This window comes from Dermacentor andersoni, chromosome 3, assembly GCF_023375885.2.
Source record: "Dermacentor andersoni chromosome 3, qqDerAnde1_hic_scaffold, whole genome shotgun sequence".
In the NCBI taxonomy this organism is placed as follows: domain Eukaryota; kingdom Metazoa; phylum Arthropoda; class Arachnida; order Ixodida; family Ixodidae; genus Dermacentor; species Dermacentor andersoni.
In genome coordinates, this window is record NC_092816.1 from 166757849 (window position 1) to 166902027 (window position 144179).

General features: G+C 48.7%; 2 long non-coding RNA genes across 2 annotated transcripts in view; one reads left to right on the forward strand and one right to left on the reverse strand.

Moving 5' to 3' along the window:
* The first annotated feature begins 41935 nt into the window (after positions 1–41935).
* On the forward strand, positions 41936–96189 carry LOC126524492 (uncharacterized). Its single transcript, XR_011893150.1, has 5 exons — positions 41936–42094; positions 42953–43020; positions 51853–51957; positions 94560–94589; positions 95421–96189. It is a non-coding gene; the product is annotated as an uncharacterized lncRNA (long non-coding RNA).
* Positions 96190–125092: 28903 nt separating this feature from the next.
* The window catches only part of LOC129383085 (uncharacterized), a 24079-nt gene continuing 4992 nt past the window's right edge, over positions 125093–144179 (reverse strand). Inside the window, exon 3 of the long non-coding RNA XR_008611022.1 lies at positions 125093–125338. This is a non-coding gene — a long non-coding RNA (uncharacterized lncRNA). The remainder of the gene's footprint in view (positions 125339–144179) is intronic.

Here is a 144179-nt window from a genome sequence, read left to right on the forward strand (position 1 = left end):
CGTTTGAGCGAGTCTCCTCGGACTTGCTGCACCCTCCCGTGGTAGTTCTGGGCACTGCAGCAGCAACCCCCTTGGAAGGCAGGCCAGTAACACCATGTAAGACCAGTCCAGTGCCTCACTCGACAACTGAGCGAGGCACTGGACGGGAGCGGTGGTCGAACCTGCTGCTAGGCCTAATCTGCTAGGCCTCGCTGCCACGTCATTGACGACCCCCGTGACAAGTGGATTGTCTGTCTGATACGCAGGCGACGGCATCTCCAGGATCATTGGGAGTACCGACCACAGACGAGATGCCACCAAGCTCGGACATTGAGGCAACACAAACCGGTAACAGAAAGTAAGAACATTCGCTTTGTTCAACGACACAGCCAGGGAGGCTAAGGTGGTCAGACTGCTGTGACACACGAGGACTAGAGTTATTGTGGTTGGCAAGAACAACAGTACAATTATTTGTTAGCTTTGTTTGTGGTTTGTTTCGAGCATTTTGTGAGGTTTTCACATATTTTCATGGTGATCAAATGCTGTTAGTTTTTGTTTTCTTCTGGGGATTTTTCCGTGCGATTAAATGACGTGTGCGGTGCCTTTCTTCGTCCCTGATTTCGAACTCAGGAACGCCCACCCCCGAGATCAGGGACAAGCACTGCACGTGCTTGAATTTTTTTTACCCTGGCCTGCTTTATGAAGCCTGAACGCAGCCCAGGCGCGTGATACCGCTTCCGGGCCTGGCCCAGGTCCGTGGTTCCAAGCCAGCATCCGCCTCAGGACCGTGCTACTAAGCCCGGGCCCGGCATGGGCATTCATTAATAAGCTTTGCCAGAGCCCGCGTGTGCATGAGCGCGCCTGGCCTGTAAGTAAAAAATATATATACAGGATGTACCAGCTAAATGGGACCAAAATTTCCAAAAAACCTATGCGTTCTTCAGAACAGAAATCGCGTGGATGTTGTAAGCGTTTATTTAAACTTACAGTACCATTTTTTGCTTGTCTTTCTTCAGTAATTAGTCATGAAAAATTAATTAACCTTTTAAATATAGCTTGAAACGTTCAGGCGTCAATAGGAAAGTTGCGGAGCTTCCCAAATATTGCCCAACCCAGGTACATCCGACGAGATAGACTTAGCGTCGCCGTTTTTCGGTAAAAACTAAACCCCGTGCAGTTTAAAACACACCCCGTGACAGCGCGTGCTGTGCGCCCGAATGCGCCGCGATCACAGCGCTCTCATGAGAGATTTGTAAAAACGTCGCCGGCGCTGCGCCTTCCCTTCACTTACCAGAAAGGGCTTCAACCTTTGCTCGGCTCTGGCATTACCGGCAGCGGCTGGCGACGGCACTCCGAAAAAGAGCTTCGTCAGCAGCCGCTCGCGCCTGTGCCAGAAGAACGCGCCGTCATCACCCGTTTATTCCGACATGACCAGAAGAGCAATTTCTTTCCTGCGTTCAAGTCGATGCGGAATAGAAAAAATACACACAAAACATGCATCATACATCTGGAACCTGCGCAAGAGAGCTTTGTTACAACGCCGCTTTTCTGGCTTTTCTTCCAAGCCGTGCCAGCGGCTAGATGCATGTGAACTCGACTGTCTATTGCTGTCGTGCTGCGCAACCATTTTGAAGAATTTGCTTGTAGTGCCTAAAGCATGCCGTACTCACGCTAGCACAAGGCAAACATGGTCTTAGCCTCAGCGCTGGATTAAGGGGGGAGGGGGGCTAAGGGGGCTGCAGCCTAGGGCCTCACCTCGGACAGTAGGAGAAGGGGGCCCATTTATTCTAACCTGCTTAGTATATGGAACCATGGGCAACGGAACTTCGAGCGACATGTATGAAGCGAGAAAACCAGAACGAGCAGAAGGGGCCCCCCGCCTAACGTAACAGTATGCGATTAGCCTGATCATTTGGGGAGAGCTTGTCGAGCTGCAAAAAAATTGGCTGGGGCTTACTAAGGTTAAGCCTGGATATCTCGAAGCGAAAAGGTTGGGGGATGCTTATGGTTATCCTTTATGATTTAGCCTATGGATATGCTTACGGTTTAACTTATGGATATACTTATGGTTTAAGTTATGGATATGCTTAGGGTTTAGCATATGGTTATGCTTCATGATTTAGCCTATGGTTATGCTTACGGTTTCACTTATGGATATGCTTTGGTTAGCTTATGGTTATGCTATACGTGTGCCTTGTGTAGCTATGCAAATTGCCTATCAATGATATATACCATAAGTTATGCAGGATTATTAAACTTCTTTATTCATCATTGTTGGGCACATTGTCTTGCAATTTCTGTACAGCCATAAACACAGCTCTCTGTATCGGTGGAGGGTGAAGGGAGAAGTTGGAGAGCCGGAAACAAAGGCCTATCTCCAGGGACCATTCCTGCCTAGTGGCTGCGCACCCTCGCACGCGCTCAACGGCAAAAGTAGGTCAGACTGGCCACCGAACTTTCCAGAAAGAAGTAGAAAAAGGTGACTCAGAGGCGACGGAGGGCGCGTAACTTCGCTCGCGCTAGGGCGAAGTTACGCGCCCTCCCCTCTCGCCTCTCCCCTTCGTTCTTGCCGGCGTCGACGGGGTGAAAGAAAAATCGAAAGCCTCCCAGAACAGACGATTGCTCCTAGCCAATAGGAAGACTAGACCGGAAAGGGAGAAGGAGTGAGTTTGTACGGAGAAGGAGGCAATTTGTACAAGCAACTCTATGCGTATGTGAACGCCTGCTTTGGCGCTAGTAACAGACAGGCGCGGCGCGCGTCTATAAAAGGAAGTGGTCCACGGGCTGCAATTCAGCCACGAGCCGCCGGTTAAGCTTGCATAAGCCCACCCACTGAGGAGCTCCCGGGGGCGGCACCCCTCTCGGCCAGCCACGGACCATCCAGGCAGCGTGCGCCAGTCATCGGGACGGCCACCGTTGGACACCCGCGGTCACGTCGGACTCACGAAGTGCCCGGTGAACAATTAGCATCCATTCATGCGAAAATGCTCGGTCGGAAGCATCAAAGTGGTGCGTCTAAACGAAAGGCGAAGTTAAAAAGAGAAGAGCGTAAAAAGAAGCTACCAAAGATGACAAAGTACCTACTGAATGCAGCTTCCACGGAGCATTATGACTGCTCTACCCAGAGTCCATGTCAAACTCCCAATAGTACCGACTGTGCTTCTGTGGATGACTTGCCAACTCATTCACCACGGTTTCCTGGCAAGAAGCAAGGTTTGACTCATCTTGGTTGTCTGTATCCTGTGAAATGGGTGCCAACCTCGGTCGTCCATATTTCTGAGCAACCGACGCTAACCGAGCCCTGTCCTGAGCTCCAGGTGTCCGGTCCGCCACGCCCGATTTCTAGTACTGCTGATCAACAGGTGCCAAACCTCCCCGATGAGCCTCCTTCTACTGACGAGCGCCAGAAAACAACACTCCAAGAACCGACTCACTTGTTTCCTGTTATTCTGGCTTCAAATAATCATGTTCCCACCCACAAAGTGTCCCTCAAGAGGATGAATGAGACGGCTTCTCGTTGCGGCAACATAGAAGAACAGACACCCCCTCAGCGAGAGGTGCGTTGCGAGATTCTCCGAAGTGACCCTGCTAAGTGGTCGGACGTTATTACTGACAGCTTTCAGAGTTTATGCCTTGAGAAAGGGCCATTGTTTTTTCAAAATCGGGCAGAAAATTTTCCGTCTTCCGAAAGGCAATACAAAACTCAGAAACGCTATATGTCACGTCATCTTTTCGTACGAAAAGCTGTAAATGGGGAGGCGTACGAGCGACACTGGTTAATGTACTCGGAGTCCAAAGGTCCGGTTTACTGTTTCATGTGCAAACTATTTTCGATTTCAAGCAACCCCTCTGCTTTCACCACGCACGGCTTTTCTGATTGAGAAAGAGCAGAAGAAAGGGCTTGCGCACATGAAAATATCGTCGAGCACCGGAACTACGTGGCAGCATGGCTCGCCCGCTCTAACTCGAGCAGCACAATTGACAAGGAGCTGGTTAAGCATCTTGTCACTGAGACCGCTTACTGAGCAAAGGTGTTGAAGCGCGTAGTTGTTGTAGTTAAGCTTCTAGCTGAGCGCAACCTATCGTTTAGGGGCAGTGAGGAGATTTTTGGTTCACCGAGAAATGGCAATTATATGGGAGTGCTTGAGGCCATTGCCAAGTTTGGTCCCTTTCTAGAGGGGCACATCAAACGCTACGGGAACAAAGGAAAAGGTCACCCATCGTATCTGTCAAAAACCATTTGTGATGAACTTACCGAGCATATGGCAAAGGCTGTGAAGGAACGTCTTGTTGACGAAGTGAAACGCGCAAAATACTTCTCTTTAATTGTTGATTCGACTCCAGACCTTACTCACGTTGATCAGCTGTCAGTTGTTTTACGACACTATTTAAATGGGAGAGTCTACGAACGCTTTCTTGGATTTGTTCCAATTGAATAACAGCACGCGTTTGAAGCAAGTCTTGTTGTTTTCCTTATAATAATAGCAATAATAATAATCCCGTTGATCGCACTTCGTTCTTTTTAATTTGGCGTAATTAAAATGAAACATGGCATATTTCCTGTAGAGTAGTAGGCGAAAGAGGGGGGAGGGGTCAGTATTGGGAAAGGGGGGCCTGCATGCGCATTAGCCCAGGGCTCCCATTTTTCTTAATCCGGACCTGCTTAGCCTTGGGAGCGACACGGGGCGACAAGAGGACAGCTGCCAAGATATACCGAAATTGCCAATGTGGGGGAAGACCTAGCGCGAACACAATTATGAGGAGTTACTTCACGCTGAAAGAAACAGGTAGCTTCAAGAAGACGCGGCACAGAAAGGGGACCATCAGTGAAGAGGCTGAAGGAGGCATTTTGGCTTTCATGATGCAAACCCTCATTTCAGCGTACGTGATGTGAGTGGTGAGCTCAGCATTTAAAGTCTTCAGTGTCAAGAGTTCTTAGGAAGGCTGAAATGCATCCGTATCACCTCCAACTGCATCAAAAGCTGCAAGAAGGAGACTTTCAATGGCGACTTCATTTCTCAAATCGGATGCTTGTGAACAGTGACGAAATACCGAATTTTGTTGACAAAGTGCTCTGGACAGATGAGGCAACCTTCTCCAGAAATTCTCAAGTCAACATCCATAATGCGCATTACTGGAGTGATACGAACCCGTATTGTGTGGCGCAGACCAGACACCAGTACCAATGGTCATTCAGTGTGTGGTGCGGTATCTTTGACGGAAGAATAATTGGCCCAATATTTTTTTACCACATGCTTACTGCTCAGCGGCACGTGAACGACATCTTGAAAGGCCCAGTCGAAAATTGTTTTCGCTGTGATCTTCCTCTTGCGTTTTTTAAAGCGAACTTGGTATCAGCACGACGATGCACCAGCTCACAGCAGCAGCCTTGCCCGAGCCTAGTTTTACGAAGCCTTCAAACGCCAGTGGGTCGGGTGGCATGGACCAGTGGCATGGCCTGCAAGGTTACCCTACTCGACAACTCTTGACTTCTTGTGGGGACATGTGAAAGACCGAGTGTACCGCAAACCTACAACTACACCAGAAGCACTAAAGGCAAAGATTGCTAAGGCCTGCAGCGAGATACCTTCTTGCGTCATCAAAAAAGCTATATCGGACGTACTGAAAAGGTGCCAATACTGCATTTTGGCAGAGGGTGACTTGTTTCAACACATTCTTTAGGCAGACATCACAGCGAATAAATCTCTACAACCGTTATCCATGAAAAGAGCCATCTGTGTAAAACTTTTGTACGACGTGGAAAAGGCACGTAAGTAATATGAAATTACAAGTTCACTGCCGACAAGGAATGGACAGGCAGCTAGAAAGGAACCTTCCGCGTCAGTTTACAATTCTTCCTTCTGTGACAACCAGTGCAATTCACACGACGTTATCAAGCTTGTGATAATGCGTGTTTGCTTGTTGGGGTCTTGCTCCCAAATTCGAACTCATGAGCTTGTCATTTTTCCTCCGCATGCATTCTGCTAGTGTGAGGATGCAATTATCCCTGCAGAAACGGGAGCCGCGCTGTATTTCAACTGCCGCCCGAACCTACTGGCGTTTATCCCGGAACCAAGCACAACGCGAAGCTCTGTTGTGGGCAGCACGAAAGGCGCGAAGCGAGCGATGTTTTTTACAAAACACGGTTGAGAGCGCTGTAATCGTGGCGCATTCGGGCGCACAGCGCGCGCTGACACGTGGTATTTTTTAAACTCCGCGGGCTTTCGTTTTTCCCGGATAAAAACGGCCACGCTAAGTCTATAACGTTCGAAATGCCTGGGTTGGGCAGTATTTGTGAAGCTCCACAACTTTCCTTTTGACTCCTGAACGTTTCAAACTATATTTAAAAAGTTAATTAATTTATCTCGGCTAATTACTGAAAAAGGACGAGCAAAAATGGCACTACAACTTTAAATAAATGCTAACAACATCCTCGCGATTTCTGTTCTGTAGAGCGCATAGGTTCTTTTTTTAAAATCTTGGTCCAAGTTAGCTGGGAGACCCTGTATATATATATATATATATATATATATATATATATATATTATATGATATTACTTACAGATTGTACCTTATGTGTCAGCCCCACCTTCTCTGTGTCTCATCAGTTGCAGTGCGTAATCAATAAAAGACCAAACCTTTGTTACTACCATGGGAGCATCAGTGATCTGGCCCATTGCCTGTGGTGTTATTTTTCCACTGGCGCACATTCATTTACCTTTATTGTACGATTTGGTCCTACGAGATTATTTTGCATGTGATCATATGTAAATATATGCAAATAGTCCAATTCACGAAAAGAAAGCATAAAATAAGGGCACACTACAAAGAGACACCCCTTGCCTTAGCGCTAAAATAATCTAATAGTATGGAGAGTTGTAATAGTGCAATCACAAAAGCAGTAACACAAAAATGGTTTGAAGAGCTGCTTTTTTCTGTGTGTAATCTACTTTTTCTTAAGCGGAAATAATGGTCGCTTTTGGCGAAAACAGAAAAATTAGAACTTCCTATATTTTCTATGTTCTTCGCTAAGGTATACTATGAGCCAGATCTTTGTACGTGTCACTTCGGCTTGGCAGAGAATGCCTTGGACCACGCAATGCATAATGTTCGCGTATGCTCGAGGGCACGACTTAGGCCCTTTGGTGAGTGCACCCGAGTCCGGTCTGGGCCCATGGTTCAAGCTCGAGCCTGGCTCGGACTTTCGGGTTGGCCTGGGCCTCTGCAGTGCTCTAACCTGAAGTGCCCATCGACCTTCCTTTAGCGCGTTCAACTAACTCTTCGTATATGGCGACATAGTTGAGTTTCATCTCCGCGGGGCGGAGGGCGTGGAAGCAATTTGTCGCGTCGTCTTCACTGTGAATCATGTTCAGGAATCATCGCGCCATGCACGTCGCGGAGCTCGAGACACGAGCACAGAACGCGCTCTCGATGTGGCCCAGGCTGGTCGCCGCGGCCTCCACTATGCTCTCCGTCTTCCTACAATATTCGGCAGAACCCATGTCACGATGACTGTCGATTGTAATGCATTTAGCACTGAATCAGTATCTCGACGCAACCTATTGCCACCATAGAAACGAGTTATGTAACATGTGTGTACTGCAGTGGCACTCTTCTTCCGTGCTTTCCAAGAAACACTCAGAGCCATCTAATGCCGCCGAAGCGAAGCCTTTGCGTGGCTTCGGAAAAGCATGGCGCCGGGGCGCATGAACGCTGAGAAACGCATCATGCGACAACTAGGCTCGCGCTTGTTTCTCAAAACCCCTCAATTTTCTCAAAGTAGCACCATTCTTCGATCTTTCCACCACCCCGCTCTGCCCAGCGTTTCCCCCTCCACGCCTCATGTCGCCCCAGCCTTCTCCCCTCCTCCATTGGCCAATCTGTGTCACGTGGAAGTACGCAACGCGCTTTTGTATATTCTTTTTTTTTCAGCGTGCTCCGACCGCCATTGCCGCCCCAGTGCGATAAGAGTGCGTGCAGACGGATTGATCGCGGGAGGTCGCTGGATCAAATCACGGCCGCGGCGGCCTCATTTAGATGGGGGCGATATGCAAAAACGCCTCTGTCCCGACTATTGGGGGCACGTTAAAGAATCCGAGCTGGTCAAAATTAATTCGGAGTCGCCCATTACTGCGTGCCTTATAATGAGATCGTGGTTTTGGCACTTAAAACCCAAGATTCGATTGTTTTTCTCTGTCTTGTGTGCATTGAGTGTTCCAGTTAAAGCAACAATGCTTCCCTGCGAAAACTTACAGCGCGAAAGTATACAGACATACGTATAGGACACATATAAAAATAGCAGTGCAACAAAAGTGTTAGTGGTGCTAATGAGTGCGGTGGGGGATAGTTATCTTCGGAAGCTATGTCCAGTTCTCCCATCAAGTTCGTTCTTTTTATCAAATTCCAACCCATTGCACTGTTATAAATAAAGAAAGAACTATTTCATGTGCTGGTACGTTGTTCCAGTTATCAATACTGTCAACGTTGAAAACGCTCCTCATGGCTGCCACAAGCCGGGCATGAGCTACACACATCTGTAAAAGGCGCGGAGCAGAAGCGATCTTGTTCTTAGGCATTGCTGGCCCCAGATAGTTGGAATCTCTCACGCGCCGGCCGAACAAAAGTATCCCGCAGTTAAGTAAATGAACCTACGAGACCACTTACACATACTTTCACGCAGTCAAAGCTTGAAACTGAGGTATTCACGCACGTGTTTCAGCAACACGAACTCTCGACGTGCGGGCGCTTTACGCCATAAATATTGGTCATTTTCCCTATTTTTTGCGCAATTGCAACACGACATTATTAAGGCCAGTTACCAACTGACGAAGCAACATCTTCCCTCAAAAATTGTTCCGCAGGGCTCGAAAGAACTTTTTCGCGGATTTCCTCCGGCAGCGCGTTAGCCGTCGTCTGATACGGCAGGGCCAGCACAGGTGGCGCCAATGTCGAGGCCGCGCCGAACGCGGAAGTGGAGCGGAGGGGGAGGGAAGTGGTTGGCGCTACTATTGGAAATTGATGGGCTTCATTGTTTCCGAGCAAGCTGCGCCAGCTAGTGCCGCTGCCAATAAGTCCGCACATGGCATCCGAAACGGGAAGCTTGGCGTGCCGGTGCCCGCGAACGCTAAAAATTGGTCCTGCACTTGGCCGCACACTTTGCGGCAGATGCTTAGCGAATAAAGTAAAGTAGTGGTTCATTGAAGAGCGCCACATACCCAGTGCATTCGTGGCGTAGCTCGCTAAAGCGTTGGCGCGAAAAACGTTCATTGGAAAGTGGCACATACCGAATGTATTTGTGGCGCCACCTGCTAAACGGTCGGGTTGCTGTCCTTTAGGAACCCTTGTGGAATGGTTTCGATTCCACCCAGCATCTGAGAAATTCAAGAGACCTTTTTGTGGTACTAGCATTTTCAGGGTACTTCACGCACTTTTTCCATGAGCTATATATGTAGGTATGTATCTATGTGTGTTTCCCGCCAAACGGGGGGATGTCTGGGTAGTCCGCGGTCAAATGCGTAACGCATTAGGATGCAGTGCATAAGAAAAAGAGTTGAAAACCAACCATGAGACCATCTTGGGTCTCTGAGTATGCGGCAATGTGTGCAATGATGGTAGACTTTATGAAAATGGCAAATGTGATTAAAATGTCGGCGGACAGAGAGGTGTGGTAATGACAGACTTATTTTTTTTTTGTATACTGGATGGACGTCGGTAGTTAGAATGAAACGAGTGGCGTTATTTTGAAATGTTTCCAGTTACTTAATTAGAGTTGCATGGTAAAGATCCCGGATTGCGGCGGCGTATTCTAATTTTGAATGCAGAAGTGTTTTGTAGAGAAGCAATTTTAGTGAGGATGAGGCTTTATTCAAGCTAGCTGATAGGTATTTCCATTATGCGTTTAGCACCATTACTAATCATATCAATACGAGTACTCCATGTTAGATTGAAAGTAATAGTAACTCCAAGGTATCGGTATGATGAGACATTCTCGATTTCAATGTCATCATGTTTATACGTTGAAAAACTTTCGAAGTTCAGAGAATTACCATTCACTAGTTTGCACCTGTTAAAATTTGAACCCACCAGTCTTTTATCGCACCAAGCTTTAATGTCATACAAGTGCGTCTGCAAAATATCATCACCGTTTGCGTATATCTCTGTAAAGTATTTACCCGCCTCTTACCCACACATATTACTAGAATGCGGCGACAAGTGGCGCACAGTAATCTCTGTGCACTTAAGGCGACGTGTCTGTAACAGTGCTCCGCGACATGTGGCATTGCCTGCGGGGGCATCTGCGTCAGCAGGCGTTTGGTGTGTTGCGACACCACGTACCCGAGTACATGGCGGACGGACCATCCCGCGCTTAATGGCGCGTGCCTTCACCGTGTCCGCGGAAAGGGGGATTCTGAGGGTTGAGCCGACGCCTGGAGTTAGGACCTTAATGCTCCCTCGGTGGAGGCAACAAACCTCTTTGGCCTTGACTTCACGTAGACTGCACTCACGGACTGACTCACCGGGGGAATATCGGTAGTTGCCTCTTCCTGTCTCTCTCTATAACCTTCGCCTTGCTCTCTCAGTTTCAATGTTTATTTTGTGCCTCTAACATTTACTTCCGATTTTCTAGGCAGCAAAAGTTAACCTGGTGTAGTCTATCCAAGCAGTGGCATATTGCATTAGGTTATAACAGCTACTGGCATCTGTGTTTCCTTCCGGTCTCGCAGCTTCCCCTTGTCGGGCTCGCTTGTGGGCGGCTGGCATAGTTGCCGCAATCCAATTAATTTTTATGGCTAAAACGTCGTCGTCCCCCCCCCCCCCCCCACACTTCCCGATCGTCCTATCTCTAAATGAGGGAGACGAGGCGAACTGACACACTTCACATCGGCACTGGCTATTCTCAATTTTAGCGGCCACAATTTCCCTGACAGAGTGACGCAAATGGACTCTCCGAACGTGTAAAGCCACAAGGGCTACGGAGTGCCAGCAAAATTGGCAAGTCAGATCCCCTTTTTGTTTGCAAGAGCGAAATACCAACAGGCGAAGGCGCCGCCACGTTAGCCCTAACGCAGGCAGGGCTGGGGTCCCGCGACCCCGTGACCTCGGCTGTCTGCGCGAAAGATTTTCTACGCAAGTATTTGTTGTGGAGGTAGCAGTGGAAGGAGAAGACGTTCGCCCACAAGGATTAAAGCGGCCCGGATTGATCCAGGCAGAGAAGATCTCGAAGAAAACGAAAGAATATCAGACTCACAAGACGGCAGCGGTGAAGGGAGACGGCGACGCGCCAGGCGCTGCATCGAAAGGCAGGGCATTTAAGGGTGCTCCCCGCCGCCCTCGCCAACGCGCGCCACCACCGCCACCGCTGCAGGACGCCGACTGCAAGATAATCATTCGCCTGCGCGATGGCCTCAACCTTCTATCGTAGTGCGCGGCGCAGATATCGGACAGCGTCCGCAAGGCCCTCAGGGTATCGGAAGACACAACAGCAGAAGGCACGGTTCAGCGTAACTACTCACAAAACAGTATCTTGGTCAGCACCCCAGATGAGGGAAGAGGCGCAGCGTGTGCCGGCATCACAGACATCCGACTCGGTGAAACCCGGTATGAGGTGCGTTTATACGTTGCGGCGCCCAACAACACTGCAAAAGGTATTATGCGTGGCGTCCCACACTATGACACGCAGGAGGTGATCATGCGCAGCCCGGAGTAAAACGATCCGCAAGTCCTCTGTGCACGGCGGCTGGGCAGCACCTCGGCCATTATCGTCCTCTTCGATGGAACAGCTGCTCCGCATTACATAAAGTACAGGGGCACTATCATGAGGTGTGTACTCTAAAAAAAAAGGAAATAGAAGTGTGCGCTACATGTCTAAACACAGACCACCGGATGGATGTATGTCCTGCACCAAATGTGACGTGCCACAAGTGTCGACCCCAAGATACATTTGCGGGCCACGAGTGCAAAGCGAAATGTGCAGTGTACGGAGACCCGCACGAAACGAGCTCCAACGCCTACAGGAGGCGCCTCGCCTCACCACGCCACCTATAGTAAGACAGAGAATACAACAGAGTCGACAGCGTCGGCGGTCACGACCTCGGGGGCTGTCACGAAGCCGCAGCCGAACCAGAGCCAGCCGCTCTCGCGAGCGACGAGAGAGTGGTACCACCGTCGGTCACCCACCACCGCCGCAGCGGCAGCCCGAGTCTCGCTCCCCGTCCGGATCAAGAACAGGGGTGCTGTCCAAACAACGCAGGCCCGAATCATCTTCCAGCTCCAGAAAGAGAGCTCGGACGCCGGCGCAACACACCAACCAGGTGAGGTGGGCTATAGCGTGCTCACTCACGGCGGTGAGGGAGAAAATGCGCGCATGCGAGAACTGGAGCAAAAAATTTATCAACTTGGTGAACTAGTCTCAAAACAACAGCTGGAAAATCAAACACTTAGAGCAGAGATCAAAAGGCTTACGTCGAAGGCGCAAAAGCCGGTGACTGATCAACCTAGTCAGACAAAATCGGTGGCTCCCTAACCCGAACCCCCGAAACAAATCCTACAGACCAGCCCTTGCAGGGGGGGAGGGGGGAGGGGACGGCCTCTCATATAAAACAACAAGCTCAAGAAGCATCCCGAAACGGCAATTTAGAACAGGGGTTCGTTAAGAAGTTCACTGCCTAGCAAGAATGGATGGAGTGCATGCAGACACAAACAAGCCATGGAAAAACAGTGAACGCCCAGGTCACTGAAGATGCGAAATTGAGGGAAGAAGTAGCACGATCGGCATGACTAGGGGAGGAGAATGTTGTTGAAGCCGATCAAGGCTTCAACAACACCCCTCTTCAAGCCATATAAGCCACACTCGGAGAACGCGGCGCTCGGACCAATACCGCACGCGGTACAGCCGCCGCACCCGCTTCCGTATCTCGCACCGATAAACGGTACGTCACCCGTTCAGTCATCTTCAGAAGCACGTAATGGTTCCGCGCTCTAGCCATTATATATGGCAATGGCATTGCAAGGTGTACCGCCGAAAGAGGGGGAACCTCCAGCTATTCGTTAGCTGGAGGTTTTCCTCTAGCTATCCTGAAGCTGAAGGGCTATCCAGACGGGATAGCCCTTCAGGGAACGTAAGGATAGGCACCCTTAGCGGGTTACAAACAATACGCAGCCACCAGCGTAGGAAACAAACCCAACATCGTAATCCTTATCCATCGAAATTTACCAGCACCACAGCACAGCTCTGACGAGGACTTATGTATGGAACACGTACTTATTGAATTCGTACCGCCCAAGAAAGGGTGACATAGCGTGTTCATACTGAACATATTTAGCCCACCGAGTTGCAGGGCACATAGATTCGGCAAGCTCTTTGCGAAAACCCTTCAGCTAGTACAACACAGATGTTTGGTAATTCTTAGAGACTTCAACGCCGCTCACATTGAATGGGGCTACAGAAGTTCCACGCCCAGGGGTTCCGACCTACGGAACCATGCGCAGCAATGCCGCTTGATCATGATCACGGATCACAACCACCCAAACAGGGTGGGGACGAGTGTTTCGTTAGATAACACACCGGACCTAACGTTAACTCGTAACGTACCGCAAGCACAATGGAGCAATTTAGGGCAGAACCTGGGTAGCGACCAATTCATTCTACTCTTGAGAATACAGGCGGGTCGTGCCAAAGAAATTGGGATAGAAACCTCCTTCACCAAGTTCAACAAACTCCGTGAGCTAAGGGCTGAGCATGCGCCCATGCACATATCTAATCTTAAGGAAGGGGCTACGATCCTGCTAGAGCACGTTGCGGCCGTCACTGAGGTTGTGCCAGAGACTGCTTGTCTCGAGGAGGTGGACACCCACCTGCTTCACCTCTGGCAGGCGCGCGCGAGCATTCAGCACCACTGGCGCAAACAGCGGCTGAATAGAAAGCTCAGGCTAAAAGAAGCTCGGCTGGACAAACAAATAGAAGAGAACACAAGGAAACGAACTTCACAACACTGGTACCAGGTTTGCGATGTCATGCAGGGCCAACTTGGTATGGACCGCACCTGGCACCTCTTTTGGTATTTACTAGAACCCAACTCACGTAAATCGGTACAGGGAGAACGAATCATACAGCTCTCCCGCCAGTTCCAAGGGACAAACGAGGAACTCTTCACAGCCCTTTATACTAAAGGAACACACCAATCCCGTCCCTACGCAGGGTACGAAGGAAAGGTGTACGACACCCTCGATGCGCCTATCTTGATGGCAGAAGTAAGGGCAGCTGTCCTGCAACTGCAAACTAAGTCGGCTCCGGAGGAGGATGACATAACGAAGAAGACAACTATGTTACTACCCTCACGGAGTACATGAATCGTCCTGGGACAAGGGTGAGCTTTCAAGTCTGTGGAAACACGCAAAAGTAGTTTTCATACCCAAATCCGGGAAGGCATTATCAGGAGACAATCTCCGCCCGATATCCCTTACGTCCTGTCTTGGCAAACTCATGGGGCACGTTATACTGAACAGGCTTCGTAACTTTGCTGCGGATAACAATTTACTACCCCCGACTCTTATAGGCGTCCGGCGCAAGCTGCCCACCCGGGACGCGATGCTCAGAATAAAGCACGACATACTGGAGCAGATATCCCCGACAGGCACTAAAGCCATGCTACGTTCACACTTAACTAAAGCGTTCGACCACATATCTCACGTCGCGATACTCGAGGCTTTGCAACAACTCGGGGTGGGAGTGAAAACATACAGCTACGTAAAAGACTTCCTCTGCAACAGAACGGCTAGCCTGCACCCGGTGGGGCAGGGGGTCTAAAGTCAGACACAATTCGGTTTGGCAACCGAGGTACACCCGAAGGCTCGGTACTCTCGCCGTTTTTTTTTAACATATTCGCGGCAAACTTGCCATCAAAGCTGAATCAAATATCTGATCTCAAACACAGTATTACGCGGACATTACTCTCAGGGTTAACAAGGGCCGTGACGCGCACATAGAAGAAACTTTACAAAGAGCAATAACGACAGTTGAGGACTACGTCCACACAAGAGGACTAGCGTGCTCTCCGCAAAAATCGGAGCTCCTTGTCATTACTATGCAAAGTATTTCAAAGTACCTGTCAAGAAAAACGTTGCCCTAAGAAAGACAGAAATAATCATTAAGCTACGATGCTATACACATTACGGGAAAAAATAAGGCGATATTACGTGCCACAGATATTTAATGAACTTGGAGAAGCGCTTGGAAATTTCAAAACTAAACGAAAAATGACTAAATCAATAAGGAATTGGTGCTCATCTTTGCAGATAAATAAAATCACTGATGGCCTCTTGCATGTAGAAGGTTGCTTTCCTGGGTTTGCTCCTTAGGTGTTCTGTGAGTTGTGATATGGCTCATTGTCAAGCTATTATGATGTCCTTTATTTATTTATTTACTTAGCTTTAATTTTGCTCGAGTTGTGCTCATTATGTCCCTCTAATTTTGTATAATATGCTTAGTATGTACTAGTATGCCTTACTTCATTGTTTTGTGGTACACATTCGATGATTCACTGTGCTGCCTGAACAACCAACAAGCACGACGTGCTTAGGTTGGACAGGAAATGAAAACCTATGTACCAAATGAACACGAATAAAATTTTGATTTGATTTGATTTGATTTGATCGTACTACGCGGTCTGCGATGTAAAAACAACCCACAGAGTCAACAAGGCAAAATTCCTGTGGCAACAAATTCTTGTGCCTCTTGAGGCAACAGCACTGCTTTCACGTACACATTTGGCTATATCATTCCTTCGTAAAAAACATTTATATTCATAGCACGCAGCCCTACTCATGGTCATCATTTCAATACTCATATATTTTACGCAAGTCGCAGTGACTCGTTTTAGTCCTTTTTACCCCCATGCCGCATCTATCATTTGCAATTTATTTATGCACTTCGTAAACAATTCATTGAAAGCTATCACCATGGCGCACTTCGAGTGACGCATTCAGTGACTCAAGTTGGTCAGATGTTTAGTTTTCAACCGTGTTCTACAAACACAGAAGCTTGATGCGCTGTCTAGTACACCAAGGAATACCCACTCCCAGTGACCAATGTGCGCAGATAAACTGTTAGAGAAAGGAATAGATAGCTGGATGGATATGTTTCTAGACAAATAGATAGTCCACGGTAAGTGCGTGAAGTACCCTATGATGCTAGCGCTATTAAAAAAATGAGGCAAAACTGATCTCACGACGACTGTTCACCGTAATGCGCCGAGCATTGAAGCAAAATAGCTACAAAACATGCTGTCACCGTTGAAACGCATTGCGTATGAGGCGGGTGCTGCAGCGTGACTCTTTTCTCGCGCTTCCCTATGAAAACGTTGCGCCATATATCACCATCACCATCATCAGCCTGGTTACATCCACTGCAGGGCAAAGTCCTCTCCCATACTTCTCCAACTACCCCGGTCATGTACTAATTGTGGCCATGTTGTCCCTGCAAACTTCTTAATCTCATCCGCCCACCTAACTGTCTGCCGCCCCCTGCTACGCTTTCCTTCCCTTGGAATCCAGTCCGTAACCCTTAATGACCATTGGTTATCTTCCCTCCTCATTACATGTCCGGCCCATGCCCATTTCTTTTTCTTGATTTCAACTAAGTTGTCATTTACCCGCGTTTGTTCCCTCACCCAATCTGCTCTTTTCTTATCCCTTAAAGTTACACCCATCATTCTTCTTTCCATAGCTCGTTGCGTCGTCCTCAATTTCAGCAGAATCATTTTCGTAAGCCTCCAGGTTTCTGCCCCATAATGCATATATAATGATAATACATGATGCGCCAGTAGCCGGCCTCCTTTATTGCGCTTTCTTGTTGCTAATAGCATTATTTTGTTTACTTCAGCGATTTCGAGCCTATCAAGCTGTCTATCTATATAGCCTCTTACACTTCTCCAGTGGCTTAAGTTATCTGCCTGCTTGGGCCACAAGGTGTGTGCTCCTGGTCGTGATGCCGTCGTGGTCGTTCCATTGTCCTCATTCCAGCTTGATATCTTGCTCTCGTCTCAGCATCGTCGTCACAGCCTCTACGTAGACCTCGACGCCGAAGTTGTCTGATATATTGAGCCACTATGTGTGGGGTCGTGTACGTGATGCTGCCGTGGTCATAGCATCGCCATCATTCCAGCTTTGTTATCTGGCACTCGTCATGCCGTCGTCTTCACGCCATTGTCGTCACATATTCGTCATGCGTTCGCTGTCACACCGCCATAGTGATGCCATCGTCGTTATTCAATCATCGTCATTCAAGCTTTATGGTCTGACTCTCGTCATGCTGTCGTCGTCACGGCTTCTACTCCTACCCAGTGGCCCAAGTTGTCTAACAGCTCTGGCCTCTAGGTATATGTTAAGGGTTGTGATGCTGCCGTGGTCATAGCATCCCCATCATTCCAGCTTTGTTATCTGGCACTCGTCATGCCGTCGTCTTCACGCCATTGTCGTCACATATTTGCCATGCATTCGCTGTCACACCGCCATAGTGATGCCATCGTCGTTATTGAATCATCGTCATTCAAGCTTTGTGATCTGACTCTTGTCATGCTGTCGTCGTCACGGCTTCTACTCCTACCCAGTGGCCCAAGTTGTCTAACAGCTTTGGCCTCTAGGTATATGTTAAGGGTTGTGATGCTGCCGTGGTCATAGCATCCCCATCATTCCAGCTTTGTTATCTGGCACTCGTCATGCCGTCGTCTTCACGCCATTGTCGTCACATATTCGTCATGCGTTCGCTGTCACACCGCCATAGTGATGCCATCGTCGTTATTCAATCATCGTCATTCAAGCTTTATCGTCTGACTCTCGTCATGCTGTCGTCGTTACGGCTTCTACTCCTACCCAGTGGCCCAAGTTGTCTAACAGCTTTGGCCTCTAGGTATATGTTAAGGGTTGTGATGCTGCCGTGGTCATAGCATCCCCATCATTCCAGCTTTGTTATCTGGCACTCGTCATGCCGTCGTCTTCACGCCATTGTCGTCACATATTTGCCATGCATTCGCTGTCACACCGCCATAGTGATGCCATCGTCGTTATTGAATCATCGTCATTCAAGCTTTGTGATCTGACTCTTGTCATGCTGTCGTCGTCACGGCTTCTACTCCTACCCAGTGGCCCAAGTTGTCTAACAGCTTTGGCCTCTAGGTATATGTTAAGGGTTGTGATACCGTCGTGGTCATTCCATCTTTGCCATTCCACCTGTATCATCAGACTCTCGTCATGCCGTCATCACCACGCTATCATGGAGTAAACGAACGTGAAATGCGGCAGTTCGCTCAAGCTTTTCTTGTCTCCCGTATCATGTACGGGCTGCCGTATCATCCAGTCAACCGCACACAGATGCACGCGCTGGGCCGGTTACTTAACGAAGCCAAACGCATTGTAACTGGACTCCCAAGGTACACAAGCCTCGAAGCGCTTAAAAGTTGTAGCAAACTCAACAACCTGTCCGAGCGCGTAGACATGCACATCTATATACAAGAGACGAGACTTCGCGCCACAAAAGCCGGGCGACACACACTCATGCTGCTCGGGTATGACGTCCACAAAATGCCCATTTTGCCCAACAACACGCCGCCGTGGGAAATCACGGCTCTCATCGATGGCAGGCCACTTCCTCTTAATATGGACCCTACTCATCGAATGCGGCGCTTTGCATATGCCAAGAGGCATGCCAAGGCTACGAGTTCACTCTCCTTGACTGAACGCATCGTATACACGGACGCTGCACTGCCTGCAGACGACGTTAGTAACACCTGTTATGCGACTGCGTGGTACGACCAGACAAATGAAAATCAGAACCGCCGCCATCATATATCGGCAGAAGCAATGTCCAGCACCCGCGCTGAGCTAATGGCCATCCTAGATTATTTGGAGTGGGCCCTCGCAACTTCGTCTCAAACTGACCCTGTTCACCATCCTGTGTGCACAGATTCCCAGGCTGCCCATCGGGCATGTGCTAATGTTATTTACACAGATCCCGTACTGCAGAAGATCCGGCACCAGGCACGCCTGCTCCGCGAATGCAGTCACGATGTTACCATTCACTGGGTCCCTGCGCACTGCGGTATCCCCGGAAACGAGAAGGCTCATAGACTTGCGTGCGCTCATCTCTCTACCGCGCTAGCCAGAGCCTCCGATAATGCTTATCCTCTCCTAGCTACCACACCTGAGGTAGCAGACCCAATGGCAGACAAGCATGCGACAAAACAACGACGTGCCGCCTACCTCGCACCAGTGGGCAATCTACTCTCTATACCGTCACTTCCACCGAAGGTATTCACACGGCGAGAGTCAGTCTTGCTTCGGAGAATCCAGACAAGCACCCTCCTTACTCGTCACTTGTTGAACCGTTTTCACAAGGGTGGCACACCACCACCCGTAAGTGAGTTCTGTTCCATGTGCACATGTCGTGCTGATCTAAACCACCTTTGTTGGAAGTGCCCCCTCCACATCCCACCAAGGCTTCGCGCCCTGGCCACCATACAGCGTGGACCCTGGCCTTCTTCTCTCCGGACTTGGGCTTGCCCGGATACCACGTCTCCGGACCACGCCATCAAGCTCTGGCGAGCACTGCTGCTGTTCCTTCAGGACCCTGCAGCACCACCCGTCGGTGATCGGCTCCGCGACAGCCACAAGCGTCATGCGGTCCCCACTTAGCTGCCTCCAGGACGTTCATTAATAAAACGGAGGTAGCCTTACCCTTCCCTTTTTGCAAAAATACCCCTCCTCTTTCCACCGCAACGTCTTCGGCGCATTTTAATATGGAATAAACGTGGTTTCATTCATTCATTCCACGCTATCGTCGTGACACCACGATCGTCATGTGGTTATCGTCGCGCGATCGTTTCATCATTGCTTTAATTTCAGTAACGTAGCAGCGCCCACCGACGCCGCAACGCGGGAACGCTAAGGTCGGCGCTTAGCCGGCGCCTTGGTGCATGCTGGACGCGCAAGCCCAGCACGCGCAGTTATGCTCTAGAAGCTCGCAACGCTGGTCCTCTTGTCTTGGTGGTGGCTATGGTGTTCGGCTGCTGAGCACGAGGTCGCGGGATTGAATCCCGGCCACGGCGGCCGCATTTCGATGGGGGCGAAATGCGAAAACACCCATGTACTTAGATTTAGGGGCACGTTAAGGAACCCCAGGTGGTCAAAATTTCCGGAGTCTTCCACTACGGCGTGCCTCATAATCAGAAAGTTGTTTTGGCACGTAAAACACCATAATTTAATTTTTTTTCTTGTCTTGGTGCTCCGCTGCGACCCCTCTGTTCTCGACAGTGGTGACTCCAGCCTAAGAGATCACCCACTTCAGCAACCTCCCAACCTCAGGAAACCTTCCACTTAATGCTACCTCGCGCCCACGGCACGTCGCAGCTTTCCAACTATGCCTGCTCACGTTCTCGCGCAAGAAGCCACAAGTTTGCTTCGCCCAGCTAAAAGCCATCTTCAATCTGCATAACATCCGCACGGAGACTTCTCGCTTTCATGCCTCACGTTGCCATCTAGCTCTTCAGGTGGCTCAAGAGGTGGCGGACGTCATCGCTGCATCCTTGGGCGACGCCTAGTACCAGCAATTTAAGCAGAATATTTGGACCGCACCACGGCGTCTGAGAACTCGCGCCTCCAACACTCGCCCATATCTGAGGACCTGGGAGATCGCCGCCCGTCCCAGCTGCTCTACAGCATACGGCAGATCTTGGGCACAAGCAACGTCTACTGGAATGGTGGGCGGTTGATTGACCCTTTCCTGCAGCATTTGCCGCAGTCCGCCTGCCTTGTCTTGGCTGCTGCAGGGCACTTGACCCTGGAACGTCTCGCTCAGCTCGCTGACTGAGTCCACGACGCGACTTCTCTTTCGGTCGCCGCCCTCTCTTCAACACCAGAGTCCTCAGTCATGTCCTACTTAGAGTCCCGGATCGACCAGCTCGACGTTTCTATCGACGGCCTAAGGACGTGCTCTCATGATCAGCCCGACTCTTCCTCACGTCCTAGCCACCGTTCATCTTCCCCGGACAGTCCCCGCTCGCGCAGTCCTCGAAGCTCACCAATTTGATCGTATCATTGCACTTTCCAGCAACGCGACCGTTAGTGCAAGTCCCCGTGCAACTGGCCGGGGAACGCCTTGCCTTGGTATTGGGCCGCATCTTCTTAGTCATGCATTCCATTTCCGGCCCGCGCTTCCTCGTAGGCACAGGTGGCGAAGTCAGCGCACTGCCGTCCTCAATGTATGACCGCACTTCTAAGTCACCAGGACTTTCGCTCCGTGCGGCGTAATCTACCTCCATGGTCTGCGGTCCCTGATTCTCGACCATGTCCTGCAGCGTAGATTCCGGTGGGTCTTCATCGTAACTGACTTCAATCAGCCCATCTACGGCTGCGACTTCTTGACCTATTTCGAACTCGACGTCAGCATGCGCCACCATCGCTTTATTTATTTATTTATTTATTTATTTATTTATTGATACTGCGGCCCTGTTTCCAGGACCTTAGCAGGGTGCATACAAAGTGAAAAAATCTAAGTACAAAATACAGCGATACATAACATAGGTCACTCGCGATGTACAAATGCAAGCAGTTACTGAACAACACAGTAAATCACTCGCTACATAAACATAGGTGCGACTCAAACAATGGTAGTGAGCATTGAGTTACAACGTCATCAGTAAGATTATTCCATTCAACAATAGTTCTGGGGAAAAAGGAAAATTTGAAGCAATTCTTTTTAGTAATTAACGGTGTTATTGTCTGTGAGTGTCGATGACGTGTAGTATAACCAGTAGAGAAAGTGATAAAGCGTGATGTATCAATGTTGTAATGCCCTTTTATGAGCTGAAATAAAAATTTTAAACGGCATGTTTGGTTCCTTTGTGTCACAGATGGCAATCCACTTCTCTTGAGAAGCTCCGTAACTGAAGTGCGGCCATACGAATTATATATGAATCGTACTGCCCTTTTTTGAACTTTTTCTAGTTTAGTAATGTTTCTTTTAGTAAAAGGATCCCATATGACAATTGCGTATTCCAACATTGGTCGAATGATTGCATTGTAAGAAAGAAAACGCACAGGAGGCGTAGCGAATTTTAGAGAGCGTCTTAGAAAAAATAGTTTTCGAAGGCAGTTTGCCGTGACAGTGTCAACATGTTTGTTCCACGAGAGAGTGATAGTAATCCAGAGGCCAAGGTATTTATATGCGGTTACCTCAGAAAGCATGATGTTTTCGGCATTGTAGTTGTACAATAAAGGCTTATTTTTTAACGATATTTTCATAAAGACAGTTTTATCGAAGTTAATTTCCATTTGCCAATCATTGCACCATGTTACTATGCTTTTAAAGGCATCATTTAGTCTAATTTGATCGTCAACAGAGGAAATTTTTTCGTACAGAACACAGTCATCAGCGTACAACCTAATACCCACAGAAATCTGATCCACAATGTCATTTATGTAAAGTAAAAACAGAAGCGGACCAAGAACTGATCCTTGGGGGACGCCAGAATCAACGGGCACCTTATCTGAACTGGCTGAATTTAGTGTTACAAACTGACGTCGGTTAGTCAAATAACTCTTTATCCAGGCGAGTAGTTTGTTATTTTGCAGAATGTAGCTTAACTTATGCAACAATTTGTTATGCGAGACCTTATCAAACGCCTTACGGAAATCCATGAAAATTACGTCTGTTTGTTTACCCTCGTTTATGGCTGCTGCAAAGTCATGAATGATTTCTACAAGTTGGGTATTAGTTGAAAATCCTCGCCTAAAGCCGTGCTGCATACAGGTAAGTAGCTTATGTTCTTCAATAAAAGTAGTTATATGTTTGTGAATAATATGCTCTAAAATTTTACAGGCTGTTGAGGTTAGCGAAATTGGACGGTAATTCTGAATGAGCGTTTTGTCACCAGATTTGTGCAAAGGCACGATTCTGGCATCCCGCCAATCATCAGGTACTGCAGCTTCGTTTAAACACCTAGTGTACAGAACATGTAAGTATTTTGCACACCACTCAGCATAACGTTTCAAGAACGCATTTGGGATATTGTCTGGTCCAGGAGATTTTTTTACCTCAAGGTTCAACAGCAGATTTAAAATGCCATGTTCACTTATTACGACATCAGGAATAGGAGGTACGGACACTTCAAAAGGCGGAAGACGGCCATCATCTTGCGTAAATATGTCTTTGAAATTTTTATTGAATGCCATCGAAGCCCCTGCATCATCCTGCACGCAACCACCATAAACTACACGTCCGTTGTTAGAGCGAGACTTCGGGTTGACCAATCTCCAAAATTTTTCGGGTGACCTTTTGATAATGGATGGCAGTGTTATATCGAAATAGTTTTTCTTATCATGCGCAATCTTGTTCTTCACCTCTTCCGATATCTGTTCGACCATTAGTTTCAAGTCAGACCTGTTTGTCGTTCTCGCCCTCTTCTTTAGGCGTTTCAATTTTCGCTGCAGCTGCAGCGTTACTCGACTTATCCATGGATTTCGAAGGTTATGTTTTTTAGCTATCCTTGGCACGAAACGCTGAATGCATTCGTGAATTACCCCCTTGAAGAAGAGCCACAAATCATTTACCGAACAAGTGTTGTTTCTGAAAGAGTCATAATTAAAACTGAGAGCATCAAGAATAGACTCGTCTTCTGCTTTAGAAAAATTAGGAAACATCTTGACATTGCCTCGCTGTTCCAAAGCGACGCCCTCTAACGTCAAGACTACTGCTTTGTGATCCGAAATGCCGGAGGTGACGCTGCAGAGCACTTTGTCTTTAATATTCCCACTTATAAGGAACAGATCAAGGATTGACTCAGAGCCGTTCTGAATTCTGGTTGCCTCATTTACAACTTGCAAGAGGTCGAAGTTGAACACAATGTTTAACATTTCATTCTCAACACTTTTGGCACTGGTTATCGAAAAGGTGTTCCAGAGCAGATTGGGAAGGTTAAAATCACCTGCCAGAATCAGTTTGTCTTCAGGCTTTACGTGGCGATGCATATACTCGTTAAGCTGTTCAAATATTGTGGCACGTGAATTCGGAGGCCTGTAAACTGCTCCTAAAATGTAGCAGACTTTATTTATGTAAAGTTTGCAAAATAGGCTTTCCACGCCTGTTGCGTCAGGCATTGCTATAACATGTAATGAAGATTTGAAAAGAACCGCTACGCCTCCTCCTCTTCGATCACGATCTTTTCGAAAAACGTTGTAGTTTCTTGGAACGAACTCACTGTCAAAAACGTCTTCGTTCAGCCACGTTTCTGTGAGCACAACTAAATCAGGATCGTGGCAGACCAACAGCGCTTCGAGGGACTCGATTTTATTCATGATGCTGCGGCAGTTAACATTAAGGATGGTGATGTTCTGCGTATCTAATATAGGTCACGTCTTATTTTTTGTTATATTGAAACGCCCTCCCTTCTCCTCATTCCACCCGTACAGTGTGCCATTTACGATTAGCTTGTCAAAGACCAGCTTAACTTTCGCGCCTTCTGCTCGTTCTTGTGCTGAGCTCAGCCAAAGTTTCTTTCTTGTTTCGCGCACGTTTTTCGAAAAATCCTCCGATATTGAATACTCACTTCCTTTTAGCTTCGGACAAGCCTTCAGTATCGACACTTTATCTCGGTGGTCGAGCAGTTTGATTATAACTGGACGAGTCTTTCCCTTCTTTTTCCCAATTCTATGACACCTTTCAATATTGTTAACAGTGAGGCCGAGCTTCGCCAAAAAAATGTCGTTTCTTATTGTATTTGTAAGTTCATCAGGGCTTTCAGTGGTTTCTTCTTGTATGCCAAATATAACTAAATTGTTCCTTCGACTTCTGTTCTCTAGTTCGTCGACCTTGAATGTCAAGAATGACACGTCACTTTCAAGTTTTACTACTGTAGATTTCAATTCCTTCATTTCTGCCTTTAACTCAGCTATTACGTTCATCTGTGCTTCTAAACCATTGATTCTCTCGGACACGCTTGCAATATCAGCTTCCATTTTCCCCTGTTTTGCCAGAACATCATTGATAGATGCAGTCATGTTACTCTGCCCCTGAAGAAGTTCTATCAACATTTCACGCTCAGTTGGGCCTGGGTTGGCCTCAACGTCACCACATAGCAAAAGATTCTGTTTAAATGACAAAATACATGAAAAGAAATTACCAATATTGGGTAGGCACGGCAGCAACACCAAAAAGCGGTCGTCATTACGGTAGCCTTGTGTAGGCAAGTAAACACCAACCTGCACAGCGTAGCGAAACGGGTTCGTCAACATGTCTGATGTGCCGCTGCCATGCCCACTGGTTGCAGTCGCTGCGTCGAAGTCTTTTATACCGTCTCGAACGTTCACGTGATGAGATGTGACCAGCTTTGGCGCAGTCGTAGATGCTGTCACGGGTGCAACGTTGATTTCCGTGATGACACACTGGTCCACACGTGCCGTTCCGTCTAAGCCGCTGGATTGAAGATCAATTGTAGGCAGCCTTGTCGTCGCGAAGCCCAGCATTACGGACTGCATGCCCAGAGCCACTGCGAGAACCTGCACAGCGTAGCGAAACGGGTTCGTCAACATGTCTGATGTGCCGCTGCCATGCCCACTGGTTGCAGTCGCTGCGTCGAAGCCTTTTATACCGTCTCGAACGTTCACGTGATGAGATGTGACCAGCTTTGGCGCAGTCGTAGATGCTGTCACGGGTGCAACGTTGATTTCCGTGATGACACACTGGTCCACACGTGCCGTTCCGTCTAAGCCGCTGGATTGAAGATCAATTGTAGGCAGCCTTGTCGTCGCGAAGCCCAGCATTACGGACTGCATGCCCAGAGCCACTGCGAGAACCTGCACAGCGTAGCGAAACGGGTTCGTCAACATGTCTGATGTGCCGCTGCCATGCCCACTGGTTGCAGTCGCTGCGTCGAAGCCTTTTATACCGTCTCGAACGTTCACGTGATGAGATGTGACCAGCTTTGGCGCAGTCGTAGATGCTGTCACGGGTGCAACGTTGATTTCCGTGATGACACACTGGTCCACACGTGCCGTTCCGTCTAAGCCGCTGGATTGAAGATCAATTGTAGGCAGCCTTGTCGTCGCGAAGCCCAGCATTACGGACTGCATGCCCAGAGCCACTGCGAGAACCTGCACAGCGTAGCGAAACGGGTTCGTCAACATGTCTGATGTGCCGCTGCCATGCCCACTGACGATAAGACGCGGATTTCCATCCCGGGCGTTCTGTCGGCTGTCGCTCCCACTGGCATCCGCACGATGACCGCACCAAGGCCGTACGCTAGAATCCTCGAATAGCTTCCGAAGTCACGACGCCCTGAAATTTACATCGGCCATCCAAGCACAGCGTAACCCGCCAGATTGTCACGCGGGGTCCACCCGTCCCAACTCGTAAGCGCCGTTTTTTCGGTGAGCGTCTAGCGATTGCTAAACGGGAATTCGATCACATGCTCCAGCTGGGTATTATTCGCCCTTCACCCAGCACTTGGGCCGCCCCACTCCATCTGGTACCCAAGAAAGAACCGGGTGATTGGCGTCTGCGGGGCGACTACCAGGCACTCAATGCTCACACAGTCCAGGATAGCCATTCCCTTCAACACGTACAATATTTCACTGGCCATTTCGAAAAATGGAAGATCTTTAGCAACGGGCACCTTGTGAAGGCGTAGTATCAAACCCTAGTTGAGCCTGCCGATATCCCGAAGACGGCAATTACTACAGCCTTCGGCCTGTTTATGTGCGTATGACCTTTGGGCTACGCAACGGAGCTCAAATGCTCCAAAGAACCATTGCCGACATAATGCGCGGCCTCCCTGCGAGGTTTGCTTAATGGGCGACATCCTCGTCGCGAATCCCACTCCACAATACCATAAGCGGCACCATCCTCTTTCAATGCCTTCAAAAATTTGGCTTGGTTGTCAACCCCTAGAATGCGTCTTCGAGCCCTCCGAGCTCGAGTTTCTTGGCGACCACATCTCGGCACCGGGAATTCGTCCGTTGCCCTCTCACATCCAGGCCGTAAAAGACTTCCCAGCACACACTACCCTACGGCCGCTGCGTGAGTTCCTGACCATCGTGAATTTCTCCCGATGGTTTATTCCGAACTGCGCTAAGCTTTTCGCCCACTGACTGACCTTCGCACAAACATGAGCTCGTTATTCGCGATTCCCTACCCAGTGTTAACAGCGCAAATTGTAGAAGGGACACGAGACGAGAAGCCGACACCACGAGCGCTGACTTTCAACAACGTTTATTTGAAAGAAACAAGGCTTCCTATACATTTGCCCACACGTGTCACAGACACTTCATTTCACATCATGTGAAACACGCACTTCTGAGCACTCAATAAAATGATTCCACGTGCAAAAGCTCAAGTTATCTTTTGTTAGCAACAAGGACGGCGTGCAAACACATTGGTCACGAACTCTGGTAATCTAGGCTGCCTCAATAATTTTCCGAACCAGCTGGTCATTGTCTTCTTTCAGCGCTTCACAGCGTCTGAATTCTGCGGCGCAAACTTTAGAGGGGCAATCCCTGACGTGGATGCCTAGATTCCTGTTCGCCTGCTTGAAGTTATGGCTATATTTTTTTAGTCTTTCGTTTGCGCCACAACCCAGTTTGCCCTATGTATTTTTTCCCACATTTCAAAAGTATATAATACACCACGGCATCTTTGCAATCCACAAAGTGGCTCTGGTCATTTATTGTGCACATTTGCTGCTTTATCGGCTCTTCTGCACTGACGCGTCAGCAGAGGCTTTTCAGCTTTTCCGGAGCAGTGAGCACAACATTAACACCCGCTTTGCGCCCTGTCTTCTTCAAGTGGTCAGACATATTGCACACGTATGGCAGGGCCACCGTCCTTCGCTCTTTTTTTTCGTTTTTGTGTTCTCGCCACCTTGCTCGCCATTTACACACTCCAGTTTTAGGTTCTTCCTCAATAGTTCTGCAACAGACATTGCTATTCCGCAGACACTGCTATTCCGCTATTCTAGCGATTTCTAGTCCTCCGAAGCTCAAGCTTCTTTCAGGGCTGCTAAACAAGCCGTCGCCGATTCGTCACTTCTCCTCCATCCGAAGACTAAGGTGCCTCCTCGCATCAAGGCGGATGCTTCTCGCGTGCCATCGGCACTGTTCTCCAATAGAAAATCGACTGCGAGTGACACCCACTGGGCTTCTTCTCTGGGAAGCTTCAACCTGTTGAGACTCGCTACCGTGAATTTGGCCGTGCGCTACACGCCATCTACTTCATCATCCAGAGCTTCCGGCACTTCTTGGAGGACAGCCATTTTATGTTCTAGCCTCTGATCTATGATTTCCGCACGACCTCTTTCAAGTACGTGTCACGTGAGCTTCGACAAGTTGCCTATACATATCCGGCATATATAAGGTATCCGGCCCATCAAAGGCACCTTCAACGAGACAGCTGACGCACTTTTACGCATCCCCTCCATCGGCACTTCTAGATGGTCTCTGGACTGGAAACATCCAGCTCGAGTGCAGATGGAGTGCCCTGAGCTGCAGGTGCTGCGTGATCACCCTCGTTCCCTCCGTCTGCAACTCAATAGCATTTATAATGCACATAAATTACAACATGAGCTTTGGATCCGCATATTTTCTTTCTCTTCATCGCTTAAGAGTGAGTATCGCTAAATGGCTGCTACGAAGCAGATTAGGCAAAAGGCGTCAACCGGTTCCAGTTTATGCTACTGCTCTTCACTGTGGTTGTTAGTCTTTGTTTCTCGTTTTAGGACAAGTAATATCTTGTCGCTGTACTGAATCATGACGAGCTCTGGTACCAAAAATATTGATTTCGTCATTCACATCGCACAAAGAAACATTTTTGTGAATTAGGCTCCACTTTTTAAGGTAGCTTAATCATAAATGTGTTCAGAAAATTGGTGTACTTGCACGGCACAATACTACCACGGTTACCTACATAAAGAGAGCGAAATGCAGCAGGCAAGAAGGCGACACGGAAGCTTTTTGTATTGTTATTTTTGTGAATTCCTCCACGTCTTGTGCTGAAACTTCTTCATCATACAATTTCTTGCGTTGCCCACAGCGACATACAAGACTGCGAACGTCAATGTAAGAACATGAAGTCCTTTACTCTACAAAGCTAGTGTCCATCAAAATGATGTTCCTGAGAACAATACCACCAGAAATAATACAATGCCTTTTGTATTTCCGAGGCACTTTCTTAAAACTATGAGAAAACGTAACGAATATGTTTCATAAAAAAGTTCCTATATATTCCCTTAGTCACTATAGCCCGAACTCCACTGCTGTCTTTGTCACGCTGCTGTCAATATAATCCTAAATGCACCAGTTTCTTGTGCCCCTTCTTTGCATGCTTGGAAATATGTATCGGTCGAGGATAATCGTCGTCATCGCTGGGGCAATAAATAATTTCTACGAGTAATAATAATGTGGCATCAGAAGGCTATCCTTCGACGAACATCATGGCTAAATGCGTTGTTTCGTCGAGCTACAAAGGACAGCTTTGCAACAAGCTGACAGAGATAGTAATCGCCCTATGTTTAAAGCCAGCTGTCGCCATCGACGTGTTTCTGCGATCGTCAGGCCGCGTCGTCCCCAGCTTCACCATTGTCACAGGACAAAAAAAGTTAAGCTTGTTCACAACTGACGTTGGTTCGAATCACACTGGCCACTTTTACTCATTTATTGAAACCACCACACAGCAGCCATAAGTAGGATTCTTACCCATGTCATTGTAACAATGTACATCTGAGAGCCACGTACGCTTTCCATCGCGCAGTCGCGTAACAAAACAGGCGGGTGATTACACCAACCTCTTGCGCTCTACCTGGGCTCTGAGAGCGGTGGCCTCTATGCATGTATTTCAGAGGCCAGAAATTGCTCAATTGTGAGAACGAGGATAACGCTATTTGTATGGCATAGAAGTTGTTTTTGACAAGATGGTGGAGTGTTGGCGTGTGTTCACCGTTGTCCTGACAACAGCGTCACTGCCAATAACGATGTCGCAACAATACCGCAGCATATTTTCCCCATAGTAACTCCCAGTATTCACAGCCGCCAAGTAACTGGTGCCGTAGCACGTGAAATATACAATGAAAGGAAACTTTTGCTATACTCTTGTATGTCTCACAGTTATTTCACTTGTGGCATCAGATGCAAAAGTTTTGGTGCAAGAGCTAAAGACAGAGAGATAGCGACAAGGCAGGAGAGAGGATAAGCGTGTGCGAATCTCCGGTTTCCTACTCTGCAAGGAGGGTGAAGAAATAGCTGTGCAAAAGAAGGGAGGAGGTGAAAAGAAAAAAATTTGTACCTAAAGTAGGCGTTCATTGAGTTTCTCGGAGTTTATTAATCCGCAGCCGGGACATTCAAAAACGACTCATTGAGCCAGAAACGCAACACGCTTTTAACACAGCAACTGCCTCACCCCCGATGGCTTGAACACTGATTTACAGAACCTTTATATATAGCTTTTATACATGAAAGTTATCTCAAATGAAACACTGCCAACACGTCACGCAGGTGAGAACTTGCACGTTGAGGAAACGGAAAATATGCCTGCTTTACGTAGCCTCTCAAAACTCCTGACCCTACAGCAACCTCAACAGAAAACATGCAAAATGAACAAAAACAACCCTGCTGTACCAAAATAGCCTCGATAAAATATTTTCAAATAATAAAATGTTGGGCAGCTGGGAACAGCAAATATATATGCAGTTCCAGCGCTCATTTTGGAATCTATGTGAAAGGAAGCTTTCGAGAAATGCTTAATCAGAGGCTATAAATCTGGCCATTTCAACCCTACGTCTTTGACGCAAATGAAATTCGCGGGCAGATGTGCTCTCGTGCATCCGTGCTAAATCATGTCACAAATGGTACATTGGATAGTCTTTCTTAATTCCTTCCTATTCATTTTAAGTATGCCGGGCCACTCTTTGGCCGATCCTTAGCTATGAGTTTATGTCACAGTAAGGAAATTGTAATCATCAGCAACACACGGCAATCATCTCAAAAGAGCTAGTGGTGGCACGATATGTACCATCCGCTTCTTGGCCAAACCCCGGCTGTGGGTGTCTGCCATCGCATGAAAATCATAATCATCCAGCATGCGGTAGTATCTCAACTATCTCAGAGATAGTTAACGCCAGCACAGTTTCTAACGCCCGCATTTTTGGCAAGTCCCCCGTTGTGGATATGCGCCATAATACAAAAATCATGATCATAACACATGGCGACCACCTGAAGGACCTAGTTGGTGTTCGCACGAAAGATATATGCGTGCGATTATGCCCATGGCATGTGTTTATGTTACACTTTACTTATTATGGAGAAGCCGCATGATCTACAGACATGCCAGGCCACCTCTCTCGGTAGTGTCCTTCTTTTGAGAAAAGGATGATCAAGTGCGTGGTGCGGGTATAACATTCGATCCCGTACCTGACTGAATTTCGCATCTGGACGCACACACTTCTTTGCCCGATTCCCGATATTTTCATTGGACTGCGTAGCATGGGTGCGTTTGTTTTTATTGTGTGTGTCTCAATGTTGTGTAAATAATGTTCGCGAGACGATACTAATAATTCTTGGGTAAAAAAAAAGAGTCATTGTAGTGTAATTGCTTGAGCATCGAACTGTTGCAATAGAGGGCCGAGGTTTGAATCCCGCCACCATGGGGCGCGCCTTATTCTTTAGAGAGTGAGAAGGAATCTACTCGCAGATAGCCTGACCAGTGACGGACCGACCGACCGACCAACCGACCTACGCGAAATCATCAAATGGTTGGCAAAGAAAGCCTCGCTTTGATATACACCTTAAGGCCCACTTAAATTCCCTAATATTACAGCAACCACGAGATGAACGTTAGAATTTACTCTCACCGACCACGCTGTTGATTCACTGCTTGTTGTTCATGCATCATCATCGTCACCATGACCATCATCATCATCAGCCTGGTTACGCCCACGGTAGGGCAAAGGCCTCTCCCATAATCCAGTCTGTAATCCTTAGTGACTTTGACTTTGACTTTATTGAAATTTAGACAATATATACAGTTGTCCGGGTGAAGAGGGCTACAGGTGACACACATGGTCACCTGACAATGTGTGTCATCGGTTATCTTCCCTCCTCATTACATGTCCTGTCCATGCCCATTTCTTTTTCTTGATTTCATCAAAGATGTCATTAACTCGCGTTTCTTCCCTCACCCAATCTGCTCTTTTCTTATCCCTTAACGTTACACCCGTCATTCTTCTTTCCATAGCTCGTTGCGTCGTCCTGAATTTAAGTAGAACCCTATTCGTAAGCCTCCAGGTTTCTGCCGCGTACGTGAGTACTGGTAAGACACAGCTGCTATACACTTTTCTCTTGAGGGATAATGGCAACCTGCTGATCATGATCTGAGAATGCCTGCCAAACGCACCCCAGCCCATTCTTATTCTTCTGATTATTTCTGTCTCATGATCCTGATCCGCGGTCACTACCTGCCCTAAGTAGATGTATTCCCTTACCACTTCCAGTGCCTCGCTACCTATCGTAAACGAATATTCTCTTCCGAGACTGTTAAACATTACTTTAGTTTTCTGCCGATTAATTTTTAGACCCACCCTTCTGCTTTGCCTCTCCAGGTCAGTGAGCATGCATTGCAATTGGTCCCCTGAGTTACTAAACAAGGCAATATCATCAGCGAATCGCAAGTTACTAAGGCATTCTCCATTAACTCTTATCCCCAATTCTTCCCAATCCACGTCTCTGAATACCTCCTGTAAGCGCGTTGTGAATAGCATTAGAGAGATCGTATCTCCCCGCCTGACGCCTTTCTTTATTGGGATTTTGTTGCTTTCTTTATGGAGGACTACAGTGGCTTTGGAGCGGCTATAGATATCTTTCAGTATTTTTACATACGGCTCGTCTACACCCTGATTCGGTAATGCCTCCATGACTGCTGAGGTTTCGACTGAATCAAATGCTTTCTTGTAATCAATGAAAGCTATATATAAGGGTTGGTTATATTCCGCACATTTCTCTATCACCTGATTGATAGGGTGAATATGGTCTATTGTCGAGTAGTCTTTACGAAATCCTGCCTGGTCCTTTGGTTGACAGAAGTCTAAGCTGTTCCTGATTCTATTTGCGATTACCTTAGTAAATACTTTGTAGGCAACGGGCAGTAAGTTCATCGGTCTATAATTTTTCAAGTCCTTGGCGTCCCCTTTTTTTATGGATCAAAATTATGTTGGCGTTCTTCCAAGATTCCGGTACGCTCGAGGTCATGAGGCATTGCGTATACAGGGTGGCCAGTTTTTCTAGAACAATCTGCCCACCAATGTTCAACAAATCTGCTGTTACCTGATCCTCCCCAGCTGCCTTCCCTCTTTGCACAACTCCCAAGGCTTTCTTTACTTCTTCCGGCGTTACTTGTGGGATGTCAAATTCCTTTGGACTATTCTCTCTTCCATTATCGTCGTGGGTGCCACCGGTACTGTATAAATCTCTGTAGAACTCCTCAGCCACTTGAACTATTTCATCCATATTAGTAATAATATTGTCGGCTTTGTCTCTTAATGCATGCTTCTGATTCTTGCCTATGCCTAGTTTCTTCTTCACTGCCTTTAGGCTTCCTCTGTTCCTGAGAGCATGTTCAATTCTATCCATGCACTTCCTTGTGTCAGCTGTCTTACGCTTGTTGATTAACTTGGAAAGTTTTGCCTGCTCTATTCTAGCTGTAGGGTTGGAGGATTTCATACATTGGCGTTTCTTAATCAGATGTTTCGTTTCCTGCGATAGCTTACTGGTATCCTGTCTAACGGAGTAACCACCGACTTATATCGCAAATTCCTTAATGACGCCTTTGAAATTGTCGTTCATTGCTTGAACGTTAAGGTCCTCTTCCTGAGTTAAAGCTGAATACCGGTTCTGTAGCTTGATCTGGTATCCCTCTATTTTCCCGCTTACCGCTAACTCATTGATCGGCCTCTCATGTACCACTTTCTTCCGTTGCCTCCTCAAGTCTAGTCTAATTCGAGTTCTTACGATCCTATGGTCAAGGCAGCGCACCTTGCCGAGCACGTCCACATCTTGTATGATGCCAGGGTTAGCGCAGAGTATGGAGTCTATTTCATTTCTAGTCTCGCCATTCGGGCTCCTCCACGTCCACTTTCGGCACTCCCGCTTGCGGAAGAAGGTATTCATCATCCGCATATTAGTCTGTTCTGCAAACTCTACTAATAACTCGCCCCTGCTATTCTTAGAACCTATGCCATATTCCCCCCCCTACTTGTCTCCAGTCTGCATCTTGCCTACCCTGGAATTGAAGTCGCCGATCAGTATAGCATATTTTGCTTTGACTTTACCCATCAACAATTCCGCGTCTTCATAGAAGCTTTCTACTTCCTGGTCATCATGACTGGACGTAGGGGCGTAGACCTGTACGAACTTCAATTTGTACCGCTTATAAAGTTTCACAACAAGACCTGCCACCCTCTCGTTAATGCTATAGAATTCCTGTATGTTACCAGCTATATCCTTATTAATCAGGAATCGGACTACTAGTTCTCGTCTCTCCGCTAAGCCCCGGTAGCACGGGACGTGCCCGCTTTTTAGCACTGTATATGCTTCTTTTGTCCTCCTAACCTCACTGAGCCCTATTATATCCCCTTCACTGCCCGCTAATTCCTCCAGTAGCGCTGCTAGACTTGCCTCACTAGATAACGTTCTAGCGTTAAACGTAGCCAGGTTCAGATTCCAATGGCAGCCTGTTCATGCGCCCTGCTATATATGTGGATATCGGCCAGACAGCTACCACAAGCACGAGGTCTCAAAGACGTAAATAAAATACCTACGGCGCGCCTTAAGAATAGAAGTGGTCTAGCATCTGGCACTGCTTAGCACACTTGCTCGCGCTTATGGTGGCGGCACGCCGCGCTGCATTTCTCTACACATTCGCAGCAACTCGTGGTCACCGGCTACAAAGGCCAATACGTGAAGACGATGTACATGTTGTTATTCTGTATTGCGGGATTCTCACACAGGATGTAAGTAATCTGTGATACCCTTTTAACACGTCAGGGGGGCATTTAGCGCGTACTAAATCAACCGCGATCGTTGGCTGCGGGCGTAATTGTGCAGTGTTAGCACGCTTGTAAGGCCCGGTCACACAAGGGTGTCAAGACGGCGATTCTGCTCTTCGGTGTCGGCGCCGGGGTTGTACTGCGCCGAGCCAACAGTCTGCAGACTGTGTGCGGACAACCTTGTCGGTGGCGCGTCGCGGAATCGGTGTCGTCAGCAGACAGTCGGGTGATTATGTTGTTACATTGTGCAGTGTAACGACAACTTGATAGATCTGAAGCGGCTAACACGACGGTTCAGGGTAGGAAACATGGCGGCACCTTCTAGGCGACAGGCGGCAGCTTCTGATCTATCAAGTTGTTGTCCTGCACTGTTACGCTCTAAGCAGACACTTCTATTTTCTTTACATTTCAGCCATGATGCTTCTGCAGGAAAATATTAGCGAAAACTTGTAGCTATTTCCAATATCCCTTAACCGTTTCTTAACCCATGAAACTTAACAAAAACGGCAGTATGAGATGGACATGGCCTCCGAGACATAATGAAGGCCACTGGAAAGAAATTATGGGGCTTTACGTGCCAGAATGACGATCTGATTATGAGGCACGCCGTTGTGGGTGACGCCGGACATTTGGACCACCTGGGGCTCTTTACCGTGCACTTTAATCTAAGTACACGGGCGTTTTCGCACATCGCCCATATCGAAATGCAGCCACTGTGCCAGGTATTCGATCTTGCGACCCACAGTGGTTGCATAGTGGCTGTGGTATTGGGCTGCTAAGCCCGCAGGAGGCCAAATGCGGTAGCATATCTGCTACCACACTTGCTTGTGAGTGATACATGGCTGCTTGTGTGCGATAGACAGCGCAACAACTTAGGGCGCTTGACGTTTCTTTTGTTACATGTAAAACTCTATATCCTTTTTTCATTGGCGCCGCTATATTGCGCATGCAATATTTAATATTGCACAGCCAGTAGCGCCATCTATGGGCAGTCGTAATGATGGCTCGGACTAGTGCTCTGTTATGGTAGCTAGAAGTTGTTTGGTGACGCCAATAGGCGGCGAGCGCCACTCCTCTGATTCAGGTCTTGCGTAGGTGGCGCTGATGTCCGTAGCGCGATGCGCCCAACGTGCTGGACCGGGCTGGCCGCATTCACCGTTTAGCCATTTCTCGGTGATTTATCTTGGCAAGAAGGCCTATTTCCTGAATACAATGTGCAATAAATGTCGTTCTGGCAACCTGAATATGGTTGCTTAGGTTCGCGTCTGTTTCTGGTGTGCTCTTACTTTGTTGGAGCTAGTGGCCGTCGTGAGCTCGGACATCGTATGAGAATCACGAGTTTCCTGCCTATCGTGCGCGGTGCCATAATCAATTGCTCTCAAAAGCTGAAACTCCATGTAGAATTTATTCACTATAAGCCTTTAGGTCCGCATTTGCGCTTTTAACTTATCGGTGCGGGAAAACGCGCCGTAAACTAATGTAAGGGCAGCTTCTTTCACGCGATGGCAAGAAGCTGCATTTACCTGAGTTTATGACGCGTTTTCACGGCGCAACTTTGAACACATGAAGGAGCACAGCAGAAACAGTGACGAACCTGAGCAACCAAATCCAGGTTGCCAAAACGACATTTATTGCACATGGTATTAGAAAATAGGATTTCTTCTCAACACAAATCACAGCGAAATTGCACATAACTGGAACTAAAAGTCACTGATAAAAACAAAATTACGTAGATTGTCAGGCAGGAGTCATTTATGAGATTCCTCTAGATTGTGGTTGAAAGTACGTGGGCCAAACAGAGCAACGCCTGAAGGACGTGCTGAGGCAGCATAATAACAAAGACAACATCGGGTGGAATGGCCACCCGGCAATTCATTGTAGAAATTGCAAATGTAAGCCAGACTTCCACGCCTGCGCTGTGGTTGCCAGAAGCCATGACAAATGGGCTCGATTAATAATTGAGACCAAAAGGATCACTGGCGTTTTTTCCTCCTAAACCTTGTTAGAAGTGGCGCCCTGTGTGTGTGTGTGTGTGTTTGTGTGTGTGTGTGTGTGTGTGTGTGTGTGTGTGTGTGTGTGTGTGTGTGTGGGTGTGTGTGTGTGTGTGTGTGTGTGTGTGTGTGTGTGTGTGTGTGTGTGTGTGTGTGTGTGTGTGTTCCCTCTTCGTCCACCGTCGTTATCGCGCCTTCACTTCAGATCATGTTTAACCAACACGCCCAACTATCCATCCATAGAGAAGAAAGGGGGTTAACCGAGGGGCCCGATCTTGATTAGTCATATCATAAGAAGCCAATAAACACTGACACCAAGCATAACATAGGGGAAATTACTTGTGCTTAATAAATGGAATAAAGAAACGACAAAATATTGGAAATGAAAGTGGATGACAAAACAGCTTGCCGCAGGTGGGGAACGATCCCACAACCTTCGCATTTCGAGCGCGATGCTCTACCCATTGACCTAAAAGCTTTCATATTGTTGCGTGTGGAAAGACACAGACAGAAGAGGCTATTTACAGGCTATTTACACTGGAGCCAGGCAGCCAGGCTGACACTCGCTCGCGCCAAGCGCACCGACCAACTTCGTCGTCGTTCTCGCGGTGGCTCATTTCTTGAGCATCGCTTGAGCATATCGTAACACTACCCCCCGGCGGCAAAAGCACCGTCACGGTGCTGTTAAATATCCAAGGCGCGTGGAGAGTTGTAGGGCTTGAGTCGGGCGACGTGGACGATGTCCCTGGTTGTCACAGCGGAGGACGTAGTGGGCGTGGCTAAAACGATTTCATGGGTGACATCGGTCACTTTGCGGAGCACGCGATATGGGCCTGTGTAACAAGAAAGGAGTTTTTCACATAGGCCAACTTTACGCGAAGGTGACCAAAGCAACACGAGGCTGCCGGGCACAAAATGGACATCACGGTGACGGAGGTCGTAGCGTTGCTTCTGCTTGTCTTGAGACACTTGTAGACGACTGCGCGCAAGTTGGCGAGCGTGGTCAGCATGGGCGATTGCATCACGGGCATAAGCGCTAGTTGAAGCTGTGGCGGACGGAAGCACAGTGTCCAGTGGTAGCGTTGGTTCGCGGCCATACAAGAGGTAAAACGGGGAAAAGCCAGCAGTTTCGAGACGGGAAGAGTTATATGCAAAGGTAATGTAAGGTAGAGCCAGGTCCCAGTCAGGGTGGTCGTCGGAAGAGTATTTGGATAGCATGTCTGTAAGGGTGCGGTTCAAGCGCTCAGTGAGGCCGTTCGTTTGGGGATGGTAGGAGGTGGTAAATTTGTGACGTATTGAGCAGGCACGCATGATGTCGTCGATGACTTTGGCCAAAAACCTACGGCCACGGTCTGTTAGCAATTGACGCGGAGCACCATGCATCAAAATAATATCATGTAGGAGGAAGTCCGCAACATCAGTTGCGCAACTGGTCGGAAGAGCACAGGTTACGGCGTAGCGGGTCGCGTAGTCCACCGCGACTGCAACCCACTTGTTTCCTGATGTAGATTCCGGAAATGGGCCGAGAAGGTCTAAGCCGACACGATGAAAGGGCTCGGCAGGAATGTCGAGCGGCTGCAGGTAACCAGCGGGGAGCTGGGAAGGCTTCTTGCGTCGTTGGCAAACTTCACAAGCGGCGACGTAACGTCGTACGGAACGGGCAAGACCAGGCCAGAAAAAACGGCGACGTACACGGTCATAGGTTCGAGATACGCCGAGATGTCCTGCCGTTGGTGCGTCGTGGAGCTCTTCTATAACGACGGAGCGGAGGTGTTTAGGTACTACAAGTAGGAACTCAGAGCCGTCCGGATGAAGGTTACGACGGTACAGAGTACCGTCGCGGAGGACGAAGAGCCGTAGAGTAGCATCGGCCGGAGAGTGCTCAAAACGGTCGATGAGTGCTCTGATGTAGGCGTCACGGCGTTGCTCTTCGGCGAAATGAAGCAGCTGTGATACAGAGAATACGCAAGAAGCACTGGCAATATTGGAGGAGTCAGAGTCGTCAACAGGGTAACGCGACAAGCTGTCAGCGTCTTGGTGCAGGCGGCCACTCTTGTACACCACGGAATATGAAAATTCTTGTAGCCTCAAAGCCCAGCGACCAAGCCGACCTGTAGGATCCTTTAGCGAAGAGAGCCAGCAGAGAGCATGATGGTCAGTTACTACGGAAAAAGGGCGACCGTAAAGGTAAGGACGGAACTTCGCAACCGCCCAGACTACAGCAAGGCATTCTCGTTCCGTAATGGAATAGTTGCGCTCCGATGGTGTGAGGAGGCGGCTCGCATAAGCAATTACGCGATCCTGGCCACGCTGACGCTGGGCTAAGACGGCACCTACGCCATGACATCTGTACGCAATTCTGTAGGGGCATCAGGGTCGAAGTGGGCGAGAATGGGTGGTGAGGAGAGAAGAGTAACGAGACGAGAGAAGGCGGCGGCTTCTGCAGTACCCCACGAGAATTGTACGCCTTTCTTCAAAAGATTAGTGAGGGGTCTAGCAATTGCCGCAAAATCTTGAATAAAACGACGAAAGTACGAGCATAGCCCTACAAAACTTCGAACGTCTGCGGCTGTCTTCGGAACCGGAAACTCTCTGACAGCGCGAGTTTTGTCGGGATCAGGCTGTACTCCGGAAGCATCAACGAGATGGCGCAGAAGAGTAATTTGCCGGTGGCCAAAACGACATTTGGACGAGTTAAGTTGCAGCTTCGCCTTTCGAAATACATCAAGTACAGTTGTGAGACGTTCAAGGTGAGTGTCGAACGTTGGCGAGAAGACGATGACGTCGTCGAGGTAGCAGAGGCATGTGGACCATTTGAAACCATGGAGCAAGGAGTCCATCATACGCTCGAAGGTGGCAGGGGCGTTGCATAATCCAAACGGCATTACTTTAAATTGGTATAGGCCGTCAGGTGTGATGAACGCGGTTTTTTCGCGGTCCATATCGTCAACAGCAATCTGCCAGTATCCCGAACGAAGATCAATAGACGAGAAATAGCTGGAACCGTGCAGGCAGTCAAGGGCGTCGTCTATACGTGGGAGCGGGTAGACGTCCTTTTTTGTAATGCTGTTCAGGTGACGGTAATCTACACAGAAGCGCCACGTGCCGTCCTTCTTCTTAACCAACACCACAGGTGACGCCCAGGGACTCGAAGAAGGCTCAATGATGTTTTTATCGAGCATTTTGTTGACTTCATCTTGAATTACTCGGCGTTCCGACGCAGAAACTCGATACGGTCGTCGGTGAATAGGCGTAGCATCGCCGGTAAGAATACGATGCTTCACCGCGAGCGTCTGGCCTAAAGGGCGATCGTCGATGTCGAAAATATCTCGGTAGGACGATAATACTTGGCAAAGCTCTTCAGCCTGCGCCGAGGACAGGTCCGTTGCAACCATATTCTTTATATTGGGATCGGCACCCGAGGCTGGCGCGAGGGGCCTGCTAAGCTCGCGAGAATCATCGGCCGATAACGCTGCCACGTATTGGTCGTCGAGACAATCAACGGTGGCAAGGCAAATACCTTGCGGTAGAATTTGCTTTGCCAATCCAAAGTTACAGACAAGCATTCGAGTGCGGTTCCCAGTAATATTAAGTATACTGTGAGGCACTGTAACGTCATACCTTATTGAAATGTCGGGCAGAGGAGTGACGAGGTACTCGCCATCAGGAACTGGTGGGAAAGACAACAGTTCAATGTAGGCTATTGACTTAGGCTGCAGGCGAAGAAAACCGGTGGGACGTAAGCGGCAGTGGGGTGCGTCAGAAGGTTCTGCGAGCATCGGCAACTCAAGGCGAAGGGTACCGGAAGAGCAGTCAATAAGAGCAGAATGTGCGGAGAGAAAATCGAGGCCGAGAATGAGGTCGTGGGGGCAATGAGCAATTACGGTGAAGAGGACAGGAGTGTGGCGGCCGGCAATGCTGACGCGTGCTGTACACATGCCGATGATAGGCACAGTACCGCCATCCGCAACGCGTACGACGCGGGCCGACGCTGGGGTGAGGAGCTTTTTGAGTCGTCGTCGGAAGGCAGCCCTCATAATTGAAAGATGTGCTCCTGTATCAATGAGTGCCGTGACAGGATAGCCGTCAACGTCAACGTCAAGAAGGTTTCGGTTCGTGGGTAACATGAGCAGAGGATTTGAGGGCAGGGTCGATAATGCAGCTTCACCTCCAGAAGCTGCAGTGCCTAGTTTTCCGGCTGGATCCGGGAGGCGATAGGCGGCGAAGAGAAGCGACGGGGTTGGGGCGAACGAGACTGATGGCGTCGAGGTGAGGGCGTAACACATATCGTAACATATCGTAACAATATCGTAACAATAACATATCGTAACAATATAAAAAGAAGCATTACCAATAGAAAGCTGAACTTAAGCGCACCCGCCATCGCATAACGTACGATAACGGTGCCAGAGGCTGAAAAGAAGCAATGCCGTGAGCACAGAAAACTTCGTCCCATGACGCTGCTTGCAGAACTCATGGTGGCCATAATGCAGTGCGCACTCCTACAGGCACGCGTCTGCATTACCTGCCTTTCCACCCCAGCAAAAACATTCTCGTTAATTTTGTGTTCCTGTTAGCTGAGAGACTGAGGATCGGGCATAAGACTACCGCAGGCATTCGCTGCGTGATGTGAAGGTATTTTCCTTATCCAAATAAAAGCGGCATGTAGAGTGCTCAGTTTAATGGTAGGCCTACATCTCCCAAATAAGCGTACGCGTGTCGTGGAGCTCTAAATCCAAGGCAACACTTTTCTAAAGAGACAGGTCGTCCTTACAGCGGATCAAAATCGAAACAATTCAACAGGCTTACCTGCCTGCTCGTCGTAAACGCTCCTGCCAAAAGCGCGAAACAATAGACGCGATGGAAAGGAGCCCAGAGGGAGAGTTCATTTGAGCGCGCTTAAGGCGAAGACTGCATCTGGCAGTTATAGTGACGCATGTGATGAGAACGAAGTCGACACGAGATCCAACGCTGGCTTCCTACTATTAAACCACGTGGCGCCAGCTATGGCGTCCTTAAACTACCTTTTAGCATTCGTTCTCGCTGTCGCCGGTAAGTACGACTACTTCTGTCGCACGGATGTCATATTATTTAAACTGAAACGATCATAGAGATGCATCATGGGAGAACGTTTTGTTTCCAATGACCGAGAAATAGTCGTTTTGTACATTACTGTAGCACCTGTTGGCATGTTAAGTAAATGCGTAGAGGGCCAAGCCCGCGTTAAATTGGAGGTGTTTTAGCAGCACTTATACCGCTGTTATGAACATAAAGAGCACTATCTGTCATACGTTCTTTACAGTAAGGCGATCACGCGCCGTACCATTTGGGTGTTTCCACGTCCTGCGTAGTACTTCGATTCTAATTGCAGCGGGTTGAAAAGACGCTCTTCGGCTAAGTTTTTCGGCGAAGATAGAGACAGTTCTTGAGGGTCCAGTAGGGATTCTCCTGTACCGATTCCATTTTGCTCAAAGAGAGTGTGCGTAAGGTAAATTCATTATTCCATAATTTATTCGCTCCATATGAAAAGAGCGAGAAGAACCATTTGGTCATTGTTAGGCAGCTATAAGGTTAGCACTTCTGTGTGACGGAACTGTTATGTCCTAAAGAGGTTCTTCTTCTTCTCTTCTTTTTTTAATTATCACACCAGACTAAAACACATCACTGCCAAACATCTCTTATTCCATACCACTACTGGGCAGTGGTTGTTCTACATATGAAGCTAAGTTTTACCTAAGCACCCTACAACGCTGTTGTACCGCTTAAGTACTCAATTAATACAGCTAAGTTTGCATCACCTTGCAGTATTTTAGCCCAGAAGGCGAGACGAATACGCGGCACCGTTCAGATTCTAATTTATTGAAATTTTCAAATGCTAACCACTGTATATTTTCGATTTCATTGTTTCAGCACTGCCCAAATTGAGAGCCTGGGTTACAGACGAGTGGTATTGCAAACGCTTGGCTCCGCTATCAATAGTGAGTGTGTATTTCCTGCGCCGCTCGCAGTCCTTAACATTGTAGTGATAATGTATCACAAGCTGAGGCATCCCCTCAGTACGTGCAACTGCTTTTCAATATCTGGTGTACTTAGATTCACGGGCACATTAAATGACCACAAGTGGCCCGATTTAATCCAGAGCCCTCTACTTCGGCCTCCCTCTTACCAGACAATTCAATTTCGAAACGTTAATCCTATACTGTAAAAAATTAATTTACATGACATTATTGAGTGAGAAATAATATTGTGATTTAACAGGAAAACTGCACTACAGAAAATGTCTGAACAAAGTAACAAGTAACACCGCAACCTAATGTTCATCCTTTCAGGCGCCCATACCATATGGTAGATCAAGTGACATGTTAAAGTTTTTGCTTTGTATTTTGCCAAAACAGAAACACGAGAAATTATATACGAAACCTTTTCGCCTAAAAATATTCATTCTGTCGTTACGTTGCAGACTTAAGAAAGTTAAGAATCAGTTCGCCCCTTCCTCGAAAATGAAATTATCAATAAACGCTAGCATGAATTGCCATTTCCATAGGTTTACATTCATACAAATTTATGCAGGGGTTCATCCAGATAATTTTATATAACAGTGCAGTTTAAAGGAGCCTTTCGCAGCAACCTTCCGCAAACTAAAGTTGGCATGACACTCATTTGCTTGTCCAAAAATCTCGGTTGATATCTCGCGCACGCAGGAGTTTGCACTGCGTCCGCACAGTCGCTGACTCGAGCTCACCCTTCAGATGCGAATGATAAAATCCTATTAGTTTTTTTACGACCTTTCCCAAACACTTCTCTAACAGCCAAATCGCGGCGTACTACTCAAACACAGCAAAAGCATGGACATCATAACTGATGTCGACTCTTTCTAATAGATAGCGTAGGTTTGTCTTTGTACCAGCTTTGAGTTGAACAGTAATATTACGCACTTAAATTTATGTTGCATGCATAACATCCCTAGTAGAAGAGCAAGCCCCAGGCATTTCGCAACTTCCACTAACAAATCGAGAAGAAGCTTTCTTCTCGCAAAGCATGACTGGCGCAATAGGCTATGACTTTGTCGTATCTTTCCTTTTTCTCAAATTGTCGGCGATTTCTCATAGAATTATGGGACTTAGCGTACCTCATAAACGCATTCACCAATGAACTTAGACTCAAAGTTCTTTTTCCAAACTATTGCGCAGAGCGCAGTGGCTACCCTTTACAGTAGAAGAAACTGTGCTTGAATATTAGTCCTCGGCGATTGCTACAATGAGGAATTCATTTAAAGACGCACCAATGCTCCATTACGACCTAGTAGATGCTGAAAGCAACTGATTGTACAGTTTAAACGCAGGAATCGCCGAGGCGTGTGACTGACAAGCCGTAAACACATGGGGGGGGGGGGGAGGGAGGGGGGCGTTGCCATCTGTTTACCCTGTTAAGGTGGAGTTCAAGAATGCGAGGTTACATCTTCTTCTGGTCGCTGGTAATCACTGACGCTGATGTGTAAAAAAAGAGCCAGTGTAGACATGCAAGACTATAATGCTGACTGAGTTTGTGTGATTTCACGGCTGATGAAACAGAATAAAATGTGTTTAAGTACGAGGTGGAGGTGGCTTGGAGGGGAGGGACGTGGCACGGACTTGTGCGCAGCGACGCGCTCAATAATTCTAGGTGCGACAGCTTCCGGAATGAAAAGGTCTGACAAATAGTTGGAGGTAGTAAATGTAGTTATCTTTCTATGTCCTTTATTTTTTAACGCGCAACGAGACTTGTGAAAGCATATCCTATTTTAAAAGCGTGGCATTCTATGCGAAACATCCCTGACTTTGCTGACCGTGGCTGATGCTGCAGCTATCTTGGCCAATATCTCATACAAGGCATCTTAGAAATACATGCCCGCAGGCATGTATTTCTTGCGTGGCCTCCGAAACGCATGGCGCGCCGCTGTGTGGCAACGATGAGAAACGCATCATGCGGCAACCGAGCTCCTCTTTCACGCTTCCTTTCATTTAAAAGTCGTTCATAGCCAGTTCGGTCGTTCACTAGCGTGCTAAAGGGTTGGGTTGAATCCATGCCACAGAAACCCTTGTCTCATGGGGTCGATTTCGCTCAGAATCGAAGAAATTTGAGGGTTCTTTTCGTCGTCAGCCGTGAAATCAGCCGTGTCACATACTTAGTTACCCAAGTTGGCGTCAAAGGCGTTCATTGAAGAGCGGCACACACCAACCGGCACATGTCCATTCACCCTAGTTGGCATCGAAGAGGTTCATTGAAGACTAGCACAGACCGAGTGGCACATGCCCAGAGCTCCAAGTCAGCGTCGAAGAGCTTCATTGAACAGCGGCGCCTACCCCGTCCCTCGTCTACAACGACCCCTGTCGGCGTTAAATACGTTCGTTAAAGAGCGGCACATAACTACGCATTACCACATGCAGAATGACACAAGTTGGTCCGATGGTTGATTTCCAAACCTGTTCCCTCACCTCTGCAGCCCGATGCACTACCCATTACACTTACCCAGTTTTATACATACCTTACATACAGTTACCCATTACACTTAACCAAGAACCTGTGTTCAAAGATCAAGGCACTGCTGACTAATCACATAAACAAAGTGATTAGAAGAAAAGTTTAGTTCAACGGCGTGAAACCAAGATGAACATCACCTACAAAGGCAAAGTTGATAAGGACAAGACGAGCTCGTTCAGGCCAGTTACGGTAACGTCGGTGATCTATAAAGACTGGCAATGCAAGCCAAAAAATTAGAACTGTCGAAGTGGGTGGGGAAAAATGATGTACTACAAAATCGGTTCAGACTAGGCAGACGCTGAGGGGATAGTCCTAAGACGGTGCATAGAGATTTCAGTAGCTCAGAATATATTTTGATGGATACCATTTCTAGATATTCAAGGAGCCTACCAAAACGTAGAAAAGCAATTCTTAGGGGTCATTCTCAAGCACGAAGTCATAGATGACGATTTCGTGGAGCTGCTGAGGGATATGTACAGAGACAGCCGAGTACAAATTGTATGAGAAGATCGAAAATCTAACGAAATGGTGGGAATTCACCAAGGACTGTAACAAGGATGCCCTTTGTCTCCGTTGTTGTTCACGCTTTCTGTTGACAGCATAGAAATACCACTAGAAAACAGTGAATTACGGTTTGATTTATGCTACATGCGTAATGGACAAATGGTGCAACAGAAGGCCGCTGGACCGATGTACGCAAACGACGTACTGCTGCTAGCTGGCAATGCAAGACATCTACAGGCACTTTCGAATATCTGCGACAACGCAGCGACAAATCTAGTTCTTGAGTTTAGCACAGAGAAATGTACAATAATAATGTTTATCGAAGAGACGAGTAATCACGTGGTGTAAATTCAACAGCAAGTCATACCCATAGTCAAGTAATATTAAAATCTCGGCGTATACATTAACGAAGGAAAGACTTGCTCAAGAACTCACCAAGATAATCCGGAAATAAAGGAGAAGCGTAATGCAGAAATAACGAAACAGAGCACTTTGGGGCCACCGTAATTATGAGGCGGTGCGTGTAATCTTGAAAGGAGTAATGGTGCCAGAGCTTACGTTCGCAAACGCCATTCTGTGCTTCAAATCGGATATTTTCTCGGGGTTATAAGTTAACCAAAGATGCTGCTGGTTAACTTCGGGAGCCCACAGTAAAACCAGAAATGAGGCAGTGTATGGTGACATGGGTTGGGTTCGGAGAAGCGCAGAGCCAAATTAGTTTTGAAGAAATGCGCAAGGACGTAGAACAAAGTAAATGTGTGGCTAAAGTACGCAAGTACACCTGAAAAGCGTGACACAGAATGGAGGAAGAGGTCAAGAAAGCTGGTAGCCAAGTACAGGGTAACTGAATGTACAGTAGAAAGCCAGGAGTCAGCACAAAGAAAGTGATAGGAACAGACACAGAGAATTGAATGGAAGTAACGCAAACAAAAAAAAACATGAAGATTTACGAGAATGGAAAGAAAGAAATTAGAAGGGGCAAATCTGCACGATAACACAAAGGGCAGTGCCTTGCTATTTGACGCTCGAACTGGTTTACCCAAGGACGGAAGCATACCGTATCAAATATTCACAACAAGATGAAGCATATGTATGCAGCAGCAAAATCCGTAGACTACTTAGCACATCCTAATGGAATGCGAATGGATTGACCTAGTGAGACCCGGAGATAACGTACACCTTCCAGAAGCTCTTGGATTGGACGCGGACGGAAGCAGCAACCAGTCAGCAGTCTGGATAAACAAAAGACGCTTAGAGTATTCGCGAAAAGAATCTGGGACGAAATCGATGCGAGCGTATCTGTTAGAGGCATATGTAGCGATACAAGGTAGGTACATAAGTTTTGAGCAAAGACCATTATGGAGATGTGTGCGAAAATGATAGAACGAAAAATATGTACAGCATATCTGATTAAACCAAGCCAGCTAAGCCACTATTTGACGCGGCCCTGTTAGAAAGGGGATGCCAGTAAATCATCATCGTCATCATTATCCAACCATGTACTACCCAGTGACCCACGTAGGCGGAAAAACGATTACATACAAACTTGAACACATCGATAGCTAGCACCTGAAGGGTGCGTCAAGTACCCTGAGAATGATAATGCATCAATAACCAGCCTTACAAGTCTCTCTGGCGCCGTATTTCTCTCTTTGTACACCAGGTGAGCGTGATTGCAGGTAGTTCTATGCTGTTCTATCTTACGCAAATATTTTGAGAGCTAGGGTGTACGGTGTGCTGCAGCACCAGGTGTTGCGTGAGAAAAGAGGGCATCGCCATGTCGCCACGTCGCCCTCGCTCTCGGAAGCCTGTGTTGTCCGCACGTCCCTAGGCCTCGCAAACTCTCGCCTGCGTTCTAACTTCGCCTCGGTAATCACTATCAAGAAATGTATAAACACAGAATTCAAAAGGAAAAACGTTGGCAGCAGTGGGTTTCGAACATATGACCTCACGCTCACAATCTGGATTTCCTACCCACTGGGCTACATCAGCTAAGTGGCTCAACGCGCTCGCTTGCCCGCGAGGCGTTCGTTACTAGACGGACCACTCAGTGACGTTCAATTGGACATTATTGCTTTATCATGAACTACTCATAAAAAGTGCCCATCTGCCCTGGGATCTTCTTCTCTATTCTTTCATACCGCACACATTTAATGACTAGAACCGGCTTTCCATCGATGTTGCCTATTTCTGATCACTCTCCTGTACTGCGTTAGCATTCTTCGGATGCTTCACGCACTGTCTGCGCGCTACTTTTTTATGTAACTATGTCTCTAGCCGTTTTCCCGCCTACCTAGTGCACTGCGCGGTCCATGGTGAAATGGGTAGAGCCTCAGGATGTTGTGCTGCGGGAAAAGGATTCGAAACCTGCCGTGCGAACAACTTGAATCACTGAGGCAATGTGTACATATGTTGCGCTCTTGAACGAACTCCATCACGCCGACATAGGACACTGTAGATGTGGTGCTGGATGCGTGCCGCTCTTCAAGGAAACCCTCTGACGCCGACTTGGAGCACTGGGTATGTGCCAGTAAGCATCCGCCGCTCCTTACTGAACATCTTTGACGCGAACCTGGGAAACTAGGTATGTGCCTCTGCGGATGTGCTGCTCTACAATGGCAAAAAGTTGAGTCATTTTAGCATAAGTTAAAGAGGATGAAGGCCTTCGCCTGCGTGCTCACGAGGCATTCATTACATTACCGGACATTTCATTCTGATGCGCTACTTCCTATTGTTTTCTCCCTCCAAAATTCGTGCGCTCGAGTGCTTTAATTAAAGCTTTCTTAATTCGCTGTACCTTAAATAACTTCGCTTTAATTAACGTCACAGGTAGTGTATTCGACTCTCGACCTACACTGTGTCAATTGGAATCCAATTTAGAGATATACTCGGTTCGCCCATATCTCCATCTTATGTTGTGGGTTCGAGTGCCTTATTCAACATCGCTTTAAATAATACAAAAGGTCGTGGGTTCGACTACCACTAAAGACCATGGGTTAGGCACTCGACCTTCATGATGTCATTTAGAATCCAACTTGTAGATATCGCTGGTTCGCCCATATCACCAAGTGGATTCGACTCTCACCAAAGGTAGAGTGTTTGATCCCCAAGGATCGTGGGTTCGAGTGTCTAAACTATATTCTAATTACCCGTGCCCTAATTAGCTTCGCCCTAATTAAGGCCAGAGGTAGTGGGTTCAACTCCCATGAAAGGTCATGGATACAAGTGCTTTACTTAAGTCCATCCTAATTAGCTGTGCTATAATTACTTTGCCTCAAATAACACCAAAGGTCGAGGATTCGAGTGCGCTAGCTCTACCTTATTTACTGTTGTTAATTAGCACCAAAGGTTGTGGGTTCGACTCCCAACTATGGTAGAGGGCTCAACCCCCAATCTTGAGGCCATTTAAATTTGGCGTCATAACGCCAGACGGTCAAATTTTCTTCCCATGAGCCGCCTAAGGCTTTCGGCTTACAACAGAGCCTGGGCGGAATCAACATCCACCTTGCTGGGTACAATCAAATCCACGCTATACAGGTTCCTCATGGACCGCAACCCTGCTTTACCGGGCTGCACCACAAGTGATCTATGTGCCGCTTTTCAGTGAACGTGTTCCCCGCCAACATTCGGGCGAGCTGCGCTGTAAATGCACTCGGTCTTCAGCTCTTCGATGAATTTGTCGCCAGCTTGGATCACTGAGAGAGAGAGAGACAAAGGAGAGGAAAGACAGGGAGGTTAGCCAGTGTAAGTCCCGGCTGGCTACCCTGTGCTGGGGAAAGGGGTAAAGGGAATAAAAGGAGAAAGAAGAAGAAGAGGAAAAAAATGGAAAAAAAAGAAAATTGACACAGTAACGCGAAACTACGCGCTACAACGTTCAGAGGCGGTCGCACAATTGGCATGTCCTTAAAAACTTCAACAAAGCCCTTAAGGCCTTGAGTGCCGAAGCCCGTCTGGACCAGTGTCCTAGAGCTTTTTCCTCTGTAAAGGGGCGATTGTCCAGTTTTGCGAGAGCGGTCACGAGCACTTTTCTTCGCACTGCGTAAATTTGGATCACTGAGTATGTGCCACTGCGTGTGCGGCAAGCGAGGGAACGATTGTCAGAGTTCGCTCACACCGGTTCGCCGTGCTCTCGTCTCGGAAGCCACGCGTGGACTTCTAGGCAGCGCCACTAGATGGCGCAACGTATACAGAAATAAGCTCGAGAGGGGAGCCCGGCTGCCGCATGACGCGTTCCTCCACGTTCGCAGGCACCGACACGCCCTTCATTTCGGAGGCCACGTGCAGGCGCCGCTGAATGGCGCCACGTGTTCTTAGGGAAGCGCAAACGGGGAGCCCTGCTGCAGTAAACGCTTTATTCATAACTCGTTTCGACGGTGGCATTACATTGTGTGGCTCTATTTATTTATTGATAAACGCATTACCATTGACTGTGACATTGGTTCTGCCAATTGTGTTTGCAGTTGTTCATCTACCAACCCTCACTGTGGTGATCATGTGTGATTACTTGGTGTATTCTCTTCCCCTTCCTTCCTTTTCTTACTTTTTTTGCCATACGTGGTGTCATACCTGCTGTTTGTTCAGTATTCTCTTTTGTTGATGATTTCCCTTTAATATTGTATAACGCACCAAGTTCATTCTGTTGTAACTCTTTAGGATACTATGTAACCTGTTCCCATGTACAATGCCTCGGCGCTTGAAGGCATGCCATATAATTTAATTAATTAATTAATTAATTTGTTAAGTGCGGTCAACATCTGCCAAAAATCAATTGCGAAAGTGTATGTGATTGCCTATCAAATTTCTAGCCGAATTCCTCTTGCGAAAGCAATATTCTGCTCTGATCATATACTGCAAATCATGTAACCGAATCCTACGTATGTATGTTTAAATGGTTTCAATACTAATCAAATCAAATGGAATTTTTATTTTCCATCAGGTGCTACAGATGGAGGGGCTACGAAAAAAAAGGTGCCACTTGGCGGCTTGACGAGTCCGCAGACCCATATATAAGGCAGCGTCTAGACAGCCCCAGAGCATAAACAAGCGATAAACACAGCAAGACACTTAATCAGAGCAAAATAAAAGAAAAAGTCCTGAGCCAGATCAATCAAACACAGTCAACACAAAAGAATGAACAAGCGATAAGCACATCAAGACACTTGATAAATGCAGAAGAAAAGAAAAAGTCTTGAGCTAGATAAAACAAACACCAGAATAGATGAAATCACGTTAGTCAATGAGCAAACAGGTCTCTTAGTGTAACAGTGGAACAACTGAATAAATCAAAATTCAGTGACTGATAATAGCTTAAAAGAGATGGCAGAGAAAACGCAAACGCTCCATACCAGAATTCAAGCGTGGTACAGCAACCTTCCAGTTTTCTCCACATCTAGTATTATAACATTTCTCATTTTTTTCTAAATGTGCCAAGGTATCGAGGCTATGAATATTTTTTTTACTTCATATTTAAACCGAGCACTCAAACGGTAGTGGTATAGCTTGTGAGCTGTAATAACATGTGCCCTGTGAAAGAATCCTGCAGTGGTTGTATTATAACGAGCATTGGTACACGTGGCGTAGATACCGTTTTTGCATATGGAATATTTTTTGTGTGTTAGAGAAAGTAGTTGTGCCCCAGTCAAGTTGGCAATAGTTGACATGTGGGTAGTGGGCATTGTCCGCGTTATAGTGTCAAACGTAATGACGAGCAAACATTTCATGCGGCTAAATCATCCAACCTTCTTCTGTTTACTCATTCGCCGGTTAACTTCTCGCTTTCGTTTCAGACGTCGGTTGTGACACCGTGTACTTTTCCATGTCTGCTAATATCACCCTACGACGCGCACGCCCGGATTATTGTGCGAAAAGAAGCTGACGGTACACCATGTAAGGTAAGTAGCGCCTCCTGAGTGGTGTAATTGTTATTCACCGTTCTGGAGCCTATGCGCCGGTAGTGTTCAACAGGAATTATATTTTACGCTTGTCCCGCTCGTATGTACCGCACGAGGGACATACAGACGAAACAGGATGTAGTTCTACCTACGCAACACGGATAGATGCCGCCTGGCAACAATCTGTATTTGCACCCTATTCTGTAATATCAGGAATACTTCGCTGCAGATGCATTTGGACAGTGTTGGCCCTTTTCACGGCGATGCCGTGGATACTGCAATGTTTTATCACGTAGTGGCGAGTCCATTGCTTGCCCCAGCTATCTGCGTTGCCTCGGTGCTTAAAATGGATGGGCATGACACCGATGCGGCTCAGCACACCTTTGCACCTTTGTTTCGACGGATATTGTAGACGGTGGCAGGGCTGACGACACGAAGCTTTGGTCGCTGCTATAGAGAAGGTGTAAGCGCTTTCGGAGCTGATTACACTTTGTCCAAAGGGTGCGAGCTGCTTATACAGTGCATGTAATAGAAACAAGGCTGGGAATGTACTCCAAGCTAGCAGAACTTTCTGCTTCTGAATTTATTCAGGGTCAGTATTCTATCCCCTGCGCTCTTTATTATCTGATCACTTTGAAGCAGTGTTGGCTTGTTATGTTTTTGACTCGGTAATGTTCGTGGGTGCGGTCACTCTCTGATTCCGTATCTGCATATTCGCTCGTGGGTGGGCTCAGTTGTGATAGATCTGTTTGTGCTAAGCACAATGTTTCAAACATACGTTTTCTGTATGTTGTAATAGTTTGTAGAACAAATGTATATCGTTTGTTATTGGGTTGCCCAGTGGACCATCACGAAACGTCCAGCTTCGAACTTTCATGTGCTATGGGCATAGTCGCCGTCACCCTTGCTTCGGCGCATTGATTCAAAAGTATACCCGTTCACTTATTCCTGGTAGATGGCCGATAGATTGGGCCTAAGTTTCAGTGTGAGTTGGGGTTAATGTGTGTTTATAACGTGCGAGAAACTTACCGTATGCCAGTAAGCGGCGCTGCTCCGTTGTCACAGTGTAACGGGCGGTAATCCCTCTTGTCGACATTTCGGGAATGGAAGTTTTTTCTTTGGATACAACGCTCGCGGATGAATTTTTTTTTTATCCTCTAGGAAAGCTGTGCATAGCGAGGGGCCCACAACACAGGCAGTCCTTGTGCATCAGCTGTCTGTGAACTTGGCCACACAGATACATTACATTCCTTAATACGGAGGTCACTATTTCGTGACCAACTACTGCACACGCTTTTCCTCTGCCGTTCCACATTAGGTAGCATGAATGGAACACACTGTGTTAAGGTTGATTTACGCTTTTCATCGCCGCAAGCCGAACCGCACGCCTTCGGTGCATGGGCGGCGTGCTGCAGGGGCAACTGATAAGACATTTCGATTTACGCTGGGACCGCACGGTGCGGTTGAGAGCTTGCAACCGTTCGCCGGAGCAAAGGTGTTCGGGGTCCGACTACTCGACAGTGACATATTTTTGTCGATGTCGGTTCAAGCTTCCGTGTTACGGCGAAAACGCTTCTCTTATAGTGACACATTTCGTTCTCTCACTCCATGTGTTGCATTGGCGCGGTGATCCGCAATCGAAACACTGTGCAGTCATCTTAACTGCGCCAATTTTCTTATTTATTTGTACCTCATCGGGTCACAGCCATATACAAGGTGATCATCTTTAAGTTTTATTGAATTTTTTTTTTAGAATCACCTGGGGCAAATAGCGTAATACTTGTCCTTGAACTCGAGTGGACATTTCTTGCACGAGAAATCAAAGCCATTTTAAGCTTACTTGCTAAAGTTAACTAATAACCTAAACAATTACATTACAGCACATATTGCAATTTACGAATTGCAGCCGGTGAGCTTTCAAGTACTTGAAGGGAATTCGCAGGATGATACCAGCTTTGAGAAATTATTTCCCAAAGTGGGTGGAACGAAATGCATGGGCGTTCCAGTTACTTTTGTGCTTGAATGCATAAAAGAGCGTTTCACTGAAGAAAAGTAAGTGCAACAACAGTGCATTTTTGCGGCAAGTTTTATGGCTCATACGTCCAAAGTGGCGTCATTCTGGAGACATTTCAATTGGATACGCCTTGCAAGCTTACCGGCTAGAATTCGTAAATTGCAATATGAGCTGAAAACTAATTCATTCAGAAGATAATTAGTGGATTTTTGTTAATTAGATGAATATGCGTTTCGATTTCTCCTGCAACTAAGGTCCACCTCTCTGAATGATCCCGCTCAAGAACTAGAATTTTGTTATCTGCAACAGGCGGTCCTTAGAAGTTCCATAAAGTTATCACCCTGCATATCGGTATGCGCGGTTGTGTGCGGTGCGATAGCGGATTTTTGTAGTTATGCTAGCGACAGCTTGCAAGAAAGAGCGTGAGCATTCACACACGTTTTTCAATAAAGCAGCTGTGTGTCGCAGCAACAGCGTTACATGCTGCAGCGCAACGGCGTTCATTATCTTAACGTCATCTTACAGATGCTTCTATTATCGTTGAATACAGCTGTGTAGATCCACAGGTCTCTCCTCTTTACCACTGAGCACGCGTGTGAATTTCGAACCACGGCTTTTTAATTTACTAGCACTTGCTGTTCAAGTTTTTCAATAGCTCCCAGGCTAAATAGTGAGCTTATCATTGATAACAATTCATTATGACTGACATAAAAGCGATATGTAAGCATGATATCACATTTTGCAGAAATACTTATCAGATATGTTTTCAAACAGACAACGTTTGCATGAAAACGAATATTATTACATGTTGCTTACATTACCCTTCACTGGGACTGAAATCACACAATGTGTACATTTCCTCTTCATGCTAAGCATACCACTACAAATAGCAGTGTCATTTTCTAATCCATGCTTTAAGAGATGATGGGGGTTTACAGGGGTACACAAGGCAGCAGTGCCTATGCATGGAGGCCTGGGTGGCCAATCTGCTGCCCCTTCATTACTTAGTCATTATCTATTTCAGAATTTAAGCGATGTACGGCCTATGGTCAAAGAGCATACAGGCATGCTTTTAGTAGAGTAGAACTGCGCTCGATCTGTCGTATCATACTCTCCCTCCTAAGTCTTTATTTTCCTTTTTGGCCTAACAATGTATTCATTTGGAATGCATTTGTTCTATTATTATTTTCCCTAGATAAAAAAGCAAGCTTTCCACGGGATGCTTGAAGCCAGTCAGCTACAGCAAACTCTACTCAAGTTATTTGACCGAGATTGGCAGGGGCTGAATGTAGTCCATGTAGTGACCACCTAGCTAGCTAATGCACGGCCGCATTTAATAAAATATGAAGAGTGCATAGGATCAAATAAACGGGTGCCCAGTTCCTGTATTATCCAATATATGACCATATTATCCAACATATGACCAATATTATCAAGTGACTACGCTTTGCAAGGAGCGCAGTGATCACGCCTGCAAAAATATGGAGGACGCTTAACCTTCGCCTTTAAGAGGAACGCGACAGCATTCAAAGACAGACTCTGGTAGAACGCTTCGCCTCGCAGCTAAAGTCAAGCTAAGACAAAGAAATATTCTTCACGGGATTCGCCTAGGAATAGCCTTCACTCGAGGCTACGCACACCTTATAGGCCGTGCTGACAGCCCGAAATATGAATGCTGCCAAGTGTGTGAGACTCTAAAGCATATGTTCTTCGACTGCGTCTCTACGTGCCACAGTGGAAGACGCTGGTGTCTTTGCTAATAGGCACTGGTGCGCAAACATTGCCTGAAAGTAATTTTTTTTCCATTGTGTGACAGCGCAGTAGCCACAACTACAAGCGCTGTTCTGGACTATTTAAATAGCACCGGACTAGGCTCGATAGCTTAATGAGACCAATGTGTCAAGTGGTTGTTGTATATAAAAACATCACCTCCTCCTGTGCACATTATCATACTGCATCACTCCCTTTTGTCTCCCTTCCCTTTTTCCTTGTGCAAAGTAGCAGGCCAGAACATACTAGCGGAGGTCGGCCTCTCAGCCGTTCCTCAAATGTATTATCTCGCTCTTTTTCGTGCATGTGCATTCTAACCTCTAATTCATGAACTGTAATCTTCATCATTTATGGGCAGTTACACCTAAGTTAGAAGACGCTTGCCACCGTTCAGGTGCCCGTGTATTATTCCCGTTTTTTCTTTTTTCAATAATCGCTAGTGGCTGATGTGAGACCGCGTGTGTCTTCTCCTTCGTCTTCGTCTGCGTATCTCAGGAAATTGACAATTTCAGTTGCTGCTACCACGACTTCATACAGAAAGACGCAAAACAAGCATTTATATTCGAAGCATTTATTTGCCTAATTGCTGCATAGCTCAGACTATGGTAGCGCGCATGGAGACGCTGACATTTTCATGATGTTTTGCCTTCTCAACATGTGAGCCGATGCCTGATGTAGTGCTGCCTAGAAATGCGAATATAGTGCTAAGTAAGGCAGTACGATTGGGCTGCACCAGATGTAGTGCGACGAAACAACGGATACAGTGTGAATTAAGGCACCCAGATTGTTTCCTAGTCGGAGCCAAGGTCAGAACAACAAATTCACGCGCAAGGAGGCGATGACCCTTCAATGACGTTTTGTCTCCGCGAAACGTGAGCCGATCCCTGAGATAGACCAGTCTACGAATGTGGTTATAGAGCAAATTAAGGCGGACTGATTGGGCAGTAGTGGATATAGTGCAATGAAACACCGGATATAGTGCGGTTTAAGACAGCCCGTGGAGATCCACTTGAGAGCTGGCGTGAGCTCCAACACCAACATGTCGTGGTTGTCTTGCTGTCGTCGTCATTCCTTCGTTGTACGAGTAGTTTCATTGCCTTCATGAAATTGGGAACGTTGTTTCCGCGTCCTGCCAGCGTCATCTTTCCGCCGCTTTCATTGCATTCCTGTCCCTACACTGTCACATCCTCGTAGTCCGTCGTAATCCTGTCGTCGTGATATTTTCTCGTCATGAGAAGACTCTTTCATTCTTGGGCGTTCTGTGCGGCCCATGCGTGACGGAATTACACTCGCTTGAGCTCTTACGAATGAGTCGTCAAGGAGTCGAACCCGGCCAACTAGTGTTTCCCCCGCTTCTTAGAGCAAGTGTCTAGAGTCACCCTTGACACCACGAAACCTGGGCCCACTCCGTAACATGGAGGTGTCATAGACCACGCGGTCACGAGAGGTGCGGGGATAGTCACTTGCGAGTATGTCTCGTGCTTCAGTACGCATAAGCCACTACTATCTACCAGGGTGATCATTTTCAAGTTCTTAGGAATTTTGTTCAATCGCCTATGGTAAATAGCCTAATTCTTGGCCTTCAGCTGAATTATTCGAAGAGATGTACATAAATGGCACACGAAATCATAACACACGTTCAACTAATGAACAAAAATCCCTAATTAACTTCTTAATTACTTCACGGCGCTTTCTGCAATCTACGAACTGTAGCCGGGGAGTTTGTATCCGTTTGAAATGAATTTCGAGGATGACACCAGTTTAAAGATATCATTTCCCAAACTGATGAACGAAATACATTGGCATTCAAGTTACTTTTTTGCTTCAATGCATAAAAGAGTGCTTGGATAAAAAGTAGCAGTTTCGCCCCAAAGGCGAAGTATCCGCTTCGATAGTAAATTAGTGGACCCTTCCGCGAAGTACGGATAGCAGTTTTATCGGGTGTATAAGCATGTAAATGTAGGCGTACTAACTAAATTAACAAGCGTGGTGTCACGCGCACACAAGCAAACATGAACACATCTCACTTCATGACCGCGGAACCTCGCTGTCAAAACGCTGGAGTGAGGAAGCGTGGCAGCAGCAGCGAGCAAGTTGACCTTCGTGCTGCCTCTCGCACCAGCGCGAACTAAGCCGCGAAAACAGCACGCGGTGGACTGTGCCCCCGTCGCAGATGGCTTTCAAGATACAATAGCCCACGTGGGCGGGCGCGGGTGACGCGCCCCCGTCCCTCACTCCCCCCGTAGCCTTGCGCGCTCCTCCCCTTGCGTGAGCGAGATTGAGCCGCGTCGCCGGCTCACCTTCCCAGGCGTTCACTCGCACATAAAGCATAAAGCACGTGGCAATGATTTTATTGCCCTTGGACTTTATACGAAACCTCACGGCGACGGCAAAGGCAGTAATGATCGTGCAGTGTGCATACACTTGCTATCGGCAATAAAAGGCAAGTGGAACAGCAGTGCATTCTTACGGTGTTTGGTGGCGCAAATCTCGAAACTGGCGTGATCCCGGAAATTCATTCCAAGTAAATATGACTTGCAAACTGACCAGCTGGAATTCGTAAATTGCAATATGTGCAGTAAAGTAACTAATTCAGAAAATAATTAGTGGACTTTTGTTAACTTATTCAAAATGTGTTTCGATTTCTCTTGAAGTAATTTCCGCCTCTCTGAAATCCACCTCAATAACTAAAATTAGGGTACCTGTAACAGGCTATTGAAGCTTTCACAAAATTAAAAATGATCATAATCTATAATGGGTACCATCCACGAGGCTGAAGTAGCATCAGATAATAATAATAATAATATTAATAATAATAATAATGAACCTAAGCATATCACTTAAGAAATAAAAACGGCGGCCGCATTTCAATGAGTGCGAAATGCGAAAACACCCGTGTACTTACATTTAGGTGCACGTTAAAAAAGACCAGGTGGTCCAAATTTTCGGAGTCCCCCACTACGGCCTTCCTGATAATCAGATTGTGGTTTCGGCACGGGAAACCCCGTAATTTATTTTGGAATAAAAAAGCTTGCCTACGTCACGGCCGTTGGATAAAAATTATCCAGCGGTCGTGCCTACGTATTTGCGTCATTTGCGTCGTTTTTCCTTTGACGGAGGGGAGGAATGGGAGACACCTTGTTCGTCTAATTGTTCCCGAGCAACAGCACTGCGGTGACATTGGATTACAGGGCATCTGTTTATATAGAAACCAGGAGATACTGAATAGTGAGACTGATATTGATATCGTAATATTGAAACCAGGAGACACTTAAAGGACGCCCCTTAATTGCTGACTTCTCGTGTCAGGCGCTGGCTGGCTATGGTAGACGCAACATTCAGAAGGAAAAACAGCTCAAAACATGGAACCAGAAAGTGACTGAGAGACAGTTACAGTCCCGTCTCTGTCTGTTTTTCTTGTCCTGTGCCTTGTGCTGTTTTCCTTTCTGAAAACCATGTACCGACTAGACCAACAGCAAGAGAGAGAGAGAGAAATGCAAAGGAAAGACAGGGAGGTTAACCAGAGATCATCTCCGGTTGTCTACCCTGTACCAGGGGAGGGGCAAAGGGATGCGATAGGTGAGAGGGAGAAAATAATTTTATAAGAAACCATACACACACGTGCACACGATACAGAACTGTTTCTGTGGGCACTGTCACGCAGTCTGCGAAGGCGTTCCTAGTGTTACGCAGTGTCACCTTCCAATACTACGTCACACAGTGCACAGTCACAATTTGTCACAAAGTCCCGTGTCTTTTAAGTAACGCAGCAGCGCCTTCATAGCGGATCGCGCTGATCACGCAGGCCAGTTTCCAAGGATCTTGTTTTCCTTTATTGGGTGCGTGTCCAGTCGGTCTAAGTTGGCTGCTCTTTGCGCGTTGAAACGAGGACACTCACAAAAAAGGTGCGCGATTCTTTCAGTGCACCCGCAGAAGTCACAAAGTGAGCTGTTAGGCATTCCGATAACAAAGGAGTATGCATATTAAAATGCAACTGCAAGCCATAGACGGACTAGAAGGGTGCAGTTACGTCGCGGAAGGTCGGGCGGAATACGGAGCTGTATATTAGGGTCCAGGGTACGAAGGCGTCCACTTGTGAATTCGGATGAATTCAATTGAGCTAATGTTAATTCACGCTCATGTGCGGAAAGTTTTTATGCTGCGTCGGCTCTCGAAAGAGGAATGGAAACGCAGTTGACGGCGTCATGGGCAGATCGGGCAGCTGCGTCCGCTCGATCATCGCCATGCATGCCACAGTGACTAGGCTACCACTGATATATTGACGCGAAATAAGTTTGCACGTGTTGACACGGGACCCTTAAGGCGAGAACGACGAAGTTCATGGTTGCGCGCGGGCTCTCCGAGGACCAGCCATCGCTAAAGGCAGACGTTTTTTTCCCAATCTGTCGGTGGTAAACTGTTTTAGTTGCCATAGCTGGGTGACATTTCTGATGGACGTGCGGAGTACGGTCGATGTTAAGATCTCCAGAACATACCCCAGACCTAAGCCCGGCGAGTAGTTCAACCGAGCTTACCCCTGTGCACGTACGTGCCAGCCGACGCCTCCAGGGACTCCAGCCAGAGCACGGTCTGCTACCTGAACGAACTAGAATGACATGACGACCCAACCACCTCCTGCCACTCCTGCAGCATCGCACGTTGTCGTCAATCACATCCGGACGCTGAATCTGTTCCACGGAAGTGCTTCAGAGGACGCCGATGGCTGGCTTGACCTTTTGGCCGGGTTGCCAACCTCAACGACTGGAACCACGAGCGTAAGCTACGTTACGTGTACTTCGCTCTTGACGATTCCGCGAAAACATGGTTTGAGAACCACGAGGCGACACTGACGTCATGGGAAGAATTTCGTAGGCAGTTCCTCAATGCCTTCGCCAGGGCGGACAGGAAGGAGAGGGCGGAGTTAGCGTTGGAGGCAAGAATTCAAGGCCCGAATGAGCGAGTGACGGCGTACGTAGAAGACATGAATCGGCTTTTCAGACGTGCGGACCCTTTGATGACTGAAACAAAGAAGGTGCGCCATCTCATGCGCGGCGTCAAAGAGGAAATCTTTGCTGGCCTCATTCGAAATCCGCCGGCGACACTTGCCGAGTTCCATGACGAAGCCACTACTATGGAAAAGGCCCTTCAACAGCGGGCCAGGCAAAACAACCGCGACGCCATGATTTCCAGGGAGCTCTCTGCCGTTACCCTCGGTAACGACGTTGGCGCCTTGCGAGAACTCATCAGGGCTGTCGTCAAGGAGGAACTGCAGAAGCTGCAGACGACCACTGCCCCTGTGGGACAACTTTCCATTGCGGAAATGGTGCGCGCCGAAGTACGACAGGCCGTCCGTATACCTGGACAGTACGAGGCACCACAGCAGGGACCGCACGCCGCAATGAGTTACGCTGAAGCAGTACGCCGTCCGTCACCCTCAAGTGCGTGCAGCATGGTACACCCCACTCAACAAATGGACGTAAGCTTCAGGCCGCCTCGCAGCCCACCGCACATCGCCGAAGCAAGGACTAGGAAGAGCGACGTCTGGCGCACCACAGACTACAAGCCCCTTTGTTTTCATTGTGGCGAAGCCGGACACATCTACAGAATGTCTCCTTATCGTCATGTGGGGCTCCGTGGATTCTCGCCGAATGCACCTCGTCCACGACCTGGTGAGCGGCCGCCGGAAATAGAGAGTTTCGTCGCGAATCGTCGCAATGTTGATCAGCGATGGCAGGAGCCCCGTTCGTCGTCTCCTGCTCGTTACAGGTCACCATCACCAAGCCAAGCCTTTACTCGCGGCGCTCTGAGACGCCGCTCGCCTAGCCCGGCGGGTCGGGAAAGCTGAGTTCAGCGACCTTCGGAGGTGAGGCCGCTGACGACGACCGTGCGCAAGATCCTCCACTACGACGACAACGACGAAAACAGAACGACGCAGACGTACAGACGGAGTCAAACACCTTACGAGAGGTAGTAACGTCGAACATTCCCGTCACCATAGACGGCGAAGAAATAACGGCGTTAATCGACACTGGAGCGGACACCTCAGTTATCAGCATGGACCTTGCCTGCAAGCTGAAGAAAGTTTCTACCAAGTGGACTGGGTCGCAGATTCGCACTGCAGGAGGCCATCTGCTAACCCCGGTAGGAAGATGCACAGCGCACGTGAGCATTCGTGGGTTTACGTACCTCGGAGATTTCGTTATCCTCCAAATCCGCTCGGGGGACCTAATTCTGGGAATGGACTTTCTGCAGGCTAATGGAGCTGTGATTAACTTACAAAAGTCGCGGGTAACGTTTTCGACGGCGCAGGCCTTAGCAGGGAGCAGCACTGACGACACGTATGTCAACGCCTTGAGGATTGTTGACGAGAACCTCACGGTGCCGCCACGGAGCAGCGTAGTGACCCTCGTCACCTGCGACGCATTCGACGGCTATGAGGGTATTGCCGAGGCAAATATCCCGCTGCTGCTCGAAAGACACATCTGCATCGCCCGGGGCCTTGTTCGAATACAGCATAAGTGCTCGCAAGTTTTGTTTACAAACTCCAGCCATGAGTATCAGCACGTCCCTCAAGGTACAGCTGTGGCATTCCTGAACGACATTGCTGACTTCTCCGACATCGGCACGTTACAAGTGACTTCACCGGATGCAACAACTCACGCCAGCCTGAATACCCGCGTCCACATTAATGCTGACTTAGCAGATGTACAGAAGGATCAGCTGCTGGGCCTACTGACAGAATTCTCCGGCTGTTTCTCCACGGAATCCAAAGTCCAGCGCACTTCCGTTACGCAACACCGGATCGTTACAGAGGAGTCGGCGCGGCCTGTTCATCAGCATCCGTATCGCGTGTCCCCTATGGAGCGGGAGGCGATTAAGCGTCAAGTTCAAGAAATGCTAAATGATGACGTCAACCAGCCGTCGACAATTCCGGGGGCATCGCCTGTCGTACTAGTAAAAAAGAAAGACAACACACTCCGCTTCTGCGTTGACTACAGACGGCTTAACCGAGTCACCAAACGCGACGTTTATCCCCTGCCACGGATCGATGACGCTTTGGACCGTCTGCGTCATGCTCAGTTCTTTACTTCGTTAGACCTAAAGTCAGGCTACTGGCAAATCGAAGTAGACGAGCGTGACCGTGAAAAAACCGCCTTCGTCACTCCCGATGGGCTGTACGAATTTAAAGTGCTGCCTTTCGGTCTCTGTTCCGCTCCTGCTACGTTCCAACGAATGATGGACACTATACTCGTTGGACTAAAGTGGCAGACGTGTCTAGTGTACCTAGACGACGTTGTTGTGTTTTCCAGCACGTTCGATGAACATCTCGCCCGGCTACGAAGTGTTCTTACCGCAATACGCAAGGCCAACCTCACCATCAAGCCTGAAAAATGTTACTTTGGCTTCCAGGAACTCAAGTTTCTAGGCCACGTGGTCAGCTCCCAAGGAGTACGACCAGACCCAGAAAAACTCGCTGCCGTTGCCGAGTTTCCGCATCCTAAAGACAAAAAGGCTGTTCAGCGGTTCCTGGGCCTCTGCGCTTACTACCGTTGTTTCGTTGAAGGCTTCTCAAGGATTGCTGAACCGCTCACGAGACTGACGCGACAAGATGTGCCCTTTGCGTGGACAGAAGAACAAGGGCAGGCCTTCACCGAATTGCGTAAACGCCTTCAATCCGCTCCAGTGCTGGCGCATTTTGATGACACTGCGGCAACTGAAATACACACCGACGCCAGTAACGTAGGACTCGGGGCCATTCTGGTTCAATGGCAAGATGGCGCAGAACGTGTAATTGCGTACGCGAGTCGTAGTCTGACAAAAGCAGAAGCTAGTTATTCAACGACCGAAAAAGAATGCTTAGCAGTCGTGTGGTCCATCAGCAAGTTCCGACCCTACTTATACGGCCGGCCGTTTCGAGCGGTCAGTGATCACCACTCGCTCTGCTGGCTTGCCAATCTACGAGACCCGTCAGGTCGCCTCGCTCGTTGGAGCCTCCGCCTTCAGGAATACGACATAACTGTTGTCTACAGATCCGGCCATAAGCATAGCGACGCTGACTGCTTGTCCCGTTCTCCTATTCCCTTGACATCCTCCGACTTGGAGCTAGATTTGCCGTTTCTTGGTGTCGTCGACGTGGTGCGCATGGCTGACTATCAACGTGCAGACTCTGACCTGCTTCCGGTCATCCGATATCTCGAGGCAGCTGACGTTGTTGTCCCACGCCCACTTTCACGAGGATTGACGTCGTACTGCCTGCGAAACGATGTCCTGTACAATAAAAATTTCGAGAACAGCCAGGAAACGTTCCTTCTCGTCGTTCCGACGGCACTGCGCGAGGAAGTTTTACAGGCGTGTCACGACGATCCCTGTGCCGGCCACTTAGGCTTCGCGAGGACATTAGCACGCATACGGCGAAAATACTATTGGCCGCACCTATTTTCGTCGGTTCAGCGCTATGTGCGAACGTGCCGTGACTGTCAGAGGCGTGAAGTTCCACCCGTCGAGCCTGCCGGCCTCCTTCAGCCTTTGGATCCCCCTCCGGCGCCGTTCCAGCAAGTGGGAATGGACCTTCTTAGGCCGTTCCCCACGTCATCCTTGCAAAATAAGTGGATAATCGTGGCAACTGACTAACTCGCTATGTGGAGACGAAAGCTGTGCCGCGGGGAACTGCTGCTGAAGTCGCCACCTTCTTAATTCGTCCACAACATCGTGCTTCGCCACGGTGCACCCGCTGTACTCATTACTGACCGCGGTGCAGCGTTTACAGCGGAGTTATTGCAACAAGTCGTCACCCTGACGCACACCGACCACCGAAAGACCACAGCCTATCATCCCCAAACTAACGGCTTAACAGAGCGCCTAAACAGAACATTAGCCGACATGCTCTCCATGTACATTGATGTGCAACACAAAACATGGGATGAAATTTTGCCATACGTCACGTTTGCTTACAGTATCGCTGTGCAGGAGACCACCGAGTTTACACCATTCGAGCTTGTTTACGGACGTCGCGTTACCACCCCATTAGACGCCATGCTCCCGGTAGACCAAGGAACCACAAGGAATGACACCACTGAAGATTTCGTCGAGAAAGCCGAGGAAGCTCGCCAGCTTGCTCGGAATCGCATCCGCACCCAGCAGAATACCGACGCCTACCGTTACAACCGGACCCGACGGAATGTCCAGTACTTACCAGGCGACCGCGTGTGGGTGTGGACACCTATCCGACACCGTGGGCTCTCAGAGAAATTGTTGCGCCGCTACTTCGGCCCCTACGAAGTTGTACGCCGCCTCAGTGATGTGAACTACGAGGTGGTGCCTCAAAGCTCTGATCCTGGTGCGAACCGACGCCATCACCGTGCTGAAGTCGTCCACGTAGTACGGATGAAGCCGTACTACGCACGCCAGGGCTAAGCAACCCTCACAAACCGCTTTAGCATTGTATACATTCCTGCATGTTTTTTTTTTGTCTTTTCATGTAGGCATTCTTGCCCGTAGTGCGCGCCCGCTGCCCTTGAAGCGACCGGGCCGGTCGCTTTTGAGAGGGGAGCAATGACGCGAAATACGTTTGCACGTGTTGACACGGGACCCTTAAGGCGAGAACGACGAAGTTCGTGGTTGCGCGCGGGCTCTCCGAGGACCAGCCATCGCTAAAGGCAGACGTTTTTTCCCAATCTGTCGATGGTAAACTGTTTTAGTTGCCATAGCTGGGTGACAATATTACATCGTGCACTTCGTCAACTATGTGATGGTTATCTGATCTGTGCGACGAGCTGCTCATGTGATGAATGGCGGACTGCTGAGAGTACACTCTGTAGGGCTGCCTTTGAACCACAGAAGATTTACCATGCATGGGGTGGTTCCTCCTGAAGGAAATGAAGAGCCGCAGGCAGGGCTATCAGTTCAGCAGCTGTCGTTGATGATACATGTGACGTTTTTAGCTGCATTTGGCGGATCTTGCTCGTATCACTACAGCGGCACTTGAACTTGCAGGTGTTACCGAGCCATCGGCGTAAACATGCATGCGGCCACTGTGCGCATCATGTAAAAGTCCTAGTGTGGTGTGCTTCGGGGCAAACAACGTCATATTAGCTTTCTTCGTGATTCCTGGGGTGGCGAGGCGTATTTCAGGTTTGTGCAGGCGCCATAAAGGTGAGGATTGTCTTGCTACAGGCATGTAGTTCGAGGGCAACGAAGTACGATTCGCAACAGCTATACAACAGAAAGTTGTGTGTGGCCTTCTGTAGGTAAAGCAGCAAGATGGTGATACAGTAGTCGGGCGACGTGCCGAATATGCACCCTAAAACCGTCGGTGGCTAAGTACGTTGATATTGGGTGACTTCGAGCTATGACAATCGTTGCCACTGAAGACGCACACTTCGGAAGAACAAGACACGTCCTTAGGGCGTGAGCTTGTAGTTTCTGGAGCACACGCAGGTTTGTTTTGCAGGTGTTACCAAGAACAGAAAAGCTGTATCTTACGAAACAGAGGAACAAGCCGTTATAAAGCTGCAGCATTGAACGCACCGATGTGCCCCATGACTTTCCACAGAGAAATTTGACGAGATGTATTATTGTCACTAACCTCCTCTTTAGGTATGAAATGTGTGGGCTCCATGATAGGTCGTGGTCGATAAGTACCCCTAAAAATCGATGTTTCCGTGCGTTTGCAGTTGCTTTCCCATTGACACTTACAAAGTAAGGCTTCCTTTCCTACTGAGTGAATGTAACAAGGCAGCATGTCTGTGAAGGCCGCTCTAAGTTTTGTTTTCGCAAGTATAATGATGTTAACGTAGCTGCCTTTTGTAGCATTGCTCATACCTGCAGTCGTGTTTCAGCAGACACCCAGATGCAGAAGTCATCAGCATAGATTGATATTTGAATTGTGTTAGGCAGGCATCTGACTAGGCCAACGCGCACTAGGCTGACTAGCGTCGGGCTCAATAGCGTCGGGCCTTGCGGCACTCCACGGTGTATTTGTTGTTGAGTCGTGGCACCATCCTCGGCCATCACGAAGAAATGCCTGTCGGTCAAATAACTGCACAGCCACCGATTCCGGCTTCAATCAGGGCCTCTATGATCATTGACAACACCACAAGAGATATAAGAGGCATCTTAGGCTTATACTTGGAGAAGGCCTTTGACAATGTATCCCATGCTCACATTCTGAACTCCATCTCGGAGCTCAATTTGGGAGACGCCTTCCACAGATACATGAGCTCGTTCCTCAGGGATCGCAAGGCCACGCTCAATATCGGTGACCTCAAGTCCGACAATTTCAGTTTGGGCCCCAGAGGCACGCCACGATGAGCGGTAGTCTTACCACTGCTTTTTAACATCGCCATGAAGAAACTATCGCGAAGCCTCTCCAACATAAATGGGATACATCATACGCTCTACGCTGATGACACCACAATCTGGTGCACCGGAGGAAGGAAGCGAAGGAGCTGTTGAATTAGGCTTACAGGAGGCTGTAGATCAAACAGAGATTTACCTGGAAAATAAGTGGCTTAGATGCTCCCCAAGCAAGTCTGAGCTCCTCCTCTACAGGCCAGTCAGAAGAGGTCCCAAACCTAGACGCTGGAAACCGTTGTCTGAAAAAAACATTAAACTCAACACTAAAAGCGGCTGTACCATCCCCAGAGTAGACACCATTCGGGCCCTTGGCATGTTCATCGAATCCAATGGCAGTAACAATACGACGCTCAACACGCTCACAGCAAAGGCTAAAAACATTATCAGACTCATCAACAGTCTCGAATAGGCGTGGAGGCCTAAAGGAAGACAACCTCCTCAGGTTGTTCCAGGCCTTCCTCATGAGTCATACAGTTTATGTGGCAGCCATGCAAAATTGGTATAGCTCCGAGAAGAAACGATTATACACGCTCATCAGAAAAAATATCAAAAAAGTACTAGGCATTTCGTTATGGGCGAGCACGGACCTCCTTATGCAACTAAGAGTGCACAACACATTGGACGAGATAATCGAGGCCCAGGAGTTAGCCCAACCGGCCCTTCTATCCTGTACCCCGGCTAGAAAGAAGATCCCGGCGGTTCTTGAGATCAATCCTATCCTCATGGAAGAGCGGCAATAGGAAATCTCAGAAGATCAAAGGAAAAACATACGAGTCGCACCGTTTCCTCGTAATGTTCATCCTCAACACAACGTAGACAGATGCAGGGCAAGAGCCCTCGCCCTCCTCAAGCGTACCCAAAGACGATCCCTACTCAGCATGTTTTGTTGACGCAGCTCAATATGGAGAGTCATCTAACTTCGCCATTGCCCTCGTTGATCACAACGGACAGATAGTGAATGCGGCTTCCCTGAAGTGCTCAACACCAACCAGAGCAGATCAGGTCGCAATTGCTATAGCACTCCTAGATAACAGCAGATCACAAATCTTCACTGATTCGCGATCGGCGGTCAGGGCTGGTCAGCCTGGTCAGGCTCACCAGATTCTCAAGAACAAGATGATCTCTCCGCACGCCATTACGTGGCGTCCGGCGCACCTCGACCCCCAGCTTGACTCCTTTCCCAATCTGAATGATATCGCCCACTCCCAAGCGCGCGCACTAAGCCACCGCGCGGGGGCAGGGTCGAGCTCAGACTCCGGGGTTGTCGAGATTCGGGACATTCTCACTACTTTCAGCGAAATCACTATGCAATATCACTTGAATAGGAGGACTTATCCTACCCCTCATAGCAAACTGGCTAGACCTCTGGGGTCTACTTTGCACATGCTTCAGACTAAGTGCTATCCAAACCTGGCCCTTTTCTATACGATCACTCCAGAGGCTTTTAGCTCTACTTGCCCCGACTGTGGGGCTGTTAGCAATCGCGCACACATTCTCTGGCGATGCCCCTCGTTACAGGGACCCAAGCGCATCACGAAAAAAGGATGGAGCTCTGCCATCCAGAGCTTAGAACTTTCACGTCAAAATTGGGCTGGCCAGCGAGCCCACGATGCGGCGGTTAGGCTCGGCCTACCAGTCCCCACATGAGGGCGGCCTGCAGCTCTGCACTAGGGCAAAGCTTCTCAGGGCCGTGTAAATAAAGTTCTTTGTCTGTCTGTATATGATGGCATAATGTGCTGCATTATCATAGGCGCCTTTTATGTCAAGGAATAATGCCGCACTGCGTCATTTCAGACGACTTTGATGATGAACAAACCTGAACAAATCGATTACATTATCTATGGGTGAGCGCCCATGCCTGAAGCCAGCCATAGCATCTGGGTACACGTTGTAATTTTCTAGGTCATTATTATTCATTATTCATTCATTCAATTCCATTATTTTCCGATGCAATTGGCCAGAGCGATGGAGCGGTACGATGACAAGTCTAACGGTGATTTACCAGGTTTGGGAAGTGGAACCAAGCTGCTGAATTTCCATTCACGTTGCACCGAACCGTTGCGCCAAGACTCGTTATAATGGTTTAGCAGCGTGAATCGTGCTTTCTGCCCAAGATTGGCGAGCGCCGCATAGCTAACGCCGTCCAGCCCAGGAGACGAAGAGCGCCGGCAATTCGCCAGTGGCGCTTCAAGCTCCCCCATCCAAAACCTTCCATCCATGCGGGCATAACGAGGCACAGGAGTGGCACATGGTGTAAGCGCGCGTTGGGGCTGCAAGCTGAGCAAAATTTTACCCGTCTTGCGCAAAATTCTTCAGCAATGTCAATTTCACTTAGACCTTGGTGCAAAACGAGAGATTTGAAAGGAACACGCTGTTGCGGTGATACGCGATGTCCACGCACGGTTCTCCATATCTGAGATAAGCGCTGACGTGGATCTAACGACTCACAGAATCGTTTCTATCTTTGAGATTGTAGTGCATCAATGCGGCATTGAACCTTCTTTTACATCCATATTACACCCTATTACATCCTGAGAGCGTGGATGGATTCAGTTCTGCTGTATTTTTTTTCAGCCCGTCGGCGAATCGTTCGTAGTCACTGCATTTCGGCTTCAAATTCTTCATATTTCGGGAAAGGCTGAAAAGCGCACATAGCCTTCCTGCATGGCTGTTTGAATTTTCTGTTCCAGACTGGAATCCTTACCATCCTGACATATTTTCTCCACGTGTGAGCAAAACGCCAACCAGTAAATTCGCCGGCGAGTCGTGGAGGAGTATTTAAATAGTCCCTGGATCTTCAGACATGTGAGAACATGGTCCCTTCCATGTGATTCGATGTCTGGGAACCATTGCACATTTCTTTCAAGGTGCCGAGAGACCAGGGTCTAGTACAGGCAGCTGCTGTATGTAAGCCGTCGTAAATATGTCGAGCTGCCATCGTTGAGGCAGTAAAGGTCGTGCTGTGTGGCAAAGGTTGCTGGTATTCTTCCCCTGGAGTCCATCTCCAAACTCCCCCAAAGCGGATGGTGAGCATTAAAATAGCCGGTGAGAATCGTAGGGCCGGGCATCGCTTATAGCACGTCGTGCAGTCATTTAGAGTTGAAGCAACTTGAAGGAGCATGTAGGCAGCGACGAGAGTAAACGTAAGCTTCTTCGTTTTTAAAATTAAACAAACGTTAAACAAACAAACGTTCGGCTCGCAAACTACGAGGATGGGCAAACTGTTTTCGAAGACAAAGTGTCTGAAATCTGAAATACTCGATTTGATAAAGCAGGCATTCCAGTGCAATAGAGATGCTTTCTTGACTTTCTTGTGGAAGAGCAGCGAGAGGCGGCTGATGGTGCAAAACAATCTTCAAGAAATTGGACGCTTGCATTAAACTTTGCAAAAGAAAAGAATCCTGCCTGGGTACCAGTATAGATTTTGCTTCTGCTTAACATACATATGAATACGAATACGATTTTATTTCATGTTTCTTCGAAACATGGGGAGATGGAAGAAAAATCTGCCGAACAGCAGCTTGACAAGCTCCCACCCCCCTTGTTTACATATGCAACAGCAGCTCATACAATACACATATACAAATCAGCATACACGCACACACACACACACACACACACGTTTTGATGGATATCTTATACATCACTAAAAAATGGTGAAAGACAATTTCCGTAAAATATATACAAGTACGAAACGTAGTGTAGGTATGCATGATTGAAAATACTTCAAAGATTTGAAAGAACGGCAGATATAAAATCAAACAGAAGAATTAACAGGTACACAGAGCATACAGATCAAACCTGAGAAGAACTTTCCACAAAAGGTAGTGCGTAGGTACTGCATTTGTAGCATTTGAGAAAGAAAAAAAGAAGGAATTGCTTTTTCTCCACGCTATTTCTCAACAACTAAAGGAATAAATCTCTGAATTCTGTTTTCGAAATGCTCATCATGTGAATTGCTTTGCGAAAAAAATAATTTAATACACTTGGTACTGTGTACCGTAACATTTGTTCACCGTAATTAGTGCGGTTACGATGGACTTCCCAGCGCTCAGGATGTCTAGTTGTATAGTAATGGTTATTCGTTTGCAAGTTTGCCAGATTGGTCATGAGATTAATTCCTTGTTTCTTTTCATCTCTTAACTTTTTACGAAGGTGATAGTTATACAAGTTCTCTATGTTAATTAGTCTAAACTTTCTAAGCAAGCTGTCTGCTGAGTAATCTGGTGGAGAATTTGCAATAATCCGGATTACTTTATTTTGCATTACCGTCAGTTTCCTTACGTTTGTTGATGTCTTGCCCCACACAAAACATCAGTAATTTATGCGCGATAAAAACAGTAAATGATAAATGAGCAGTCTCGTGCTTACAGAAAATAGGTCTCGATGCCTCTAGAATAATCCTATAGTGCGAGATACGGTCGTGATAACATGATTTGTGTGCGAGTCCCAGTGCATGTGCTCTGAAAAAATTACCCCTAGAGTTTTAAATTCTGTCACAATTTCTATCGGCTGACACTGTATTTGAAGAACATCATTTGGAACAATGTCTCTGCCCTTCGTTCGGAAAACGGCTTCGTTAGTTTTCTGGGTATTAATAATCAAGCCGTTGCAGAACACCTATCATGAAGTTTACTTAAAGTGCTGTTTGCACGATTAACAAGTTTTTCGTAATCGTCACCCTCGAAAAGCAGGCTGGTGTCATCTGCGTAGATCATGAATTACGTATCATCATCAATGTTAACAATGTCATTTATGTAAATGTTAAATAAATACGGTCCCAAAATAGTGCCCTGAGGAACACCAAACAAAGTAGATTTAAATGTGGGGGTGCTGTTGTTTACTGAAACAGACTGCACGCGAGCACTAAGGTATGATTCCAATAACTTCAAGGCAACACCACGAATTCCGTAGAATTCTAATTTTGTCAGCAAAATACCCCGGTTAAGAGAATCAAATGCCTTTGTGAAGTCTATAAAAACTCCCAGTACGTATCGTTTTTCTTCAAGTTTTTTTAGAATGATCTTTTTTTGGTGAAGCAGGAGAAGTTCGGTGGAACAATGTTTCCTAAAACCGTATTGACAGTCAGTCAGGATGTTGTGTTTATCTGTAAACAAAACCAGACGTGAATGGATGGCATTTTTAAGTACTTTAGAAAAAATTTGTAATATAGGAATGGGTCTGTAATTTGCTAAATTATTTTTGTCACCTTTTTTTTTGTAGAACACAAACCTTTGCGCACTGTAGCTGTGCTGGAAATGCTCCACTTGACAAAGATTGAAAATATGGGCAAGTAGGACAGCAATAATGTCAGCAATGAATTTATTCGGGCAGTCTTGAATGTCAAAGATATAACTGAAGCTAGTATTTCTTAATTTCATGATAATAGAGAAAACTTCCGTTTCCGAAACTGGACTCAAATAAATTGTCTCGAGACAACTGCCAGTCAAGTATTGGGTACAGTCTCCTGATGGTGCACGAAACTTCAAGTTTACTAGATAGTCGTTGAAAACATTGTCTAGATCAGTTCCTGAAATCGTTGTGCCATTCACAACCATTTCACTAACTCCTTTTGACGCCTGCGCGTTTTGAAATATTGAGTTTGTTTTTTTCCATGTCACGGCCGCGTTTTTGGATGATATTAAAAAACGACTATTGAAATAGCTATCTCTGGCATGCTAAAGGTCCTTGTTTAATTTATTACAATACTTCTTAAAGGATTTAAGCATTTCGGGATCCCGCTGCTTAAGAAATTCTAGGTACATTGTACACTTAGTTCTTATTTTACCAAGTAAATCTCGAGTAATTCATGGTTTTCTGATTTTTTTCGATTTGGAAGAATTCAGAAATGGAAAGCTTGTTTCGTAATTGGTTCTTAACAAGTTAAAAAAGATATCAAAAGATATGCTTGCATCAGCTGGAGAAAGCACGTTCTCCCAAGATACAGTTGATATTTTGCGGCGAAAAGTTTCTACGTTTCTGGATGAAATATTCGTTGAAGAGACCGGAAGGTTAGTCTCTTTTTCATGATGTGGGATGACTACGTATACAGGTAAGTGATCACTAAGATCGCAAGCTGTGACTCCGGATGCAAAATGTTTGATGGAGGAGCTGAGGAGAAAGAAATCTATTAGTGTCGAAGACGTACTAGTAATTCTAGTTGGAGAAGAGATAACATTATTTAGGCCATAGGTCTCGTATAACCATATCATTTCTTTTGACTCACGAGTATTAGAAATCAAGTCAATGTTAAATTCGCCGCCACAAATTAAGTTAAGCTTATTAGTTATGCAGTATTGAAACAGAGTTTCTACGGAAGCACAGAATGTAGCGTGATCACCATTAGGTGGTTGGTACACGACAGAAAAGACATGGTTGCACATTGCTGTTGTGAACATTTCACATTCATATTTCGAAAAGGTAAAATCAGGCAAGAGGTCAAATCTGAGGTTTTCTTTCGCTAACAAGGCAACACCGCCACCACAGCGTAAAGAGCGATTCAGGTAGAACAAATCACATCCGGGAATTGAAAAAACATTGTCATCACTAGTATACCAGGTTTCTGAGAGCATAATGACTTCAAAAAAGCCAATACTATCAAAAAATAAATCTAATTACTGATGTTTATTTCTGGCAGACTGAGTATTCAAATGAAAAACCTTTAAACATCTGAGACACCTATTACCAAGATGCGACTTCAGCTTGTCAGGAGTAATATGCATAAACAGGTCGCGACACTTGTAGTACCCCTTAAGCAAGCGTCATCAATTCATTTTTAGATTTGATAGCAATGAGCTGTGTCACCTTCTTTCTGTCTGACGAGAACTTTTGCGCCACTCTGCCAAATGAAGGGATAGTCCTTGTCACGTGCCCATTGCTTTGCCTCCCAGAGAAGTGCTCGGGTATTTTAGTCAGATTGTCTTGGATGTACACATTTTCATCTTCATATGCATCCTTCAGTTTCTTTCGGTTTTTGAACCAGTCATCACGAACAGCCTGCCGAGCGAAGCGAACAATGATTCCAGGTGTCTTATCAGGTTTGCATGGCAACCGGTGAATTGATGTCACGTCGCTAGTAAGCTGCGGAAGCTCAAGGGAAGCATCACAGGCGTTCACTTTCAAAAGATCTTCATGATCTGTTTTTTGTATGCCGTGAATTTCTAGGTTTAGCTTCCTGTTATGGCTCTCTAGTACATTGACTTCTTTCTTGATCTCTTCAGTCTGTCCATTGCTTTGGTTAGTCTCCAACTGTTCAATGCGCTTTTTCATATCAGCCAGGCTATTGTCATGTTGGCTAAGCTCAGCGAATGCTTTGTCAAACTTTTCAAACATCACCTGAATACTTTCTTCCATTGGAACAACAGTGTCTGAGAGTGACTTTACTTTTTCTTGAAGCTCTGCAATCACAGCAATTTTAACCCCTCGAAAGGTTGGACAACGCCACTGTTTTGGAGCAGATTCCCCCTTCGATTTTTAAGTTCTTTCGGAGATACCTGAATGAGAACAAAATGATACGAGCAAAAACACTCATTACACACCATGCAGTCATCATCAGGTTCAACAGATTTCCCACACTCAAAGCACCTGTCGTCCCGCTTACTACCCATCTTTGCAACCTACAGGGCAGTGCTGCAGCAACACAGGGCAACGAATGTATGATAGGTTCAAGTGTTCAGTGACACACCTGCAAGTACACGAGCAGTCATAGATGCGCTTTTCTGTGCCGCTACAGCTGCTCATGTGCCCGGGGAAGTCGTGGGCAGCTTCTTTTATAGCGGCAGGGGCGGGGCGCAGAACTCCGGCGGTGGCCGATGTGCGCAGGTCCAGGTCGGCTGGGTGTTACGGAAGCAGCAGGAAAGCCCAGCTTATCACAGTCCGGCCAAGAAGTGCGATCTGCAAGTACACGAGCTGTCAGAGATGCGCCTTTTCTGTGCCGCTACAGCTGCTCATGTGCCCGGGGAAGTCGAGGGCAGCTTCTTTTATAGCGGCAGGGGTGGGGCGCAGAACTCCGGCTGTGGCCGATGTGCGCAGGTCCAGGTCGGCTGGGTGTTACGGAAGCAGCAGGAAAGCCCAGCTTATCACAATCCGGCCAGGAAGTGCGATCTGCAAGTACACGAGCGGTCAGAGATGCGCCTTTTCTGTGCCGCTACAGCTGCTCATGTGCCCGGGGAAGTCGAGGGCAGCTTCTTTTATAGCGGCAGGGGTGGGGCGCAGAACTCCGGCTGTCGCCGATGTGCGCAGGTCCAGGTCGGCTGGGTGTTACGGAAGCAGCAGGAAAGCCCAGCTTATCACAGTCCGGCCAAGAAGTGCGATCTGCAAGTACACGAGCGGTCAGACATGCCCCTTTTCTGTGCCGCTACAGCTGCTCATGTGCCCGGGGAAGTCGAGGGCAGCTTCTTTTATAGCGGCAGGGGTGGGGCGCAGAACTCCGGCTGTGGCCGATGTGCGCAGGTCCAGGTCGGCTGGGTGTTACGGAAGCAGCAGGAAAGCCCAGCTTATCACAGTCCGGCCAAGAAGTGCGATCTGCAAGTACACGAGCGCTCAGAGATGCGCCTTTTCTGTGCCGCTACAGCTGCTCATGTGCCCGGGGAAGTCGAGGGCAGCTTCTTTAATAGCGGCAGGGGTGGGGCGCCGAACTCCGGCTGTGGCCGATGTGCGCAGGTCCAGGTGGGCTGGGTGTTACGGAAGCAGCAGGAAAGCCCAGCTTATCACAATCCGGCCAAGAAGTGCGATCTGCAAGTACACGAGCGGTCAGAGATGCGCCTTTTCTGTGCCGCTGCAGCTGCTCATGTGCCCGGGGAAGTCGATGGCAGCTTCTTTTATAGCGGCAGGGGTGGGGCGCAGAACTCCAGCTGTGGCCGATGTGCGCAGGTCCAGGTCGGCTGGGTGTTACGGAAGCAGCAGGAAAGCCCAGCTTATCACAATCCGGCCAAGAAGTGCGATCTGTAAGTACACGAGCGGTCAGAGATGCGCCTTTGCTGCAGCTGCTCATGTGCCCGGGGAAGTCGAGGGCAGCTTCTTTTATAGCGGCAGGGGCGGGGCGCAGAACTCCGGCTGTGGCCGATGTGCGCAGCTCCAGGTCGGCTGGGTGTTACGGAAGCAGCAGGAAAGCCCAGCTTATCACAATCCGGCCAAGAAGTGCGATCTGCAAGTACACGAGCGGTCAGAGATGCGCCTTTTCTGTGCCGCTACAGCTGCTCATGTGCCCGGGGAAGTCGACGGCAGCTTCCTTTATAGCGGCAGGGGTGGGGCGCAGAACTCCGGCTGTGGCCTATGTGCGCAGGTCCAGGTCGGCTGGGTGTTACGGAAGCAGCAGGAAAGCCCAGCTTATCACAATCCGGCCAGGAAGTGCGATCTGCAAGTACACGAGCGGTTAGAGATGCGCCTTTTCTGCGCCGCTGCAGCTGCTCATGTGCCCGGGGAAGTCGAGGGCAGCTTCTTTTATAGCGGCAGGGGTGGGGCGCAGAACTCCGGCTGTGGCGGATGTGCGCAGGTCCAGGTCGGCTGGGTGCTACGGAAGCAGCAGGAAAGCCCAGCTTATCACAATCCGGCCAGGAAGTGCGATCTGCAAGTACACGAGCGGTCAGAGATGCGCCTTTTCTGCGCCGCTGCAGCTGCTCTTGTGCCCGGGGAAGTCGATGGCAGCTTCTTTTATAGCGGCAGGGGTGGGGCGCAGAACTCCGGCTGTGGCCGATGTGCGCAGCTCCAGGTCGGCTGGCTGTTACGGAAGCAGCAGGAAAGCCCAGCTTATCACAATCCGGCCAAGAAGTACGATCTGCAAGTACACGAGCGGTCAGAGATGCGCCTTTTCTGCGCCGCTGCAGCTGCTCATGTGCCCGGGGAAGTCGATGACACCTTCTTTTATAGCGGCAGGGGTGGGGCGCAGAACTCCGGCTGTGGCCGATGTGCGCAGGTCCAGGTGGGCTGGGTGTTACGGAAGCAGCAGGAAAGCCCAGCTTATCACAATCCGGCCAAGAAGTGCGATCTGCAAGTACACGAGCGGTCAGAGATGCGCCTTTTCTGTGCCGCTACAGCTGCTCATGTGCCCGGGGAAGTCGATGGCAGCGTCTTTTATAGCGGCAGGGGTGGGGCGCAGAACTCCGGCTGTGGCCGATGTGCGCAGCTCCAGGTCGGCTGGGTGTTACGGAAGCAGCAGGAAAGCCCAGCTTATCACAATCCGGCCAAGAAGTGCCATCTGCAAGTACACGAGCGGTCAGAGATGCGCCTTTTCTGCGCCGCTGCAGCTGCTCATGTGCCCGGGGAAGTCGAGGGCAGCTTCTTTTATAGCGGCAGGGGTGGGGCGCAGAACTCCGGCTGTGGCCGATGTGAGCAGGTCCAGGTGGGCTGGGTGTTACGGAAGCAGCAGGAAAGCCCAGCTTATCACAATCCGGCCAAGACGTGCGATCTGCAAGTACACGAGCGGTCAGAGATGCGCCTTTTCTGTGCCGCTACAGCTGCTCATGTGCCCGGGGAAGTCGATGGCAGCTTCTTTTATAGCGGCAGGGGTGGGGCGCAGAACTTCGGCTGTGGCCGATGTGCGCTGCTCCAGGTCGGCTGGGTGTTACGGAAGCAGCCGGAAAGCCCAGCTTATCACTATCCGGCCAAGAAGTGCGATCTGCAAGTACACGAGCGGTCAGAGATGCGCCTTTTCTGCGCCGCTGCAGCTGCTCATGCGCCCGGGGAAGTCGATGGCAGCTTCTTTTATAGCGGCAGGGGTGGGGCGCAGAACTCCGGCTGTGGCCGATGTGCGCAGGTCCAGGTCGGCTGGGTGTTACGGAAGCAGCAGGAAAGCCCAGCTTATCACAATCCGGCCAGGAAGTGCGATCTGCAAGTACACGAGCGGTCAGAGATGCGCCTTTTCTGCGCCGCTGCAGCTGCTCATGCGCCCGGGGAAGTCGATGGCAGCTTCTTTTATAGCGGCAGGGGTGGGGCGCAGAACTCCGGCTGTGGCCGATGTGCGCAGGTCCAGGTCGGCTGGGTGTTACGGAAGCAGCAGGAAAGCCCAGCTTATCACAATCCGGCCAGGAAGTGCGATCTGCAAGTACACGAGCGGTCAGAGATGCGCCTTTTCTGTGCCGCTACAGCTGCTCATGTGCCCGGAGAAGTCGATGGCAGCTTCTTTTATAGCGGCAGGGGTGGGGCGCAGAACTCCGGCTGTGGCCGATGTGCGCAGGTCCAGGTGGGCTGGGTGTTACGGAAGCAGCAGGAAAGCCCAGCTTATCACAATCCGGCCAAGAAGTGCGATCTGCAAGTACACGAGCGGTCAGAGATGCGCCTTTTCTGCGCCGCTGCAGCTGCTCATGTGCCCGGGGAAGTCGATGGCAGCTTCTTTTATGGCGGCAGGGGTGGGGCGCAGAACTCCGGCTGTGGCCGATGTGCGCAGGTCCAGGTCGGCTGGGTGTTACGGAAGCAGCAGGAAAGCCCAGCTTATCACAATCCGGCCAGGAAGTGCGATCTGCAAGTACACGAGCGGTTAGAGATGCGCCTTTTCTGCGCCGCAGCAGCTGCTCATGTGCCCGGGGAAGTCGAGGGCAGCTTCTTTTATACCGGCAGGGGTGGGGCGCAGAACTCCGGCTGTGGCGGATGTGCGCAGGTCCAGGTCGGCTGGGTGCTACGGAAGCAGCAGGAAAGCCCAGCTTATCACAATCCGGCCAGGAAGTGCGATCTGCAAGTACACGAGCGGTCAGGGATGCGCCTTTTCTGCGCCGCTGCAGCTGCTCATGTGCACGGGGAAGTCGATGGCACCTTCTTTTATAGCGGCAGGGGTGGGGCGCCGAACTCCGCCTGTGGCCGATGTGCGCAGGTCCAGGTGGGCTGGGTGTTACGGAAGCAGCAGGAAAGCCCAGCTTATCACAATCCGGCCAAGAAGTGCGATCTGCAAGTACACGAGCGGTCAGAGATGCGCCTTTTCTGTGCCGCTACAGCTGCTCATGTGCCCGGGGAAGTCGATGGCAGCTTCTTTTATAGCGGCAGGGGTGGGGCGCAGAACTCCGGCTGTGGCCGATGTGCGCAGCTCCAGGTCGGCTGGGTGTTACGGAAGCAGCAGGAAAGCCCAGCTTATCACAATCCGGCCAAGAAGTGCGATCTGCAAGTACACGAGCGGTCAGAGATGCGCCTTTTCTGCGCCGCTGCAGCTGCTCATGCGCCCGGGGAAGTCGATGGCAGCTTCTTTTATAGCGGCAGGGGTGGGGCGCAGAACTCCGGCTGTGGCCGATGTGCGCAGGTCCAGGTCGGCTGGGTGTTACGGAAACAGCAGGAAAGCCCAGCTTATCACAATCCGGCCAGGAAGTGCGATCTGCAAGTACACGAGCGGTCAGAGATGCGCCTTTTCTGTGCCGCTAGAGCTGCTCATGTGCCCGGGGAAGTCGAGGGCAGCTTCTTTTATAGCGGCAGGGGTGGGGCGCAGAACTCCGGCTGTGGCCGATGTGCGCAGCTCCAGGTCGGCTGGGTGTTACGGAAGCAGCAGGAAAGCCCAGCTTATCACAATCCGGCCAAGAAGTGCGATCTGCAAGTACACGAGCGGTCAGAGATGCGCCTTTTCTGTGCCGCTACAGCTGCTCATGTGCCCGGGGAAGTCGATGGCAGCTTCTTTTATAGCGGCAGGGGTGGGGCGCAGAACTCCGGCTGTGGCCGATGTGCGCAGCTCCAGGTCGGCTGGGTGTTACGGAAGCAGCAGGAAAGCCCAGCTTATCACAATCCGGCCAGGAAGTGCGATCTGCAAGTACACGAGCGGTCAGAGATGCGCCTTTTCTGTGCCGCTACAGCTGCTCATGTGCCCGGAGAAGTCGATGGCAGCTTCTTTTATAGCGGCAGGGGTGGGGCGCAGAACTCCGGCTGTGGCCGATGTGCGCAGGTCCAGGTGGGCTGGGTGTTACGGAAGCAGCAGGAAAGCCCAGCTTATCACAATCCGGCCAAGAAGTGCGATCTGCAAGTACACGAGTGGTCAGAGATGCGCCTTTTCTGCGCCGCTGCAGCTGCTCATGTGCCCGGGGAAGTCGATGGCAGCTTCTTTTATAGCGGCAGGGGTGGGGCGCAGAACTCCGGCTGTGGCGGATGTGCGCAGGTCCAGGTCGGCTGGGTGTTACGGAAGCAGCAGGAAAGCCCAGCTTATCACAATCCGGCCAGGAAGTGCGATCTGCAAGTACACGAGCGGTTAGAGATGCGCCTTTTCTGCGCCGCTGCAGCTGCTCATGTGCCCGGGGAAGTCGATGGCAGCTTCTTTTATAGCGGCAGGGGTGGGGCACAGAACTCCGGCTGTGGCCGATGTGCGCAGCTCCAGGTCGGCTGGGTGTTACGGAAGCAGCAGGAAAGCCCAGCTTATCACAATCCGGCCAAGAAGTACGATCTGCAAGTACACGAGCGGTCAGAGATGCGCCTTTTCTGCGCCGCTGCAGCTGCTCATGTGCCCGGGGAAGTCGATGGCAGCTTCTTTTATAGCGGCAGGGGTGGGGCGCAGAACTCCGGCTGTGGCCGATGTGCGCAGGTCCAGGTCGGCTGGGTGTTACGGAAACAGCAGGAAAGCCCAGCTTATCACAATCCGGCCAGGAAGTGCGATCTGCAAGTACACGAGCGGTCAGAGATGCGCCTTTTCTGTGCCGCTACAGCTGCTCATGTGCCCGGGGAAGTCGAGGGCAGCTTCTTTTATAGCGGCAGGGGTGGGGCGCAGAACTCCGGCTGTGGCAGATGTGCGCAGGTCCAGGTCGGCTGGGTGCTACGGAAGCAGCAGGAAAGCCCAGCTTATCACAATCCGGCCAGGAAGTGCGATCTGTAAGTACACGAGCGGTCAGAGATGCGCCTTTTCTGTGCCGCTACAGCTGCTCATGTGCCCGGGGAAGTCGATGGCAGCTTCTTTTATAGCGGCAGGGGTGGGGCGCAGAACTCCGGCTGTGGCCGATGTGCGCAGCTCCAGGTCGGCTGGGTGTTACGGAAGCAGCAGGAAAGCCCAGCTTATCACAATCCGGCCAAGAAGTGCGATCTGCAAGTACACGAGCGGTCAGAGATGCGCCTTTTCTGCGCCGCTGCAGCTGCTCATGTGCCCGGGGAAGTCGATGGCAGCTTCTTTTATAGCGGCAGGGGTGGGGCGCAGAACTCCGGCTGTGGCGGATGTGCGCAGGGCCAGGTCGGCTGGGTGTTACGGAAGCAGCAGGAAAGCCCAGCTTATCACAATCCGGCCAGGAAGTGCGATCTGCAAGTACACGAGCGGTTAGAGATGCGCCTTTTCTGCGCCGCTGCAGCTGCTCATGTGCCCGGGGAAGTCGATGGCAGCTTCTTTTATAGCGGCAGGGGTGGGGCGCAGAACTCCGGCTGTGGCCGATGTGCGCAGCTCCAGGTCGGCTGGGTGTTACGGAAGCAGCAGGAAAGCCCAGCTTATCACAATCCGGCCAAGAAGTACGATCTGCAAGTACACGAGCGGTCAGAGATGCGCCTTTTCTGCGCCGCTGCAGCTGCTCATGTGCCCGGGGAAGTCGATGGCAGCTTCTTTTATAGCGGCAGGGGTGGGGCGCAGAACTCCGGCTGTGGCCGATGTGCGCAGGTCCAGGTCGGCTGGGTGTTACGGAAACAGCAGGAAAGCCCAGCTTATCACAATCCGGCCAGGAAGTGCGATCTGCAAGTACACGAGCGGTCAGAGATGCGCCTTTTCTGTGCCGCTACAGCTGCTCATGTGCCCGGGGAAGTCGAGGGCAGCTTCTTTTATAGCGGCAGGGGTGGGGCGCAGAACTCCGGCTGTGGCAGATGTGCGCAGGTCCAGGTCGGCTGGGTGCTACGGAAGCAGCAGGAAAGCCCAGCTTATCACAATCCGGCCAAGAAGTGCGATCTGCAAGTACACGAGCGGTCAGAGATGCGCCTTTTCTGCGCCGCTACAGCTGCTCATGTGCCCGGGGAAGTCGATGGCAGCTTCTTTTATAGCCGCAGGGGTGGGGCGCAGAACTCCGGCTGTGGTCGATGTGCGCAGCTCCAGGTCGACTGGGTGTTACGGAAGCAGCAGGAAAGCCCAGCTTATCACAATCCGGCCAAGAAGTGCGATCTGCAAGTACACGAGCGGTCAGAGATGCGCCTTTTATGCGCCGCTGCAGCTGCTCATGTGCCCGGGGAAGTCGATGGCAGCTTCTTTTATAGCGGCAGGGGTGGGGCGCAGAACTCCGGCTGTGGCCGATGTGCGCAGGTCCAGGTCGGCTGGGTGTTACGGAAGCAGCAGGAAAGCCCAGCTTATCACAATCCGGCCAGGAAGTGCGATCTGCAAGTACACGAGCGGTTAGAGATGCGCCTTTTCTGCGCCGCTGCAGCTGCTCATGTGCCCGGGGAAGTCGAGGGCAGCTTCTTTTATAGCGGCAGGGGTGGGGCGCAGAACTCCGGCTGTGGCCGATGTGCGCAGCTCCAGGTCGGCTGGGTGTTACGGAAGCAGCAGGAAAGCCCTGCTTATCACAATCCGGCCAGGAAGTGCGATCTGCAAGTACACGAGCGGTTAGAGATGCGCCTTTTCTGTGCCGCTACAGCTGCTCATGTGCCCGGGGAAGTCGATGGCAGCTTCTTTTATAGCGGCAGGGGTGGGGCGCAGAACTCCGGCTGTGGCCGATGTGCGCAGGTCCAGGTGGGCTGGGTGTTACGGAAGCAGCAGGAAAGCCCAGCTTATCACAATCCGGCCAAGAAGTGCGATGTGCAAGTACACGAGCGGTCAGAGATGCGCCTTTTCTGTGCCGCTACAGCTGCTCATGTGCCCGGGGAAGTCGATGGCAGCTTCTTTTATAGCGGCAGGGGTGGGGCGCAGAACTCCGGCTGTGGCCGATGTGCGCAGGTCCAGGTCGGCTGGGTGTTACGGAAGCAGCAGGAAAGCCCAGCTTATCACAATCCGGCCAAGAAGTGCGATCTGCAAGTACACGAGCGGTCAGAGATGCGCCTTTTCTGCGCCGCTGCAGCTGCTCATGTGCCCGGGGAAGTCGATGGCAGCTTCTTTTATGGCGGCAGGGGTGGGGCGCAGAACTCCGGCTGTGGCCGATGTGCGCAGGTCCAGGTCGGCTGGGTGTTACGGAAGCAGCAGGAAAGCCCAGCTTATCACAATCCGGCCAGGAAGTGCGATCTGCAAGTACACGAGCGGTTAGAGATGCGCCTTTTCTGCGCCGCTGCAGCTGCTCATGTGCCCGGGGAAGTCGAGGGCAGCTTCTTTTATAGCGGCAGGGGTGGGGCGCAGAACTCCGGCTGTGGCGGATGAGCGCAGGTCCAGGTCGGCTGGGTGCTACGGAAGCAGCAGGAAAGCCCAGCTTATCACAATCCGGCCAGGAAGTGCCATCTGCAAGTACACGAGCGGTCAGAGATGCGCCTTTTCTGCGCCGCTGCAGCTGCTCATGTGCCCGGGGAAGTCGAGGGCAGCTTCTTTTATAGCGGCAGGGGTGGGGCGCAGAACTACGGCTGTGGCCGATGTGCGCCGGTCCAGTTGGGCTGGGTGTTACGGAAGCAGCAGGAAAGCCCAGCTTATCACAATCCGGCCAAGAAGTGCGATCTGCAAGTACACGAGCGGTCAGAGATGCGCCTTTTCTGTGCCGCTACAGCTGCTCATGTGCCCGGGGAAGTCGATGGCAGCTTCTTTTATAGCGGCAGGGGTGGGGCGCAGAACTTCGGCTGTGGCCGATGTGCGCAGCTCCAGGTCGGCTGGGTGTTACGGAAGCAGCAGGAAAGCCCAGCTTATCACTATGCGGCCAAGAAGTGCGATCTGCAAGTACACGAGCGGTCAGAGATGCGCCTTTTCTGCGCCGCTGCAGCTGCTCATGCGCCCGGGGAAGTCGATGGCAGCTTCTTTTATAGCGGCAGGGGTGGGGCGCAGAACTCCGGCTGTGGCCGATGTGCGCAGGTCCAGGTCGGCTGGGTGTTACGGAAGCAGCAGGAAAGCCCAGCTTATCACAATCCGGCCAGGAAGTGCGATCTGCAAGTACACGAGCGGTCGGAGATGCGCCTTTTCTCTGCCGCTACAGCTGCTCATGTGCCCGGAGAAGTCGATGGCAGCTTCTTTTATAGCGGCAGGGGTGGGGCGCAGAACTCCGGCTGTGGCCGATGTGCGCAGGTCCATGTGGGCTGGGTGTTACGGAAGCAGCAGGAAAGCCCAGCTTATCACAATCCGGCCAAGAAGTACGATCTGCAAGTACACGAGCGGTCAGAGATGCGCCTTTTCTGCGCCGCTGCAGCTGCTCATGTGCCCGGGGAAGTCGATGGCAGCTTCTTTTATAGCGGCAGGGGTGGGGCGCAGAACTCCGGCTGTGGCCGATGTGCGCAGGTCCAGGTCGGCTGGGTGTTACGGAAACAGCAGGAAAGCCCAGCTTATCACAATCCGGCCAGGAAGTGCGATCTGCAAGTACACGAGCGGTCAGAGATGCGCCTTTTCTGTGCCGCTAGAGCTGCTCATGTGCCCGGGGAAGTCGAGGGCAGCTTCTTTTATAGCGGCAGGCGTGGGGCGCAGAACTCCGGCTGTGGCAGATGTGCGCAGGTCCAGGTCGGCTGGGTGCTACGGAAGCAGCAGGAAAGCCCAGCTTATCACAATCCGGCCAGGAAGTGCGATCTGTAAGTACACGAGCGGTCAGAGATGCGCCTTTTCTGTGCCGCTACAGCTGCTCATGTGCCCGGGGCAGTCGATGGCAGCTTCTTTTATAGCGGCAGGGGTGGGGCGCAGAACTCCGGCTGTGGCCGATGTGCGCAGCTCCAGGTCGGCTGGGTGTTACGGAAGCAGCAGGAAAGCCCAGCTTATCACAATCCGGCCAAGAAGTGCGATCTGCAAGTACACGAGCGGTCAGAGATGCGCCTTTTCTGCGCCGCTGCAGCTGCTCATGTGCCCGGGGAAGTCGAGGGCAGCTTCTTTTATAGCGGCAGGGGTGGGGCGCAGAACTCCGGCTGTGGCCGATGTGCGCAGCTCCAGGTCGGCTGGGTGTTACGGAAGCAGCAAGAAAGCCCAGCTTATCACAATCCGGCCAAGAAGTGCGATCAGCAAGTACACGAGCGGTCAGAGATGCGCCTTTTCTGCGCCGCTGCAGCTGCTCATGTGCCCGGGGAAGTCGATGGCAGCTTCTTTTATAGCCGCAGGGGTGGGGCGCAGAACTCCGGCTGTGGCGGATGTGCGCAGGTCCAGGTCGGCTGGGTGTTACGGCAGCAGCAGGAAAGCCCTGCTTATCACAATCCGGCCAGGAAGTGCGATCTGCAAGTACACGAGCGGTTAGAGATGCGCCTTTTCTGCGCCGCTGCAGCTGCTCATGTGCCCGGGGATGTCGATGGCAGCTTCTTTTATAGCGGCAGGGGTGGGGCGCAGAACTCCGGCTGTGGCCGATGTGCGCAGGTCCAGGTCGGCTGGGTGTTACGGAAGCAGCAGGAAAGCCCTGCTTATCACAATCCGGCCAGGAAGTGCGATCTGCAAGTACACGAGCGGTTAGAGATGCGCCTTTTCTGTGCCGCTACAGCTGCTCATGTGCCCGGGGAAGTCGATGGCAGCTTCTTTTATAGCGGCAGGGGTGGGGCGCAGAACTCCGGCTGTGGCCGATGTGCGCAGGTACAGGTGGGCTGGGTGTTACGGAAGCAGCAGGAAAGCCCAGCTTATCACAATCCGGCCAAGAAGTGCGATCTGCAAGTACACGAGCGGTCAGAGATGCGCCTTTTCTGTGCCGCTACAGCTGCTCATGTGCCCGGGGAAGTGGATGGCAGCTTCTTTTATAGCGGCAGGGGTGGGGCGCAGAACTCCGGCTGTGGCCGATGTGCGCAGGTCCAGGTGGGCTGGGTGTTACGGAAGCAGCAGGAAAGCCCAGCTTATCACAATCCGGCCCAGAAGTGCGATCTGCAAGTACACGAGCGGTCAGAGATGCGCCTTTTCTGTGCCGCTACAGCTGCTCATGTGCCCGGGGAAGTCGATGGCAGCTTCTTTTATAGCCGCAGGGGTGGGGCGCAGAACTCCGGCTGTGGTCGATGTGCGCAGCTCCAGGTCGGCTGGGTGTTACGGAAGCAGCAGGAAAGCCCAGCTTATCACAATCCGGCCAAGAAGTGCGATCTGCAAGTACACGAGCGGTCAGAGATGCGCCTTTTCTGCGCCGCTGCAGCTGCTCATGTGCCCGGGGAAGTCGATGGCAGCTTCTTTTATAGCGGCAGGGGTGGGGCGCAGAACTCCGGCTGTGGCCGATGTGCGCAGGTCCAGGTCGGCTGGGTGTTACGGAAGCAACAGGAAAGCCCAGCTTATCACAATCCGGCCAGGAAGTGCGATCTGCAAGTACACGAGCGGTTAGAGATGCGCCTTTTCTGCACCGCTGCAGCTGCTCATGTGCCCGGGGAAGTCGAGGGCAGCTTCTTTTATAGCGGCAGGGGTGGGGCGCAGAACTCCGGCTGTGGCCGATGTGCGCAGCTCCAGGTCGGCTGGGTGTTACGGAAGCAGCAGGAAAGCCCAGCTTATCACAATCCGGCCAAGAAGTGCGATCAGCAAGTACACGAGCGGTCAGAGATGCGCCTTTTCTGCGCCGCTGCAGCTGCTCATGTGCCCGGGGAAGTCGATGGCAGCTTCTTTTATAGCGGCAGGGGTGGGGCTCAGAACTCCGGCTGTGGCGGATGTGCGCAGGTCCAGGTCGGCTGGGTGTTACGGAAGCAGCAGGAAAGCCCTGCTTATCACAATCCGGCCAGGAAGTGCGATCTGCAAGTACACGAGCGGTTAGACATGCGCCTTTTCTGCGCCACTGCAGCTGCTCATGTGCCCGGGGAAGTCGATGGCAGCTTCTTTTATAGCGGCAGGGGTGGGGCGCAGAACTCCGGCTGTGGCCGATGTGCGCAGGTCCAGGTCGGCTGGGTGTTACGGAAACAGCAGGAAAGCCCAGCTTATCACAATCCGGCCAGGAAGTGCGATCTGCAAGTACACGAGCGGTCAGAGATGCGCCTTTTCTGTGCCGCTACAGCTGCTCATGTGCCCGGGGAAGTCGAGGGCAGCTTCTTTTATAGCGGCAGGGGTGGGGCGCAGAACTCCGGCTGTGGCAGATGTGCGCAGGTCCAGGTCGGCTGGGTGCTACGGAAGCAGCAGGAAAGCCCAGCTTATCACAATCCGGCCAGGAAGTGCGATCTGCAAGTACACGAGCGGTCAGAGATGCGCCTTTTCTGTGCCGCTACAGCTGCTCATGTGCCCGGGGAAGTCGATGGCAGCTTCTTTTATAGAGGCAGGGGTGGGGCGCAGAACTCCGGCTGTGGCCGATGTGCGCAGGTCCAGGTGGGCTGGGTGTTACGGAAGAAGCAGGAAAGCCCAGCTTATCACAATCCGGCCAAGAAGTGCGATCTGCAAGTACACGAGCGGTCAGAGATGCACCTTTTCTGTGCCGCTACAGCTGCTCATGTGCCCGGGGAAGTCGATGGCAGCTTCTTTTATAGCGGCAGGGGCGGGGCGCAGAACACCGGCGGTGGCCGATGTGCGCAGGTCCAGGTGGGCTGGGTGTTACGGAAGCAGCAGGAAAGCCCAGCTTATCACAATCCGGCCAAGAAGTGCGATCTGCAAGTACACGAGCGGTCAGAGATGCGCCTTTTCTTTGCCGCTACAGCTGCTCATGTGCCCGGGGAAGTCGATGGCAGCTTCTTTTATAGCCGCAGGGGTGGGGCGCAGAACTCCGGCTGTGGTCGATGTGCGCAGCTCCAGGTCGGCTGGGTGCTACGGAAGCAGCAGGAAAGCCCAGCTTATCACAATCCGGCCAAGAAGTGCGATCTGCAAGTACACGAGCGGTCAGAGATGCGCCTTTTCTGCGCCGCTGCAGCTGCTCATGTGCCCGGGGAAGTCGATGGCAGCTTCTTTTATAGCGGCAGGGGTGGGGCGCAGAACTCCGGCTGTGGCCGATGTGCGCAGGTCCAGGTCGGCCGGGTGTTACGGAAGCAGCAGGAAAGCCCAGCTTATCACAATCCGGCCAGGAAGTGCGATCTGCAAGTACACGAGCGGTTAGAGATGCGCCTTTTCTGCGCCGCTGCAGCTGCTCATGTGCCCGGGGAAGTCGAGGGCAGCTTCTTTTATAGCGGCAGGGGTGGGGCGCAGAACTCCGGCTGTGGCCGATGTGCGCAGCTCCAGGTCGGCTGGGTGTTACGGAAGCAGCAGGAAAGCCCAGCTTATCACAATCCGGCCAAGAAGTGCGATCAGCAAGTACACGAGCGGTCAGAGATGCGCGTTTTCTGCGCCGCTGCAGCTGCTCATGTGCCCGGGGAAGTCGATGGCAGCTTCTTTTATAGCGGCAGGGGTGGGGCGCAGAACTCCGGCTGTGGCGGATGTGCGCAGGTCCAGGTCGGCTGGGTGTTACGGAAGCAGCAGGAAAGCCCTGCTTATCACAATCCGGCCAGGAAGTGCGATCTGCAAGTACACGAGCGGTTAGAGATGCGCCTTTTCTGCGCCGCTGCAGCTGCTCATGTGCCTGGGGAAGTCGATGGCAGCTTCTTTTATAGCGGCAGGGGTGGGGCGCAGAACTCCGGCTGTGGCCGATGTGCGCAGGTCCAGGTCGGCTGGGTGTTACGGAAGCAGCAGGAAAGCCCTGCTTATCACAATCCGGCCAGGAAGTGCGATCTGCAAGTACACGAGCGGTTAGAGATGCGCCTTTTCTGTGCCGCTACAACTGCTCATGTGACCGGGGAAGTCGATGGCAGCTTCTTTTATAGCGGCAGGGGTGGGGCGCAGAACTCCGGCTGTGGCCGATGTGCGCAGGTCCAGGTGGGCTGGGTGTTACGGAAGCAGCAGGAAAGCCCACCTTATCACAATCCGGCCAAGAAGTGCGATCTGCAAGTACACGAGCGGTCAGAGATGCGCCTTTTCTGTGCCGCTACAGCTGCTCATGTGCCCGGGGAAGTCGATGGCAGCTTCTTTTATAGCGGCAGGGGTGGGGCGCAGAACTCCGGCTGTGGCCGATGTGCGCAGGTCCAGGTGGGCTGGGTGTTACGGAAGCAGCAGAAAAGCCCAGCTTATCACAATCCGGCCAAGAAGTGCGATCTGCAAGTACACGAGCGGTCAGAGATGCGCCTTTTCTGTGCCGCTACAGCTGCTCATGCGCCCGGGGAAGTCGATGGCAGCTTCTTTTATAGCCGCATGGGTGGGGCGCAGAACTCCGGCTGTGGTCGATGTGCGCAGCTCCAGGTCGGCTGGGTGTTACGGAAGCAGCAGGAAAGCCCAGCTTATCACAATCCGGCCAAGAAGTGCGATCTGCAAGTACACGAACGGTCAGAGATGCGCCTTTTCTGCGCCGCTGCAGCTGCTCATGTGCCCGGTGAAGTCGATGGCAGCTTCTTTTATAGCGGCAGGGGTGGGGCGCAGAACTCCGGCTGTGGCCGATGTGCGCAGGTCCAGGTCGGCTGGGTGTTACGGAAGCAGCAGGAAAGCCCAGCTTATCACAATCCGGCCAGGAAGTGCGATCTGCAAGTACACGAGCGGTTAGAGATGCGCCTTTTCTGCGCCGCTGCAGCTGCTCATGTGCCCGGGGAAGTCGAGGGCAGCTTCTTTTATAGCGGCAGGGGTGGGGCGCAGAACTCCGGCTGTGGCCGATGTGCGCAGCTCCAGGTCGGCTGGGTGTTACGGAAGCAGCAGGAAAGCCCAGCTTATCACAATCCGGCCAAGAAGTGCGATCAGCAAGTACACGAGCGGTCAGAGATGCGCCTTTTCTGCGCCGCTGCAGCTGCTCATGTGCCCGGGGAAGTCGATGGCAGCTTCTTTTATAGCGGCAGGGGTGGGGCGCAGAACTCCGGCTGTGGCGGATGTGCGCAGGTCCAGGTCGGCTGGGTGTTACGGAAGCAGCAGGAAAGCCCTGCTTATCACAATCCGGCCAGGAAGTGCGATCTGCAAGTACACGAGCGGTTAGAGATGCGCCTTTTCTGCGCCGCTGCAGCTGCTCATGTGCCCGGGGAAGTCGATGGCAGCTTCTTTTATAGCGGCAGGGGTGGGGCGCAGAACTCCGGCTGTGGCCGATGTGCGCAGCTCCAGGTCGGCTGGGTGTTACGGAAGCAGCAGGAAAGCCCAGCTTATCACAATCCGGCCAAGAAGTACGATCTGCAAGTACACGAGCGGTCAGAGATGCGCCTTTGCTGCGCCGCTGCAGCTGCTCATGTGCCCGGGGAAGTCGATGGCAGCTTCTTTTATAGCGGCAGGGGTGGGGCGCAGAACTCCGGCTGTGGCCGATGTGCGCAGGTCCAGGTCGGCTGGGTGTTACGGAAACAGCAGGAAAGCCCAGCTTATCACAATCCGGCCAGGAAGTGCGATCTGCAAGTACACGAGCGGTCAGAGATGCGCCTTTTCTGTGCCGCTACAGCTGCTCATGTGCCCGGGGAAGTCGAGGGCAGCTTCTTTTATAGCGGCAGGGGTGGGGCGCAGAACTCCGGCTGTGGCAGAAGTGCGCAGGTCCAGGTCGGCTGGGTGCTACGGAAGCAGCAGGAAAGCCCAGCTTATCACAATCCGGCCAGGAAGTGCGATCTGCAAGTACACGAGCGGTCAGAGATGCGCCTTTTCTGTGCCGCTACAGCTGCTCATGGGCCCGGGGAAGTCGATGGCAGCTTCTTTTATAGCGGCAGGGGTGGGGCGCAGAACTCCGGCTGTGGCCGATGTGCGCAGCTCCAGGTCGGCTGGGTGTTACGGAAGCAGCAGGAAAGCCCAGCTTATCACAATCCGGCCAAGAAGTGCGATCTGCAAGTACACGAGCGGTCAGAGATGCGCCTTTTCTGTGCCGCTACAGCTGCTCATGTGCCCGGGGAAGTCGATGGCAGCTTCTTTTATAGCGGCAGGGGTGGGGCGCAGAACTCCGGCTGTGGCCGATGTTCGCAGCTCCAGGTCGGCTGGGTGTTACGGAAGCAGCAGGAAAGCCCAGCTTATCACAATCCGGCCAAGAAGTGCGATCTGCAAGTACACGAGCGGTCAGAGATGCGCCTTTTCTGCGCCGCTGCAGCTGCTCATGTGCCCGGGGAAGTCGAGGGCAGCTTCTTTTATAGCGGCAGGGGTGGGGCGCAGAACTCCGGCTGTGGCCCATGTGCGCAGGTCCAGGTCGGCTGGGTGTTACGGAAGCAGCAGGAAAGCCCAGCTTATCACAATCCGGCCAGGAAGTGCGATCTGCAAGTACACGAGCGGTCAGAGATGCGCCTTTTCTGTGCCGCTACAGCTGCTCATGTGCCCGGGGAAGTCGATGGCAGCTTCTTTTATAGCGGCAGGGGTGGGGCGCAGAACTCCGGCTGTGGCCGATGTGCGCAGGTCCAGGTGGGCTGGGTGTTACGGAAGCAGCAGGAAAGCCCAGCTTATCACAATCCGGCCAAGAAGTGCGATCTGCAAGTACACGAGCGGTCGGAGATGCGCCTTTTCTGTGCCGCTACAGCTGCTCATGTGCCCGGGGAAGTCGATGGCAGCTTCTTTTATAGCGGCAGGGGTGGGGCGCAGAACTCCGGCTGTGGCCGATGTGCGCAGCTCCAGGTCGGCTGGGTGTTACGGAAGCAGCAGGAAAGCCCAGCTTATCACAATCCCGCCAAGAAGTGCGATCTGCAAGTACACGAGCGGTCAGAGATGCGCCTTTTCTGCGCCGCTGCAGCTGCTCATGTGCCCGGGGAAGTCGAGGGCAGCTTCTTTTATAGCGGCAGGGGTGGGGCGCAGAACTCCGGCTGTGGCCGATGTGCGCAGGTCCAGGTGGGCTGGGTGTTACGGAAGCAGCAGGAAAGCCCAGCTTATCACAATCCGGCCAAGAAGTGCGATCTGCAAGTACACGAGCGGTCAGAGATGCGCCTTTTCTGTGCCGCTACAGCTGCTCATGTGCCCGGGGAAGTCGATGGCAGCTTCTTTTATAGCGGCAGGGGTGGGGCGCAGAACTTCGGCTGTGGCCGATGTGCGCAGCTCCAGGTCGGCTGGGTGTTACGGAAGCAGCAGGAAAGAACAGCTTATCACAATCCGGCCAAGAAGTGCGATCTGCAAGTACACGAGCGGTCGGAGATGCGCCTTTTCTGCGCCGCTGCAGCTGCTCCTGCGCCCGGGGAAGTCGATGGCAGCTTCTTTTATAGCGGCAGGGGTGGGGCGCAGAACTCCGGCTGTGGCCGATGTGCGCAGGTCCAGGTCAGCTGGGTGTTACGGAAGCAGCAGGAAAGCCCAGCTTATCACAATCCGGCCAGGAAGTGCGATCTGCAAGTACACGAGTGGTCAGAGATGCGCCTTTTCTGTGCCGCTACAGCTGCTCATGTGCCCGGAGAAGTCGATGGCAGCTTCTTTTATAGCGGCAGGGGTGGGGCGCAGAACTCCGGCTGTGGCCGATGTGCGCAGGTCCAGGTGGGCTGGGTGTTACGGAAGCAGCAGGAAAGCCCAGCTTATCACAATCCGGCCAAGAAGTGCGATCTGCAAGTACACGAGCGGTCAGAGATGCGCCTTTTCTGTGCCGCTACAGCTGCTCATGTGCCCGGGGAAGTCGATGGCAGCTTCTTTTATAGCGGCAGGGGTGGGGCGCAGAACTCCGGCTGTGGCCGATGTGCGCAGGTCCAGGTCGGCTGGGTGTTACGGAAGCAGCAGGAAAGCCCAGCTTATCACAATCCGGCCAGGTAGTGCGATCTGCAAGTACACGAGCGGTTAGAGATGCGCCTTTTCTGCGCCGCTGCAGCTGCTCATGTGCCCGCGGAAGTCGATGGCAGCTTCTTTTATAGCGGCAGGGGTGGTGCGCAGAACTCCGGCTGTGGCAGATGTGCGCAGGTCCAGGTCGGCTGGGTGTTACGGAAGCAGCAGGAAAGCCCAGCTTATCACAATCCGGCCAGGAAGTGCGATCTGCAAGTACACGAGCGGTTAGAGATGCGCCTTTTCTGCGCCGCTGCAGCTGCTCATGTGCCCGGGGAAGTCGAGGGCAGCTTCTTTTATAGCGGCAGGGGTGGGGCGCAGAACTCCGGCTGTGGCCGATGTGCGCAGGTCCAGGTCGGCTGGGTGTTACGGAAGCAGCAGGAAAGCCCAGCTTATCACAATCCGGCCAAGAAGTGCGATCTGCAAGTACACGAGCGGTCAGAGATGCGCCTTTTCTGTGCCGCTACAGCTGCTCATGTGCCCGGGGAAGTCGAGGGCAGCTTCTTTTATAGCGGCAGGGGTGGGGCGCAGAACTCCGGCTGTGGCCGATGTGCGCAGGTCCAGGTCGGCTGGGTGTTACGGAAGCAGCAGGAAAGCCCAGCTTATCACAATCCGGCCAAGAAGTGCGATCTGCAAGTACACGAGCGGTCAGAGATGCGCCTTTTCTGTGCCGCTACAGCTGCTCATGTGCCCGGGGAAGTCGAGGGCAGCTTCTTTTATAGCGGCAGGGGTGGGGCGCAGAACTCCGGCTGTGGCCGATGTGCGCAGGTCCAGGTCGGCTGGGTGTTACGGAAGCAGCAGGAAAGCCCAGCTTATCACAATCCGGCCAAGAAGTGCGATCTGCAAGTACACGAGCGGTCAGAGATGCGCCTTTTCTGTGCCGCTACAGCTGCTCATGTGCCCGGGGAAGTCGAGGGTAGCTTCTTTTATAGCGGCAGGGGTGGGGCGCAGAACTCCGGCTGTGGCCGATGTGCGCAGGTCCAGGTCGGCTGGGTGTTACGGACGCAGCAGGAAAGCCCAGCTTATCACAAACGGCCAGGAAGTGCGATCTGCAAGTACACGAGCGGTCAGAGATGCGCCTTTTCTGTGCCGCTACGGCTGCCCATGAGAAGCTTTTCCAGATCAAGCGTGGAGATTCCGGCAAAGCTCTGCTGTACACATACAGGCTTTCCAATAAAGCGAGCTCTGAGTGTGTAGGAATGTTCTGTCCGAGTGAGGTCGTTTCCGAATACCATATCGCATAACTTAAATTAATAGACATTACATAAACGAGCCATGAATTGCGTTTATAAAGTCGTATTTGTAAAGTCAGATTGCGTACAGCAGTTGCAATGATCAATTATGGGCGCCTCTGAGACAATTATAGTCCAGACAATTGCTTCCCGACAGAGCAAAGGTACCTGCAGCACTTGCAAAAGAAGAGAAGAGGCCGTGGTGTCAGCAGCGGCTTGTCACTGCCGGTTGCCCTCTGAGTAACATGAATACCTTTCTAAGCTTGCAGGGTATCTGTTTTCAGCAAAAAAAACTGTGCGTGATTCATGTCAAATGAACAGCAAGTCATGCACCTGTAGGTAATAAATACAGCGTATGCCGTACAGCACACGACGCGAAGAGCAGGTGGTTGTTCATTTCGTCAGTAGCTGCGAATAAGCACGTGCCTCCAAACTGCCCTTTTCAGACCTGAATAAGAAAAATCGATTAAATGCTATGTACCACCAAATTAATTCATAATTCGCAGAAAGGTTGCTCATTGTACGAAGAACATACTGAGATAAAAAAAATTGAAGTAAAGAATGCAATGCCTCCTTCAATAAATAACGTCACGTTTTCTGAGGCCTTCTGAGTGCTAATTTCTTGTGCTATTTTTTTTTAACACATCGTGAAACGTACAATTTTTTCGCTTTATCATGACTAATCACTTATCACTAATTTTTGCAGATTTCAGGGAGTGCATCGCCACCATTCCAGGTAGGCAATTTACCTTCATTGGGCACGATTGTGCACAATAAATTACATGGCAAGCTTTTTGAACAGTTTTCGTTTTCTAAGTCATTACAGTTGTCATTGTACGAGCGCTATATTGGCTTGATGAGCGCTTTTGCTTAAATGACTCGTTGTGGGACACCCTACTAGCCCCATATGTGGAGATAAATACAAAAAAAAACCAATTTGGTTACTAAAATAAAACCTACCTCAAGTTATCTCATGCCTTCTTTTTTACAGACCCGCATTATTTCTCCGTACCTGTGCAGTGTTGTGTCGTCCCTTCTGTAAACATGGAAAATTATTAAATTAAATTATGAGGTTTTACGTGCCAAAATCGCTTTCTGGTTATGAAGCACGCCGTAGGGGGGGACTCCGGAAATTTGGACCGCCTGGGGTTCCTTAACGTGCACCTAAATCTAAGTACACAGGTGCTTTCGCATTTCGCCCCCATCGAAATGCGCCCGCAGTGGCCGGGATCCGACCCCACTACCTCGTGCTTAGCAGCCCAACACCATAACCACTAAGCAATCGCGGCGGGTGTAAACATGGAACATGTTGCCTTTTGGAATGGACCAAAAGTCGGCTTGCACAAATGCAAACAATATGAAAATAAAAGAAATGCAAGTTTATTGTAGCTTGGGTAGTGATCAGAGAAATAGAATTGGAAAATGGAGATTCATGAAAGCAGTTAAAACAATGCAGTCAAGCAGTACTTAAGTAATAGTTCAAGGAAGCTGTGCAGAGCATGAAGGAGTCAAGTTTGGTTAAGCAAACATTACTTTACCTGTTCTCAATTTCTTCTTCCTCATTCAGGAGGCCAGCTGCTGCAATGGCTTATGCCAGTTTCCGGTTGCTTGGCTACAGTTGAAACGAATAAAAAGAGAAACCAGACTGATTCGCGAGCGTAGGGCTTTGAAAGAAGCAGTAAAAAATACATCTGGAAAAAAGAAAGACAAAAAGGAAAAGAAGAAAAAGGGAAAGAAGAAAAAGGGAAAGAAGAAAAAGGAAAAGAAGGAAAAGGAAAAGAAGAAAAAGGAAGAGAGCTAAATACAAAACGCTGGTGATGCCACTCCCTTTTGGAAATCACTTGGTGGAGGGGACACTAACACAGGCAGCACCAGTAACGCAGTTCACTTGGTACAACCTTGGTTTGCGAGGGCGGTGGACAGCAGCAAGGGTACCATGTGCCGATTAGTAACGCGTACACGATACTTGGAGGTTGTTCAAGGCTCATTCATTCTTAAACAGAACGACACGGCGGAAGGTTCTTTTCAATGCTCATTGAAAAGCTATAAATCAGAATTGCTGTGATTCTTTTATTTGCGGGCTACAGACATTGAGGCGGCAAGTTGATATTTTTATGTCTATATACTTTGTGGGGTAAGTATTTATGGACGCCGAGTTATCTTTAGCACTTCCCTCACTTGTCAGCCATTGCGAAAATTCCTAAAAATTGTTCACATTGTGATTTGGAAAAAAAAAGAAGTTCTGCTACATATTTTGTACTTTTTATGCTTCCATTCACTTTTGCTTACGGGAATTGAAGAATGCGATGTTCAATAAAAATTTCCTGATTTCCTTCCCTCGTCTAATGTGCTGTACTATTTCGTCAATTGTATTGGACTTATTTTGGGAAGCTTTTCTTGTTAAATAAATAATCATCAAACAAGACATAATACATATACAATGATTGTTCCTCATACTCTACAGTAGCTGCTGTATTCCCATTGTATGCCGTTGAACTGTTAGTTGCAGGTTGCACCTATTTAAACGATCCGAAAATTGCATGCCTGGAACATGGTTTGAGAAAAACATCAAATTATTAAACTTCTGGATGCGCAATATGTCTAGTGCTTATCCAAAGCGCGTTCGCACTCTTCAACACCCAAATTAAGCAACAGTGGCTAGATGCACACTATCCATGTCCTCTTCCGTGTTGCTAGCCTTTTATTTTCTAACATTAAATAAACATAAATTCCTCGTCCTTGAGCTTACTATCACTGTAATTCGCCCGCTGACTTTCCAACTTATTTCTGTACGTAGTGGAAAATGGGTTATCAGCTGCACGAGTGAAACGTGATGTCATCAATAAAACGGAGGCCACGCCGACAATCTCATCCGATGCCAACACGCACCAGACCATTGTTTCAGGCATACAAGTGCACTCGGGAAAAATTGGTTATTGCTTTTGCGACACGTCATTGGCGACTGTAAACGCCTGATACCGTGCAATAAGCACTGACATATATTCAAGATAAAATAACTTCTTGTAGGTGTGTTTAAATTGCACTAGTGAAGAACACTCGGAAAACCACTTTTATGGCACCACGACCATGACCATGACGATGGCACCGCGACCATGAGCACACACCTAGTGACCCATTGCTGGCATACAACTTGGGCCGCTAAGCCGGTGTAAGACAGACAGACAGACAGACAGACAGACAGACAGACAGACAGACAGACAGACAGACGGTCGTTTGGTCGGACGGGCTCAATCGCCTGAAGTAAGTAAGCATTGCTAATCGACATGTACAAATTATCGACCCCTCTTGCTTGGGTTACGCTTGAAATCAGTCTGCGAAGGAGCAACTTAAAACGCGCACTAAAAAAACACGCTGTTCGTCTGCCACCACCACCGGGTCTCTGCGTCTTATGCATCTAAAATGTTTATACAATGTTAGACGCAACGTTACTAGACTAGCTTCAGTTTTCAAACTCGACGCCGTTGCGCGGAACCGCCACCCACCCGCGCCTTCGTGGCGCTGCAGTCGCGCCCAGCTTCACTTCCTCACTAGCCGGCTACGCGGGCGGGCCCGACTAAGCACGCGGTGCAGCGTTGGTGGATTCTGTGGTTCGTTGTTGACGGCGAATTTCAGCAAGCATGTCATCCGAAAAACTGTAGCCTTCGCCGAGTTTGTTAAGAATATTAGCAGGCGATGCCGACGTGCTGAGTTCCTGGCTATCGCTGAGGCGGCTATCGGAACGATGTCGACAGTTAGGCGCGCCACTTTTTCTGTGCTCCCAGCAATGCGACACTTCGCTAAGCGTGGAACAGAGCGATTCCTTATGCCGACCGGGAACTCTGCGAAATCCACGGCACACGCTCGTGACACTGCTCCCGCGTTCGTCGTAGTCGTCGTCTTCCACAGCTGGCTGCGCTGCCGTTCATCATACCAGCGTAGAATTTCACTTCTCTTCTGTCGTCGTAATGGGGAGGCCGCGTTTGCGGGGGTATGAGCCATTGTTTAAGGGAGTATGAGCCACTCATTGTCTTACGTAGCGGGCATATTTATATTTCCAAGAAATTTAATTTCGAAGAATCACAAGCGGCAAATGGCGGGCGAAGGCTGCTAACCACGCCGCCGAGCAAACTCGAGACATCGAACGCAAGTGATAACGGCGGACAGTGGACATATACCGTCAGTGACGTCGTTCTCGCCGTCGCAGCCGATTGTGCGTGCAACCTCATAATTGAGAAATACTTCTTCACCGAGTGGAAGAGCCGACGATGATTTTTTTTTTCTTTTTTTGCGGCTTGTGTTTTCAAAGACTGACCTCACCTTTCTTTTTGTAGCGCTTCTTTGGCGTGGTGAGAAGCTTCGGTGTGGATGAAGATTATCCTACAATCACGTACTTTGGCCAGATCTTCAGGCGCCTGAATCTAAACTGCGCGAAACGTTAAGACGACAGGAAGAAACACACGACATTTAGAAACGCAGCTTCTGCGCTTCGCTGTATGCGTTTATTCCTTTCGTGCAGTTTACCCTTCTTTCAGTATGAACCAACTGGCCCGATAAATCTTATTGCTGTAGGTGGATACCACTTTCTCATGGTATCACTAATTCGGACAAGGGAAAACGCCAGCGAGCGTAAAACACGCGCAAACTGCCCGTCCGCACGAGCTCAAGGCTGCGGCGAGGCGTCTGCAGTGGAGCTCGATGGAACGGTGCGGCCATCTGGCGGATGTCACAGAAGTGGCGACAGCGGCTGTAGGCGCGCGGGCGGAGAGGTTTACAACTGAAGCTAGTCTAGTAACGTTGGTTCGACGCGTTGACAACACGACTTAGTTTTCCAGACACTGAAAATAAGGGAAGTATGTTTCGGCGGTTTGAAAAAAAAAAAAAGCAAGGCATACTCGCCAATGCCTATTGGCAAGTACGAGTAAATTTGACATGGATAATATAGCGATAGCTAAAATCCACACTGACTTACACGAAGACATCTGAGAGGCCAGAGAACAAGAAAAATTGTCTAAATAGGAACGCACTCTACCAGCTAAAACTAATCTGAATTCACGCAAAGTCAGAACTTTGTGCAGCCAAGAAATCATACAGTTATCATAGCTGTGCTTTCATGCGTCTGGTGCATGCAAATCCATATTAATTTAGCCAGTACAAGCTCAAAGAACAAGCTCAAAACAAGCATTCGAACCACAAAAAAAATTCGCTGGACACCCACTTTCGCAGGGCCAGGAGGACGATTCAATTTTTATAAGATAGAGATATTTCTAACCCTAACACTTCACAAGGCTGCTTGCTAATCACGATAGATGTTGCGCCACTTTGCACCGCAAGCTCTATTCCCAGTGGCATTGGTGCCATAGGTCGTACTTGTGACAAGTTAAATTTTGTTCATTGACAATTTGGCTCCACTCTCTCATATTTGCTAAAACTCACACTTTAACTTAGTAACATTGAGTTTGACTTCAAACACTGTACTAACAAACCAATGGCACATTGAGGGACACAAAAATTGGGCATAATTGAGTCAACATTTCTTTTTTTTTGGAAAGAGAACTTTTCCCGAGCCAAAAACTCAAGCTTTCTTATTAACACCGCCACATGGATGCTATTTACTTGATTTGCACCACGGAGAACCTGAACTCCCCTGAATCCACACTTTGCTTCATTTCATACGTGTCTGACTTAAGCCAGGCCCATGCGTCAATTTCGTTTTTGCATTCCTATTCGATTCTGAGAATCAACATTTGAACGTCATAGTGCACGAAGCTAGTTTTCTTTTTAATTCGAACGCAATTCAGCGACCTGTCACGCACAAATACTTCCTTTTAAGCTCCGTAACGTAAAAAGAGGGACAAAATATAGCAAGTACCAGCTATCAATTCACTCCGCAATGAAGTTCTATGACCCGTCATTTGAATTGAAACAGGCAAATATTACATCAACATATTTATTCTTCAACACTTGTAAAACATTGTTGACCTTGAGTTTTTGCACTGGAGATTCCATCCTCGTCGAAGCGGGAGTCATCTGGGAAGAAATGTCCAACAGCGATGTTAATGTCTATGGCTGATTCATCTGCTAATGCATCCGATGAAATCAAGGGGCATAAGGTTCCCAAATACTCAAAATGCAGAAATGGGTGACAATTTTGGCAGTTTGAGTGAAAAATACCCCTGCGCTACAAGCTAAGGCATAAATGAGTACAATTATTATAGCTGTTCGTCTGTCGTCGAACTGAATGGGCTGCCATAAATTTCGTTTCTTTTCGAATTAACTATCTGACCAGCAGCAAGCGACTAACTTCACCATTTAGTCTTTAGCGATGCGGCAGTTGGTCTTCTTATATTACACAAAAAATACCAACTGCGAATCATATTTAGGAAACGATTTATCGTTTCCAGTTGCTCCTCACCCTCTAAACTAACATGTCTTTAACTTTCATCTGTGACATTTTGAGGGTGGAACTCTTTATACCTCGTCAGTCCGTTACATTATTACTCATTCGACAATTGTGCGTAAGGAATAAACTTACTAACAAGGAATAAACTTATTAGCAAAGTTTCCTTCGATGGTTTGTTCGTCGACTGAAAAATTATGCAAAGTTTGACGATTGGTCATCTGATTGTCTGGTCTTAAAATGAACCAAACATGATTCGTCAGCAAGAGTTCGGAGTGGGGCGTTGGGCCTAGAAAAGTGCTAGAGCGTTCCAACGGTTTCACTTTGGGTGATAAGCACCTTCGGCTCTGCTCAGATAGGGTTTCCCTATGTTGCCCAAATGAACGTAGCAACTATTTGTAACCCGTGTAGCATGCTAACTATGCACCATACTAACAGAGCGTCGCAAACTCTGTATATAGAAGTTTTCCTCGTCCGTATACGTCAGCGACTACATCCATGGAGCCGGGGCTTGCAGATCGGGACGTAACGGAACGTACCGTCAGTCCCGGGCGTCGACAGCGGGAGATATACTGACGCATACTCACATCATAATTTACTATTACCGCACAACCTCTAATATTTTTCCCAGTTTCGCTCCCGTACCTTTAGTATTTTCGATACTTGTCAATGGTGTTATCACTTTGATGATTCATTCTTTTTAACAAGCTTCGTAGCTGGGCGAGTTAGTGCGGATGCGTTGACACAAACTGCCCGACAAAATGGGACACAAGGTAAGAAAGGAAACAGACGAGCGCAGACTTACAACGGAGCTTAGAGAAACAAAAGAAGAGCCGTTGTTCGATGAAGATACGCTTTATTCAACAAATGCATCAGGGTTACTTCGGGACCTAGTCCGAACCTCCTTCCAGAGTGTTACTGGACACTCGATATTCGCATAACACAAAGCACTGGAGCAAAAGGTAGTCCCAATAGTCCTACTGCATAGACGTTCTCACACTCGCTGCTCGGCACTAAAATTGCCCCGACACATGAGACCCACTCCGCACGCTCCAAGGCCCCTCGAACACACTCTAAGGAAGTGACTAGATCAATAACATGCAACCTAAGTGTTGTGGATCGCACCAGCGAGTGAAGGCTACTATAGCACGATTAAAAATATTTCGAAGACATACACAAAGGTATGACGTAATAGTTTTACGAAAACCCGCAAGGTGGAGATAATTAATAAAGGGAAAATGAGACATCTGCCCAAACGTAGCTAAATGCTACAAAAGAAACCTATGCGGGTTCCTCGAAAGAAAAGCTTCACAGTTGAAGAAAAATCCGTCCTAGTCCGGCACTCGAACCCAGGACCACCGCCTTCCCGGCGCAGCCGCTCTACCATCTGGGCTAACCAGGTGGCTAGCAGATGAGAGGCTGAAGTCGAATTTGTCAACAACTTGAAGCAAAGGCAAGAGTTTGACGTATAGTTCTACGGAAACGCGCAAGGTGGAGAGAAATAATTAAGAAACAATGAGACATCCACCCACTCGTAGCAATTGCTACAAAGGAAACCCATACGGGTTCCTCGAAAGAAAAGCTTCACAGTTGAAGAAAAATCCGTCCTAGTCCGGGACTCGAACCCAGGACCACCGCCTTCCCGGGGCAGCCGCTCTACCATCTGGGCTAACCAGGTGGCTACCAGAGGACCAGGCGACGTCGAATTTCTCAACCACTCGAAGCAAAGGCAAGAGTTTGACGTAGTAGTTCTGCGGAAACGCACAAGGTGGAGAGAAATAATTAAGAGGAAATGAGACATCTACCCACTCGTAGCAATTGCTACAAAGGAATCCGTATGGCTTTCCTTTGTAGCAATTGCTACCAGTGGGTGGATGTCTCATTTTCCCTTAACATACACAGAAGTATTCGTCTGTTTTAACCACATTGAAACATCACGTTAATCGTGATACCTAGTCCGAACACGCAACACCAATTCTTACAAAAATCAGATCCTGAAGAGCATGTACTACACCAGTCTGAACGAAACATAAAATCATAGTAACGTCCGAATGCTCATTCGAGGTGCCAAAGTGCATGAGCAGCCTTCTTCACCACGCCCTTATTATGAACAATTTCTGGGTCATATTTTTGGAGCTTCCACGCCCGACGTTTTAGCCTAGCACTGGAGGGAGCTGAATGAAGTATAGTGCAGAAATATAGCGCAGTAGGGCCACGTGAAGATTGGCACAATTTTCTGAAATTATCCCGTTCTTCGCATGCAAAACAGACTGCGGAATAACTGCAGAAGTCTGACCCAGTAAGCGCTTTGGCTTGCGACCTACGCTGCTGTTCTGTAGGTGGGCAACAGCTGTAATTGCTCTGCCGGCTGAGTGCCAGGCTTCCTTCAAAATGTGCGGCTAGCTCCGCTAAGGCCTTCGACCTCAACCAATCCTTCACTTTCTGCTTGGTGACCAGTGACACAGATCACATGACAAAAATTGTTTAGCCCTATCAGTAACAAGCAATTCTTGCATTTCTTCGAACGACTGTACCTCTCCCCGTCTCAGGAAGTGCGCGAGCGTTCTTTATAGGCATGCCGTTCCTGGCTCTAAGGCTCGTCTGCTTCCCGTTTGATTTCAAAGAGCATTCGGCGGTACTCACTTGGAGTCATTCGAAGTTGCTTCAGCACTCTAGGTTTGAGGCCTCAGTAGGGCATTACTCTAGCATGACATTGATTGGCCATAAATGTCTGCAGCTTGTCACGTACGAAACGTAAGCAACCCGTGCCCAGTGTTTCCTCATGGACACTCAATGCCTCAAAATGCGCGTTCCCGTTTTTGTACTAGGAAAGAATTGTTGGCTAAATTGTGTACATGGGGCGAGAACTACGCTCAGATCTTCTGCGCACCGAGCCATTCCGATGTTCTCCCTCCGGTTCACAGGCTATTCCAATAACGCACGCAACAACCTCGTTTTCCATAGCTCACGCTTGAGCTTTCAAGCCATATCTCGAGCATCAACTCGCGGGTGGGATCCAATCCGGTCATGGGGTTACTTTTTACTCAGTTTCCATTGGAATCCGCCATTTCCCAGTGTGTGTCTGAAGGCAAGTGAACTCACTAAGAAGGGCCGTGAGAGAGTACAGAATAATCCTCACCTTGCTCTGATGAGCTGCCCAGTACCATTATCATTTTTGGCGGCGTCAGACTCATGCTCAAAGCCGTCGTGACGGAGTCCTTCGGTAATTCGGATGCAGCACAGGAAAACACTCCGACGGTTCCTCACTCAGCCACGTGGACGTTGCTTGCTGTTTTCATTCTTATGCCGCACATCAACACCACCTGGCCATCCACACCACAAATTCCTTTTGCTCATCTTGGTACCCACTGCGCAGAAACTACCCCTGCTCTCAGCTACCTGCTCATAGCGGTTGTGTATCCCTCTTGTTCGGGATGCCAAAGCTGCTCATCGTAACGCATCCCTAGGTTGAAACTGCCGCAGGTATCTCGTCAGATTCACCAGGCTTCAGCACATACTTCGCAGCAGGCTGGCCGATCATGTCGACTCCGCCAGGCAGGGGAAATAGGCAAGTTCAGAGCACATCCTTATTGGCAACAGTGAAGTGGAGAGCATTATTTTCTTTCCTCCAGTAGCGAATTCTTGTTTTTGCTATAACATCGAGTGTATTTTTATCGTGCGTTACAGAGATTGGATAACGCGATTCTGTGGGTGGAATGTGTTCTTTATTGATTTTCTTCTTTTGTGTAGCATGGCCACCCTATCCAGTAACATTCTCAAAGAGGGAAAAGTCAGGTTATAAAGTGTATTGAGATTTTGTGCGGCCAAGTTTATTAACTAAAGACGTAAGTTCTGCCAAGCGCACGATAATTTCCGTGCACTTGACACGGAAATTCGGACTTTTCTTAAAATGGCTGCGGCACATCGTCCAGATAAGCATATATATATTACGAGGGTTAGTTCTGCGAAGGGGGCAAGCAAGCGCCACGCCCGGGTGAGAATAAAGGCGCTTTTCGTAGCTGCTTCTACGCTACGGCAACGCGCTCTACACTCTTAGGCAAAGTTACACCCTTTGGCTTGCCCCTTCTGCCACACAACAATAATCGCTATCTGCCTTGATGCGTTTCCTTTCTTTAACTCTGCGAGCCCGGTACTTTCCAGTAACGAACGGCACGCGCGTTATCAGCATAGAACTGTTTACACCCTTTGGAGTGCCCCTTCTGATAACGCGCGTGCCGTTCGTTACTGGAAAGTTCCGGGCTCGCAGCGTTAAAGAAAGGAAACGCATGAAGGCAGATAACGATTATTGTTGTGTGGCAGAAGGGGCAAGCCAAAGGGTGTAACTTTGCCTAAGAGTGTATCTACGAATAGAAGGAAGTTGTTCTGAACTGAATGGGGAGTGCGCGAGGAAACGGTTATTAAGAGCAGTGGACGCGTGGCCGTTAGCAACCGCGCGCTGTTTCCGGAAACCCAGGCGCGCGGCAGGCGTGAGTTGCGCTTAATTTTCGACCGCGGCCGTCCTGGCTGTTGAGCGATTACTTGGCAGACTTCCCGTCTTACGCTAGCGCGAACGGACAACGTTCTGGCACGTGTTCAGCCTCTAGAGGTGCGCCACAGGACTCAGTTCTTGGGCTGCTTCATTCTGCTTGTTCATGAACGATGTGTCTACTTTAGTAAACTTGTTCTCGCTCTACGGTGATAATATCTTCACAGAGATGCATACTACCCATGTATGTCTGTTATTTTAGCACAACACAACTGCTTTCACTGAATGGTGCTCCATGGATAAGCTACCACTAAACGAAGGGAAGATTAACGTAGTGTCTTACACAAGCAAGACAGGTTATGTCTATTTTTCATATCAAATACGCGGTGACATTCTCTTGAGAGAGTGCGAAGTAACTCACGTCGGGATTGTTTTTGGCTTCAAGCTTACGTTCGCAACTCATACGAGTCATGTAATTAGGCGTCGACTACCTTCTCTTTCGTTTTAAAAATATCCACCTGAGCAGATGCGCTTATTAAGCTAAAACAGCTAGCTGGGCAGCCAAGTGTAAGGGTATGCGTCTGTTGCGTGGAATGGAGAGTGCCTATGTAGTAAAGATCGCATTGAGAGGTTCCATTCAAAATTATTATATTTTATTGACTCCTGCAGTTAACGAAAGAACCATGTCAAAGAACACGGCCAGTTCTAACACAATATACCTGTACAGGCGTATCTAGACCGCTGATGTGCAAGATCGGACTTCACGTTCTTGTTTAAACTTGTTCACAGTCTCGTAGACTGCCAAGAAATGTTCCATGGCATTAAATTTAATATACAAAAAAATCTCAGAGTAATACGTAGGCCATTCTTCACCACATCAGAAATTGCCAGATAAAATCCAACGCAAAGCATTCTGAAAACATTAGGTCCCTGTTTTCAAAGGCTCCATACCCGAGACCACTTACTTATGGTATGTCAGGATCCATTCCTGCTCCCTATATTAAAGGGTTCCTTGAGGGCGCCAGTGAATTTCCACAGTTTCGTTCAAGCTTTCTTCTGAAAAGGCCTCCTCAGTAGGGTGAAACGCGCGTTTCACGAATGTGGGCTAGAATGTAGCTGTGAAATGTGAAATATACGTTTATTTTAGAGTCACATTAAAAATATGTACACGTTTTTCATTCACACCGAAAAAAAAATGCTAGCATGCGTACTTCCATTTCGGTTTGTACGCGTAGAAATGATTTTCTTTAATCTTTATTTTTTATTTACGGTGGGCAAGAAAGGTTGGTCTAGCAACACTGGCGATGAACTTTTTCCGAGAAGAGCGTTAGATCACCATGCACTCATAAACATTGTTGGCAAACTGTTTTTTCACAGACAAGGAAAACTATCTCCTAACAAAGTTTGTATAAAAATGCAAGTCTTCATTCGAGAAAAAGAATTAATCGGTAACAAAGAATTGACAAGGAACAAAGAGTGCGCGAAATATGCGATCCCGCACTGTCGCCCAATTAGGAAAGCTATAGGACAGTATGAGATAGTGATCCCCGAAACGGCGGCCGCATTTCGATGGGAGCGAAATGCGAAAGCACCTGTGTACTTAGATTTAGGTACACGTTAAAGAACCCCACGTGGTCCAAATTTCCGGAGTCCCCGACTACGGCGTGCCTCCTAATGAGATAGTGGCTTTGGCACGCAAAACCCCATAACTTCGTTGTTTTTTTTTTTTTACACGAGGTAGTGGTTGAAAAATAATCAAACAAAAAATTGGAGAACGCTTAAGCTTCGCCTTCAAGAGTGGAACGCGATAGCGTTATCGCACCCAGTTCGCACCGCCTACTCAAACGCGCTACGCCAGCCAAACGTCGCGATCGGCACAGATAGCCGGGCCCCGACGCGTCATGAAGGCAGACGCGATCATGGGGCGAGGGGCGCGCCACGTGGCGGGGCAGCGCCGTACATTGCGAGGAGGGGTCTTCTGTGTTTGCCGCAAGATGGCTCTGCGTGTGCGCAGAGCGCAGAAGGAATGTAGCGGAAACGTACTTCGCTACTCGTGAAATTGCGACTTCTGTAAGTTACATGGTCATAATTACCGATATACACCGCAGTATAACTTTCTACGGTACGTTTCTAAGGCAACACCGCATTCACTAGAGGCGATTTTGTCCCACTTCAAAGGAACGAACTCGTGGCTGAGTGGTAGCGTCTCCGTCTCACACTCCGGAGACCCTGGTTCGATTCCCACCAGCCCATCTTGCAAGATGTTTTTTTATTTATGAAGTGCCTTCTGGGATTTATCGCTCACGGCCAACGCCGCGGACGCCGACGCCGACGACACCGGCTTTTCTGCGACACGAGCTCCTAAAACAATTAAAGCAGAAACAATCATTAGTGATTACCAACGGCATGCGAAGCATTTCTGAAAGGTGTAGACGACGCCAATGCGTGCAGAGTGGCTACAAAGGTATGACGACGACGGTTGATGAGGACTACATGACGAAATGGCGAGGGCGACGATGATCTTGCGACTAGGATTTCATGACGACCATCACATTAGAACGCTGGAGTGACGACGTTTGTATGACTACGTTGGTGTGACGACGACGACGTGACGACAACGTGTCGCCGATGTTCAAATGGCTACAGCGATGTGACGATGACATGACGACAAAGGTGCGACGAAAGTGGAATCTAGACGACAGCGAGGCGACATAGGTATGAAGAAATGGGTTGACGACATCGCTACGACAAAAATGATGACGACGAAGACGGCATGACGGTGACTTTGCAATGTCGACGTAATGTCGACACTGGCAGGATGACGACGTAATAATGAGATCGGTAATACAACGACGTCTCGAAGATGCAGTGATCACGAAGATTGTCACCGCCGTGACAGCGTTGGTGAAGCGGTGACGACTGCTCGTCGGCGAGATACCTTGCAGCCATATGGCTGTGATTGCATCCCATGCTCACGGCCACGGTGGCGTCCGTTCGCAGAACAGTTCAGACAACAGCAACAGAGGCAGTCATAGATAGGCTTTCGCCTATCGCAGTTTAGCTCAGCCAAGCGCCCATAGATTCTTATAACATGTTGGTTATCTTTGTACGTGCGCCAATTCTCTCTTCGCTTCACTGCAACACACTCTATGCTTCAGGGCGGAGGTCTCAGGTGAGCACCTGAGATAATAAAGACTAGAAGCGTGACGAAGTGAGGTTTACAGTTTTTATAATAACGCATTCCTTACACTGCGTATGCGCGAAAATTCTCACTCGCTTCACTGCAACACTAAATGCTTTGCCGCCATCCGAAATTACCGTTTTCTTTTTTCATAACTGAAGAATCGTAGTAAGCTCGGTGTTTTAGTAAAGTTTCCCGCTTGGTCTACGCTTTATTCCAATAAGAGACGAGACAATTACGTGTTCGCCACGCTCTTTTTCGTCACTCATAGCGGGTATAAGAAAATCATATCAGAGTTAAGCCGCACGCGCGGCAGCAGGAAAGAGCTTATTGTTTGAAGCATGCTTTGAAGGTTTATGGACGCACATCTGTAAATATATGTGCGATTCTCATTCCGCGTGGCACGCACTCAGTAACTCTATGTGGCGTCAAAATATTTTGGACAAGTGAGCGCTCCGCGTAACGTATGCGGCGTCAAGTCTTACCTGATCGTACTAGCGTTGTCGGTAATATTCCCTCTGAACTGGAACAAAAACTTACCGTGTCGTCGTTATTGCTGTGGCCTCAGCACATGGCTCCATGATCATGCCGCCGCCGACTCCTTCCTTTTCGATGTGGCGCGTGTCCACGTTCTGCGTGAATGCTTTTTCAGAGTCGTTGAAAACGGAACGACGCGGCTTTCGGCAGCGAGGCGTGGCATTGTCAAAGGCCTGTACATAACCTTTGCGCAACGTTGCACAGGCGTTTCTTAAAGCATTTGAAGTTGCTTCACGTGCCTCGGATACACCACAATGCAAGTGATGCGAGCTCCTATCACCAAATCAGCGTCACTGTACACTGTTGCATAGTGTTCATCGCGGCGGCAGCCCAGCGTCGGAGCGTAAACAAGCTTGAATCTCGCAGGCAACGTCGGAGGCCGCGGCCCTGGATGCCGCCATGCTAGTGGAAGTGGCCCGCCGGGAGGGCCAATAGGCGCGCAGCTCTGACCCCCTGGCGCCTAGGGGATATGTTTTCTTTATACGTGGGAGCTCGCGGGAAGCCGTTTTTTTTTTACGCGGAGCTCATGGCTAAACAAGAGCACATGGTCGTTTTGCGCGCGCTTTCCCAACAGTTTGTCGAGCCATTTGCCGCATAATGGGAAAAAATGCTTTGTCCCAAGTTGTATTACGGGGTACAAATGGTGCAAGGAAAAGTTCTGATTTATTGCTACGCCAAAAAACGATCGTCGTCTGAACAGTGCGTGCGATCCCTAGGTAGGATCTATTCCTTCAGCCGACAGACTACGTCTGAGAAAAAGATTTTGAGGGCGAATTAGTCTGCAATAAATGGACAGCGCAGAATATTCTAGTACATTGCAATCGGTGAGGCTAGCTTACCAGGACCTTTTAAGGAACTATCAGACATTGTTTGGGATATCATCGGCCTTAGTGAGATTAGAAGAACTCACGAGGCTTATACATTGCTGAATAATGGCCATGTCCTCTCCTATAAAGGTCTCCAAGATAAGCAATACGGTGTACGATTCCTAATCCATAAGGACATAGCAGGCAACATTGACGAATTCTACAGCATTAGTGAGAGGGTAGCAGTAGTCGTAACCAAACTTAATAAGAAGCATAGCTAAAGGTGGTACAAGCCTACGCTCTAACATCTACTCCCGATGATGATGATATAGATCACTTCTATGAAGATATTGGATTAGCGATGAGAAAAGTGCAAACTCACTATACTGTATTAATGGGCGACTTCAATGCAAAAGAGGGGAAAAAGCAGGATGGTAGACAAGCAATTGGCAACTACGGCGTCGATTCAAGGAAGGCTAGAGGAGAGATGCTGGCAGAATTCGCAGAAAGGAACAAGTTTCGAATGATGAACACCTTTTAAGGCGGGAGCCTTTAATGGCTCATTGTCAAGGTCCTCTGCCGTTAGCAGAAACTGACACAGCTTTCCGGCCTCCTGATTGGTCTCCTGTGTCGTGGCGTCACTGTCGCTAGGCACAGGTATGCGATTCCTGTTTGGCTCGCGTGCGTGACGTCACTGTTGTCAAATGCGGGTGTCGGGGTGGTTCGGCGCCGCGCGGGATGACTCATCACATCGGCACGCGTGGCGGCCGTGGGTTCGACGGTGCGCCCTGACGTCACTGTTGTCAGGCGCTTGAGGTGGCCGCCCGATTGGGCACTGTGTGGCCTGATGTCACTGTGGCGAGGCGCGCGTGGCGACCATCTGCTTCGGTGCGGTGGGACGGCGGTGGTGGCGGCAGTTTACTTTGCGGTATACTGTGGGAAGGATGCCTCGCCTCGTCAAACCAGTGTCTCCCAACACGCGACGTGCGGCAGTCTGACAGAGGCGTGGTCAAACCCTACTATGGCACCCATTGAGATGAAGGGGTACCACTACATCACCGGCGCTCGGCGACCGGGCAACCAGTCCGCAGGAGTGGCGATCTACGCCCATCCAGACGTGCCACTGACACCCACTGAGTTCGACGACATGCACTTCGACGTAGGAGAGGTGTGTGTACATAGCTCCAAACGCACCACAGGGCAGGACAGTCGACTTCATGCATCGTGTGATCCCGCGCACTCTCCATCATCGACAAATGGTTGTGGTCGGTAACTTCAATAAAGGTCCTAGAGGGAAACACGATTTCATTCAAGCAATGTACACCTCCCTTATGCTCAAGTTGGATACCCCGCCCAGCAAAGCCACTACCAACCATGGGAGTTGACTAGACCTCGTCTTCAGCACTCGCAGTAGTGTGACCAATCTTGACTACATATCACTTCAGTGGCCATAAAGCAGCCATCCTGGATGTGGACCCGCTAAAGCACAAGGAGTTCGCCGGCTATGAGTTGCAAGTTGGAACTGTTGCATGAGTTGAAGTTGGAACTTCAATGCTGATGAACGCTCAATCTCTTGTTGCGAATGTCTCGGGGCCTATCACTTAGGCCCATGTTCAGGGATTTTCGAATCCACGTTCAAGTCAAAGGGAACAGAGCAAAAAAAAATGTGGAAGTGTCGGGATTGCCGTAAACACTGCCAAACTGGCGGCTCAAGTGAGAAAGAGAGCGATAATTCTACCATTGCCACCGTGCTACTTGACATCAACCGAAAACTTGATGAACTGCTTCCTCTGAAGAAAGTCGTTCAAGACATGGGAGAATCTGAACATGATGGCCAAGAAATACGACACCATTGTTCCTGATGTTGCGAGGCACAATGGCGAAATTAAGAACCTGAATAACAGAGTGTCCAAACTTGAGGAAATCGGTGCCTGCGCAGAAATAAAAAAGGTTTCTTGTGCAGTTAACGACCTGGAATGCCACAGCAGGAAAGTAAACATTGAACTTCATGGCATCCAGAAAAAACACAAGGAATGTTTAATGTCGGAGGTTAACGCTATTGCGTCAAAACTTCAACTCGCGCCCTTAACTGAGCAAAGTCTATCTGCGATCCACCGGCTGCCCTCTAGCTCAGATAATATTCCTGCAATCATCGTCCGCTTCTCGAATCAATCAACTAGGGATCAATGGCTCGACAAACGTAAGGATTTGCCGACTATTCAGAACGGCGTGTACATGATGGAAAACCTAACTACGCAAAACAGAGCCCTACTGAAGTTGGCTAAAGCGTGGGCGCATGAGCACGATTTTTGCTATGCATGGCACCGAAGTGGCAATGTTTTCGTCCGAATAGAAGAGGGCGATCGTGCGCACTTGATAAAATGCCCCAGTGACCTTGCCAAACTTGTTTCCTGAATTCCTGGTGACTGTATTTGTATACGTCAACCATGTCTTGTGCTGATTGGGTGTGCCCTTCTGACTTGTTTAACTACTTTGGGCCGTTTAACTAAATGCGTTCATTTGAATTGTCAGTCTGCTTGCAATAAACATGATGAGCTCGACGCATTTCTTGGCAGTCTAAGCGTCTCTTTCGATTTTATCATGTTGTCAGAAACATGGTACCACCAAAACTCGGCAGTTTGGCAACCTCCGAACTACAGATGCTTCACGCAGTCGAAGACGATTACACGTGGCGGTGGAGTTAGCATTCTGGTTCGAGACGAATTAGTATTGCAGCGTATAGAAGATTTGTGTACTGTGACCGAAGATTATGAGGTCCTTTCAGTTACATGCTGATGGTAACATTGAGCGTTTTTTTCTGTTCCTTGAAAACTTCTTTACTTATATCTCTAATAATCAATATGAAGTTATTTGGGGTGGCGACTTTAATATTGACCTACTTGCATTAACCCCCTTGTGTCGTGACTTTAAGCTCTTGCTACAATCCTACGGTTTTTCAAATGTTATCTCGGCGCCGACAAGAGTGAGCGGCCACACAGCCACCTGTATTGATTTATTTATTACCAATTTTCCTGAGTGCAATACAAAAGCTGGTGTCTGTTCTTCTGTTCTGAGCGACCCCACGCCAATTGTTTTCAGTGTAAATCGTAAAATTAAAAGATGTTCCGCATGTGAATTTTCCACTCGGCTAATTACACCATTGCGAATGCAGAAGTTTCGTGATGGACTGCGACATATTGACTGGAGTTCAATTTTTCATTTCATTCAAAATGTGCTAACTTCGCGTATGAAACTTTCTTGGGCATTTTTTGTGTGCTCTACGACCGGCATTTTCCGACTCGTACTAAAACAAAGCCCTCCTCAAAGATAAGAAAACCGTGGATCACGGGAGAACTATTCCAAGAAATAAAAGAAAAAAATAGTCTATATAACACGTTTATCGTGTCCCGTGACATGTCAGATCTAGCCACGTTTAAGGGGTACCGTAATAAACTTAATAAGCAGCTGCGGTTTGCTTAGTTTCGCTATAATAACAAATATTTCGAGTCCTCTTCGAGCGATAGTAGGAAAGTATGGAAGAAGGTCAATTCGCTACTCGGTCGTTCACCTGATGCCCTACTCCCTGTTATTATTAAGAAAGACGAGGTTGATATTAGCGCTGAAATGTTACCTGACGTTTTAATGATCATTTCACCAACATTACTACGTTGCCCACAAATAGCACTGCTTGCCGTTATAATAAAGCCGCACCTCATGACACCGTTTTTCTCCGGCCGACTGATGAAGGTAAACTTATCTGTATTTTTTCAAATTTAAAACGCAGTAGCACGTGTGATATAGATTGCTTGCAGATGAAACCTGTTAAATATGTTCTCGATGTAATTGCCCCTGTACAGATGGGGAAGAAGGCCGTGAAGACGGCCGACCACATCTGCGACCGCTAATTTCTAACCAATTAGAGCAAATAAAGTTTTTCCTTTTCCTCCTCCTCCCAGTGCTAACGCATATTTATAACCTATTACTCGCTAGTGGTGTCTTCCCACGTAAAATTTAAGCTGCAAAAGTGTTAGCTTTATTCAAGAAAGGTGATAAAAAGCTATATCCGACTACAGGGCAATATCTATACTCCAGATCTTTTCGAGAGCTTCAGAAAAAAATAATTTTTATCGGTGTATCTAACTTCCTTGAAACTAAAAACCTCCTCACTGACTCGCAATATGCCTTTCGCAAACACAGATCGACTCAGCTTACACTTCTTCAGCAGAAAGAATACATTTTACAAAATTTTGAGGACTGCCAGCTTAATTTGGGGGTATTTATTGACTTTAGTAAGGCATTCGACTCCATCAGTTATGAATTATTATTAAATAAACTTACCTACTATGGTATCCGCGGTGTCGCCTTAAAATTATTTCGGTCATACTTGTAGCATGGATGCCAATATGTGTTCATTAACAACAAATCGTCCAAAATTTCTTGTGTTATGGCAGGTGTTACCCAGGGCACTATCCTTGGGGCTCTTCTGTTCAATTTTTACGTCAATGATCTCGTTAATATTGATCCCGATGCCAAATTCATAATCTATGCCGACGACACTACTGTCCTGTTTTCGTCCAATGATGCTTCGGAGCTAGTGTGAGTGGCTAACTCTTGTTTGGAACAAATATATTTATGATCTCTAGAAAATGGTCTCAACATTAACAGGCAAAGGCAGTTTTATTTCAACCGAAGAATAAGGAGGAGGAGATTTTAATGAAGAGAAAGGAGGAGAGGTCGGCCTGGAGAGCGTGTCTCTAGCCTGCTACTCCTCACTGGGGAATGCGGAAGTGGGAAATACAGGGAAAGGTAGGTGGCGGGTTATTATGATATGGTACAATGAGATACTATATACACGTTGTCCAATATGCGGATGCGCACTGTAGACACAATACACGCAAGAGTAATCTTGTCCATACACTAAGTAATCTTGCCACAAAAAGTTATTGCGCAAACACATTTCGCACTGACTACACGTCTCACAGCTTCTAGAGGCGATCGTCTAAACCAGTCTCACTTAAAAAGTTCAAAAGTGCTTTTATGGCACGTTGGGCACAGTCAACACTCCTCGACGCGCCCAAAAGCTTTTCTTCTGAAAAGGGGCGGGAGTCCAAGCTGTCAACAGTAGATTTGAGTTTTCTTCGTTCGGCCGCATATTGAGGGCACACGCAAAGTACGTGAGCTATTGTCTCGAGAGTGTGACAGACGCTACATTCAGGGTCCCGTGCTTGTCCAATATTGTGAGGGTATCGGCGGGTGTATGCCACACCCAGCCGTAATCGATGAATGAGTGTTTCCTGGCTTCTCCGCAACCGAAGTGGAAGCCGGAATTGTAATTCAGAGTCAAGTATATGTAGGCGCTTTTGTCGATGTTCGGGGTTGTCCCAATGCCGCGCCGTAGAAGTTTTAATGGTGGTATGGAGCAAGGTGTTAATGTCATACCGGGAAAAATGAATTTTTATAATGGTTCCGTCAGTGTGCGCCATTTTTGCTTCCGCGTCAGCCTGTTCGTTTCCAGCTATTCCACAATGGCCAGGAATCCACTGCAGCACGATGGTGTGCCCGGAATGAGATGCCTCAGCAAGCAGAGACATGATGTCTCTGCTTGCTGTCTGAATACCTGTCTTTGTAGGGACGTGGTGTTAGGGTCTTCTAAAATTGAACTCGTCCCTTCTGCAAAAACACTCGGGGTCATTTTTGATGAAAATATGAGCTGGAGCGATCATATTGATTTTCTTGCAGTCAAACTCTCCCAAATTACTGGGCGCGTTTTCTCTATTCGCTACATGCCTCGGAAGGTTAAAACGCTAATTTATAATGATTTGTTTGCGAGCCACCTTCATTATTGCTGCCTTATTTGGGGCACCACATCTGTTACAAATGTTAACCGTTTGCTTGCAATACAAAAGAAAATTGTTCGTGATATGCCCTTTGACTCCCCATCTGAGCCCCTATTTAAAAAACTTCGGGTAATTAAAGTCAGTGATATGTTTAACTACTGCCTTGCTCTTGGATACCTAAAAGAAACCAAACAGAATTTAAGCCTTGTTTCATCTCTGGCTAGATTAAAACACAACATCCCACGTTATAACACCAGGTTCCCGAAATACTGGCATGTGCCGCATGTGCGTTCAACCTATGGTAACCAAATGACTTGTTACACTCTCCCCACTCTGCTGAATAATCTCAGATTTGCGTCCATCGATGTACCTAATTGTTCTGGCAGAGAACTGTATAATTTCTATTGCCCCAAGAAATGGGTTTAACCATGTACCTAATGTTTTTCTTTTTAAGAGTTTTGTGTATCTATATATCCATATTGTTTGTTTTTCCCGAGCTGTTTCATGTGTGAAGCCAATTGTTTAAGTGAGATCTATGTACTACATGCCATTACTCTCTTTCCTTTCTCCATTTTCGTTGTTCCTCTTTCCTTTCTTTTTCTTCTTTTTTTTTCTCCTTCCTTGCTTTCTGCTGCCTTTTGGACCTTCTGTTTATTAGGACCAGTCAAGTTGCTTTTGTAGCAACTTTTTTCCTAATGCCTTGGCCTTTTGTACCACTTGTTTTTACGAATAAGGGTATTAGTATTATTATTATTATTATTAAGCCGACACCCTCCCAGATGGCGGCTTTGAAATGATGGACTTAGAAGACATCCAAACGATAGACATAGGCGTAAACGATGTTGCAGGGATTTAATAAACAAGCAAACATTCACATAACAGTGTACGAGTTGTGTGCCTCCGTGGTGTTTCCTACGCAACCAATCACCATTGGCAATGGTGTCAGGCTTCCGCCGTTTCACACTTTAGTCTCGACAAAGTGTCTTCCGTTTTTTTCAGGAAGCGTAGCAACAGAAAGTGGACCTGGAAAATCCCTAATTGTGAAACAATAAATGAAACTGATTTTATACTTTCTGCTGATCCCCGCATAGTGCAGGATATAGAAGTGATAGGTAGGGTAAAGTGCTGTGATCATAGGTTAGTCAGGGCTGGGATTCACCTCAATTTGCAGAGAGGAAGAGTGAAATTGGTCAAGAAGAAACAGGTCAACCTAGAGGCAGTAATGGTAAAAGCAGACAAATTCAGGCTCGTACTTGCAAACAGATATGTAGCCTTAGAACAGAGAAATTAAGATAACATAGAGGTAATGAATGAAACTGTAACTAAGCTGGCTTCCGAGGCAGCAATTGAATTGGGAAGCAAGGCACCAAGGCAACCAGTAGGCAACCTCTCTCAAGTAACAAAGGACCTAATGAAGAAACGACAAAGAATGAAAGTGTCCAACTCAAGAGGGAAGATAGAATTCGCCATACTGTCAAAACAGATCAACAAGGCGAAAGTAAGTGATATTCAAAATTATAACGTGAGAAAGACTGAAGAAGCCGTGAAAAATAGACACAGCCTAAAATCAGTCAGAAGGAAAACTTGACATAGGACCAACCAAGATGTATGCACTGAAAGATAATCAGGGTAATATCATCAGCCATCTCGAAGGTATAGTAAAAGCAGCGGAAGAATTCTATACTGACCTGTACAGCACCCAGATGGCTCAGAATACCTCCATTAGAAACAGTAATGAACAGGATACACAAACTCCTAGCGATGAGGTGAGAAGGTCCTTCCAAGACATGAAACGAGGAAGAGCGGCAGGAGAAGATGGAATAACAGTCGATTTAATCAAAGATGGAGGAGACATAATGCTTGGAAAACTGGCGACGCTATATACGAAGTGTTTATCGACTGCAAGGGTCTCAGAAAACTGGAAGAATGCAAACGTTATACTAATCCACAAAAAGGGAGACGTTAAAGTATAGAAAAATTATGGGCCCCATTAGCTAACCCCCAGTCTAATATAAAATATTCACTAAGATAATCCCCAATACAATAAGGGCAACACTGGATTTTAGTCAACCAATGGAACAGGCTGGCTTCAGGAATGGATACTCTACAATAGATCACATCCATGTCATTAATCAGGTAATGAGAAATCTGCAGAGTACACTAAGCCTCTCTATATGAATTTCATAGATTACGAAAAGGCATTTCATTCAGTAGAGATACCACCAGTCAAAGAGGCATCACGTAATCAAGGAGTACAGACCACTTACGTAAATGCCTTGGAAAATATCTACGGGGGTTATAGAGCGACCTTAATTCTACACAAGAAAAGTAGGAAGACACCTATAAAGAAAGGGGTCAGACTGGGAGACACAATCTCTCCAATGCTATTCACTGCGTGCTTGGAAGAAGTATTCAAGCTAATAAACTGGGAAGGCTTAGGAGTAAGGATCGACGGCGAATATCTCAGCTTGCCGATGACGCTGTTCTATTCAGCAATAGTGCAGACAGGTTACAACAAATGATTCGGCACCTTAACAGAGAGAGTGCAAAAGTGAGGTTGAATATTAATATGCAGAAGACAGAGATAGTGATGATAGCAGGGCAAAGGAACAAGAGTTCAAGATCGCCAGTCAGTCGGTAAAGGAGCACGTTTACCTAGGTCAACTAATCACAGTGAATACTGATCATGAGAAGGAAATTCATAGAAGAAGAATAATGGGTTGGATCGCATACGTCAGACATTGTTAGCTCCTGACTGGAAGCTTACCATCATCATTGAAAAGGAAGCTGTACAATCGGTGCATTCTACCAGTGCTGACATATGGCGCAGATACTGGGAGACTGACAAAGAAGCTTGAAAGCAAGTTAAGGACGGGGCAAAGAGCGATGGAATGAAAAATGCTAGGCATAACTTTAAGCGACAGGAAGGGAGCGGTTTGGATCAGAGAGCAAACGAGTATAGCCGATATTCTAATTGACATTAGGAGAAAAAAATGGAGCTGGGCAGGTCATGTAATCCACCGGTTAGATAGCCGTTGGACCATTAGGGTTACAGAATGGGCACCGAGAGAAAAGAAACGCAGTCGAGGACGGCAGACTAGGTGGAGCGACGAAAATCGGAAATTCGTGGGCGCTAGTTCGAATCGGTTGGCGCAGGACAGGGGTAATTGGAGATCGCAAGGAAGAGGCCTTCGCCCTGCAGTGGACATAAAATAGGCTGCTGCTGCTGATAATGATGGTTATGCAGGGGCGTAGCCAGGGGGGGGGGGGGGCTTATGGGGCATCAGCCCCCCCCCCCCCCCGAAATTTTTTCGTGCTGTCCATGCACCGCCGACCAAAGCAACCCCAGGCGCAGGAAATCATTCTGGATTTGGTCTAGAATGTCTTTTTCACGCTCGAAAAGCCATTTCACCGCGAAAATTGCGAACTCGGGTTGGATTTCGCGGCAACGTCCATGCACCGGGAGTCACATAACGCAAGCAGCCCCATCCGAGCACAAAGTTTCAGTGGCGTTTTGATGACAAAGGGGCTCGCCGTGGCCTCTCGCGGAGGCCGTGGAATCTACACTCTATCATGGAATCTACGAAGCGCGTGGATGTCAATTCCGAAACATTATGGGTATAAAGTTCTCATAAACTTTTCATGTGAAAGGTGCATTGACATTTCCAAACGTGTGCTTTAGATTTTCAATTGCGGAACTTTGTGAGTTTAATGTTCCCATAAATATTTGATGCCAAAGGTGCATTAACTTTTCCGAAGTCGTACAACGGGCCATACAATGAGACAAGCTACAACACACAATCAGACAGGTTGTCAAAGCCCACAGTGAGGCCCGATGGGACGACGCGTTGTGGTGGTTTATTCGTGCCGTCATGTCACATAAAAACATGTCACCATTTTTTTTTCACCTGCGCCAAAGCCTCCAGTGAAGACACCAAAGCCAGCCAAGGTAACTATGTTCTTATTTATTTATTCTACTTCGACTTTTAATCGGGAGGGCACATTGAGCCTCTTCAATTTTTTTTGTTCTCGCTCACCTACCCGGGGGCTGCCAGAGCCAGCCAGAGCGCATGCGTTTTTTCAGTGTTGCCCCGACCACCACGCGGCGCACTTCGGTGCGCGTTCTCTGGCCGAGTGCATTTTTGCCTGGCAGAGTTTTGGACGCTTTCTAGCTAGCAGTCGAGAAAAATAAACAATGGTTGCTCGCCGCCATCACTGTGGGGACTCGACGGATTGCACCGCATTCGCTTGAGCACAACCTCTCCAGAAAGTCTTGTCTCGCCGGTGTAGGATACCGAGCAGTATGCGCATTGTTCTTGGTGGACCAAGCGTCTCGTGTTTTCTTCGATATTCCTTTAATAGCCACATTAGTTGCCCAAAGTAAGCATTCGATTGTGACCAACATACTTTGCGTTTTCTTTTTTTATTATGGTTCCCCCGCCCCAAGAATGAAAAAAAAGGAAAGGTTGCGGCGCAGCGAATTGTCGCATGGTGTAAGTTCTATTTTGTTACATCTTTTGCGGAAAGTAATAGGCCATGGGACGCTTCAGCTGCCGGACACACTTACTATATTATTGCGATAGCAATTATATGGAGACTCTAGGCGCATTCCTGCCGTCGCCGTCGCCCTCATGTTCCGCATAAAGTCCAAGGGCGATAACATCGTCACCGCGCGCCGCATGCTGTATGTGCGAGTGAAAGCGTGGGGGGGGGGGGGGGGGAAATGGGTGAGTCAACGATCGTGGCTTAGTCTTTTGTGCGCAAAGGAGAAAAGCGGGGAGCAACGCGCCGCCTTCCGTCGCGCGCAATGCACCGGGGGGAGTGGATGGTATTGGGGCGGGATCAAGGATTCTGTGAACCTGTGATTGCCCAACATGGTTTATTTGCCTTGTTTGACCCATTATATGCCATGACTTTTTCTTAGATACGTAGATTTATAGGAGACTTATACGTATGTTTCGATATCTTGTTGCGAGGTTTTGTGTATACGTGCAGTGAACTTTGTCTCCAGTGGCAATTTTTTGCCATTTATCAAGCTGTATCTTCGCATTTGTACATTCCATTGTATCTTCGCATTTGTAATGTACGAGGGCGAGTCAAATGAAAGTGAGCCTACCCACCCCGCGCAGTTATGGTTCTGTTCATTATCTGCAAGGCCTGCGCGTAGCACGCAGGCAACTCTCATTTAGAAAAGTGGCTCGCAGGTATGAGGATAAATGTTCTTTAATGCGCTCGTACACTGGGTTGAACTTGGTTGCGTGACGTAATGGACGCTCCAGAAGTTGAGCAGTGTGGTGCCGTGAGGTTTTTGTCAGCTGAAGGTGGGGGGTTTCCCAAAAAGAAATTAGTCACCGTATGGCTGCCGTGTACATTGAACATTGCATTTCATTGGCTACTGTGAAGCGTTTGAACAAACGGTTCAAAGAAGGACGTGAAAGTTGCAAAGACGATCCCAGACCGGGCCAAAGCCATCGTGCAATCACCCCTAACGAAATTGCAGTAGTTGATGAACTGATGACACAAGAACGGAGGATAAGCATCGATGAACTGGCAGAGCGTGTGAACATCAGTCACGGTTTTGTTCACCGTCACCGTTCACGCCATCATTCATGAACATCTCGGTTATCGGCTCTTGTGTGCCCAATGGATGCCCAAGATTTTGAACCACCGCCAGAATCCGGATAAGTTCGGTACTGCCTTTACTCATCTGATCCGGTATCACAATAAGGGTGACGATTTCTTGTCTGCAATTGTGATCGGGGACGAAGCATGGTGCCACTACTACGAGCCTGAAACACGACGGTATATCTTACAACTGAAACATTCGAATTCACCACCCCCCAAGAAAGCAAAGGCTATCATTTCCGCCGGAAAGGTGTTGTTCACTTTTATTTTTCGATCGTCAGGGGCCATTGCTGATAGAACTTGCTAAATCTTGAAAGACTATCAATTCTTTCCCATATTGTGAAACGCCGGATCGGCTGCGTGTCTCAATCAAGAACAAACTACGTGAAAAATTGACGAATGGGGTCATCTTGTTCCACGACAATGCCCGTCCCGAAGTCGATGATGTGGTTAGTACAAAACTGGCGAAGTTCAAGTGGGAAACGCTGCAATATGCGCCATACAGCTCAGATCTGTCGCCTTGCGACTTCCACATTTTGGGGCAACCGGAGAAACAGCTCAAGGGAACCAGATTCGTCTCGGACGATGACGTGAAAGTCAGTTGCAGACGTTTTGAAGCAGCAACCCTAGGAGCTTTATGAGTCAAGGGGACAAATGTCTAAATGCTCATGGAGCCTACTTTTAAATAAAGTACCCCGTTTGTCATATATTCGCATTGCCTCACTTTCATTTGACTCGCCCTCGTATATTCTGCAGAACTCCTGCTTTTTACACGTGCTCTCTGCTGCGACTATACTTTCGGTGCAATTACTCACGATACAAGACCGGTGACAGCTGCTCCTGCTTAATACAGTGGAACAAATGACAGCGTCATTGAGATTTTTCACTGGCCGTTGCATATGTACAAGAATGTAAACAAGGATCTTAAATGACAAAGTTTCATTAACATATTTGTGCTCAACTTGTTCATTTTATGGTCTTTACATATTTCATATCAGCGGCATGCACTGCTTTGTTGGTATCTAACTGATGTAGTTCTGAAGCTCGTGTGACATTTTATTCACGTATTAAATAGACAAAAACATGGAAGCATTGACATCAGTTATGTTGGGCACAACTTTTGGCACATACGAGTATAATATTTTATGAAAAAATACATATTTTACTTGTATTGACAGTGCGTAGCGTTCAAGAATTCGTTTGCAGCATCTTTTGCAATGGCAATGCAGTTATTATTCATGTATTTGATCCCTAGGCAAATTGTTTAAGAGGAAGCTTTAGCTTGGCCCCACTCCGACGCGGCCTATTCAGATACAAGTAAAACGCAGAAACGCTTTTCTGAGATAACTCCTGAATCGCTCTTAATGAAATTTGTTGCATTTGAGAGAGTAAGTTAAATTCTAGTGTCTGTTGGAAGCGGAATTTCGATTTAGGGTCGGAACATTGTTTAAAATATTTAGAAAAATTCGAAACTTCAAAAAAAATATAAGAACGAAGTTCACAAACTAATAGCTCTGCATCAAGAACAGAGATCGCGGTTCTGTAAACGGCATCCATTACACCATTCAAAGTGGACAAATTCGATATGTCCTTTTGTATCTTACGTGAATTGGTTATTTTATGTACAAGGGTTCTGTAAGAGCCGTATTTCCATAATACTTCATTTTTTGAGGCTCATGTGTAACATATCAAATTTGTCCGCTGTAGATGTACTATAATGTGCAATTCACAAAATTGTGATATTAATTTTCATTGCTGATTTCCAGAGTTGTAACCTTCATAGTGTCATTTTCTGAAAATTTTCGATTTTTGCCACTTTTTAATAAAATATCGATGACCTAAATCGATAATTTAAAACAAGCAGTCACTAGAACATAAGTTTTTCTTTTAAATGCTAAAAACCTGATCAAATTTGGCGCAGTGGTTGCCGAGAAAAACGAATTCTCTTTCTACACGTATTTAGATAGGAGCATCCGACCTAATGTTTCCTCTTAGGAGGAGGCCGAGCTTAATATGAGCCCCCCCCCCTCCCCCCCCCGAACGAAATTTCTGGCTACGCCACTGTAGAAAGTAGAAATCGCGCACAATTAGCGAGTTCTCTCTCTCTCTCTCTCTCTCTCTCTCTCAAAAACCAGTTGACACACCTCCTAAATTCTTCTAAGGTGGCCCCGATGCCACATCGCCCTGTGGCACAATATCATGACCGATGCTACAGTTTCGTCTTGAATGGCCCCGAAGAAGAACTGCGTCACAAGATTCAGTTTTACCACTGTCCATCCCGTTGGTACGAAGCAGAGAGACGAAAGCGCATAAATCGGGCCGTACGACGCTCAGGGAGAAAAAAACTGTCTACTCCGTGACGGCCGCTCTTGTTAGAGACGGAGCGCCGTGACTGCCAAGTGGTAACGGACGACTCTGAAACCACAACCCATTTCGTCTGTAACATCATACACCCATAATAAGAAGAACGAGCACAAAGAAGAATAAAACACGTTGCGACCCATCCTGCCTATATTCCGAACATCTTTCTATCGGTTTTAATTTTGAGTGCAGTGACGGAAATCACAACCGCACTCGTCCCGGAGGGCCTTCGGCGTGCGATCAAACAATTGGCCGCACGTCGGGCGAATCGCAGCGATCGGTGCGACTTTTGGACGCCAACGTCGAAAGTAAAAATGAAAGAATGAAAGGGAGAAAGTACAAGATCAATCGAAAGTTCCCCGAGAGCGATTTCGCGGTTTGTTTTAGAGTCACAGGTGCATGACCCTAACTCACATCTGCGCCATATCTAACACTCAGAAGGCCCTCACTCATTTGTTGCCGCGTACATGTATGTTTTATACAAATTTCGGACGTATAAATTATCGATCAATCCTTGGCCCCTACCACGCAGAGACTTCATCGGTCCTGCGATAACTGAAATTAACACATTTTAATTACGATGCGGCACCGTGCATAGACGTTATAGGGGATTAACCTGCAGGTTTTAACTCTCAACTACTAACACGTGCAGCGTACAAATGAGTCAGAAAATATTGTGGATGACCGCTTTTCTGCGTATCGCCGGTGGTGGCTGGTACACTGCCCATGTCCAGTTGCACCGGTGAGCACGTACGTACGAATGCCGGCGCACGCACGTGCTCCCGTGCCCCCCCCCCCCCCCTTCCTTACCCCACTTAGCGTTTAACCACAAACGTAAGACGGCCGTCAACTACAGGCTCGAAGACGTACCTTAAGAATCAATGAGAGAATGACCGAGAGGCGAAGGTCGCACGGGGCTGTTTGCCCCCAATGAAGTGAGCATTAATAAAGCTTTCTTTTGGGCAAGTTGATGCGATTTCGTGAACATGATTGTAGGGCGCTAAAGAGGTACCTGCAAGGGAGAAACACACGCAGACACAAAGAGCACCAAATAGCACTTGGTTTACTGAAATAGGATATGGCGCATGGTGCATGTCTATTTGCAACATGCCCCATATTCTACTTCAATAAATCAGGTGATAGTTGGCACTCTGTGTCTGTGTGTGTTTCTCCCTTGCGTGTGCCTTTTTAGTGCCCAAAAAGCACGTTCCCGAAATCGCACCAACTTGTTCAAGAAGAACATTTCTTGATGATGTAACGGCAAAGATAATCATTCAATGTCAGGTCGTATCTCCTGCGTTCCGTGTGCGCAGGAATCGCACCACGACCTATCATCTATTTCAATAAATCCGTTGGTAGTTGGCACTGTGCATGTCCTTGTGTGTTTCTCTCTTGCGTGTCTTTCTTAGCGCCATAGAATCATGCTTGCCGAAGTGAGCATTGAATAATTCTGTCGTGCTATGCACGTCGTCGCTTTGACATTAGGTCAACACGAATTTAATACACAGAAATTAGGCCGTTAGAGAGGACAGCGCTTGTGCTTGTCGCTTCTTTTTGTTTTCCGTTTATACTTTCGCGCAGCTTATATCATGGTGGAATACCAACGAGCCCGTTCTCACAGCTTGCATGAGAGAACTTCGCCGCACTTACCTCGAACTTTGCGTCGTATGATGCCTGCTGTACTTCAAGCTGCAGTGGGCCCAAAACACCCGAAAATTATTTTACAGCGTAGATGTAGGTCGCCTTGCAAGGTTTCCTACCCTTGTGTAGTGTGGACGAAGCTTTCCAGGTTCTTAATGCTCTGAACATCTTGGCGCCACACAGCAGAATGAGGGGGATCTGTATTGGTCCAAGCACTTTTGGTAGCGGAGCGTTCACTCTCTGTTATGCCATGCTGAGATGCGGGTGCTAGTAGTAGCGTCTTTTTTGCTCCGCCGTCTCTGCAGCGCAGGAGGTCTGTCTGGCGGAACGAGTACACAACTCGTACGACAGCGAGAGACCACACAAGCTCCTTTTGAATAAACTGTGTTTTACTCGTCGCCTCTCATCCCATGCCTCATGGTCCGCGGTTGATCAGGCGCAGACCAATCACCGGTCAGCAGTAGAACCCTTCTTCAAACGCAATTACTCGCTCCACTCTCTGCTTCTGGCTACTTACCATAGTGTGCGCACGTACAAAAATTACTTTTATCCATCGCACCTTGCCATATTATATGAAGTGCCGTGAAAGCCGGTCCCGCACGCCCATTGCAGCTCTGCAAAATGGCAAAAAGAACATGCCATTAAGTGTCAAAAGCTTAGCATTTTTACATCATCCCTGTATACACAAATATACGCATTTCATTTCTGGTGAGGCTTTCATTGCCAGCCAATTTTACGCCCACTGCAAGATGAAGGCCATTCCCACAAATTTATTTGCCTCCAATTCACTGCTGCTGTTTCCCTTCCTTCGGTATTGAGGGTATTACGTACAGGAACTGGATGAACTATTCCTACTGCACAACCACATTTTAAGCCTTTACCTAAATGTGCATGCCACAAAACTAGCAAGCTGGTTGTCAATTTTACCCTGCCCTACAATCAAGTTATGGGACGCAACGTCGCATAGTAGCATGCTCTTGAGAGCTGCCCCAGAGGGGGCGTCAAAATTGATTTAAACTATTGAAAGTTACAAAAGCCTACTCAATAGGCCTAATTTCTGCATTTTGTAACGCGAACGAAAAGTACATGCCAAGTTTCTTTTGTAACACGACAAGTCCTCGCATAATGAACACATTGCGCAACACAGGTTCTCAGGCTGCGTGCATAACCATTACGCGATTTTACAGATAGGACATCTGTTGCAGTTCACATTGTGGATTGAAAACGAGAGCTATCCATATCTTGCAAAGAAAAGCCCAGATTCTTCAATCCGTTTTTCTTCTCCTATAGTTTCCTCCCAGTCATCACTGTCCGCATTCCATGTAGGCTGTATAGCGCCCTCGAGAGGACAGAGTCCTTCATAAAATAATTTCACAATTAAATGCAGGGCTTGACTATTCTCAGTTGCCTCCTCAAAGGCTCTGAAAGGTTCTGGAAGGATGCTTCACTTGCTTGCCATGATACCAAAGGAATTTTCAACGAGCTACCTTGTTCGCCTCAGCGGTCATTGAATGTGGCTAGCATCAAATGTGCTTCATATGCTGCTTCATCAGCTCGGTTACTTTGGATACCTAACAAAAAAATTAAGTTAGAAGGGCTACGACACTTCTTTCTTTATCTTGAAGAAATTGTACGTTCTTTGACCATATCTCACGCAAAGAACAGTACCTAACCGTTTATGCCTCTGACTTTTACCCAAGCATTCGTGCAAGCTCTTGTGCCGGCATTAAAACAAGAGAATGCTAATACAGAAGTGACCACCCGCCTCTCAAGATCGCATATCACAGTGTGAACGGGACCAGTGCAAAAAGGTGAAGGCCAAGGCTTGCTCATGCACAACAATCTTCACATAAGTGCTGGCTTTTGCTACATCTTTGAACCTAGTAAGACAATAAAGTGAAAACGAAAGCTGTAACTTTCTGTCGAGAAGCAGGTGGAGCTGAAAACATGGTGCTTGTGGCAGTGTGCACGATCCTGCTTTGCAGGGCGCCGTGCTTTATTTTTCTCTTAGGAGTAACATGTCCTAGATGCACATGTCGTCTGCTTAACTGCTGTTCAGAGGCTGCTAATATGGAAATTATACTGTTACCATACCTGCGGCTTCGCCAAGATTGCGTCAGTGTTATACAGCTCATTTAAACACAATTTAGCCTAAGCGAAATTTCGTTGCTATTCGCCTTAAGACAAACAATTTGCAATTGTCCCTTGGAAGTTTTTTAAAACTTTTATATGGCCTGAGATATATGAGCTATACTCGTCTCGATTACTTCACCAAATATATTACGGAAAGTTTACTGCAGGCTTTAGGGATTACAAGGGCACGTTTACTAAATTATGTGTAATTCGTGTGTGCATTTAGAAAACATTGATTCATGAAGCATTGTTTCATAAGTTCATAAAAAACTGTAGGCTTATGCATTAGCCGCTGTCTATACTGAATAACTATCTAGCTATGTCCCCATCTATACTTGCACTTTCTGCTCTGTAGTACAAAGTAATGTAAAGCTGTAGCTCGGGCACCACAAGCAGCCATGTGAACGACACTGAATGTCTTTTTGTAGTTTAGGTTGGTACAGCAAGAGTTACTGGGACACTCAATGTGGACATGTTTCCCATCAATGCTCCACACAATTTGGAAAATTCTCACTTGTGTTCCATTTTACCACCACTCTAAAACAGGGACATGCAAATAAGTATATTATGCAACATGCTACATGTCAATCTGAAACTGCGTAGCTTTGCAAAACGTTGTTTTCCCAGTGAGAAAAAATTTAGGTAGATGTGAAATGAACAGCTGTCAAATATTTCATTCCACTGCATGCCATATAAAATTTTTATTATTTTCCTGGTCAACTTGCTTGCTGTTTCACACTGTGCAGCCACAGAATTTAGCTGTAATGAGCAGCCTAATAAAGTGAAAGTGGTTATAAATACCAGTTCACAGTGTTGTGAACTGCGCTGTGTATCAGCTAATTAAAGGCAAACTAGGCATTCCTCCCACCCCTTAACTACAGTTTTCACAAGCACGTAGAACTTGTCATCACCACGATCATAGCTTAACCCCATAATTCGCGCATACTAACGCTTTTGGGTTTTCATTTTTCCCAAAAGCTATCTCCGAGTGGAATGTTTTACCTGTGGGCGTGCTATCGGCGGATGGCTTCTAACAGGCACTCCATGATATATTTTAGATAATGTAATAATGCATACGCATTATTTGTCGAGTACCCCAGCCTCGTCACGCGTAATTGCGTAAAAAAATATTCTTACTTTCATAAGTTAAGACATTTCATCGTTATAAAAGTATAAATGTAGAATATTGGTAGCTTTATAAGTGATAAGGAACAATCTAAACAAAAGACCAATTAAAAATAAAATACCCACAGATATACGTAGGCTCCATAGAAAATGCGTGGGGAAGCTTATAGTACGGGTGGCTCAATTTGAAATTTGGGGGTGGGCCTACCTGAAATTTGGATGGGGGGGGGGGTAGAACTGAAAGTTTGGGTTGGGTTCACATATATTTGGGGGTGGTCCAGCTTAAATTTGGGGGTGGGCTAACTTGAAATTTCGACATAGGTCAACTTGCATTGGAGGTGGGCCAACTTGAAATTCGGGGGTGGGCAGACCGAAATTTGGGCGTGGGCCAACTTGGAATTCGCAAGTGGACCAACTTGAAACTTCGAGGGGGGGGGGTCAACTTAAATTTTGCTGTGGGCAAACTTGAAATGTGGGGTTGGGACAACTTGAACTATGCATGTGGGACAACTTGTGTTTAGAGGTCGGTCAATTCGAAGTTTGGGATGGCGGTGGCACAGTTGAAGTTTCGGGACGAGCCAACCTCGACCTCTGGGTACGACAACAAGAAATGTGGGGGTGGACCTACTTAAATTTAGTGATGGGCCAACTGGACATTTGGTTGTGGGCCAACTTGAGATGTTGGGGTGGCGCAATGTCCATCAAAACACTGCTGAGCATCGTTCGCGTTATGAACTCCTCCCGACCAAGCGAGCGCGTCGAGACGAGACACTTGGCGCGGTTTCATTGGGGCTTACCGAGGCGCAGTTAGAACGCAAGCGAGAGCTTGCGCGGTCAGTGAACGCGCGCATAACGCGGGCTTGCGAGAGTGACATGGCGTTGCGGCGATGCACTCTGCCCTCACACAACGCCTCACGCGCTACTGCGGCAGCTGGTGTTCTCCTTCGCCCGCTCTGCTCCGTCGAGGTGCGCTCGTGCCGGGCGTTGCGGTTGAATCCGTGCGATCACTTTGAAAGGGCCGCATGCGGCGAAGAAATCTGACAATTGTCTGCTAAAGCCTAAGCAATCTTTGCCACCGGAAAGACCGTGGGTAGATGCGCATAAGCGCAGAAGTGCAAGTAAGCAAAACTAAGCAAAAACGAAATCACAACCGAGCCAAACAATGCTTACGCATTAGTTGACAATTCTCAGAATTGCTGTACGGTATATCGTGCAAACATCATTTTATGTTTTTTTCTAATGTTTACCTGCTTTTGTAGTGATTTTGATTATTCTATCTACTGCCCTTCCTGCCTAGACGTAAAGCAAGGTCTGTAGTATTGTTTAAGTATAGAAGAACACTGGAGCACTGATCTCTCCAGATATGTAGCCTAATAGATGCAGGATAATACATTTATTTAATTTTAGCTACATAGCATGCAAAGAAATGTCAATTTCAATTCATGAATTTTTGCATTCTTCCATTCGTTGCTGGTTTGGGGAACATGACGTAATTAGCCTGCAGCACATTCCACATTGCTCCTGTTGTTTCTTTCACGATCAGGGCTGCAGATGACCGGCTTGTGCAAAAAATTATATGACGGGCTCCGGAAGGCGTCACAATTGTGCAGACCCGCCGTGGTTGCTCAGTGGCTATGTATGGTGTTGGGCTGCTGAGCACGAGGTCACGGGATCGAATCCCGGCCATGGCGGCTGCATTTCGATGGGGGCGAAATGCGAAAACACCCGTGTACTTAGATTTAGGTGCACGTTAATGTTCCCCAGGTGGTCGAAATTTCCGGAGTCCTCCACTACGGCGTGACTCATAATCAGAAAGTGGTTTTGGCGCGTATAACCCCATAATATAATTTTAACAATTGTGCAGGAACTTGAAAAACAAGCACATGTAATAGGATAACATACAAATTAAGAAATAGCATTCCTGAAACAATGTAAAACAAACAACAATGCGATATACACACCTGGGAAAAAGCATTCTAGCAATGCAGGCAAGTCGCAGAGCGAAATTCTTTCACAACGGTACTTTCTCAGCAAATCACGTATGAACAACTGTCAAGCTTACCTGACAGTCATAGCAAGCCCATCATGTGCTAAAATTCGGTCGTGAAATGGTGTACCCTGGCATTCAGTGGACGGTCTGCCCAATGCGAGCAATGTGTCGAAGGTGTTCGGTGGTATCTTCAGAAATATTCGCTTCGATCGAACCGGTCGTTTCCTTTTTAAGCGAAGGCTAGCATAAACGCGAAGAAAACTTCGCCACTTACTCTCGAAAATAGGCTTCATCCTTGGCGCGAAGTCCAGACCAAAGTGCACTTGCTTGTCCCTCTATGCTTATATAGTTCCAGCTTGGTCGCACTCAAATCCTTCGCAGCCTTGCGTTTTGAGTGCGCCGATGCCAGACTATAGCAGGGAACACGCCAGAATGATGGCAATCAACGTATAGTTGAAATGCCAGCTCTGTCATCCCCGGTACCAGACATAGCAGCGCTGGCCGAAAGGAATTTGGGGAAGTGCCCAGCAGACGCGCGGGGTGATGAGAAAAGAGCGGGAAATCTCATTGGATCCCGTTCATGCTGCAAGAATTCATCGTGTCACGTGATGGCCGGGGTGGCAAAAAATCCCGTGCAGTTTGATCAGCTCTTGCGGGGCCGACGTTCAGCAGGTGCGTTTGCGGCTCACGTGGACGGCCTATTAGGCTGACCATTCTCTTATACATTTTGCCGCACCAGAATGGGCCAGAAATAATATTAACTTGTTAGCTTACATCTACGTGCCGGCACTGCAGTAAGGACTGAAAACTCAGGTCAGGTCAGGACAGACAGACAGACAGACAGACAGACAGACAGACAGACAGACAGACAGACAGACAGACAGATAGATAGATAGATACTTAAATTTGTTCTTCAATTCCCACGAATGCTGGCGCGCTTGCAGAGTCCTGCGGTGCAGATTGTGCAGGCGCCACACGGTGTTATCGTAGCTGCAATTAAAAAAACAACTTGGTACGGGCTCGTTGGCCTTTTGCAAGAGACAAACCATTCTAGCGTCACATGCCTCTTGCCAGTATTTACTCTCCCTGAGCTCCGTACTTTGTGGCTTTTTTGACAAAGAAGACGAGTGTAAGCAGAAAATAAGAAATACGGCTCCCTTATCCTTTATTGATTGCAGTGGGCAATGAAAGTAGCCATCTGCCTTCCGAAAATTTTGGGTTCACGCGCTGCCTTCAGCGCTAGCCGCAGAATTTTTTGAGAGTTCAAAAATAGAGATAGAACAAAAGCAAGGAAAGGCAAGGAGGTTAACCACATGGACGTGCCGATTGCTACCCTGCAGGGGCGAGAGGGATTAAAAAGAAAATATACAGCAGATCCAAATAGTCAGAATCTATCTAGTGCGAATTCTTAAGCTTTGTCTCAGTGCATAAAGAGTCGAAACAAGAGTGCAAACACGCACGCACCCACACAGGCGTGAGCGCAAGCAAATTATGCCGAGCCTTTTGTTAAATGGAGTTTCTGACTAGTAGCGAGTACGACGGACACCTTGAACGCATCACGGCTACAGAGGCAGTATGCACATACGTACGTAGCGGCATTCGGATCCATTCTATCATTCCTTCCACAAGAAGCGCTTACTTCCTCTACCGTGCAGCCACGGATACGCGAAGGCGAGCTTTTTCGTTCTTTTTTTTTTCTTTCCTCCGCACAATCGCTGCCGCTGCTGCCACGGATGCGCGGAGGCGAGCGTCATCTGGTGGTGGTGCAAAGAACCCAGCGGCGCACATGCTCCGCGGTGATCGGTTGGCCTATCGGGCAAGAGAACAGCCAGGCCGCAGCCACGGTCACGAAATTCGGTGAGGTTCGCAACGAAAAGCTTTGCTTTTGAAAGAGAAAAGGTGAAGGAGAGAGATAGTTCACTCGCACAGTAGTAGGCGTTCCGTCTTCATGAACGTCTTTTCAGGCCCGCTGATTTTAGAAGAGACACAAGAGGAAGCGTATCATTATGGGTTTGTGATTGTTGAGGCCAAAAGGCACCCATAATATTTGCCTCTTTAAAGGGTGACCATTCAGTTCGCTGAGTGCGCTCCGAAGAAACTGGCGTTGGAAGTGAAAACGGTGCAGTGGCAGAAGAGGGGCCCCCTCGATACTCTCCTCACACCTCAGAGTTACAGTGGTCGCATCTGCGAGAGTCAGCCGTTCCTATGAGGAAGGAGTATGAATTAGCGAAAGCTCACAAAACTGAACATGACATTTCGAACTTTGCATATAGGAACGGCCACAGAATCCTAACTTACTGAACTCTGGTGTGGTCTTGAATATATTGAACAAAAATCACCATGTAAATGAGCAGAGTACCTCGATACAGATTCCAAATGAGAACGCCTGCGAGAATATCACACAATAAATTGCAGTCTGAAGAAATGGCCTACCACAGGAGTTCATGGCCACTTGAGCTGGTACTCGTTGTCGTCATACAAACTACCATCACCACACTTAGCGCGAAGGTGCCACCACTCACGAACGTCCCGGCCTGTCGAAACTTTCCCCTTGTGAAGGTCGTGCAGGGCAACGCACATTGGGCACAGGTCATCCTCGAGTGTGGTCACGGTAAAATTGCGTTTCCAAGCGAAGTATTCCTCGTAGGCGGCAGGATGGTTCAGCAGGTAGCGAAGATGATCGCTTACGTGGCCTGGATGCATTTCCGCCACGCTCACCACAGAGTGGGGTGGCAACTGGCGCCTCGACTCCTGCGATACAAGCGCACGGCTTCGCCTGAGCATGTGTAAGTACGAAGGCAACGGCTTTATCACGATGGGAACTAAGTCGTGCTTGAATGCCTCATATATGAGCTCGTCGACGCTCTGGAAGCAGGCTGGCGTCTCCGTGACTATGATGAAATTGAAGTGCCTGGCGACGTACGCGACGCAGTCCGCCAGCGACGCGCAATAGCTGGCACCGCAGCTTGGCATCACGTGCAGTTTGAGGGCCTTCGCGACATCCCCGAATACGCAATGGTGTGCACCACAGTCGTTTAATGACACGCTCCACTTCTGCCGTTCTTCCTCGAACATTTGCTGTTCACAGTCGGCAGCGATCCAGGCAGCGTCCGCTCTCGTCTTAAGCATAGCCGACCTCTCGCTAGCATTGAGTCTTCCAGGGGGCAACGGCGAGTGGTGGGCGGCCGGGGAGCGAGGACGAAAAGACTTGTATTTAATGTTGACGTGGGCGTCTTCTCGACTGCCCATAGTCCAGTTGAAAAGTGTGAGTGACTCATCAGAATTACTCGAGGATGATTCCCGTTTCCCAAAGTGACCTTCGGCCAAAGCACCGATGTCAAGCGCAGGAGCCTTGCGCGCCCACAATACCCACAACTGGGGAATGGCACGCTGACTGGGAAGAAAATTAACGTTCACGCTGTCGACAGGAAATACGATGGCGTCGCTTTCCATCACAAGGCGCTGATCGTACGTCACTGTGCACTCCTGCTCCAGCAGGTCGTCATCCCTGTAGTCGATTAAACGGCACGCGATCCTTTTCTGGTTAGAAATGGAGGCTCTCGGCCCCGCCATAACGGTCGCTGGCTTGACGACGCGTGGATCTGCCGCCGGCTCAGAAGATCGGCCTATCCACACCAAGATTCGAGGGACTAAGAGATCGTCAACACGAACAGGCCAGGGATTCCACGGTTGCTGAAGAAGGGTGGTCGGGGTAGGCGCTGTTGCTCGAGGTCCCAGTATGCCGAGGAAGGTAAGGAAAAAGAGACCACAGATTGTACAGCAAACCACCCCATATATAACCGCTTGGCATTTTGTTTGCTGGTACTGAAGCACACTAGGTGATTTGTTTATAGGAGGCGCTTGCGGTAAATTTGCAGGAACGTCCGGTGGATTTGGTAGTGCTCCTGGTGGATTCACAGGGACAGCTGGTGGGTTTGGGGGTACCGCCGGTGGGTTTACAGGCGCTTCCTGATGGTCACCTGCTGCATCTTCAGCGAGATCATCTTGACCAAAGTCATTCACAGGGGGACCGGCTTCGACCACATCAAAAGCGATGCTGCGAAGAGTGCATAGTTGTTTATATTAGATACAGCAAGGAAAATTTGTCAACATAGGCCTCAAGCACACCTCGCAAACCAGAGATATTAGACCCTTAGTTTGCAAAGGAGTACTATGAGATCAAATGAGAGAAACAAGATGGAAGAGAGTGACTGTGCAGTGATTACAACAAAGGCAGCGCTTGAAGCAAGAAGAAAACACTTAGTAGGAAGGAAAATGTAGGTGACAACACGAGTTGGAAATGTTTTACCACCGTCACTCGATATAGGCGTCTTAAAAATGTGCCACGAAATACATTGTCATTGTATTGCATTGTTTCCTAAAAACTACTGCACCAGGGCTCGAGACGATGTGAACTGCAATGGCACTTCATTCGTTGTTGCAGATGTTACTTCTGCAAGGTGTTGTTTTAGTGCATTATTTTGAAAAAGAATGACGCCGACAATACGAATGTCCATTTTCCTTCGCGCCGAAGCAAAAAAGTAATGTACTTCTGCTGTCGGTTACTTGTTGTTCTGGCATTCTTCAGCCAACGGCCAGTCGTGTTTTGCGCGTAGAGGAACTACACTTTTCCAATTGCTTCCTTTCGTCGTCACACTGGTCATACCATCTTTGTCCTTCCATTGACGTCATTCCTTCCTCGACATTCCATCATCGTCACTGCGATACAGTTGCCGACATGCCATCGCGCTCATAGCAACCTTAGCAAATAAGTGTCATAGCAAAGTGGGACGATACCCGAGTATGCAGCATATAGCCGAAGCAACGTAAGTCTGAGAAAGACAATTAGAGACATTAAACAAATGCTATATACTTCAGAAATACACTGTATCGCTACACATTGCTCCGATGCTAATCGCTTTACCGTTGACAGTCACCGTGAGATGGGTTCTTCTGTAATATTTTTCTAACATGCAGCAGCAAGGAAGATATGGAAATTACCGCGCAGACCAGCAACATCGCTACAGCAAGGGCGCCGCGCTGCAAGAAAATAATAGAAGAGAAAAGAAAACAATATCTGTCTACACAAGTTTGCTATGGCAGTGTCTCCTTGGTGTATAGAGTGATGTGAACCGGGCGCAACATACCACTTTCTGCTCGCTTATGGGCGATCTTCCTCCATAAGAACATGGTTTCTAGAGGATCATGTAAGGAAGCTCGGCCTGAGCATGAATGTGCCCATACTGCTTTCCTTTTGAGTTTTCAGGTTGGGGTACAGCCGCCCTAATGCTTGCAATGTAATGAAAGACTATTGTGGGCGGCTAACGTCTGCGTTCCGAAAAAAGTACATCTATAATTGCATTTTACTAAGGCGAAATCCTTAAGTTGCCCATTGCAATAGTACACACCCGAAAAAGCGGCGTCTAGTCCAGTGAGACAAAAAATATCATCATCAGGAGTGACTCATACCCCCGTAAGCAAGCAAAGATGCATTCACATAATCTGGGAATGCGCTAGCTCGCCAGGGGCTAAAGCAAACATAAATTGTAGAGAGGCCTGGGAAGCCCTGCTGCGGAGCGAGGACCCTACTCCACAGCAACACGCCATCCGCCTGGCGGAAGAAGCCGCGAAGTGTCAAGACCTCCTTGCTTGCTTCTAATCGCGGAGGTTCCGGCCCCCGTCCCCAAGGCCTGTGTGCCGGGGACGGGGAGTAGGGGCCTCCTTATCCGGCGGTACAATAAAGTTGCTATCATCATCATCATCATCATCATCATCATCATCATGCATTTATTGCTTCGTTTTCTTTATTATTATTATTATTATTATTATTATTATTATTATTATTATTTTTGGTGTGCCGACTTCTTTTGTGCTACGTCAACAACCATTGGGAAACGCAGAGCGATAGCCGTAGTGAAAATTGCAACTTTCGTGCCGCAATACGCGAAAGAAAAGATCAAGTGCGGTTTTTAAGCCGGCAATTCGAACAATTCAAGCGTGACCTTCAGGCTGTCCTCTATGAAAATGGAGTTGAAACGGGAAGCCCGCAAATTCCTTCAGAGATACTGACAACAGACTAACCTAGTGGGATCAATACTTGCGCCGATGCTGCCGATGAATTAAAGGGGGACACAAAAAATGAGGGCGTTGTTGCACCCTTCTATAAGTTGAGATACACTTTGATAGAGCCTACGTCGCCCTCAGATATTGAGGCATGCCACTCTTTGCCCACGCGATATGAAAGCCAGAACATGTTTATTCTGGTCAGGAGTCACCAAAATCGGGACCGCGTGCTTGGAGAGGCAAAGAAGTGCACATGCTGAAGCTCACCATGTTGCTGAAGCTGCGCACAATGGTTCTAGCAGTCAAGGCCAGCCTACAGATAAAGTCCAATGTTTTCACTGAGCATCTGTGTCTCAACTTGAAGCGCCTGCTGTCTGCCGTCGTTCCATGAAAGCGCCCGCTCAAGTGGCACTTTGTATGGCCGTAGAATAGTCGAATATTCGCATAGAAAGCTCACGGAGCTAACGCTGTTTGAAATGTATTCTGAGGATGACTTCGCTAAAATAGCATAAGCATTACTCTTTAGCAGCGGCAGTAGATAGTTCCCTCCTTCAAGTAAGATGCTTTACCAAGGATACGTTAAGCCTGAGTGTGGGAAGCTCTGCAATGAGAAAGGGCAGAATACTTTTGCTGTTGCGCACTTGAACGTATACGTTCGCCATCCAAGAAACACAAGGAATTCACCTCGCTGATTGACAACTTTCGTTTTAGATTCAATGTAGATATGTCGACTGAAACGTGGTGCAACGTACTTAACCGTTGTACTTACCCGCACATTAATAAATGACTACAGGTGATATCTAATTAGCAGAACGTATTGGAGTGGCGGTGGAGTGGTCATGTATGTGCAGAACGCATGGAGGTGCACGACACAGAATGAATTCGCCGCTTAGCACCCGGCTCTGAGGCGCTGAGCTCACGAGGCGATTATGCCATTTTTTGACATCAAACGCGTCGAGAATTTCTCAGAGGTGGCTGCTTGTGAAACCCGCATGTAACGAAAGCGTGTTGTAGCATTATCGCTTATACCTTTGCATGCCCACGTGCCTCACCTGTCTATCGTTGAGTAGTGAATAAACACGATTACTCTATCATTCCTCTGTCGCGGGCACAGATGGCGCAATTGTCGCGCCACGCATAACGCAAATTCGAGCATGAATGCTCGCGTTTGAGAGAGTTTTCTACCGTAGCAGATACAGATTACCAAACTCATACTGGTGCTCATCAGGAGTCGTAAGGCCTACGAGTGTGCCATTTCTAGCAAATAATTTCGCGCTAACTCGTCAATGCCACCCTTGACTTCGACAGGTAGGTCCATAAATGGCTTGAAGAGACCCGAGCAGCATGACAAAGGGATGCCCAACCCACTTGACCACGGCGGAGCATGCCCGTCTGCATAGGAAACGCAAGCGCAGGAGATTGAGACAAGCGCAGGAGCCCCCGATGTATTTTGCAGCGCATCGGGCTTCATCGGCACAGGGCAGTCTCGGGCGCCGCAAGTAGGGGGCTTATTTTTTCGCTTTAGTCCTCGCTCTTATTTTTTTTCTGATCATTCCATATGTTGCATTGCTTTTGCATTTCCTTTTCCTGAGTGTATATATATATATATATATATATATATATATATATATATATACGTGTGTATGTAAATATTTATGTATTCTGCCCCTCCTGCTTGGTCCTTCATTTGGGCCTGCAGTATTGTATATAAATAAAAAACAAACACCATATGCATGACAAAACGGGACCACTGCGAATAGGGAGCGAGCATGACTGCAAAATTTGACCGTAGGATGGCCTCTTTCTAATGTTTTCTAAGCTTTCTAATGTGCGAATAAATGTTACGTGCGCATTTGTTTACATCATTTCTGTGCCTTGTACCCGTACACCATCTGCAGCACGCACAAGACGTTTCACGTATACCCCACCGCGGCTGCGTCCCTGATACAGCCTATAGAATTTTTCTGTCTAGTTTATCGTTCTCCATCGAGTAATATCGCGAAGTTTTTACATTTTCTTTAGGCCATGTCGGAATACCCGTCGTTAAATAGATGCTGCCTTGTCCTTGGAGGAAAGTTCAATGCTAGCACTTCTATGTAAAGAAAGTCCTCAGCTGATTGGTTAAACAAATTATGTTCTTGTGGTTTCTTTTTTTTTTCTGTGTATATAATGAGATGGTGGCGCCCCGAAGAGGCGCCGGCTGTTCCTCTGCTTCGACATGCAACAGAAAGATGAACACTCTTGTGTTAACAAAGCCATCGCGATACAAATATATTCAAATATATTCAAAAACGAGTTCCCGCGGGTATTTCACAAGTCGTGGCACAATAAGTGCTAGTTAGTCATTCAAATTTACAAGCTAGAACACAAGTGCAATACTAACCGTGTGAAGAAAAAGAAATAATAATGTATAAATGAGGAAAACAGAATCCACGAAAATATAAATACTGAAATCCGTACCATAATAAAAGAACCCGCAATAAACAATGCACATACAAGGTTGCATCTCTGGGATCTATGTCGCCACAAGTGTCGCAAACATCGATCCCCGCATGTATGAATATATCGTATCTACGACTCTTCAGAAGTCCGACATCTTCCAACCTGTTTTAAATATCTAATAATTTTCCGCGACTCTCGTTTTATCAAGAACTTCTACATATGCACGTACAGCCTGCGTTTCATTTTTTTTTTCAGGCTGTTGGTCACGCACGCAAAGGCGTCTCCAGCGACAGCGGTCTTCTATCAAGAAAGAATATCTCATTTCCGTGACATTTGGCGGCAGCCTGAGCATTTGTTACAGAGTGAAAGAAGGTGCTCTATATCTTCCCCGGATTCTTCCCAGCTGGCTTTTCCGATCCTGTATAAGCACTTCGTATAGGCTGTACTGAGCCGTAATCTATGTAATATTGTTTCTATGGTGCCGTACTGACTTTGACCGCTATGGTGAACTTATTAAGTGAATATGTTCTGAATAATGTGGAACATTGCGTTCTCTTACTAAGCCAAGTTTCCATTGTATCTAGGGCGCAGATTTTGTTAATAGCGCCAAGCATACATAGCATCCTTCACCGTTATTACACAATGAGTAGGGACCCACTGGCGTACTATATTGCGCAGTTCGTCTTTGCCAATAGTCTAAGCCTTTTGTATCGCATATATCAAAGCATCATTCGCTGAGAAAAAGCTTTTGTTTCTTATTGACATTAGTGGCGCTTCATTATCGCTCAGCAGTGCCCATTGTCGGAGTTGTCTTCGTGAACATATAAATTTCATTGGATCGAGAGAACTGCGTAAAGTTCGGCAGTAGGTAATGGAGTACTGTGAGACAATCTGTTAATTAACTTGAGTTGTGAGTTTTCATGTACCAAAACTACGCTATGATTATGAGACGCGCCGTAGTGTGTGACTGCGGAATAATTTTGACCATTTGGGGCTATTTAACGTGCACCCAATCCGCGGTACACGGACCTTTTCTGCATTTCGCCTCCATCAAGACGCAGTCGCCGCGGCTGGGATTTGAACCCGCGCCCTAAGGCCTATACCAGTGCAACGCCGTAGCCAGTACACCACCAAGGCGGATTCAGACCATTTGTATGCTGCCTGTTTGTTCTCCGTAAAATGAAGCAGAACTTTGATCAATGCGTTCTTCATCTCTATATACTTGTATGTGGTCTCGGTGTCCAGTCGGGTCTCTACTCCGCTCTATAATTTCATGCAACTTCGCCCCATCTCGGCCGCCAAGGGACTGATTAGCATCTTGAGTGGTTATACGAAATTAATGATGACACGTCTCCGCAAACCTCTGTGCATGAAAAAAACGGCTGGCGGGACTCGCCAATAACTACCGAGCTAGCGAATGCCTGAGGAACACCTTGACATACCCGGAAATTTTCTGCCTAAGAGTCCTCGAATGGTTGCTTCAGAACTGCGTGAAAGGTCATGAAGGGCTGGAGCTGAGTATACAATGTTTTTCCTGATGAGTGTGCAGTGTACATTTATTATTGATTATGTCGGGCCTCCCCGTCTATTTGATATTAATACAGCATCCACTCAAGTACCACCGACCAGTTCAACTATTTGAACTGCGCGATATATTTGAAAAATGATCCCGGCATACACCACATACACGCCCAAGATATGTGTTGGCCACGAAGTCATGGCGATACGTCAACACATGGCAGTTTTTCACTCGTGATCCCGCGCACGCCATGTGCATGCCTTGTGCACGTGCTGAAAATGACGTCACCAGAGATTTTCAAGCGGGGATCGGTAGAGGTCCTGTGCATGTTAGGTAATGCAGTCGAGTGCTGCGATCTATCCGCATCTGCAATTAACCTCTTCTAATTCCCTACTCTTCTTCTCCATACATCTTGTTACCTTCTGGCTATAGACTCCCCGACCTGGCCGAAGCGGCGTTACTGACGCTGCTAGGCAGTGCCACTCACGGGAGCAAATAAAAAAAAAAATTGCGGCAGAACTCAGTTCATGATAACGGTCGACGGCACTGCTTTTAGCACCGAATATATGTAGCGACACGACGTATTACCACCATGGAAACGACTTATGCATGAGGCATGTACTGCAGCTTGACTCTTCTTTCGCACTTCCCTAACACTCGGCGCCATCTATACACCGCAGCCGCGAAGCCTGCGCGTAGCCACCGAAATGCATGGCGTGCCGGTGAGTGCGAACGCTGAGAAACGCGTCGTGCAGCAGACGGGATCCTCTCTCGCCCTTTTTATAGACACGCTGCGCCATCTATTCACGCTGCCAGGAAGTATGTGCGTGGCCTCCGAGACCAGGAGCGCGGCGCGCTGATGCCTGCGAACAATGAGAATTGTTGCCTCACTTGGCCGCAGAGCCAGTGGCGCATGCTCAGTGACCCAAGTGGGCGAGACGTTCATTGCAGAGCGGCGCATACCGAGTGCATTCGTGGCACAACTTGTCAGAGCATTGGCGTGAGACGCGCTCATGGAAATGTGACCCGCACCCAGTGCACTTGTGGGGCAGCATGCTAAAGCGTTGGGCTGCTGTCCTTGAGGAACCCTCGCGACGTGGATTCGACTCCACCCAGCTTCGGAGAAATTTAAAAGGTCTTTTTTTTGTCATTCTAAAGCGGCAAATTGCTGTGGCACATGCATAGTTACACAATTTATAATCAAAGACGTTCATCGAAGAGCGGCACACTCCTGCTGGTCCATACCCGGTGACGCAAGTTGGCGTCAAAAAGTTTCATTGAACAGCCGCACCTACCCGGTCCCGCATCTATAGTGACCCATGTCAGCGTAAAAGAGTTTCGTTGAAGTGTGGCACATACGTGCACATTGTCACATACTCAATGACCCAAGTTGGTCCGACGGTTGGTTTCCAACTCTGATCCCTGCGCACGGCAGCCCGAAGCACCACCCATTCGACAATGGACCACTCAGCGACCTTGGTGGGCGCGTAAATGGTTAGAGACATACACCCATAGATAGAAAGCTAGCCCCCCGGAAAGTCCGTGAAGTACCCTAAGAATGTTAACGCATTAAAATGAATTGTGAAAAAATTGCGGCACAGCCGATCTCAGGATGAATGTCGTCGCCAATACGACTATCAGTGAAGCAAAGTAGAGGACACATCGTATTGCAAGCAGAAAAACGCGTCATGTATGAGGCGTGAATACCGCCCGACTCTTCTCTTGCCCTTCCCTCTGGACACGCTGGATCATTCAACGGCGGCGCCGCGAAGTCGATGAGGGGCCGCTTGTGTCAATACACATTCAGAGAAATTTCTTTGACTTGCCGCCACTTTGGCGACGACATAGTTGACATCACTCAAGCGACGGAGTATAACGAATGGTCCCGTGTAAGTGGTGTGAAACTTGCGGTACAATCCCTTTTTGCGAACAGGTATCCGCAACCAAACATAGTCACCGGGAGTAAAGCTGACGGGGATATGCCGCGCATCATAGCGAACCTTGCTGTTGCCTTGTGAGGACAACGTCCTAAGATGCGCCAGTCGACGTGCTTCCTCAGCACGACACAGAGTTTGGGCGATGGAAAGATCTTCTTGGCACGATAAAGGTAGAATAGTGTCCAGAAAGCTCTGGGGAGCGCGTGCGTACAGCAAAAAGAACGGCGCATATTCAGTAACTTCGTGCTTGGCACTATTGTACGCGTACGTTACAAAAGGTAAGACGGCGTCCCAATTCTTGTGGTCAGCAGCGACATACATTGATAACATGTTGGTAAGGGTTCGATTCGTCCGCTCCGTGAGGCCATTGGTTTGCGGGTGATAAGGAGTGGAATGCCGATATGCAGAACCACAAAGCCGTAAAAGTTCTTCAACGACGTCGGTGGTGAATTGCCGTCCACGGTCACTGATGACAACCCGGGGAGCGCCGTGACGGAGTATGACGTGGTGCGACAAAAATGAAGAGACATCTGCTGCAGTGGCGGATGGAAGTGCCGCCGTTTCCGTGTAGCGAGTAAGATAGTCTACGCATACAATAATCCAGCGGTAGCCAGCTGACGTCTTTGGGAGCGGGCCAAGCAAGTCGCTGCCGACTTTTTCAAAGGGTAGCGTCGGTGGCCTAACTGGTTGTAAATAGCCTGCTGGGGCCGTCGTCGTTTGCTTGTGGCGCTGGCAAACAGTACAGCTGGCGACATACTGTTTCGTTGTTTGCCAGAGCTTGGGCCAGAAAAATCTCTGTCTAAGTCGGTGTAGTGTGCGTGCAAATCCAAGGTGCCCGGACGTGATATCGTCATGCATGGAACGAAGGACAGCAGGGCGCAGATTTTCGGGCACAACTAGAAGCAATGGGGGACCATCCGCCGAGTAATTTTTTTTGTACAGCAAACCATTGCGAAAAGTAAACGGTGTTTACTTTTCGTTCCTACTGGCTCACGTGCTGCCCGTAGGGCTGTCTGTATTAAATTAGGATAGCGATTTCGACGAATTGGCCTAGTTGATGGCGTGAATGAAGCGTAAAGGAACAATGGACGGGTATATACAGATGTGTTCTCAGCGGAAAGAGATAAGTTTTCAGCAATATGAAAGGGAATGCCAAAACTTATTCAAACGCCCGTAATGGCTTACCTCACATGCCCTTCCTAAAAGTGTTCAGTGAGGCTAAATACTCATGAGGAGTACTAATATTTATGTATCAAGTCCGCAAAATTGATCCCACGCATCACAAAATATCGTTGTGTAAAAAAATAAAGTTGCTCCTTTTGCTATTGCAACTGTACAGAACAAACGCTGACTACCACCAAGTGAATTTTTATTGACCAAAGAACACGCACACACACAAACACACACACACATGTGTGTGTGTATCTATGTGCGTGCGTGTGTTTATGCACTTTGCAATCGGAAATTCATTCCTGAAGCTACGTGAGTAGCACGCGCATTTGGCCCCATTCCGTTATTCAAAGCGCAAAATTCAACCATATATATTGTCGCAGCACTCCGCGACTGAGGCAGAGAAAGATGTAGAGTGCGGGTGCGTGATCTCGGGGTAGTGTGCGCCAGCTCTGCCTGGCCTGTGGCTTCCTCTTGGACCTCGTTTCCCCCTGTAAACAAACATAAACAAACATCTTTCGTAACATTGGTGGAGGTGCGGAGCACATCTTGGACGATCCTGGACGACCCAGCTCTACCAACTGTCCGATGAAGTAGACGCTTGGCCGGTTTGCGGCCAAAAGCAGCAGGCATGGCCGATTCCGGGGAAGGCAATGACGACCCCATCTGCGGTGAACCAGACAGCAATCACGCAGGTCAGGCTGACTACTGGACACCGCTGCGAGAGCCACCCATATTTTCGGGCAAGGCGAACGAAGACGTCGACCACTGGCTTAAACACTACAACACTGCAGCACTACGAAGCAGCTCGATAACGTGTTTTATTTTCTTCTAGCTGTAACCGAGCTCCTCTGGTTTGAAAACCACGAGAACGTTCTGACAAGCTGGAATAATTCTGTAGAAGAATTGCATCGAGTGCATCGAGGACCCGATTTCTAAGAAAAAGAAGGTTGAGCAGACGTTTTCCCGACGAGCTCAATTACCTGACGAAACTTGTACAACGTACATAGAGGCTGTCTTGAAATTATGCGGGATCGTCAGCGCCACCATGACAGACGAAGACAAAGTAGGACATC